The sequence below is a fragment of the Anomaloglossus baeobatrachus genome, chromosome 1 (assembly GCF_048569485.1).
Source record: "Anomaloglossus baeobatrachus isolate aAnoBae1 chromosome 1, aAnoBae1.hap1, whole genome shotgun sequence".
Lineage (NCBI taxonomy): Eukaryota > Metazoa > Chordata > Amphibia > Anura > Aromobatidae > Anomaloglossus > Anomaloglossus baeobatrachus.
Window position 1 is genome coordinate 16,563,985 of NC_134353.1, and position 121,896 is coordinate 16,685,880.

The 121,896-nt window shown below is 48.1% G+C and overlaps 1 protein-coding gene across 1 annotated transcript; it reads left to right on the plus strand.

The window, feature by feature from the left end:
- Positions 1-59,051: 59,051 nt before the first annotated feature.
- On the plus strand, positions 59,052-121,576 carry LOC142303972 (uncharacterized). The gene is made up of 4 exons (XM_075345902.1): positions 59,052-59,140; positions 81,486-82,335; positions 97,360-97,540; positions 118,360-121,576. Exons 1-4 carry the CDS (start codon positions 59,125-59,127, stop codon positions 118,561-118,563), a joined length of 1,251 nt encoding a protein of 416 aa, XP_075202017.1. The 5' UTR covers positions 59,052-59,124; the 3' UTR covers positions 118,564-121,576.
- The last annotated feature ends 320 nt before the right edge of the window (positions 121,577-121,896 follow it).

Here is a 121,896-nt window from a genome sequence, read left to right on the forward strand (position 1 = left end):
GCACGTATGCAGGAGTATCAGCAGAAGCTGTTACTCGATCTTAGCTCGGCTTTTCCACCAAACAACCGTGCAGGTGCAGGGAGGGAATCTCCCAGTTGTAACTTGACAAACATGGGACGGTCTCGTCATCTTCAACAGTCTACCCGTACCAGTAGGACCGTATCTGGTGCCGGTAACAGCAATTTTATGGAATCTTTTCATAATTTTTTTAGACCCTCTTTTGCAAGGCCACCAGAGACAACAAGTCTGACACATAGTCAACGGCTGGAGAGGATGATACAGGAGTATCTCCAAATGAACATCGATGCCATGACTGTGCAACTGGAGCCTTGCTCCTTTTGGGCTTCAAACCTAGAAAAATGGCCTGAGCTCGCAACTTACGCCTTGGAGATTTTGTCGTGTCCAGCTGCCAGCGTTGTCTCTGAACGTGTATTCAGTGCTGCTGGGTGTGTGCTGACAGATAAGCGCACGCGTCTGTCCAGTGACAATGTGGACAGACTGACGTTCATCAAAATGAACAAGTCATGGATCCACAAGGAATTTACTACCCCTGTGTCATCCTGGGGAGAGAAAATGCTTGTGGATTTGGAATGTGCTTGATGCAAATCAAAACATCCTGTTTGCAACTAGGGCACAAGTGCTGCCACTGATAAGGTGTCTGTGTGGGGCCCAATTTTTGGAAAAAAGGGAGACTCCGCTTGGAGTAACCCTTGCTTACATTGTTTTTAAAAGAAGCCAAGATGAACAGAGCTGGGATCAGGAAAGACTTTGCTACCTACCCCGGTGTCATGCTGGGGACGGTTAATTATGGCGTATTTTTGAATGTGCTTGATGCAAATCTAGCTGTGAAGTGTACAACTAGGGCACAAGTGCTGCCACTGAATGGGTGGGTGTGTGGGGCCCAATTTTTGGAAAAAAAGGGAGACTCCGCTTGGAGTAACCCTTGCTTGCTGTGTTTTTAAAAGAAGCCAAGATGAACAGAGCTGGGATCAGGAAAGACTTTGCTACCTACCCCGGTGTCATCCTGGGGACGGATAAGAATGGCGTATTTTTGAATGTGCTTGATGCAAATGTAGCTGTGAAGTGTACAACTAGGGCACAAGTGCTGCCACTGAATGGGTGGGTGTGTGGGGCCCAATTTTTGGAAAAAAAGGGAGACTCCGCTTGGAGTAACCCTTGCTTGCTGTTTTTTTAAAAGAAGCCAAGATGAACAGAGCTGGGATCAGGAAAGACTTTGCTACCTACCCCGGTGTCATCCTGGGGACGGATAAGAATGGCGTATTTTTGAATGTGCTTGATGCAAATCAAAACATCCTGTTTGCAACTAGGGCACAAGTGCTGCCACTGATGGGGTGGGTGTCTGTGTGGCCCAATTTTTGGAAAAAAGGGAGACTCCGCTTGGAGTAACCCTTGCTTGCTGTGTTTTTAAAAGAAGCCAAGATGAACAGAGCTGGGATCAGGAAAGACTTTGCTACCTACCCCGGTGTCATGCTGGGGACGGTTAATTATGGCGTATTTTGGAATGTGCTTGATGCAAATCTAGCTGTGAAGTGTACAACAAGGGCACAAGTGCTGCCACTGAATGGGTGGGTGTGTGTGGGGCCCAATTTTTGGAAAAAAAGGGAGACTCCGCTTGGAGTAACCCTTGCTTACATTGTTTTTAAAAGAAGCCAAGATGAACAAGTCATGGGTCAGCAAAGACTTTATCTACCTACCCCGGTGTCATCCTGGGGACGGATAAGAATGGCGTATTTTGGAATGTGCTTGATGCAAATCTAGCTGTGAAGTGTACAACTAGGGCACAAGTGCTGCCACTGAAGGGGTGGGTGTGTGGGGCCCAATTTTTGGAAAAAAAGGGAGACTCCGCTTGGAGTAACCCTTGCTTGCTGTGTTTTTAAAAGAAGCCAAGATGAACAGAGCTGGGATCAGGAAAGACTTTGCTACCTACCCCGGTGTCATGCTGGGGACGGTTAATTATGGCGTATTTTTGAATGTGCTTGATGCAAATCTAGCTGTGAAGTGTACAACTAGGGCACAAGTGCTGCCACTGAATGGGTGGGTGTGTGTGGGGCACAATTTTTGGAAAAAAAGGGAGACTCCGCTTGGAGTAACCCTTGCTTGCTGTGTTTTTAAAAGAAGCCAAGATGAACAGAGCTGGGATCAGGAAAGACTTTGCTACCTACCCCGGTGTCATCCTGGGGACGGATAAGAATGGCGTATTTTTGAATGTGCTTGCTGCAAATCTAGCTGTGAATTGTACAACTGGGGCCCAACTGCTGCCACTGAATGGGTGGGTGGGTGTGGGGCCCAATTTTTGGAAAAAAAGGGAGACTATGCTTGGAGTCACCTTGCGGTGTTTTACATGATTTTAGAAGGGCGTGCCATGCCTATATCTGTGTGTCCTCCTCTTTTTCCTTGTCCAGCTGTTTTGTTTTCGCATGAGTATATGTCCTTGTCACTTTCCAATGTGTTTGAGTTGTTTGTCACCTTTTGGACACCTTTGAGGGTGTTTTCTAGGTGTTTTACTGTGTTTGTGATTGCCTGCCATTGTTTCCTATTTGCTCGAGTTCGGTTCGTCGAACGTTCGACGAGCCGAACTCGAACGGGAGGTCCGTTCGGCGAACCGACCTCGAGCCGAACCGGGACCGGTTCGCTCATCTCTAATAAAGAGTAACAAGAGTGTAAAGAACGTTATTAATTTTACATACCAGAATAATATATCGACCAGAACCATCCTCATGCTTATCTATAAGTTCAAAGGACACCGAGTCTCTAATCAATATCATAACTCCCGCCTTTTTCTTTTCGCCACATGACAAGAATTTATGGGGAAAATGTTTATTCTCAAATTTAGGGATAGCATCTCTTTTAAATTTGGTTTCCTGAACACCTATGACGTCCAATTTACTTTCCGTAAGATACTTCCAAAGCATGAATCGGCGCTGAGGAGAATTCAGACCCTTGACATTATATGATCCAATTTTGATTGTAATTAACAAAAAGGACAAGTCAAGTTAACAAAAATACTTAATGCAAACATATGAAACATAGCAAAGTCTCTGAAACCATCAGCATCCTGGAGAAAAAAGGAAACCTGCAAAGGAGGGAAATACAATGTAAACAACACACACAAAAAACCAATATTAAAGTCACTATCAATGAAACAGTAAATATCACCATCTTCTTAGCCTGTTCTATCCAGATGGAGTTACAAATCCTCGACTGTCAAGAAAAACCCCTATGGGAACAGAGTCAATAGGCCAAAGTCCTGCCATACTCTCTCTTGGTAATGCTTGAAGGAACTTCTTTTCCACTCCTCTCTCATGCCTCCATCATAAGATACTTTTCATAAACCTACCTACCTAAAGGAGGATCAAAGAAAAAAACCCAAAACACCTAGATCCTGTAAGGAAGCTGCATAAACCGGAAACTAGTAAGAAGAAAGATATTCCAGGCACAGCAAAAATTCAGATAGAATCTCCAAGATAATCTTTTAAGAACTTCAGGCCCTCTTCTGAAGATGTAATTGGTATTGTCTTGCCATTATGTTGTATAAGAAGCTTAGTAGGGAATCCCCACCTATATAGAATTTTCTGTTGCCGCACGAGTTCAGTGACTTTCGCGTATGACTTTCGCTGTTGAAGTGTTTCTCTTGATAGGTCTGCAAAAAGTTTTAGTGTCTCGTATGGAGGTGGCAAGATGTTATGAAGTCTCAAATAATTAAAGATTTTTTCTTTAACATGGAAGAAATGGATCCCTAAGATAGTATCTCTAGGAAGCTCTGACGAGATATGCCTAGGTTTTGGCAGCCTATGAGCCCTGTCTATGATGATTTCTGACTCATGCATATCAGGCAAAATCTTTTTAATCATCCGTGAAATATAACCAAGCAATTCATTCTGTTTTATATTTTCAGGGATCCCGCGTATTTTAATGTTATTACGACGATTGCGATCCTACAAATCTGCCAATTTAAGTTTCAGAAAAGGGATTTCATTCTTTTGGTCAGATTGTTCATTTTTTACAGTAATAGTGTCTTTTTTCAGAGAGGCAATGTCGGATTCATTTTTGTCAATCCTTTTAGCACAAAAGTCCAGGGACTGCTTAATTTCCCCAAATTCCCTCTGGAAATCAGATTTTATTTGGCTCCTAAATGCTGCAAAAGAGTCTTCAAATAATTTCAGCAGAGAATTGATATCAAAAGTGAGAGGAACATTAGTTGGTGAAAGGTTAGCATCCAACATACAAGCTTCAGAAGATAAACTATCATCCATTTTCATCCGCCTTTTATCCGGGCTGTTAGTAGGAGTAGACAGCCCAGATCTGGAGTCATGCCCTGCTGCGGAGCAATCGTATCCCATTCCAAGTCTCTGTCTTTTTTGTTGTCTGGTCTCTTTTGCTTAACAGGAATATTAGGTTTAACACGAGTAGCATTTGATGAAATCAATGGTTTCTTGTCTTGAGGTTTCATTGGTCTAGACATGTTAGAATAATATATGCCAGTTCACTTGTATACAGTAATAAAAAGAAGAAAAGTAAACAAGACTCCCCCAAAAATATGAGGGAAAAAAAGTGTTTTATATTTTTAAATAAAGATGACAAAAATGCAGTAAGATCAGCAATAAACTTCTCAAAAAATAAACTACACAGTTTTTTGACAGGGCACGCATCAGTACAAAAGAGGAATAGTAAAACCGGTGTAACTATCCTGCCAGTATGATGAGTACAGCCCGAGGGTCAGAAATTCTTCAGTGAAAAAAGAAAACGCTGAAATTAAGCTCAAACTTAGAGTTGAGTGGATTGCTAATTATCCGGGTCCGGTGTAAGTCAATGGGGAGTGGATCTGGAGTGAGAGAGAGAGAGAGAGAGAAAGAGAGAGAGAGAGAAAGAAAGAAAGAAAAAGAGAGAGAGAGAGAGAGTGAGAGAGATTTAAAATGTATAATCAGAACATATGATATTAGCATATATGTTCATCAAATATCCAAGATCAACCCCTCACAGAAAATAATTAGTCAGTTAATAATCAGAAGTCCAAAATCCAATATTTGTCCTCACAAATAGAAATTCTATAGAAAAAATATTTTTTTGAGAAACCACAGTCACTTTTTTAATTTTTCAGACACGACTTTTTCAGACACGACAGTCACTAGTGATCTACAAAAAATGGCACTTTTCAGAAATCGCAGAAAATGGATGAAAAGTACCACAGCCTTTGCTATACCACTTCAGAAGAAGATATCCAGCTATTCCAATGTAGTAAGTAGCGTTTTTTTTACAGAATTTTGTTGATTTTGAGAGGAATATGACAGGAGCAAATAAACACCACGTCCTACATGACTGGCAGTTAGGCCACGCCCCTGCATCCTCACTTTTGGGCAGACTCCCGGGAGATGTCAAAACACTCTAGGACCTGACGCTGATCAGCTAATGCAGTCACCTGACTGCATCACCTGATCACCAGCTGACCGCATCAGCTGTTTACTGGCGGCCCCTGGAGCGATGGGACGGGAGACATACACTTCGCTTTGCAGCGTATGTGCGGCAGCTAATCTCTGCTTGTACATTCCGTGCAAAGCAAAATCGAAACTAAACAGAGAAAAAAAAATAGCATACTCACTTCTGTGCAGACTCCCGGGACAAATCCCATTGCTGCAGGACCTGACTGCATCACTTGATCACCATGTGACCACATCAACTGATCACCGGCGGCTCCTGGAACGATCAGACAGGAGTCTGCACAGAAGTGTGTAGTTTTTTTTCTACTGATGCATCAGCAGATTGTATAAACGGCTTTTATATAATCAGCTGATGTGTCATCTGATTCACATCCTTGAACTTCCAGCAAACTGATCAGATGATAGTGGATCTGGATTGAACATCATGGGACCCAGGACTATGGCGGAAGAGGGTTCTTTATTTCAATAAAGATGGAGTCACTAATTGTGTTGTGTTTTATTTCTAATAAAAATATTTTTCTCTGTCTTGTGTTTTTTTTTTTATCTTTACTAGAAATTCATGGTGGCCATGTCTAATACTGGCATGACACCATGAATTTCAGGCTTAGGACCAGTTGTTAATACCCAGCTGGCCCTAACCCCATTATTACCCAGCAAGCCACCCGGCACCAAGGTTGCTGGAAGTGTTGGATACAGCGCCAGAAGATGGCGCTTCTATGGAAGCACCATTTTCTGGAGTGGCTGCGGACTGCAATTTGCAGCGGGGGGGGTCCCAGAAAGCTTGGGCCAACCTGTGATACGGAATACAATCCCCAGCTGCCTAGTTCTACCTGGCTGGACACAAAAATTGGGTGAAGCCCACGTCGTTTTTTTTATTTTTTAATTATTTCATTAAATAATTAAAAAAAGGGCTTCCTTATATTTTTGGTTCCCAGCTGGGTACAAATAGGCAGTTGGGGGCAGCCCGTACCTGCCTGTTGTACCTGGCTGGGCACAAAAATACGGCAAAGCCCACATCATTTTTTTTTTTTTAATTATTTCATGGAATAATTAAAAAAAGGGCTTCCCTATATTTTAGGTTCCCAGCTGGGTACAAATAGGTAGCTGGGGGTTGGGGGCAGCCCGTACCTGCCTGCTGTACCTGGCTAGCATTCAAAAATATGGCAAAGCCCATGTCGATTTTTTTGAAATCATTAAAAAATTTAAAAAAAACTTAACCCAAGGATTAGGGGTAAAAAAAAATAAATGCATTGGTTCCCGCTGCATTTTCTATTGCTAATGGTAACCCAAGCAGCTACTAGCTGCTAACCCCTAATAAATGGTGTTACCTTCACTGGCAATAGAAAATCCAAGGAAGCCCTTTTTTAAAAAAAAATTCCAAAAAACTAAAAAAAAAACCCCAAAAATTAAATAAAATAGACATGGGTTTCGCCAAATCTTTGTGTGCTAGCCAGGTATAGCAGGCAGATACAGGCTGCCCCCAACCCCCAGCTGCTTATTTGTACTCGACTGGGAACCAAAAATATAGCGAAGCCCCTTTTTAAGTATTTCATGAATTTCATGAAATAATAAAAAAAAAATGTGGGCTTCACCCAATTTTTGTGTCTAGCCTGGTACAACTAGGCAGCTGGGGATTGGAATCCTCAGCACAGGGTGGCCCAATCTTTCTGGGCCCCCCGCTGCAAATTGCAGTCTGCAGCCACCCCAGAAAATGGTGCGGACATAGAAGCGCTATATTCTAGTGCTGTATCCAACTCATCCAGCAGCCCTGGTGCTGGGTGGCACACTGGGTAATAATGGGGTTAATACCAGCTTTGTTTTACCAGCTGATATAAAGCCCGAGATTCTTAACGTGGGGCCAAGTTTGACCAGGCCATTAAGAATCTCCAATAAAGGGTTAAAAAAGACACCACACAGAGAAAAAAATACTTTATTAGAAATAAATACACAGACACACTTACAGACTCCATCTTTATTACTCCCTCTCACCCTTCCACGATCCTGGTCTTCTGTCTTCTGTATTCATCAACCCATGCAGCTTTGCTATATCACAAAACACGGGGGAGGAAGAACACTTCTGCTCCCCATTCTGTGTAACCACTAGAGATTATTGAATACCAAAATATCCGCTTCAACGAATATTCGACGCCCAATGTAAGTTTATGGAAAACCCGAAAAATTTCATGTTGGACCTAACGGTGAACTGTGGCGACTGAAAAAAAGGCTGAAATGAATGGGAAAAGGCAGAAACAGTATGGCACAGCCTGTAGAAGGTGTGTGACTGCATTTCTGCCCCCGACCCCCAACCCCTCCCGATCATCCAAGGTGGCAGCGCGCACACCACCGCTCTGCCCACATTCACCCTCTTCCTCTGCTACGACACATGCAACTGAAAACTCCTCCCTGGGTCCAGCTAAGTCACCCCCCATGCCCCCCGGTGTTCCCCGGTGTTTCTTCTCATTCATGTTTGCGTTCACGTGATTGGTTGCAATTGCAGCTGTCACTCAGTGTGGGAGCTCGTCTGAATGCAACCAATCATAGGCGCCAGTGGGTGGGAATACGAGATGAAATAATGAGCGGCTGGAATTTTCAGAAGCAAGAGAAGCAAGAGAAGCCGCGGCAGTGTGACAGCTGTGCAGCGCCACGTCGGTGATCGGTCACTGATCGGTGAGTATGAGAGAGGTGGGGAGAGGAAGAGACTGAAAGACAGAGAGAGACAGAGAGAGAGAGACCGACCAATGGACAAAGAGAGAGATCGATGGACAGACAGAGAGAGACCGAAAGACTTGCATTCTGTTTGTCAAGAAAGTGATTAATAGAGCTGCTAGCAGCTACTGGACACTATGTTCAATCCTGTGGAGAGGGAGAGGGAGAGACAGACAGAGAGAGACTGACGGACAGACAGAGAGCCCTCTAGCTGCACACAATACAGTATATCTACACCGCCAGCTCCCCAATGACTGCGTGTTCACAAAATGGCCGCTGGCGTATATAGCCCCCATAACGCTGTGTGGCCAAGCCAATCACAGTAACACCACAACAAAGATGACTGCGGCATTACTGTGAGGGCAAGCAACGTCAGATGTGTTCATTCTCTTGAAAACAAGTGCCAGGAAGTCCAAAAATGAAAATTAAAGTATCGGAGCGGATAGCATATTAACCGCCGGATACCGGATACCTCGAATAGCCTGTTATCCATCTGATACCGAATAGTGGCGAATACATTCGCTCATCCCTAGTAAAGATGTATTAATATACCTAAGAGGCACTGATGTTACCCCTAAAGTTTCACCATGCCTTGCTGCGGAGGTCGGCGCCCTAAATAAAATACAAATGGCGCCCCCGCTCACTGAAAACTCACCCTCAGAGACCCTATAGAGTCCCTATAAGTCCAACCAACACACAAGTGATATCCACCACAAAAAATAGGTAAATAAATAATTCTGACCAAAAGGTACAATGACCTTACTCAGACACTGATAATCTCAAAAAATTGTATTCCCTAGCCACATAATATGCTGAGCCGTCCGTAATAGATATAGCATAAAAAACAAATCTAAACCGCTAAGGCTACTGGTGTGCACCACAGTGCCCAGCAATGAATGGAAATGAGAATCCTTCTTATAAATTTACAAAGCTTGAGTTAAAGGTCAGATTTAAAAGAAAGGAAAAGCATAACCCCTTCCCTCATAGATGTACTTTCTTCAGAAAACAGCCTCAACGCGTTTCTCCTGTGTTCCAGGTTCATCAGGAGGCCTGGCAGGGGTAGATGTCCCAAGCAGTGTGGATCCACCTGACCAACTGAGATGGGTCTGCTTATATACCCCTCATAAGTAACCAAACACTTCTAGAGGTAAAACACAGAGCTATAGTATGGCCGTACTTCTGTCCTCAAGGACAGACTGAGCATGCTCAAAGTTCACATGATAGGTTTGTGATAATGAGAGGATACAAAGGTGTATCCATTATTCAGGTGTGATCCTAAAACTTCTCCCCCAATAGGACGTGCCCTGCTGTGGTAATAACAAAAGGGCAGACCAATGGAGTGCATAACACTAGATGATTAACCCCTTAGCTACCTATGACAGACTGGGTACGTCATGGCTCCTTGGTACTTACGGACTGATGATGTACCCAGTTCGTCATGTCAAAATCGCAGCCCCAGAGCTCCGGTGGCTGCGATTGGTATACAAAAACCTTGAACTCGGGAAGGAGGGGACCTTTGCCTGACCTCAGGAGGGGTGATGCCTCCTCCCTGGACCTACGGAGGCTGTGATTGGCTGAGCGGCGTTCAACCAATCACAGCCACTGTAATGTTTCAGCCATTGAAAATGGCTAAACATTGAAATCCAGCCATGATCAGTGCAGCTGTAGCACTGATCATTGCCTGAAGCTGGGTGAACTTTGTTTCACCCGCCCCCATCTCTGATTGGAGAGACTGGCCTTGTGACCAATCCCTCCAATCACTGTGAATCTGGGGCCGGAGACCGCTCCCCTCAGCTTCACTCTGTTTGTGCAAGCTGAGGAGAGCGATCGGTAAGTAATAGCCAATGCCCCCTTTCAGTCGCTGCCCCTGCTCCCACCCCCTTCACCCCCATTTGCTGCCTCCCCTCCATCCGCCAACGCTCTCTCCCCCATAAGCCTCTGCCCCCTCCCCGATCTGCTGCCCGCTCTCTCCCATCCTCTTCATCTGCTGCCCCCTCTCCCACCTCTCACCCTCCTCCATCTGCTGTGAGCCTCCATCTGCTGTGATCTTCCATCTGCTGTGAGCCTCCATCTGCTGTGAGCCTCCATCTGCTGTGAGCCTCCATCTACTGTGAGCCTCCATCTGCTGTGATGCCCTGGCAAAACCAGGTAGTCACACAAGAGGCCCCCGAATAACACCATCCCTCACAGGGTTACATACAGCCGACCTGAAACCTTAGCCACTCCCCTCAGGGCAAGACAGGCACACCAGTGGGCAGGACCAGGTGGTTAGGAAATGCTCACCTAGGGGTCTAGACAGCCCGGGGTGGGAAAGCATATAGATAAAGTCTAGAGTTCAAGTTGAGAGGCATGTCATGCCCTTCTAAAATCATGTAAAACACAGCGAGGGGACTCCAACCACAGTCTCCCTTGTTTCCAAAAATTGGGCCCCACACACACCACTTAACTGGCATCAGTTGTCCCCCACTTGCAATCTTACAAAGATGCTTTGAATGAAGCACTCTCAAAAATACACCTGCCTTTCGCCTCCCCAGGATGACACAGGGGAAGAAAAGTCCTCTGAGAGCCATGACTTGTTCATCTTGGTTCCTTTTTTCAAAAGCAAGGGGACTCCAACCACAGTCTCCCTCATTTCCAAAAATTGGGCCTCACACATACCACTTGACTGGCATCAGTTGTCCCCCAGTTGCAATCTTACAACGATGCTTTGCATGAAGCACTCTCAAAAATACACCTGCCTTTCGCCTCCCATGGATGACACAGGAGAAGAAAAGTCCTCTGTGATCCATGACTTCCTCATCTTGATGAACGTTAGTCTTTCCACATTGTCAGTGGACAGACGCGTGCGCTTATCTGTCAGCACACACCCAGCAGCACTGAAGACACATTCCGAGAGAACGCTGGCTGCGGGACATGACAAGATCCCCAAGGCATAAGTGGTGAGCTCAGGCAATTTATCCAGATTGGAAGCCTAGAATGAGCAAGGCTCAAGTTGCACAGTAATAGCATCGATGTTCACTTGCATATACTCATATATCTTGTTTTCTCCTCTTTTTCCTCGTCCAGCTGATTAGTTTTCGTATGGGTATTTGTCCTTGTCACTTTCCCATGTGTTTGTGTTGTCTTGGGGGTTGTTTGTCCCCTTTTCGATACCTTTGAGGGTCTTTTCTAGGTGTTTTTATGTGTTTGTGATTGCCTCCCATTGTTTTCAATGGGGTTTGAGAGGTTCGTTGAACGGCTCGCCAAACCGAACTCGAACGCGGCCTCCGTTCGACGAACCGAACCGAACTCGAGCCTCTAGAGGCTCGCTTATCTCTATTCTCTATCCTTGACCTCATAAGTGGTTATTGGCAGGTGTTCGTTGCAGAAGAAGACCGGGAGAAGACTGCTCTCGCCATTTCGATGGGCCTCTGCGAGTTCAACAGTATGCCGTTTGGGCTGTGCAGCGCGACAGGAGTGCTGTTTGGGGCATCGGAATTTCGAGACGGTCCTGTTGTATTTGGACGACGTCATCGTCTACTCTAAGACGTATGAGGCGCATCTGGAGCACCTTGCTGAGGTGTTTGAAACTCTCTCCAAATACGGGATGAAACTGAAACCCTCCAAGTGCCATCTGTTGAAGCCGAAGGTGCAGCACCTCGGGCATGTGGTGAGTGCCGAATGTGTGGCCCCGGACCCTGAGAAAATTACAGCCATCCAGAGTTGGCCACAGCCTACCACAGCTAAAGAAGTGAGGCAGTTCCTGGGCCTGGTGGGCTATTACCGCTGCTTCATCAAGGGTTACACCAAAATGGCATCCCATGCAAGACCTCCTAGTGGGGCAAACCAAGAACGGCAGGGGTCCTGGGTCCCCGCTTGTCTGGGGTGAACAGCATGAAGAATCCTTTTGGCAACTGAAGTCGGCCTTGACCATAGAAGAGATCCTGGCCTACCCCGACTACAGCCTCCCGTTTATTCTCTACATGGACGCCAAGCGCACGAAGCAATACCGGCAGATCCAAGAATATGTGGAACGGAACCTGTGCCAGAGCAGAGAGAGGCAAGAGCGGCGTTTCAACAGACGAGCCCAGGCGGCCCCCTTTGAACCCGGAGATGTAGTACTGAAGAGGAAGAGGAGGACGCACAAGCTGTACGACCAGTGGGAAAGGGTTCAGTATGTTTTCCAACCCACTGTATGGGAGGATCAAAAAACGTATCTTGTCAGTTGTGACCAAGGAAACACTACGGTTACTGTTTCCAGGGATCACCTGAAGAAGTGTCCAGAACCCCTGAAGATGGTGGAGAAGGTTCCCGCTCCTACTCAGAGCGTGGAGAAGGCAAAAGAGGTGATCCACACTGTCATGGGTGACTTCCCGGCTGATTGGCCCATGCAGAATGGAGCAGTGATTGTTCCTGTGATAATATTCCCACAACCCGTGGAAGATATGGAGCCAGAGAGGCCTGTCAGCAATACACTAACACCTGCAAAAACTATTGGGCTTTGTAAATAGTCCCTGACCAACCTTCTCACCCCTCAGCAATCTCCGGAGAGGCTGATTGGAGGAAGGGCCTGCAGTAGAGTAGGCCGAGGTCCAGTCACCATTGGGACTGGTGACCACCCTCCGGGTCAGGGGTCCCCTGGACGTGGGGCCCTTGAAAAAGACTGCCGGGTAAGGTACTTATTACCCGGCCCGTATGGGCAACACCCGGACCTCTCATGGACTTGGGCAAGTGGTGCCAACCTGTGTTTTAGAAGTGGCATCAGGTGGCAGGTTGTTTTGGGTTTGGGTGGAGGTGAGGTGAGAAGGACCCGGTCCGTCCTGTCCCGATTATGCATGTGCAACGTTTAAGCAAAGTGCCTCCTGTAAGGGAAGAAAAATACCCGTGTAAATATGTTAGTATGCTTGTAAACTTGTTTTTATCTTTTTCACAGTTCCGGTTAATAAACGGTGGTGGTCGGACAGTCCGCGGACGGCCTGTATTTAACCAAGGGGGTATGTACCGCCCTGGAGAACCAGGTATAGGCACATTTAAGCCCCCACACAACACCAACGCCCAAAGGGTTACATCAACCAACCTGAAACCCTAGTCACCCCCCTCAGGGAAAGACATGCACACCAGTGGGCGGGACCAGGCGGTTAGGAAACGCCCACCTAGGGGTCTAAACAGCCCGGGGTGGGAAAAAGAGCAGATCAGATAAGAGGAGATGAGTTTTAGTGAAGTTCAAGTGCAGAGTGGAGGTGCATCTAACATTTGCCAGGGTCGGAGCCCTGACCCCTTGGCTAGGCAGCAGACGGTAGCCAGAGTCTTCAGGAGATGGGAAGACGGCTGCAGAGATCCAGAGTAGACCGAAACAGGGTTGTAGCCTGCCGGTGCAGCCACCAGAGAACCGACCGGAAACCGTACGCACAGAGGGGGTACTTGGACCCTGAAGCCAGGACCGGCACCTACAGCCTAGCTATTTAACCAATTGAGGGCAGGATTATAGGTCCTGTCCATACCTAAGTCCCGAAAAGTAGACAACCACCCACAGAGAGGGATAGGGCAACCGCCAGGGCCCGTAGATCCCAAGGGTCAGCGTCAGATGGGCATGGCTCCCAACAAAAGGACTGGGAGCGGACTCCTGCGTTACACACCAGGCAGTCCTATCTACAAAACAGTGTAGAGGAGAGAGACTTTTACTACCATACCCAGGTGTGGGACCAGATAAACCCGTCTGCGGCAGCTGGCCACCATCACCTTGATTTACCACAGGACTTGTGTGCTTTCTTCCATCGTGAGTAACATCCCCAGCCTGGCCGGGCGCGCCGGCCCCTGCATTCCCAATCCTCAGTACAAAGACACTGGTTCCCGGGGCATCCATCCCTACCCACGGAGGGGTTAACATCCAGCTGCCATCACATCTCCCCGGGTCTCCCATAACTGCAGCGGTGGTGCCATACCTCACCACACACCGTGGGTGGCGTCACAGACAACCTACAACCAACCCCGTACAAAAACGTCCCCATTTTATTCGCAGTGACCGCGCGACCCCTGGGTCCGGAGAACCCCTCGAGCCATACCGTAGATCCAGATCCGAGCAGCGGCAGCTGCTGGCGTGGGGGCGGCACATTTAAGAGACTCCATTTTTATTATAAAAAAATCCTTAGCCCGATGTGGTCCACAGGTAGAGCATTGGCACTCATTGTTCTGTACAGAGCAAGAAGCAGGCTGACAATGAGGGTATGATTCCACTTGCATCATCCCACACGGTCCGACACTCTCAGGACAGGAGCGCCTCAGCTGCATGGAAGTACATACAGCCGACCTGTCGGGAGAGTGTGTGCCATGCTGGATGATGCAATGCGACACTCGCACAGTGACAGTCAAAGTTCAGTTAACAGGACCTTTGATGACGTCATAGCCATGTGACTAGTCTGTAAGCCAGTGTCTGTACAACATTCACAACAGATTGGTGACATGGCTATGACGTCATGGAAGGTCCTTTAGTCAGTGGCGCTTACCGGGGGGCACAGCAATGATCGGACACAGAAGCAGAAGTGGCCGGGAGACAGAGTCTGCAGGATGCGTCGTGGGACCTGTAAGTATAATGACAATGTTTATTATTAACTGTATTCTTTATTTTACAGCCAACCCTGCCCCATCTTATAACTGTAAAGTCCAAGTTCGGTGTTCGGACGAAAGGTCGCGTTATATCGAGTAAATCGCTTGGATGGGATCCGATCTTGACAGTACACTACGCATCAGACCCCAAGTCTGTTCAAAGCAAGAATCCACTAAATTGGCACCAGCTCCACTGTCCACCAGCACAGAGATCATCTCACTTCAGTTTTTTACCTATAGCCACTTCTACTGTGATGGCGAACTGGGACATATAGATGGAGGAGATGTACCAAGCCTGGTTATTTCCCTTCATCCGACCAGGAGGACGCAGATTTATGCCAGAGGAGTTGACTTAGGTCTTATAGCACAGGCCCCGAAGTAATGCCCCTTATCCCCACAGCAGTACCCAGACCCATGTCGAACCGCAAGCAACTCCGCCTGAGGAGAGGCTCCCCCCAACTACATAGGTTCATCGGCTTCCACCAGTTGTAAATGTTCCCTGGGGAAAATGACATGGGACAGTGTCCTAGAGGGTCCTACCTTGAGACAGAGATCTATTCGTATAACACGGGCCATAGCATCCTCCAAAGACTCTGGGGTGGAGTATTGCACCAGAGTATCCTTCAGACTACCCGACAACCCCTCCATGAAATGACTCCTTAGTGCAGGGTCATTCTACTGGGTGTGAATGGCCCACTTGCGGAATTCTGAACAATACTATTCAACTGGCCACAACCCCTAATGGAGTTTACAGAGTTATAAATAGAACAAATTTGGACAGAAAATGGCACCATAGTACTCATATGTAAGGACTACACCCCAAGCTAGAGAATTTTTAAAGCAAGGGAACTAGGGTTTAAAGTAGTGAGAGCCATAAATTTGACTTAAACGTAAAGAAATCACATAAAACCTTCTTGCAAAAAACAGAAAAGTTTTTATTAGAAAAGTTAATTACAGAAAGAGGTAAAACAAAATGTGTAAAATCTACTAAGTAAAGATCAAGTATACACAGGGAGTCCCTAAGAAAAACACTAGGTATAAAACAGGATAGGTAAGAGCCGTATTCAATTATTAAATAAATTAATGGGTATATCATATGCTGCACCAGATATCCAAAAACCTCATATACCACTATATTGCGAAATAAATCCTTTATAGAGACAAGACCCATTTTATAAAAGTAGATCAACAGTCATACAGAACATATGAATGTTTTCCAGATAGGTCTTGGTTTTAGATCTATATCTTAGACTACCATGATCTTAGGCCCATCAATATAGGACATTCAGGGGATAAAATACCCTTAAACAAGTATGCCATACATATGAGAATCAAACTCACCCATAACGAGTTAAACACCCGGTGTAATGTGCCCACACTTCCGAAATTCTGAACAATACTCTTCAACTGGCTGCAGCCCCTACTCGAGTTTACAGAGTGTAGACTGTGGGCGTGATGCCATCAGGGTCTCCATTAGAGATGAGCGAACCGGTCGCGGTTCGGCTCGAGGTCGGTTCGCCGAATGGGGATCCCGTTCGAGTTCGGTTCGTCGAACGTTCGACGAACCAAACTCGAACCTATAGGCTATAATGGGAGGCAATCACAAACACATAAAAATGCATGATAAATGTACACAGTTAATAAACATTGCCATAACACTTACCGGTCCCCGCGATCCCTCCTGCACTCTGTCTCCTGCCGCTATTCCATCCGATGATCGCTGAATCCTCCCGGTGACCAGCACTGCTAGCAGAGAAGCAGGACCTAGCGTGACGTCAAAATAGCCATGTGACCAGTCACGTGGCTATTATCTCATTGGCTACAGACTGGTCACATGACTTTGACACGTCATGTAGGACCTGCGAGTGCATCTCTCCGGTACACGGTGCACATTTGTGTATCGCCGTGTACCGGCGATATGCTCTATCACACGGTCGACTCCCCGTTCCGTTAGGGACCGGCTGACACAGCCGGTCATTAACGGAGATCACCGTTGCCATAGCAACGCAGTTAGCGGTGACGTCACCGCTAACCGCGGCTCCGGGAGCACCGTTGCTATGGTAACGCGTCTGTCAGCGTTACCGCTGTTACCGCTAGCAGCACTGATCACTCACGGAGTGAAGGCTGCACGCTGCTTCCCGATTGTAGTGAGGATTGTAGTGAGGATGAGGTGCCCCAGCCCATGATGGGCTGGTGCACCTCATCCTCACTACAATCGTCACTACTACTACACTAGTGAGGATTGTAGTGAGGATGAGGTGCCCCAGCCCATGATGGGCTGGGGCACCTCATCCTCACTACAATCGTCACTACTACTACACTAGTGAGGATTGTAGTGAGGATGAGGTGCCCCAGCCCATGATGGGCTGGTGCACCTCATCCTCACTACAATCGTCACTACTACTACACTAGTGAGGATTGTAGTGAGGATGAGGTGCCCCAGCCCATGATGGGCTGGGGCACCTCATCCTCACTACAATCCTGAAGTGCAGTTTCTTCAAATTCATTTAAAGGCACTTGGAACGCTGAAATTGCTGCTTATAATTTAAGCCTCTATTAAAAACCTCTTATCAGCGCTGGTTCATTGGGGATTTATTGGCCTGACAGGGGGTAATAAAGATGGAGTCTCTAATGTGTCTGTGTATTTATTTCTATTAAAGTATTTTTTCTCTGTGTGGTGTCTTTTTTTTAACCCTTTATTGGAGATTCTTAATGGCCGGGTCAAACGTGCCTGACATTAAGAATCTCTGGCTTAATACTGGCTAGTAGAACAAAGCCAGTATTAACTCATGATTACCCAACAAGCCACCCGGCTCCAGGGCTGTTGGAAGAGTTGGATACAGCGCCAGATGATGGCGCTTCTATGAGAGCGCCATTTTCTGGGATGGCTGTGGACTGAAATTCGCAGCAGAGGCGCCCAGAAACCTCGGGCTAACCTGTGCTGCGGATTCCAATCCCCAGCTGCCTAGTTGTACCCGGCTGGACACAAAAATGGGGCGAAGCCCACGTCATTTGTTTTTTAATTATTTCATGAAATAAGTGAAATGATTAAAAAAAAAGGGCTTCCCTATATTTTTGGTTCCCAGCCGGGTACAAATAGGCAACTGGGGGTTGGAGGCAGCCCGTAGCTGCATGCTGTACCTGGCTAGCATACAAAAATATGACGAAGCCCACGTCATTTTTTTGGTGGGCAAAAAACTTCTGCATACAGTCCTGGATGGAGTATGCTGAGTCTTGTAGTTCTGCAGCTGCTGTCTGCTCTTCTCCATACAGACACACAGCAGCTGCAGAACTACTAGGCTCAGCATACTCCATCCAGGACTGTATGCAGAAGTTTTTTGCTGAAAAAATTATGTGGGCTTCGCCATATTTTTGTATGCTAGCCAGGTACAGCAGGCAGGTACGGCTGCCCCCAACCCCCAGTTGCCTATTTGTACCCGGCTGGGAACCAAAAATAAAGGGAAGCCCTTTTTTTATTATTTCATGAATTTCATGAAATAATTAGAAAACAAATGACGTAGGCTTCGCTCCATTTTTGTGTCCAGCCAGGTACATCTAGGCAGCTGGGGATTGGAATACGCAGCACAGGTTGGCCTGAGCTTTCTGGGCCCCACTGCTGCGAATTGCAGTCTGCAGCCGCCTCAGAAAATGGCACTTTCATAGAAGCGCCATCTTCTGGCGCTGTATCCAACTCTTCCAGCACCTGCCTGCTATACCTGGCTAGCATACAAAAATATGGCGAAGCTCACGTCCTTTTTTTGTAGTTTTTTGGCCAAAAAATTAAAAAATGCTTCCCTGGATTTTACATTGCCAGTGAAGGTAACACCAAGCAGTGGGGGTTAGCAGCCAGTAGCTGCTTGGATTACCCTTAGCTAGCAATACAAAAAATGCAGCGGGAGCCCATATATATTTTTTTAATTATTTATTTAAATAACTAAAAACAAAATGGGCTTCCCTGTATTTTGATTGCTGGACATCACAGTGCTGTAAAAATAAATCTTTAAAAAAAATGACATAGCGCTCCGCGGTATTTTTGATTCTCAGCGCAGATAAAGCAGACAGCTATGGGTTGCCACCCCCATCTGCCTGTCGTTACCTTGGTTGGCAATCAAAATACAAGGAAGCCCATTAATTTTTTTCTATTTAAAAAATAGTTAAAAAAAAAATGACGTTGGGTCCCCCCATTTTTGATAGCCAGCTAGGGTAAAGCAGACGGCTGTAGCCTGAAAACCACAGCTGACAGCTTTACCGTGGTTGGGGATCCAATGTGGAGGTCCCCCCAGGCTCTTTTTTTATAATTATTTTATAAATATTAATAATTACACAAAAAAAGTAGGGTCCCCTCCAAATTGGATCACCAGCCAAGGTAAAGTGGACAGCTGTGGTCTAGTATTCTCAGGGTGGGAAGGTCCATAGTTATTGGGCCTTCACAGCCTAAAAATAGCAGGCCGCAGGCACCCCAGACATGGTGCATCCACTAGATGCGCCAATCCTGGCGCTTCACCCCAGCTCATCCCGTGCCCTGGTGCAGTGGCAAACGGGGTAATAAATTGGTTTGATACTAGCTGTAAAGTCACCTGAGATCAAGCCCAGCAGTTTGTGATGTCATGGCGTCTATTAGATACCCAACATCATAAACTGTCAGTACTAACAAAAACAAAAAATCGACAAAAGAAATTTATTTGAAAAAACAGTCCCCAAAACATTTCCTCTTTCACCAATTTATTGTAAGAAAAAAAATAAAGGGGTCCCACGACGACTCTGGACCGTCTAGAATATGGGGGGGAGACACTCAGGGAACGTATCCCCCATTTTCTAGGAGTGCGGACCCTTCATGTGAGGAGTGTGGGTGCAATGAATCTGCACTCACTCTCCCCGGGTCCACAGCAGCAGAGTCCATGTCGTAATGGTTGCTACCAAAGCTGCAATGCCCTGCTCATGAGGTAAGGGCATGCCTAATCAGGAGAACTACTGTAGAGGAAGCTCTGCTCACTGGTATATAGGTGCTCAGAGGTAATAATAGATAAAATTAGTGAGTAACCTCGGCACTCTAAATCTCCCAGACTAAGTCAGTAAGTCACAACGGATAGTAATGCAAAATCACTCTTTATTGGTCCGTATTAAGAAAACAATTTTTTTCATAAGCATATATGTTTTTGTCCAAAACAAGTTACAAATGACGTTTCGGCCTGAGCCTTCGTTAGATTGGACTTATCTGCATGTAATCCTGAAAAATGACAATAATCAGTATCACATAAGAGTGAGAGAACAATAACATAAACTCGAACAATGTAGAGGTACAATTGGGATGCAGCAAAAAAATTGCAACACAGCAAGAAATGAAACACATGATACAAATGTCATAATACAGTACAAGGACAATATAGTAATGACAAATATGGGGTCAGAGTAGGCTTAGACAGCTCTGGTACGAAAGAGATGTCAATCATAAAGTAACATGTGCAGTAGGTGTAGAGCTACACTATGCATGGCAGAGCTAATGGGTAGACCGACCATAGAAAAAGAACGGAGAAAAAGTGGAGAAAAAGTGGAGAATAAGTGGAGAAAAAATGGAGAAAAAAATGGAGAAAAAGTGGAGAATAAGTGGAGAATAAGTGGAGAAAAAGTGGAGAAAAAGTGGAGAAAAAATGTAGAAAAAGTGGAGAAAAAATGGAGAAAAAGTGGAGAAAAAATGGAGAAAAAGTGGAGAAAAAGTGGAGAAAAAAATGGAGAAAAATGGAGAAAAAGTGGAGAAAAAGTGGAGAAAAAAATGGAGAAAAAATAAAAGTGGAGAAAAAGTGGAGAAAAAGTGGAGAAAAAATGTAGAAAAAGTAGAGAAAAAATGTAGAAAAAGTGGAGAAAAAGTGGAGAAAAAAATGGAGAAAAAAATGGAGAAAAAGTGGAGAAAAAGTGGAGAAAAAGTGGAGAAAAAATGGAGAAAAAGTGGAGAAAAAGTGGAGAAAAAGTGGAGAAAAAGTGGAGAAAAAATGGAGAAAAAGTGGAGAAAAAGTGGAGAAAAAGTGGAGAAAAAAATGGAGAAAAAGTAGAGAAAAAATGTAGAAAAAGTGGAGAAAAAGTGGAGAAAAAATGTAGAAAAAGTGGAGAAAAAATGGAGAAAAAGTGGAGAAAAAGTGGAGAAAAAATGTAGAAAAAGTGGAGAAAAAGTGGAGAAAAAGTGGAGAAAAAGTGGAGAAAAAATGTAGAAAAAGTGGAGAAAAAGTGGAGAAGAAGTGGAGAAGTGGAGAAGAAGTGGAGAAGTGGAGAAGTGTTTGTTCATGCCAGATGGGAGATAAATAATTTTTTACCGGCGCTGTCATTTACTGTAACGTGATCATCGGTGTATGGTGTATACCTGTGATCACGTGAGCGGGGACCGGAAAAACCGTCCTGAATCATGATCTCCAGGGTCTCAGCTAGCCCTGAAACCCCGGAGATTTTCTGACGCCGGGGGGCGTTATTCACTTATTTCTGCCTGCTGTTTATAAACGGCAGATCAGAATAAGGCTACATTAACACGACCGATCCATTTTTGTGGTCTGAAAAAAACAGTCCGTTTTTTTTTTCACGGGTGCATCCGTGTGGCATCTGTTTCCGTTCCGTAGACGGTCCGTATGTCATCTGTTTGTCATCCGTGTGCCTTCCGTTTTTTTTGTGTACTGCAAAAAAACTGAATGAGGGTAAATGCATAAATTTACCCAGGATCCATAGCTTCATCCTACATGAGGCGGTCACATGTTCACTCCAGTGCCATTTTCTACTGCTTTTCACAGCGTAGAGCGCTCTGGTGATTTTCCTGTGCTTGTGCACTTCATATCAGTCTTTTCTGTCATTATAATGGCAGAAAGACACATAATGTCCCACTCTCCTGCATTTTGTAATTTTGCACCCTTTGGTGCCTTTCATGGGGCACTAAGGGGTGCTTAGCTTTGTATTTAGCCAAAAAAATGAAAAAAATATGACGTAGGGTTCCCCCTATTTTTGTAGCCAGCTAGGGTAAAGCAGACGGCTGCAGCCTGCAGACCACAGCTGGCAACCTCACCTTGGCTGGTAATCCAAAACTGAGGGCACCCCACGCTGTTATTTTAAATTAAATAAATAATTAAAAAAAAAAACACGTAGGGGTCCCCCCAAAATTGGATCACCAGCCAAGGTAAAGCAGACAGCTGGGGTCTGATATTCTCAGACTAAGGAGGTCCATGGTATTGGACTCTCCCCAGCCTAAAAATAGCAGGCCGCAGCCACCCCAGAAGTGGCGCATCCATTAGATGCGCCAATCCTGGTGCTTCGCCCCAGCTCATCCCGCGCCCTGGTGCGGTGGCAAACGGGGTAATATATGGGGTTAATACCAGATGTGTAATGTCACCTGGCATCAAGCCCTGGGGTTGGTGAGGTCAGGCGTCTATCAGATACCCGACATCACCAACCCAGTCAGTAATAAAAAAAATAGACGACAAACACATTTTTATTTGAAAAAACACTCCCCAAAACATTCCCTCTTTAACCAATTTATTAGAAAGAAAAACAAATCCAGGTCTGGTGTAATCCAAGGGGTTGCCATGATGATCCATACTGTCCCAGTCAATGAAGAGCAGGATGTTCCCCATTGGCTGGGAGAGCAGTGCAGTGACCTGAGCTAACATCAATGGGTCAGCCCAGGTCACTGCAGGGGATGACAAGTGCTGCTGTCAGCAAGGTACATTACCTGCGCTGATCTCCAGCACACTGACAGCCCCTGTCACTGAGTTCAATGACCGCCGCCTTCACAGCCAAGCATCGCGAGAGGCCCGTGACGTCACCGCTAGTCAGTCTCGGGTCGGAAGCGAGAGAAGGTGATGTGACAAGCGGCGGCCATGGAGGACAGTGACAGTGCTGAAGTCGGGATGGCGGGACTTCATCACCGCAGGTAAGCCGAGCGGGACCATGTGTGTGTGTGTGTGTGTGTGTGTGTGTGTGTGTGTGTGTGTATGTATGTGTACATGCCGCGGGCAGGAGGGGGCGGAGCGAGCTGAGCGGGGAAGTGTGGGCTTCCTGCACGTAACTAGGATAAACATCGGGTTACTAAATAAAGCGCTTTGGTTGGATAACCGATGTTTATCTTGGTTACCAGCTTCTGGCAGGCTGCCAGGATTGCTCCCTGCACACTGTAGCTGTAAAAAGCCCTGCTTTTTGCTGCTAGAACCGTTCTCGAACGTATCTAGAACTATCGAGCTTTTGCAAAAAGCTCGAGTTCTAGTTCGATCTCGAACAGCCCCCAAAATCACTCGAGCCTAGAACTGGAGAACCTCAAACCTAGAACCGCGCTCAACTCTAGTCTCCATACACTAACGCCAGAGCTGCGAAAAATTCATCTACTGACCGCAATGTCTAGGAGTTGGTCAGTAGAGAAAAATCCCAGGACTGGGGATGTCCCCGCAATAGAGAGACAACTATCCCTACCCACTGCTCCTCACTCCCAGAAGTTCAAGGGCAGAGCCTGAAGTATAATTTACAGGCTTCTCAGTGGGTGGTGAACTTATCCCTCTTCCAGCAAACTTATCTGGGAGTGCTATCTTTTGTTCTCGTTGAACCTGGGTGTGAACCAAGGCCAGAAACCTAGCAATTTGCTGCAACTGCTGCACAAGTTCAGCACGCATGTCAGACATCTCCTAAGAGAAAGTCTGAAGCAGCTGAGTGAGTGCAGCTGACTGAACCATGATGGCGCACAAAAAACGGTGATGCTGGAGATAATGTCACACTTGCCAGGAGTTGCAAACGTGGTGAGGTGTGTTCAGACCTATGTGTGTCTGAAGCACAACAAAAGCAACAAAAAAAGCACACAGTTTCCGCAACCGTCGCCGAACAGGAACCTGGGACCCTAAAAAAGGCCCTATAGTAACCCTGACTAGTGAGGGACAGATAAAGTACACTAGACCTCACTGTTCACTAACAACTAGTGATGAGCGAGTATGCTTGTCACTACTCGGTACTCGCACGAGTATCACTGTACTCGGGCTACTCGGCGGGTACCGAGTAATTTCGCGATACTCGTGCTGTACTCGTGGTCTTCATCCCTGCATGTTGGCGCTCTTTTGAGAGCCAGCCCTCATGCAGGGATTGGCTGGCAGACCACTGCAATGCAACAGCCCTGTTAGTTGTGGAATTGCAGTGATTGGCCGGCCTGCACAGCGTGACCGAGCCTTTATACCGGCGGGCGCGCTGTGCTCTGCACACAGCCATCTCATATTCCCTGCTTTCCCCGCCCACAGGCGCCTATGATTGGTTGCAGTGAGACACGCCCCACGCTGAGTGACAGGTGTCTCACTGTACCCAATCACAGCAGCCGGTGGGCGTGTATATACTGTGCAGTAAAATAAATAAATAAATAAATAATTAAAAAAACCGGCGTGCGGTCCCCCCAATTTTAATACCAGCCAGATAAAGCCATACGGCTGAAGTCTGGTATTCTCAGGATGGGGAGCCCCACGTTATGGGGAGCCCACAGCCAAACAATATCAGTCAGCAGCCGCCCAGAATTGCCGCATACATTATATGCGACAGTTCTGGGACTGTACCCGGCACTTCCCGATTTACCCTAGTGCGTTGGCAAATCGGGGTAATAAGGAGTTAATGGCAGCCCATAGCTGCCACTAAATCCTAGATTAATCATGTCAGGCGTCTCCCCGAGATTCCTTCCATGATTAATCTGTAAATTACAGTTAAAAAAAACACACACCTGAAAAATCCTTTATTAGAAATAAAAAACACTAACAAAGTCCCTCATCACCAATTTATTAACCCCGACAAACCCTCCATGTCCGGCGTACACCACAGTCCTCCAGCGTCGCATCCAGCTGTGCTGCATGAAGGTGACAGGAGCTGCAGAATACACCGCCGCTCCTGTCAGCTTCACACAGTAACTGAAGACAGACGAGCGATCAGCTGCTGCCACTAAGGTTACCTGGATCCAGCGGTGGATGCAGCGGTGGCCGCGGGTAACCTCAGTGACAGCTCAGCTGATCGCGCTACTCACCGCCGCTCCGGTCAGCTCCATGCAGCAACTGAGGTGAGTATAGCGATCAGCTGAGCTGTCACTGAGGTTACCTGGATCCAGCGGTGGATGCAGCGGTGGCCGCGGGTAACCTCAGTGACAGCTCAGCTGATCGCTATACTCACCTCAGTTGCTGCATGGAGCTGACCGGAGCGGCGGTGAGTAGCGCGATCAGCTGAGCTGTCACTGAGGTTACCCGCGGCCACCACTGCATCCACCGCTGGATCCAGGTAACCTCAGTGACAGCTCAGCTGATCGCTATACTCACCTCAGTTGCTGCATGGAGCTGACCGGAGCGGCGGTGAGTAGCGCGATCAGCTGAGCTGTCACTGAGGTTACCCGCGGCCACCGCTGCATCCACCGCTGGATCCAGGTAACCTCAGTGGCAGCAGCTGATCGCGCGTCTGTCTTCAGTTACTGTGTGAAGCTGACAGGAGCGGCGGTGTATTCTGCAGCTCCTGTCACCTTCATGCAGCACAGCTGGATGCGACGCTGGAGGACTGTGGTGTACGCCGGACATGGAGGGTTTGTCGGGGTTAATAAATTGGTGATTAGGGACTTTGTTAGTGTTTTTTATTTCTAATAAAGGATTTTTCGGGTGTGTGTGTTTTTTAACTGTAATTTACAGATTAATCATGGAAGGAATCTCGGGGAGACGCCTGACATGATTAATCTAGGATTTAGTGGCAGCTATGGGCTGCCATTAACTCCTTATTACCCAGATTTGCCAACGCACTAGGGTAAATCGGGAAGAGCCGGGTACAGTCCCAGAACTGTCGCATATAATGTATGCGGCAATTCTGGGCGGCTGCTGACTGATATTGTTAGGCTGGGGGGCTCCCCATAACGTGGAGCTCCCCATCCTGAGAATACCAGCCTTCAGCCGTACGGCTTTATCTGGCTGGTATTAAAATTGGGGGGACAGCACGCCCTGTGAGAGGGGGACAGACAAGACAGAGAGAGACCGACAGAGCGAGACCGACCGACGGGAGATAGAATGAAAAAAAAAATGACCGACATCGCTAGTAAAAAGCACAAAACGTGCGTTTTGGACATCGGAGTGCCACACAATGTTTTACGTAAAATCTTTCATGTATTAATCTCAAAAAGTAACATACATTAGCTCTATCTCACTATTGGGTATGTGCCCTTAACACTTCCGCCATGAAAATTCATTTTGGTGTCATTTTGGAAGGTTTTCTGGTGAGTCCGTAAAAATGGCGTAAAACTCGGACAAAATTGTTCACAGCTGTGACTTTTGAGTGATAAATGCTTCAAGGGGTCTTCCCCATGCTGTTGCCATGTCATTTGAGCACTCTTCTGAGACTTTTGTGACATTTTTAGGGTTTCTACATGCTGCCGGGGGTCATTTCATAAAAATACTCGGGTCTCCCATAGGATAACATTGGGCTCGGTGCTCGGGCCGAGTACACGAGTATCTTGGGATGCTCGGCCCGAGCCTCGAGCACCCGAGCTTTTTAGTACTCGCTCATCACTACTAACAACACATTAGAGCAGGGGTGGGGAACCTCCGGCCCGCGGGCCGCATGCGGCCCGCCATGACCTTTTATGTGGCCCCCGGGCAGATTCCCGGGGGAGGCAGTGCTCGTGCTGTCACCGCGGTCTTGCTGCCGCCGGCCCTTTAAATCCACACATTGCTGTTTGTGCTGCAATGTGTTCTCCCGTCGGCCAGTGCCAATTGTGGGCGGGTCTACAGCAGCCTCAGCTTCCTGCCTTGTGTGTCCGCCCCCTGCCCTCCGGAGATCAGTGCCTGCCTTCTCCTTCTGATGCAGTGTCCGGCTCCTGCACTCCGGTGATGTGAGTGCAATGCTGCTGTGAGTCCAGCGCCGACCCTCTGCTGCTATGTGCCCTGCCCAATGCTTGTGCCTCCCCACACCAGTTCTGTAAACCCTCTCCCCCAGAGTTGCATGAAACTCTCAGCGCAGTGTGGCCCCCAATGTCCTGTGTGCACCCCTCCCCCAGTCCTGTGTGCAGCCCCCCAATGTCCTGTGTGCAGCCCATCACCCAGTAGTCCTGTTTGCACCCCCCCAATCCTGTGTGCACCCCTCCCCCAGTCCTGTGTGCAGCCCCCCAATGTCCTGTGTGCACCCCCACACAATCCTATGTGCAGCCCATCACCCAGTCCTGTGTGCACCCCCTCAGTCCTGTGTGCACCCCCCCAGTCCTGTGTGCACCCCCCAGTCGTGTGTACAGCCCCCCCAGTCGTGTGTGCAGGCCCCCCAGTGATGTCTGTGCAGCCCCCCCCAGTGATGTCTGTGCAGCCCCCCCCCCAGTGATGTCTGTGCAGCCCCCCCCAGTGATGTCTGTGCAGCCCCCCCCAGTGATGTCTGTGCCTCCCCCCAGTGATGTCTGTGCCTCCCCCCCAGTGATGTCTGTGCCTCCCCCCCAGTGATGTCTGTGCCTCCCCCCCAGTGATGTCTGTGCCTCCCCCCCAGTGATGTCTGTGCCTCCCCCCCAGTGATGTCTGTGCCTCCCCCCCAGTGATGTCTGTGCCTCCCCCCAGTGATGTCTGTGCCTCCCCCCCAGTGATGTCTGTGCCTCCCCCCCAGTGATGTCTGTGCCTCCCCCCCAGTGATGTCTGTGCCTCCCCCCCAGTGATGTCTGTGCCTCCCCCCCAGTGATGTCTGTGCCTCCCCCCCAGTGATGTCTGTGCCTCCCCCCCAGTGATGTCTGTGCCTCCCCCCCAGTGATGTCTGTGCCTCCCCCCCAGTGATGTCTGTGCCTCCCCCCCAGTGATGTCTGTGCCTCCCCCCCAGTGATGTCTGTGCCTCCCCCCCAGTGATGTCTGTGCCTCCCCCCCAGTGATGTCTGTGCCTCCCCCCCAGTGATGTCTGTGCCTCCCCCCCAGTGATGTCTGTGCCTTCCCCCCAGTGATGTCTGTGCCTCCCCCCCAGTGATGTCTGTGCCTCCCCCCCAGTGATGTCTGTGCCTCCCCCCCAGTGATGTCTGTGCCTCCCCCCCAGTGATGTCTGTGCCTCCCCCCAGTGATGTCTGTGCCTCCCCCCCAGTGATGTCTGTGCCTCCCCCCCAGTGATGTCTGTGCCTCCCCCCCAGTGATGTCTGTGCCTCCCCCCCAGTGATGTCTGTGCCTCCCCCCCAGTGATGTCTGTGCCTCCCCCCCAGTGATGTCTGTGCCTCCCCCCCAGTGATGTCTGTGCCTCCCCCCCAGTGATGTCTGTGCCTTCCCCACAGTGATGTCTGTGCCTTCCCCACAGTGATGTCTGTGCCTTCCCCACAGTGATGTCTGTGCCTTCCCCACAGTGATGTCTGTGCCTCCCCCCCAGTGATGTCTGTGCCTCCCCCCCAGTGATGTCTGTGCCTCCCCACAGTGATGTCTGTGCCTCCCCACAGTGATGTCTGTGCCTCCCCACAGTGATGTCTGTGCCTTCCCCACAGTGATGTCTGTGCCTTCCCCACAGTGATGTCTGTGCCTTCCCCACAGTGATGTCTGTGCCTTCCCCACAGTGATGTCTGTGCCTTCCCCACAGTGATGTCTGTGCCTTCCCCACAGTGATGTCTGTGCCCCCAGCCCCGCAGTGATGTCTGTGCCCCCAGCCCCGCAGTGATGTCTGTGCCCCCAGCCCCGCGTGTGATGTCTGTGCCCCCAGCCCCGCGTGTGGTGTCTGTGCCCCCAGCCCCGCGTGTGATGTCTGTGCCCCCAGCCCCGCGTGTGGTGTCTGTGCCCCCAGCCCCGCGTGTGGTGTCTGTGCCCCCAGCCCCGCGTGTGGTGTCTGTGCCCCCAGCCCCGCGTGTGGTGTCTGTGCCCCCAGCCCCGCGTGTGGTGTCTGTGCCCCCAGCCCCGCGTGTGGTGTCTGTGCCCCCAGCCCCGCGTGTGGTGTCTGTGCCCCCAGCCCCGCGTGTGGTGTCTGTGCCCCCAGCCCCGCGTGTGGTGTCTGTGCCCCCAGCCCCGCGTGTGGTGTCTGTGCCCCCAGCCCCGCGTGTGGTGTCTGTGCCCCCAGCCCCGCGTGTGGTGTCTGTGCCCCCAGCCCCGCGTGTGGTGTCTGTGCCCCCAGCCCCGCGTGTGGTGTCTGTGCCCCCAGCCCCGCGTGTGGTGTCTGTGCCCCCAGCCCCGCGTGTGGTGTCTGTGCCCCCAGCCCCATGCCCCCAGTTAATTAATTGCTTCACCCAATATAGCAGGGTCATTTAAACATTGATAATTTTGTGCGGCCCCCGAAGGTTGGTAGAAATTTCCAAATGGCCCCCGACAGAAAAAAGGTTCCCCACCCCTGCATTAGAGTAATAGAGACAAACAGGGGGAAAATAATAAACAAAAGGATATAGCTTGAGCACAGAAACTAAACTAGCAGAACCTTCTTCACAGGCAGCCAGGACACAAATGAGCTGAAGAGCATGACTACTTAGTGAATGCAGTTGATCACTCATGAATAGAGATGAGCGAACCGGTCCCGGTTCGGCTTGAGGTGGGTTCGCCGAACGGAGGTCCCGTTCGAGTTCGGCTCGTCGAACGTTCGACGAACCGAACTCGAACTGCATAGGAAACAATGGCAGGCAATCACAAACACAGAAAAACACCTAGAAAACACCCTCAAAGATGTCCAAAAGGTGACAAACAACTCACAACACATGGGAAAGTGACAAGGACATATACTCATGCGAAAACAAAAGAGCTGGACAAGGAAAAAGAGGAGGACACACAGATATATGAGTATATGCAAGGAAACATCGATGCCATTACTGTGCAACTTGAGCCCTGCTCATTTTAGGCTTCCAATCTGGATAAATTGCCTGAGCTCGCCACGTACGCCTTGGGGATCTTGTCGTGTCCTGCAGCCAGCGTTCTCTCGGAACCTGTCTTCAGTGCTGCTGGGGGTCTGCTGGCAGATAAGCACACGTGTCTGTCCACTGAAAATGTGGACATGGCTCTCAGAGGACTTTTCTTCCCCTGGGTCAGCCAGGGGACGGGAAAGGCACGCGTATTTTTGAGAGTGCTTCATGCAAAGCATCTTTTTCTTTTTCAAAAGGGGGCTCAACCGATGCCAGTCAAGTGGGGTGTGTGTGGCCCAATTAGTGGCAACGAGGGAGACTGTGGTTGGAGTCCCCTCGCTGTGTTTCTAAAAGAACCAAGATGAACAAGTCATGGCTCTCAGAGGACTTTTCTTCCCCTGGGTCAGCCAGGGGATGGGAAAGGCACGCGTATTTTTGAGAGTGCTTCATGCAAAGCATCTTTTTCATCTTGAACATTGGGTCAACTGATGCCAGTCAAGTGGGGTGTGTGTGGCCCATTTAGTGGAAATGAGGGAGACTGTGGTTGGAGTCCCCTCGCTGTGTTTCTAAAAGAACCAAGATGAACAAGTCATGGCTCTCAGAGGACTTTTCTTCCCCTGGGTCAGCCAGGGGACGGGAAAGGCACGCGTATTTTTGAGAGTGCTTCATGCAAAGCATCTTTTTCATTTTGAAAAGGGGCATCAACTAATGTCAGTCAAGTGGGGTGTGTGTGGCCCAATTAGTGGAAACGAGGGAGACTGTGGTTGGAGTCCCCTCGCTGTGTTGCTAAAAGAACCAAGAACAAGTCATGGCTCTCAGAGGACTTTTCTTCCCCTGGGTCAGCCAGGGGACGGGAAAGGCACGCGTATTTTTGAGAGTGCTTCATGCAAAGCATCTTTTTCATCTTGAAAATTGGGTCAACTGATGCCAGTCAAGTGCGGTGTGTGTGGCCCATTTAGTGGAAACGAGGGAGACTGTGGTTGGAGTCCCCTCGCTGTGTTTCTAAAAGAACCAAGATGAACAAGTCATGGCTCTCAGAGGACTTTTCTTCCCCTGGGTCAGCCAGGGGACGGGAAAGGCACGCGTATTTTTGAGAGTGCTTCATGCAAAGCATCTTTTTCATCTTGAAAATTGGGTCAACTGATGCCAGTCAAGTGGGGTGTGTGTGGCCCATTTAGTGGAAACGAGGGAGACTGTGGTTGGAGTCCCCTCGCTGTGTTTCTAAAAGAACCAAGATGAACAAGTCATGGCTCTCAGAGGACTTTTCTTCCCCTGGGTCAGCCAGGGGACGGGAAAGGCACGCGTATTTTTGAGAGTGCTTCATGCAAAGCATCTTTTTCTTTTTCAAAAGGGGGCTCAACCGATCCCAGGCAAGTGGGGTGTGTGTGGCCCAGTTAGTGGAAACGAGGGAGACTGTGGTTGGAGTCCCCTCGCTGTGTTTTACATGCTTTTAGAAGGGCATAACATGGCTTGGAGGTTGACTTTCAGCATCTGCAAACTGTTGGCTACCAAAATGCTGCCTTTCCAACACCTGTGGTTATAGACAATGAGGAACATACTGATGAAGATGAGACGCAGATACACGATTGGGATGACAACTTAAATATTCGGTCAGGGCAAGAAGAGGCTCGGTCTGAGGGGGAGGGGAGTGCAAACACAACAATTGATGATGAAGTTCTAGATCCCACCTACTGTCAACCCACAGTCAGACACTCGAGGAGGTCAACAGAGGCGGTGGAGGACGATGCAACCGACGACGAAGTTACCTTGCGCCTTCCTGGACACAGTCGGAGCACTGGTAGCACGTCTACAACTGCATCCTCAGCCACCACTCTGCCTCTGAGCATTATTCGGGGTGGATCAACAGGTCGCATGGCCTCTAAGCCTTGCCTAGCCTGGTCCTTTTTTGACATAGAAAAAGATCGCCCAAATTATGTGATCTGTAAAATTTGTCATGGTTCTCTTAGTAGAGGTCAAAACCTCAGCAGTTTGACAACTTCTTCCATGAATCGTCCCATGAATAAATATCATATGGCCTGGTGGGAAGCTCACCGTGCTGCAATGCGGCCTAGCGGAGCGAACCATCCACCGCCTGCCCCTTCCAGTGCATCCGCGCGCTCGTCATCTTCTAGGACTGTGGGGACAGCTGTCACACCTGTTTTTCCACCCACAACTTCCACCACTGTAACCGCAACAGGCAGTTTGCTTGGTAGGTCGTCAGTTGGTTTGGAAGGGGAAACAAGTGAGTGTGTACAGCTCTCTCAAACATCGATAGCACCAACGTTGGATGAAGGCAACATCATGTCTCCGCCTGCACTTTCCTCACAAACCTGCATTTTTCCAGGGACACCCTACTCAACACCGTCTACACACAGCAGCCAGATCTCTGTCCCTCAGATGTGGTCAAATAAAAAGCCACTTCCTGCGACCCATGACAAAGCTAAGAGGTTGACTCTATCCCTCTGTAAGCTGTTGGCTACCGAAATGCTGCCTTTCCGCCTAGTGGACACACAGGATTTTAGAGACCTTATGTCTGTCGCTGTGCCCCAGTACCAGATGCCTAGTCGCCACTACTTCTCTAAGAAAGGTGTGCCCGCGCTACACCAGCATGTCGCACACAACATCACCACTTCCTTGAGAAACTCTGTGTGCGACAGGGTGCATTTCAACACAGATACTTGGACCATTAAGCATAGACAGGGTCATTACATGTCACTGACTGGGCACTGGCAAACTATGGTGAGAGATGGAGAAGGGTCTGCTGTCCAAGTCTTGCCGTCCCCACGAGTTGTTTCAATCCTTCTTCTGTATGTAGAAGTTAATACACTGCTTCTGCCTCTTCAACCTCGTGTGGGTCCTCCACCTTGGCGCAAACCCTGTGTGGTCAGGCCACCCTTCCTTGTAACTGCGCACAAGGACTACCACACACCTCCTTACTATGCTGGCAGCAGAGCTCAATGCCATCAGGCGGTCAAAGTTTTACTTTGAAATGTATGGGAAATGTGAGTCACACTGCTGAGAAGTTGTGGACGGTTAGCTCTGGATACCGAGTTTCATCAATGGTTGTCTCCACTCAACCAGCAGCCAGGGAAGGCCGGGTGCGACAATGATGCAAACATGGGTGCGGCCCTTCGCTGTGACAATGTGACACACATGCCTTGTGTGGTTCACGTGTTGAACCTGGTTGTCCAGCAATTTTTAAAGCACTATCCTGGCCCACATGGCCTTCTGCAGAGAGCACGGTGTAACGCCTTCCTTGATCACACACTCAGATGGGCTGTTAATGATAGGCTAGAGGGAAGCCACTCACCAAGCAGGACCCCTAGAACCCTGAAACCCTTTAACCCCTATACAGGGATTAGGAATTGCACAGGGCCCAAGGTGATTAATACCTGTGGAAGGCTGCAGTTCCAGAGAATAGTAGTCAGGCAGGGTCAAAACATTAATTGAGGAACAGGAACAGAATGGGACGGCCAAGACTTAATCAGAAAACAAGCAGAGGTGAAATGCGGATCGGCCAACAAGGTACATAAACAGCAAGCAGGAAACGTAGTCAGGTAACAAGCACACAAAATCATAAAACTGAACTGGGGGTAAAAGTAACCAGAGGTTCATAGCTATGTCTGGCAGTGGTCTGCAGACAGGATGGGCATAAAAAAGGGTGTGGTGTCTTCCCATTGGTTGTAGCTGAATGATGGTATTTCATCTGTGAGATACCCACCAGCTACATTCAGCCAGAGATTCTGCATCTGTCAAGGTAATGCAGCCCAGTGGGTGAGCATAACCTGCGTCCACCTGCGCCGCTGGCATCGACTCCTCTCCCATCATCAGCACTATTCATGAAAGGAACACGTTGTCACCTGGCGACCGGAGTACAAATTGACGGAGCGGACTCCGTTGGTGACTTAATAGCCGTGTGCGGCAATGATGCAAACCTGGCTGCGGGCCATCGTCAGGGCAATGTGACACACGTGCCTTGTATGGCTCACGTGTTGAACCTAATTCTCCAGCAATTTTTAAAACACCATCCCGGCCTACATGGCCTTGTGCAGCGGGCACGCTGCTATTTGCTCACTTCCATCGTGCGCACACAGCAGCTCAACAACTTTCGTCGCTACAGAAGTCTTTAGGTCTGGTGGTTAAACGCCTGAAATGCGATGTGCCCACACGCAGGAATTGGAATCTGCACATGTTACAGCGTGTGTGGCAGCACCGCCGAACCCTGCTGAAATACGGTATGACATATAGCCTGGGATAACTTGATCCAGAGGTGGTGCAGATCACGCTGCTGGAGTGGTGTCAGATCAAGGACCTATGCACCCTTCTACACAGTTTACAAATGTCGACGAAGATGTTTAGCACTGGCAATGTCATTCTCAGCGTGACAATTCTGGTCATCTACATGATGGAGCACACTGTAAGTATTATTCGGAGTCAGGTGTTGGGACAAGAGGAAGGGGAGGAAGTACAGGAGGAGTCATATGCGGAAGGGATAACAAGATTTACGAGGTCCAGATGGTCAGCGGCACCTAGGCGGCAGTCATGGTGAGGGAGAGGGATTAACAAGGGCGCATAGTATCAGCAAAAAGTGTTGATGAAAGTGCAGGAGCCCATGAAGAAATGGAGGACGAACTGGCGATGGGCATGGAAGACTCAGCAGATGAGTGAGAGCTTGCTCATATTTCGGTTGTGCGAGGTTGTGGGGAGAGGGCAGAGGAAGGAGGCACGATTCTCACCTCTCTGCCACCAACACACCAAGGACTTGGTCCTCCTGGATGCACAAGACACATGAGCGCCTTCTTGCTGCACTACCTACAACATGACCCTCGGATTGTACGAATTCAAAGTAATCCTGACTACTGGGTTGCCACACTGTTACATCCCCGGTACAAGACAAAATTTGGCAAAATAATTCCTGCCATAGAAATAGACGCACGTATACAGGAGTATCTGCAGAATGTGGTACGCAATCTTAGATCTACTTTTCCACTAAACACCAGTGCTGCACAGAGTGAATCTCAACGCTTTGTCATGGATAGGAGGAAATGGTCTTTTACTTGTCCACATCGGAGGGACCGAGGGATGGCTGCTGTGCTGAGATGGCGTTGAGTACGGTGTCCCTGCACAGTTGCACTTTTGGTCATATACCAAAATGAGTTGAAAAAGGACAGATGCTGGTGGAAAGGGGAACAGGTGTGTTGGAAAGGGGAAAAAAGTTTTGGTCCGTGGATTTGGTGGTTAAGCAACAGTAACATTTGCTGAAGAAACACCATCTGTTACGGGGGGACTGGCAGATTTGGATAAGGTGGTATATACTATGTTACCGCTATATAACGAAAATTAATAAGAAAAGAAAGAGAAAGGTATATATCCCCATCAGCAGTCAGTGTCCACCGTGCTCCCAGTTGGAAAAGGAGAGGTTGGCAACTGGAAGGTTCGGTGGAGGATACAGAGCTGTGTGGCTATGAAACTAATAGTAGCCTGAACCGAGTTAGACGCCATTCGGATCTGGAGACTTTGAGCCCTGTTAGCGTCACAGGGTCCACATGCCCACCCAGCCCAGGAACTCCCTGTTAACAACACAGGGGCCATTGAGTACGCTGACCGTGTGCGTAGGGGCACACCTGTGGACAGCAGGCGCATCAGCAGCAGCAGGCCTGTTAATGCCACTGGGCTGCACAAGCAGGACTGGTAGGACAGGAGCTGGTCTTAACCGTTCTGCGTTACTAACTGTGGTGGTGGCCTGCATCGACGCCCTATCCCTGCCTACCTCTGGCCTAAAGCCGCAATGGGTTCAACACATGGAGGTGTGCTCTTTCGGAGCATAATAGAAGACTGCGCACCTCCTTGTTGGCTCCAGCCCCTTTTATAACCTGGGTCCGCCCCAAACCAGGGAGAACCACAATGCACCTCCTGGAGACAAAAGTAAAGTGACACGTCATGAGTGGCATAAGTAGCGTCCTATTTGGAACCGCAACTTCAATGATGACCTCATGGCTGCCATGACCCAAACACCTCACCAGTCATCGTCTGACCATCAATAATGCGGTGACAAGTCATAGGGGTGGCCCTCTGCAAGCCATTTGGGAGGACACCTGATTCCCTGTGGTCTATATGTGCCCCCCCACATCAGGGGCAGGGCCAAAGAGTTCATTACCGGACCTAGTCTCTGATGCAGTAAATGCCTGAGCATTCTCAGTAGCATGAAATACAGTCTCTGAAAAAAGACTATCAGCTTTAGCATGGTGTCTAGGCACAAAAAAGGACTTAGACCCGGCACGGAATGCAAGCACCTGTGCAAAGAGGGTTTTCACACTTAGTGTGGGAGCATGCGCTGTATCCCGAAATGAAGACTTAGCGTCAGGAATGGCACAGTCAGGCTGAGCATACTCACTAGGCGAAACACTGTAATTAGGCTGCAGCTGGGGTAAATCGGCACACGCATGCGCACTAGCTGCCTCTCCACACTTACACGTGGAGGGGAAATTGCTCTTGGAGATGCTGTCTATGAACAGAAGGAAAAGCTAAAGGAAGCCTGACTTTCTATCCCTCCGAATTATGAAATGCAGCAATGAATTCCATGAGTTTGCTATAACATTAGCGTAGCAAAATGTGCATGAGGGTGTCATGTAGAGGTGCTATAAATAGCTTGGCACCAGTGGGGCACTAATGGAATACAACAGCCAGTTCTATGATGCCACTAAATGGCAGTATTTTTTGCTATCATTATAGCTTATTAAAAACAGAGCACGAGGTTGTCATGCAGAGGTGCTGCACATAGATTTGCAGTAGTGTGAATAGACAAAAGTACAATAGCCACGTTTAGGATGCCACTAGGTACACTGACTGTTTGCTAGTATAATGGCTTAGTTAAAAAGAGTTGGAGTGTGCAATGCAGGCAGACGTGCTGCAAATATCTTTACAATAGTGTGAATAGACAAAAGTCCAATAGCCACGTTTAGGATGCCACTAGGTACACTGACTGTTTGCTAGCATAATGGCTTAGTTAAAAAAAGTTGGAGTGTGCAATGCAGGCAGACGTGCTGCAAATATCTTTGCACTACTGTGACTACACAAAAGTCCAATAGCCACGTTTAGGATGCCACTAGGTACACTGACTGTTTGCTAGCATAATGGCTTAGTTAAAAAGAGTTGGAGTGTGCAATGCAGGCAGAGGTGATGCAAATATCTTTGCAATACTGTGACTAGACAAAAGTACAATAGCCACGTTTAGGATGCCACTAGGTACACTGAGTGTTTGCTAGCATAATGGCTTAGTTAAAAAGAGTTGGAGTGTGCAATGCAGGCAGAGGTGATGCAAATATCTTTGCAATAGTGTGACTAGACAAAAGTCCAATAGCCACGTTTAGGATGCCACTAGGTACACTGAGTGTGTGCTAGTATAATGGCTTAGTTATAATGAGTTGGAGTGTGCAGAGGACAGGAGGGTACAGTGCCAGGATTGTGGCTCTGGGTAGAGGAATGGAAGCCTGCCTTTCTATTCCCTCCTAATGGGGAAATGCAGCGACGAAATCCCTGACCTTGGCTACACAGACGCTGTCTCTGTTTTCAGGACCTGTCACCTATGGCTCTGACCCTACCGGTTTCAGCCCTTAAAAGGACTGATAGAAAGTGCTATCCCTATGCTGTCTAACGCTGTGTATGCAGCGCATACAGCTGTATCGGCGATAGGACTCAGGAGGACGGAGCTGCGACAGTGATGTCTGACACCAAAGATGCAGAAGAGATAATGGCGTCCTGGAGGAAAATGTCCGGTTTTATAATGCAGGGACATGTGACATGTACATCCTATCACACATGCCGTTGCTTCTCTGGCTAAAAGTCCACTTAGCTGTGTGTGTGTATGGGATTGGCTGACATGCTGGCCCGCCCCACTACACGCGCGCGCTTAGGGAAGGAAGACAAGGAAAAAAAAAAAAAAATGGCGATCGCCATTATAGAAACAGCAGTGATCTGAAGGCGCTGTTCACGCACACTATACACTGAAATGTCATAATAGTGTGATTCACAGAGGGACTTACACTATTACAGTGGAAACCAAGCTAGGAATTAGCTGTTTTTTTGCTGCTAGAACCGTTCTCGAACGTTTCTAGAACTATCGAGCTTTTGCAAAAAGCTCGAGTTCTAGTTCGATCTAGAACAGGCCCCAAAATCACTCGAGCCTAGAACTGGAGAACCTCGAACCACGAACCGCGCTCAACTCTACTCATGAAGGAACTGCTTTGGAAAAGCTGAAGTAGCAAAACCACTTAAGTGCCAAAAGAAATTAAACCCATTTAAATGAAAAGTCCAAGGTTGTCACTGGCCTCAACATGCAGGGACATGATCGTGATACTGTGTTTTCAGAATTTTGACCAGGCAATTAATATCATCAAGAACAACTTTTTAGATAGTTACCTAGCAACTTTTTCGGCCATACACGGCTACTTACTAATTAGTGATGAGCCACCCCCCGAGTGTTCGAGTTCGGTTCGTCAAACGGCGGGTGTGTTCGACGAACGTTCGACGAACGTTCGACAAACACCTTCGAACCCCATTGAAAACGATGGCAGGCAAGCACAAACACATACAAACACATTATACATATACACATACAGTTAATAAACATTGCCATTAAACTTACAGGTCCCCGCAATGCGTCCTGCACTCTGTCTCCCGCTGCTTCTCCTTCCGATCATCGCTGTGCCCTCCCGGTAACCAGCACTGATGATAGGACCTCTCCATGACGTCATAGCATGTGACCAGTCATGTGTGTTTTATCTCATTGGCTACAGACTGGTCACATGGCTATGACGTCATGCTAGGTCCTGTCAGTGCATCTCTCCGGTATGCGGTGCTCATTTGAGCATCTCTGTGTACCGGCGAGATACTCGGGAACATGCTCGGCTCCCCATCCCTGCATGTCGGCACTCTTTACAGAATCAGCCACATGCAGAGACTGGATGCCACAGCCGGTGAATAGCGGCGCCGGGAATCAGGTGATCGGAGATCACCGTTGCTACAGTAACCCACCTGTCAGGTTACTATTGCAACGGTGGCAGCGGTGATGTCATCGCATACCAACCCGCAGCCTCTGCTCACTCACTGAGTGATTAGACTGCACAGGAGCAGCGAATTCCATGCAGTGCTGTCTGATGTAGCAGAGCTGCATGGGTTGAAGGAGAAAGAAGACAGAAGACCAGGATCGTGGAGGGGTGAGAGGGAGTAATAAACATGGAGTATCTAAAGGCCCCGTCACACTAAGCAACATCGCTAGCAGCATCGTTGCTAACGAACAACTTTTGTGACGTTGCTAGCGATGTTGCTGTGTGTGACATCCAGCAACAACCTGGCCCCTGCTGTGAGGTCGTTGGTTGTTGCTGAATGTCCTGGGCCATTTTTTAGTTGTTGCTGTCCTGCTGTGAAGCACACATCGCTGTGTGTGACAGCGAGACAGCAACAACTAAATGTGCAGGCAGCAGGAGCTGGCTTCTGCGGAGGCTGGTAACCAATGTAAACATTGGGTAACCAAGAAGCCCTGTCCTTGGTTTCCCGATATTTACCTTTGATACCAGCCTCAGCCGCTCTCACTGTCAGTGCCGGCTCCTGCTCTGTGCACATGTAGCTGCAGGACACATCGGGTTAATTAACCCGATGTGTGCTGTAGCCAGGAGAGCAGGGAGCCAGCGCTAAGCATTGTGCGCTGCTCCCTGCTCTGTGCACATTTAGCTGCAGCACACATCGGGTAATTAACCCGATGTGTGCTGTACTAGGAGAGCAAGGAGCCAGCGCTCAGTGTGCGCTGCTCCCTGCTCTCTGCACGTGTGGCTGGTCACTGGTTGCTGGTGAGCTCACCAGCAACTCGTGTAGCTACGCTCCAGCGATCCCTGCCAGGTCAGGTTGCTGGTGGGATCGCTGGAGCGTCGCAGTGTGACATCTCACCAGCAACCTCCTAGCAACTTACCAGCGATCCCTATCGTTGTTGGGATCGCTGGTAAGTTGCTTAGTGTGACTGGACCTTAAGTGTGTGTGTGTATTTATTTCTATTAAAGTATTTTTTCTCTGTGTGGTGTCTTTTTTTAACCCTTTATTGGAGATTCTTAATGGCAGGGTCAAACTTGCCTGACATTAAGAATCTCTGGCTTAATACTAGTTAGTAAAACAAAGCTAGTATTAACCCCTTATTACCCAGCGAGCCACCCAGCATCAGGGCCACTGGAAGAGTTGGATACAGAGCCAGGAGATGGCGTTTCTATGAAAGTGCCATTTTCTGGGGTGGCTGCGGACTGCAATTCGCAGCAGAGGGGTCCAGAAAGCTCGTTCCAACCTGCGCGTGCTGCGGATTCCAATCCCAGGCTGCCAAGTTGTACCTGGCTGGACACAAAAATGGGGTGAAGCCCATGTCGGTTTTTTTTTTAATTATTTCATGAAATTCATGAAATAATTAAAAAAAGGGCATCCCTATATTTTTAGTTCCCAGTAGGGTACAAATAGGCAGCTGGGGGTTTGGGGCAGCTGTACCTGCCTTCTGTACCTGGCTAGCATACAAAAATATGGCGAAGCCCATGTCATTTTTTGGGGGGGGAAACTCCTGCATACAGCCCTGGATGGAGTATGCTGAGCCTTGTAGTTCTGCAGCTGCTATCTGGTCTCTTGCATACACTAGTGAATGGAGCATTCTGAGCCTTGTAGTTCTGCTCCCCCTGTCTCTCCCTCCAGCATACAGTCCTGGATGCAGCATGCTGAGCCTTGTAATTCTGCAGCTGCTGTCTGCTCTCCTGCATACACTAGTGGATGAAGTATGCTGAGCCTTGCAGTTCTGCTCCCCCTGCCTCTCCCTCCAGCATACAGTCCTGGATGGATGATGCTGAGCCTTGTAGTTCTGCAGCTGCTGTCTGCTCTTCTCCATACAGACAGACAGCAGACAGCAGCTGCAGAACTACAAGGCTCAGCATACTCCATCCAGGACTGTATGCAGGAGCTTTTTGCCCCCCCAAAAAATGACGTGGGCTTTGCAATATTTTTGTATGCTAGCCAGATACAGCAGGCAGCTATGGGCTTCCCCCAACCCCCAGCTGCCTATTTGTACCCATCTGGGAACCAAAAATATAGGGAAGCCCTTTTTTTTTTAAATTATTTCACGAATTTCATGAAATAATAATAAAAAAACAAAAATAAAAAACAACAACATGTGCTTCGCCCCATTTTTGTGTCCAGCCAGGTACAACTAGCCAGCTGGGGATTGGAATCCGTAGCACAGGGTGCCCAAGCTTTCTGGGCACCCTCGCTGAGAATTGTAGTCTGCAGCCACCCCAGAAAATGGTGCTTTCATAGAAGCGCCATCTTCTGGCGCTGTATCCAACTCTTCCAGCTACCCTGGTGATGGATTGCTTGCTGGGTAATAATGGGGTTAGAACTAGCTGTATATTATCAACTGGCCCTAAGCCCGAAATTCATGGTGTCACTTCAATATTAGACATGGCCACCATGAATTTCTAGTACAGAAAAGAATATTTTTCTGTGTGTGTTTTTTTTTTTTTTTATTAGAAATAAAACACATCACAAAAAGTGACTGCATCTTTATTGAAATAAAGAACCCCCCTCCGCAGTGATCCTGGGTCAAGGGTCCGGCGCCATACAATCCGGATCCAATGTCATTTGATCGGTTTGCTGAAAGGCAAAGCGATCAGATGATGTGTCAGGTTCAAGGGCCTGAATCACATGACACATCAGCTGATTTTATAAATGGCTTTTATACAATCAGCTGATGCATTAGTGCAAAAAAAACCAAAAAAACTACACACTTCTGTGCAGACTCCTGTCCGACGACATCAGCTAATAGTTTAGCTGGCAAAAAGCTGGCCTCATCGCTCAACTTATAGTGTCAGCTGATTCTGTCAGGTGACTGCATCGGCTGATCATCGCCAGGTCTGAGAGAGAGAGAGAAGAGAGAGGAGAGAGAGAGAGCAGAGAGAGAGAGAGGAGATAGAGAGAAGAGAGAGATGAGAGAGAGGAGAGAGGAGAGAAGAGAGAGAGAAGAGAGAGAGAGAGGAGAGGGAGAGAGACAGAGAAGAGAGAGAGGAAAGAGAGAGGAGAGATAGAAGAGAGAGAGAGAAGAGAGAGAGAGGATAGAGCAGAGAGAGAGGAGAGAAGAGAGAGGAGAGAGAGAGGAGAGAGAGGAGGGAGAAGAGAGATAAGAGAAATGAGAGAGAAGAGAGAGAAGGGAGAAGAGAAGAAAGAGAAGAGAGAAAAGAAAGAAGAGAAGAGAGAGAGAAGAGAGAGAGGAGAGAGAGAAGAGAGAGAAGAGAGAGAGAAGAGAGAGAGAAGAGAGTGAGAGAGAAGAGAGAGAGAGAGACACACAGGCACTACCGCCCCCATCACATCCCCGCACACACCCCGGCACTACCGCACTCATCATCATCACCGCACACACCCCGGCAGTACAGCCCCTATCATCATCCCCACACACACCCCAGCACTACCGCACTCATCATCATCATCACTGAACACACCCCGACACTACCTCACTCATCATCATAACCGCACACACCCTGGCACTACTGCACTCATCATCATCCTCGCACACACGCAAGCACTACCTGAGTGAAGTTTCTGATGATAGTGCAGCTCACTTCAGTTGCTGCGTGGAGGTGATACAAAGCCATCGTGTTCTACGGCGCTCCCTGTCAGCTTCATGTAGCAGAGCTGAAAGCGTCGTGTGGATTACTTCGGACCTGGAGGGGTATTTGGGGATTAATAAAGTGGTAAAAGAGGAGGGTTTTTTGTCTTTTATTCCAAATAAAGGATTTTTCATTGTGTGTGTTTATTTACTTTCACTTACAGGTTAATCATGGAAGGTATCTCGGGGAGACGCCTGCCATGATTAACCTTGGACTTAGTGGAAGCTATAAGCTGCCATTTAACTGCTTATTACCCCGATTGCCACCGCACCAGGGCAATTCGGTATGAGCCGGGTAGAGTCCCGGGAATATCGCATCTAATGTATGTGGAAATTCCGGGCGGCTGCTGGCTGATATTGTTAGGGTGGTGGGCTCCCTATAATGTGGCGCTCCCCATCCTGACAATACCAGCCTCCAGCCGTGTGGCTTTATCTTGGCTGGTATCCAAATTGAGGGGGACCGCAAGTTTTTTTTTTTTAATTATTTATTTTTTTATTTTACTGCACGATATAGACCCGCCGGCGGATATGATTGGTTGTAGTGAGACAGCTGTCACTCAGCGTGGGGGCATGTCTGACTGCAACCAATCATGGGCGCCGGTGGGCGTGGAAAGCAGGGAATACCAGACTGAATAATGATCGGCAGCCATTTTCTAAAGAGGAAAAGCTGCCGGAGCTTTGTGACAGCCGTGCAGCTGATCAGTGAGCAGGAAAGAGAGAAAGATTGTGCTGGGGACGCAGGACACATGCAAATGCACAATGTGCACTGTGAAAAGCCACGCTTTTGGCGATAGAACCGTTATCAAACGGTAACTCGAACGTGAAGCAAATCGTTCAAGTTCGTGGAACGATTCGAACACCTCCCAAAACCACTTGAACTTGAAATTGGCGAACGGTTCGCTTCGAACATCGCTCATGTCTACTACCAATACCTATAAATGTGTTTACGTAATTTTCAGCAGGCAATTAAAACTGCCCAGAACCACTTTTTAGATACTTCCCTAGGATTTTTTTTTAGGTCACCTACTTTCAAGTAATAATACCTATAACTATGTTTGCAGAATCTTAACCAGGCAATTAAAATTGGCAAGAACAACTTTTTAGATAAAGAATGTATGTCTGGAACACCAATGGTGTGAACAAGGTGCAAGACTCAAAAATATACAACTAAACAATAGGATAAAGAGTTGCACACTAGTCACAATGTATAAGGGAATAATGAAAAGCAAAACTGCTATGGGAATGTATGCTTCCCATCAGAGCAAGTTTTTTAATTGCAGGTGAGGTTACACATAGGTTAGGGACTCCAAAAATAGAGATTACCTTGGTGTTTGGTATTGGGGCTCCTTTGCATTGATCAATACAATGGCTAAACATCTCTCATTCCTATTATTCATAGCAGTTATACATATACCATTTTCATTATTTTCACTTTTTTCAGGTAGTCCATTGCATTTTTCAGTCTAGTATTCCCATAGCAGTTTTGCTTTTTATTATTCCCCTATACATTGGGACTGGTGTACAACTCATCTCTACTACTAAGTAACAATACCTAGAAATGTGGTTCACTGGTTAATTTGGAGCAGGCACTCAAAACTGCCAAGATCTATTTAGCTACTTCACTTCCATATTTACAGCAGGCACTACTAATTAACAATACCTAGAAATGTGGTTCACTTGACCACTGAGGAAGGATTCTCCGGTCGTGATGGTTAGCATACCCACTTAACCTAATAAATAACACACCGACTGCATGTGACTTGGTTAAACAAATTGGCCACAGCAGCCTTTATTACCTATTATTAACATTCTAACACAAGGGGGCGCCGTCCAACGGGCGACCCCAAACAAATAATAGGTAACACATAAATAATAACAGTACATGTAACCCCATGTAGGCCCGGTCCAGAAACCACTTCCTCCACCAATATCCCTGGCCGCAACACTCCGACCCAGAGATGAGGTATTAATCACCCCGTGGATTAATACCCCCCAAACCTTGCAGAACCCCGTGCCTGCAATTTACCGGAACCCGGAGACACCATACCAAGACAGTGCCTCTCAGTCCAGCCACCAATCCCTTACAACCGCCTCTGGACCAGACCTACCCCCGCTGCTGCGACAGAACATACGACTCTTTTTAACCTGTATTCCCTTTTTTTTTTTTTTTTTTTTAAAAAAAAAAACTGCATCATTCCATTTTCTCATTTTGTTTTCACTTTTTTTTTTTTTTTTAAAAAAAACAAAACATAGCCAAAACGAACTCGCAAAACACAAGGGCGGGTGGGCGGGAATCCTTTGCTGTCCGGAGTCACAAGGAAGGTAAGACCCCTCCCCTATAGTTTATATACTAGCCCCCTCCCCACCCTACAGTGACCCTATTCCACCAATCCCCTATAAGGGCCCATAATGCCCTTTAATTCACTTTATTAACCCCTCACTCCCTCCCTTCCCACTGGTCATGTCGCCCCTCCCCCCTATGGGGTCCATGGCTTTCTTGACCACTGAGGAAGGATTCTCCGGTCGTGATGGTTAGTATACCCAACTTAACCTAATAAATAACACACCGACTGCATGTGACTTGGTTAAACAAATTGGCCACAGCAGCCTTTATTACCTATTATTAACATTCTAACACAAGGGGGCACCGTCCAACGGGCGACCCCAAACAAATAATAGGTAACACATAAATAATAACAGTACATGTAACCCCATGTAGGCCCGGTCCAGAAACCACTTCCTCCACCAATATCCCTGGCCGCAACACTCCGACCCAGAGATGAGGTATTAATCACCCCGTGGATTAATACCCCCCAAACCTTGCAGAACCCCGTGCCTGCAATTTACCGGAACCCGGAGACACCATACCAAGACAGTGCCTCTCAGTCCAGCCACCAATCCCTTACAACCGCCTCTGGACCAGACCTACCCCCGCCACAGGACAGGACACGTGACACCTTACGTGGCCTGGACCCGCCACACACCCAAGGCTTGCTCCACCATCACGCAAACCCAAGGCCCATAGGTCAGAACCAATCACAGTAAGGTGAATCCCATCACCCTTTCGAAACTGCTACTTTGGCGACTCCAGATCCGCACGTCACACTACAATACCGCCGTTTCTCCGCACGAAACACGCAACCACCCTGTTCACATGAGCCCGGGCGCAATTCAGCTTCTCAAGGGACCGTGCCCCCCTCCACACCAATGTGGCCACAATCCGACCATACCACTATCAAACCCGGATACCTGGTCCATAAACGCAATAGATCCATCTTGATGTCCCGGATCAAATCACGTGATGCCTGCGCTCCCAAGTCATTTCCCCCCCCACGTGCAAAACCAACACGTTCGGAGGTCTATCTACCCTGCAATAGCATTCAAACTCCGTCACGACCCTGCTCCATTCCATGCCCCGCACACCGAACCACTTGACCAACGCAAGCGATCTGTCCCCACCAAACTGACCATTCAGGCGAGCGTCGGCCCGACGGGCCCCCCAGAACACGAAGGAGTACCCCAGAATCCATATCAGGCAAATTCCTACAACCACAGAAACTTTAACAAACACACCCCACCATCACCAATTTGCAGCAAGGAACCCCGACAAAGCCACAACCAACTACTCCATAAAGCCCTCACTGGGACAACAACTGTGGGCGTACATAACCCCGAAAACGATAAGACTCCCACCAACCGATTCGTCTCACCATGTCATCACCCAGGCCACAACGCGAAGCCTCCGCAGCCGCCCCGATCCTGAAGGAATGAGGCCCGTAATCCCCCGGGCATTCCCCCGCACAGCGCAAACAACTCCTCAGTACGGCCACAAACTGGTAACGAGACAACCAAGACCCATCCACGTGTCGTAACAGCGGGCCCAGAAGACCGCCTTCCTCACCATCTGCACCGGGCACAACGCATCCATCACAACCAACCTGCCTCGACCCATCTGGTCTGTTTTTGGACCGGTTAAGCCGACACTCTACTCTCCATCCCACCACTGCCACAACCTCGGACATCAGACCACCCCCCCTGAACCTGGAAGGGTTCACCAACGCCCCAAAAAAAAAGGCTAACACAAAAGCCGTTTCAAAAGCACCCTCTCATAAACTGAGACACAAATTTCCCGCAAACCATCCACCAATCGCCATAACAAAACCAAAGAAACGGGCCGCCTAGTGTCCCGCTCCTTCGCCCCTTTACGAAAACCCTTCAAGGCCTGCCGCACCCAAAATTCCGCGGCACGCCCCACTCACCCCTGACCTTCAACCAAAAAAGGCCACAGCCGCCACCCTAAGTATCACTGCTGATGCTGACTTCCCAGCCCTGAAATCCCCGCTCACCAGTGCCAGTAGCGCCAACAAGTAATTTGCTCGCCCGTCACCAAACATAACTCCCAGCAGCTCCTGCCACTCACCGAATTCCTAATTAAACCCGCAATCAATGCCTCACCAGGCTCCACAAGTCCTCTGGACACGCTGCTCCGATCTCGTCTGCCCCCCGGCATTAACTCCCACAACCTGCGGACTGAAAATGAGATAAAGCGTCCGCCACCCCGTTATCACCCCCACCACATGTTTCGCAACTACATGAACGTTCCACAGTAAACACTTGAGCACCAAATGCCGCAGATAAGCCACTACCGGTCCGGACTTCTGCTGACAAGCTGTTTATCGCATGCACCATCGCCCGATTATCGCAGTGATAGCACACTTTACGTCCTGAAAAATTGCGACCCCCCCACAATTCCACCGTCACCACGATCGGAAATAACCAAAGCAAGGCCAGATTCCTTACCAGACCAACCTGCCGCCATTCCTCAGGCCACCTCCCAACGTACCAATGTCCCTGAAAAAGGGGGGTGACGAAACCCGCCGACCCGGCCGCGTCCCTGTACAGTTCGAGCACACCATTGGGCACCACCGTCTTCAACCACAAGGCTCGGCCGTTAAAACATTGCAAGAAAAACATCCCAAACCAGAAAATCCTCCTTGATCTCCCGCGTGACCCGCACAAAGTGCGCCGGGGGGCCGTACGCCTGCCATAGCTGCCGCCAAAATCCTGGCGAACACCCGCCCCATTGGCATAAGCCTGCACGTTAAGTTCAACTTCCCGAGCAAAGACTGCACCACCTTCAGCCGCCCTTTCCGTGCTGCCAGCAGTGCTGCTACCACTCACCACAAGTCCACCATCTTCCCCTCCGGCAGCCTGCATTCCATAGCCAAAGAGGCAATCTCAATCCCCAAAAAACCGCATAACCATCGCCGGCCCCTCCGATTTATCCTGTGCCAAAAGGAATCCCAAAGCTATCCGCCACTCTCTGTAAGGCGAACAACGAGCCAGCGCAAACCATGGATCCCGCCGGACCGACACCAAGAAAATCATCTAGATAGTGGATAATGGAGGACAAGCCAGACACGTCCCGCACCACCCACTCAGCCAAGGAACTAAACGCCACAAAATACAACAAGAAATTGAAACAGCCCATAGGCAAACAACGATCAACATAAACTCATCACCCCACCAGCAACCCAGAAGGTGCTGGCTCTCCGGATGCACCGGCAGCAAACGAAACGCCGATTCTACATCCACCTTTGCCATCAATGCACCGCGTCCCGCCGCCCGCACCAAGTCCAGCGCCTTGTCAAACGAGACGTAGTACACTGCCGACAATTCTGGAGCGATGCCATCATTCACTGACGACCCCCCGGAAATGAAAGATGATGGATGAGCCAAAATTTATCCGGCTCCGTCTTTGGCACCACCCCCAACAGGGACACCACCAGATTACTGCACGGCGGGCTCTCAAATGGACCCCCCATCCTGCCCAACTCAACCTCTGTCCCCAACTTCCCACCCACAACCATAGGGTGGTCCCTCGCCGACCGTAAAGTACGACAAAACCGGAGGCAATGCCTCAACCGCTGACGGAATCTGAAAACCGTATAAAACCAAACCGCAAAATTGACGCCGCTGCCCCGTCCGGATACCTATGTAAATGGCGCCATTGCCCCTATGTTCACTGGCGTCCTCCCTTTTACCAAAACCCGTCCCCCCGCAGCCGGAGCACTCATGCTCGAACCTGCATGCTGCCCCAAATTTGCACCGGCCGTCGTTAACTTGCCAGCACACTCCCTTTTTCTGGGTACCCGAGGGCCCGGCTCCCGTTCCCCCCGGCGCCCCCATGAAAGGGCTGGCTCGGGGCCGCCATTAAACGCATCCATAAGGAAATGTCCTCATGGTCCCACCGCATGCCGGGCCGCAACGCCTTCCCCTGCCTAAACTGCTCATCATACCGCAGCCATGGCAAGCCCCCTGTCCGTGCGATACGCCTCCCCCATTGCATCCAGATAACCAAACAGAGCCGAGCAGTGCTCCGGCTCCTTTTCCCCTATTACACTTGCCAAAATTGCGAACGCCTGCAGCCAATTGGAAAAGGAACGAGGAATGAGCCTATAACGGTGTTTTTCTTCCTCTTCCCTTTCCTTCTTGGAGTCGTTCGGCTTCACCTTGTCCAGATTAAATTTTTTTTTTTTTTTTTTGTTTTTTAGGGTAGCAGGGAAAATATCTTCACATACTCCCCCTTCCAAATCTTGTCCCTCACCTCCCTCTTGAGGTGAGCCCCTAACGGTCCCTCAAAGCACACGTAAACTTGGCCCTATCATCCAAACGCACCACCTCATCCCCATTTACCTTTTCTACCGCTGTTTACCCCGCGGGCTCCACTACTCCACCAACCGCACCCGTCCCTATCGGCGCCGCCTCGCTGCTGACCGACGCTGCGCCATCCACCGCCGACCCGTCCATGCCGCTGCTGCCGCCGGCGCGCGCGCGCGCTAAACCCCGCAACAAGCCCAGCAACTGACTAAACAATGCTGACCCCCCCCTCTGGCGCTGCCGTGCCCGCAGCCACCTCCCCAAAACTAGCAACCCGCGCCGCAAGCAATGCCGAATCCACGGCTAGCTCACCCGACCGTGGCGCAGAAATGGAAATTGGTACCGCGACGTCCTCCGCCATCTACTCGTCAGATTCGTCCCCCGACCTGAGGGCTCCCTCTTCTTCCTCGCTGTAGGCGTCCTCCACCATTCCAGCTCCAGAGGACGCAGCCGATGCGTCCCCTCCACCACGGCCGCCCTCCTGGGCCGCCGCGTGGGCACTGGTGGTCGACATCCGTCGCTTGCTGTGCGGCGACAGCCCACGAGACCGTCCTGTCCCCTGGGCCGCCGCTGACCGAGGCCTCTTCCTGGAGGAGCCGCTCCCCGGACTCAGGGGGCTCCCCACCGTCGTCCCTCGCCCTCCAGGGCCTCCGACCAGAACCTTCCACTGGTCCTCCCCCGCCCGGGGGAGACCGCGGCCGCCGGCCGCAGTGCAGCTGATATGAGGGACCTGGCAGTCACCGCCGGGCTCCCGCCGTCCCCCCTACTCTCCCCAGCCTTGCAGGTATCCGGGTGGCGCCTGCCCACACCGGTCCCCCTGCTGGCTGCCTGCGCTCGGCTCCCCCACGGTCCTTGGAGGGTACTGCCGGCCTCATTCCTCTGCCGGGCACGCTCCTGTGTGGTAGCTGCCGCCAGGACGTGCCCCACCGCCGGGGGCCTGGCGTCCAGAGCGGGCCCCAGGCTGGACACGCCCCCTCCCCGGGCCTCCGTCCCGCGCCGGGCACGCCCCCGATCCCGGGCTGCCGCCGGCCTGGAAAATTGAGCCCGAGGCCTGGGACCGGAAGTAGGCCCCAGGCCGGGCCCGCCCCCATCCAGGCCACCGCTGGCCTCACATCATCGCCGGGCTCGCTCCCGGCCGGGAGACGCCGCAGGGGTTCGGACTCCAGCCCGAGGCCGGAGACCGGAAGAAGGCCCCCGGACTGGCCACGCCCCCTTCTCGGCCACCGCGGCCTCGCCGGAGATTCCTCCCGGCGGCCGGGGCAGACGCAGGGAGCTGCCGCTGCCCGCCCCGCCGCGGAGGGTCCCGAGGGGGGCTCTCGCTGTGCCTCCTTGCCCCCCCTGCGCCAGGGGAATATCGGATGGGGGGGGGGCCTGGAACGCCGCCCGCATCTATGGGGGGGTGCAAGGGGCAGGTGCCGACGGGGAAGCCCAGGCAGCCCTGACGTGGGACTGCACTGCCTGGGCCCCGTGCACCACCATCGCCGATCTGAGGAGCCTATCGAGCTCCTGGAGGTCCGCCATGCTGGGTCCGTGGTCCTGGGTCTGAATCCTTTGCTGTCCGGAGTCACAAGGAAGGTAAGACCCCTCCCCTATAGTTTATATACTAGCCCCCTCCCCACCCTACAGTGACCCTATTCCACCAATCCCCTATAAGGGCCCATAATGCCCTTTAATTCACTTTATTAACCCCTCACTCCCTCCCTTCCCACTGGTCATGTCGCCCCTCCCCCCTATGGGGTCCATGGCTTTCTGGCTAATTTTGAGCAGGCAGTAATAAGTAGCAATATTTATTTTGATCATTCCCTGGCAAATCTTTAGCAGGCACTCACTCACAAGTAGCAATCCCTATTTCTATCATGAAATGCTGATTGGTAGCACACTGCTTTCCCCACATTGCACGTGCCTATTCTACCTTATCACTCTCCTATGTTTCTGAACTACCTATCATTAAATCAGCAGTGGTGGCAGCACCTTCCCTAAGCTTTATAATTCCCAAAATGGCACTGATGCAGCATGTCCTCATTTTATATGCAGAAGGACATTTGACTTAGGCAGCCAATGACAGAAACCTTGTGTCTGAGCCTTGTGGATTTTTTTACGCGCCGTGATTGGCTGCAGGAACATCTGCAAATAAAGTTAGGAAAAAAAAAATTAAACACATCCCCCCATTCATCATACAGCACCACAATCCTATCCAAAAGCATCATATGTTATTAGAAAAGCATTTTGTTAAACAAACGTAGTGGATCATTACCGGGTTTTCCCAAAAATGCTCTTGTACAGAACCAAGATCTGGATATGGAAATGCTCGTACCAAATTTGAAATATGTAACTGTGAACCAAACAAGTTCGTTCATCTCAAGAAACAACAAGGCCATGGATACACCCCACAACCACTCCAGGCAAAAGGCAACACTTTCCAGATAGTCAGGGACACCGAAACACACAGACTAACACAGTATAACCTATAGCTGGCATGGGTAGAAGATTTCATCCAGCTTAAGTATGAAAAGAGCAGATGTGATTGGCTTCCTCACATGTGATTAAAGGAGACTAACAAGCAGGTTACCAGAGGTTAACTCTTGCTAGCCTGACTTTGACTTGGCACACAGCAGGCAGATGCTAGAGTCTGCCTGTGTTGATCAGAAAAAACAGAGAAACCATAGGGCTGAGTGTTAGAAACTGCAATGTGAACAGAGACTGACGCCGCTATGACAGTTGGAGAAATTCATGCAAAACGCCTGTGACAATGGTATTTCCTAGCACCAAAATGAATGTCTATTGTGAACAGTGTGAACAGGGTAAAATGGCTCTATTAGTGTACAGGCCATCTGTCGAAGTAGAGGACCCTCAGCCATAGTCCAGTAGACTGGATCCCTGAACAGTGATCAATGTGATCAGCAGTTAACAATGAAGGTGAAGATCCACCTTCCTAATGTATTTATTCCTGGCCGAAATGATTTTACTGACCTTATTCCATCTGACAGGTTACACCTAGAGTAAATAGGTCAGAGAAATTGCTCCAATGAACTCACAGGAAAGCTATTGACCATGGCATTGGAAAAAGGAGGTGTCTCCAAAGGAAACCCATCAAGTGAACATGATTTTCTACTTACCTGTGTCATTGTCACATGGCAGAACCTAAAAGTGCGATGTGCAGTGGATAGACATGAGCATCATAAGTGTTGCCATTGCTAAAAGCCATATTTTCCACTTATTCCTGAATATGTAATGATCCCTGTGAAATGTAAACACCTCCATCATTAGGAGATCAGCAGATGACTTCTACCTCACTTATCACTATGGGAAATCAGATTCAGCCTTGTGAACGCAGATTGCTGGAATCCCAAATAAGCGACATCGCATGACTTACATTTTCCATACAAGGCTGATATCCATCTGAATATTATATTGGATGGTTGAAGGGGTAGCAGGCAGAGTGCATGTGTATGGAAGCCCACTCCTCATATGTGGACCCAAGATGGACCCAAGATGGAGACGAATGATGTCCAAATTCAGCCCCAATACTGGACTGTGTTTAACAAATAGATTATTTCCCTTAGGCCAGGGCCACACAGAGCACTAGTGTGATGCTCGCATGACACTCGGCTCATGTTGGCAGTACAGCAGAGCCGAGTGTCATGCTAGCATCCCTGCAACTGAGATCCGACTGTGCGAGCGGACCTCAGCTGCGGGCCGGCACTGAGGAGGGGCGGGCCGGTGCTGCGGAGGGGAGGGATTTCTCTCCCTCTCTCCTCTGTAGTTGGCTATTGCCATTCTCGCTCTGCACTCACAATACACCGGTGTACCGCGAGTGCAGTGCGATTTTTCTCTTGTCCCATACACTTGAATAAGTGCGAGAGAAAAGAGTCTCTCATTACACCCGCAGCATGCTGCAATTGTTTTCTCGGTCCGATTAGGGCTGAGAAGAAAAATTGCACATGTGTGCTGACACACAGGCTAATAGTGGTCCGAGTGGAATGCAATGTTTTATCTCACTCCACTCGTACCGATTTTCTTGCCGTGTGGCTTAGGCCTGATGGGGACACAAGCCAAGTGAGCCAAGTGAGCTTGTGCACATTTTCTTCCTGTCACTGAGAGAAGGAAAGGACATTCCTACAAAGGACTGATAAGTAGATCATGCTTTTGCCTTCCTTCTCAATTTTATAGCTAATTTTGCCCTTTTTATGTATGTCCATTATTTCCTTATTTTTACGTTTCATGCGCTGTATATTTTGTTTATTTAACCTGTAATAGTTTTGTCTTCTTGCCCTTTGTATGGCCTGTGGGCAGTGAGTACATTGTGGAGTGGGGTTGGTGCCATGTGCAGCTCCCGGTGTGCGCACCACCACCATTGTGTTCTCTGTCTCCCTTCTCTCCAGGCCAACATCCTACAAGCAGCGGGCCCTGAGAATAGATGGAGCCATCCAGTCTGTGAGCCAGGAGACCAGGAGGTGACTATCCTGAGATAAGGCACCAACATGAGCCTGGCTGAGCTGAACATGGAGAACAACCAGCCCAACAAACAAGCTCTGGAATATACAAGATAGGGTAGAGAAGGGGTTAATGCCGCGCATCAGCCGAATGAAGACGTGTAATGTTGATGAAGATGAGTATTCTTTTATTTCATAGGTGTACGCGTTTCGAGGTGAAAACCTCTTCCTCCGGACCAGTGCATCAACAACAAGTACAGCATACATGAAGATGACAGATATATATATACACACAAGTGGTGAAAAGAACCGCCTTCAGAAACAGCACTGCTCCTCCACCATTAGCCCGGTGTATCAATGAATTACACCAGTTTTGTAATAAGCCTCCTCCGAGATGTGCAGATCTGGTATTCTGTACATTTAAGACATGCGCACAAGTGGTTTGCTTGCTAGATAGGCTTTTTCAGCTTCCAGATGAGGTTCACTTGCAATAAAAGTTACATATCTTGAATTTCATAATACTGTTACTATGGTAAATAGAGATGAGCAAACGTGAAGCTTGGTGTTCAGTACAAACTCAGACCTTTCCAAGAAAACAAAGTTCGGGTGCTTAACTAATGCAAATCACTCGTGCGAGCATCGCTGTGCTCAGGTATGCTCGGTGCTCGGCCCAACCGCTTGCATTGTTTGATTGACTCGCACTGGATGTATAAACATCGTGATCAGATGTAGTGTGCAGCAAAAACAAAAAAGTAAAAACCCCTGCCCTCCCGTCCCCGGAAGAGAGCTGTTTATGGATGACTGCATATGGGTGGAGACCTGAGCTGCCAATCAGTGACTTCAAAGGAAAGTCAGGTCAAGTCCAAGTCTAAAACCAAACTTTAAAGAAGTTCAGCTGGACCAGTAGAACCAAACTTCCACAAGTTTGCTAATCTCTAATGGCAAGCAAAAATGACGTGACCGGCTGTAATTTCAGACTCTGCTGTTTTTCAGCTTCCCCAGGCTCACTCTTCTGTAAACGCCACTTTGTCAACACTCCCTCTTCATGGAGAATTTAAGAAAAGAAGGCAGGCTTTCACAAACTTTGACTTATGGTCAGTCCGTCGGCCATGCCTAGGACACTCAAAGTCTATCTCCCCTTCAGTGGTGAAGTTTTAGGCTGTAAATCACACTTATATCAGGGTACTTTCACACTTGCGTTCAGTGGAGTCCGCCGCTATGGAGAATAGCGCAGTCCATTAACGCACTGCGCTATTCTCCATAGACTTGTATGGACGACGCACTGTAACGCAAGTGTCTGCGTTGCATCCGCTGGACGACACAGCGTCGTTATTTTGACGCTGCACAGGGCGGAAGGAACGCAGCATGTACCTTTTTTTTTGAGCAGCACAACCCGTAGGATTTCACTGCGCATGCTCTTTTTTTTTTAAATCATAAACTTTATTTTGTCTCTCGGTGGCCGAACGTTTAGCTGAGCGCCCGGCATGTGAGAGCGCTGAGCTGAACGACCGGCCGCCGGCATGCCCGCCCGCCGGCATGTGAGAGTGCTCAGCTGAGCGCCCGGCCGCTGGCATGTGAGAGCAATCAGCTGATCGTTCACAATAGCCTGCTGCCGGTAAAACTGTAAAGAAGAAAAAATAAATAAAAATAAAAAAAAAAGCTTTCCGTTGTTTTGTACGATCTTGCGGTGGACGGGATCCGTAGCATTGCGTTGTGTGACGGATGCAACGGATGCGTTGCATATAGTGGCACAACGGATGCTACGGATCCCGTCCAACGCAAGTATGAAAGTAGCCTCAGAGGTATATCTTGGCTTTACAGCACCCGAGGCAAGAATTCAGTTTGGCGCCCCCCCCATGTGACTAATCATTCATATGTGATGTGCACACTTACAGTCACATGATGATGAGCTGCTCTTAATAAGTTTCTTCAATTTTCAAAAAGAAATGTAGGAAGAAAAGCCAGTTGCCACGTGCAAGTATGAAAATCCCAAATGAGTGGAATGGCCATAAGATGACTGCTGGAACCAGCGAGTAAAGCTGAATCCTGACAGTGTGTATATTACATGCTACTAGGATTGGGCTGCACTGCTTACTTCTCAGTTTTCCCAGAGCGCACACTGCACGCCGTCAGTATTCTCTGGTGACGGCAGGGGGAATGGGAGGTCACAAAATCGCAAGTATGAGATTTCCATACATTTGGTCACTTGCCGACTAGACATGAATGGCCTCGCTTAATGAAAATGAATTAAGTGAGGTTGGACATGTCTAGTCAGAATGTGACCAGAAATATAAAAATCTCATACTTGTCCACTCTCTCCAGTGGCACTAGAGAATCCTAAAAGTGTGCAGTGCATGCTGTGAGAACTCAGAAGTGTGCGGTCACATAGAATGATTGCAGACTTTCATCCCAAACCTAATCAAGCCCTTTGATTATAAAAGTAAGCCCTGTAGCCCAATTCTAAGTTAAGGGTCATCCAATTTTACAATTTATGAATTGTTCCTTGTGTGCAGGATCAGAACTAATATGAGCACCAGAACCAGCAGAAGTACAGGAATACAGTATGTCATGATTTTTAAAATCTATATACCAGGCCATTCCAGTGTTTTGCATGGACCATACCTCCCTGCAGGTTTAAGACCTTGTGGGGAGGGGAAAAATGATGCTACTGTACTACTGTCTGCCTGAAATGTTGAGACTCCAAGATGAGTCACCAGGTTGTGTGTTGTGCGTAGTGTCAGTGGTCTTGGATCTAGAGGCCTACGCCTGTCTTTTATCTTGCTGTCTCTGCTTAAGGTAGAAAAGCTTGTTCAGGCCTTGTTCCTTGGCCGGTTCCACACAGCCATGTTGCTTAATTGGCCTATTTGTAGTGTGTTTCAGTTGTTGCCACTTTTCCTGTTGCCTGACCTTAATTTTTGGAAATGTGGAGACTCCAAGTGGGTTCTCCAAGTTGGCTTTTGTCTGTAGTTCCAGTGGTATGGGAGCACCAGCCCTATGCCTGTCTTTTATCTTGTTGTCTCTAGTGAAGGTAGAAATGCTAGCTCAGGCCATGTTCCAGGGCTGGTCCCCAACAGCCATGTTGTTTGTTTGACCTATTTGTAGTGTGTGCCAATTCTTACCACTTTTCCTCTTGCCTGACTTTAATTTTTGGAAATGTGGAGACTCCAAGTAAGGCCTCCAAGTTGACTTTTGTCTGTAGTATGGGAGCACCAGCCCTACTCCTGTCTTTTATCTTTGTCTCTGGTGAAGGTGGAAATACTGGTTCAGGCCTTGTTCCAGGGCCAGTCCCATGCAGCCATGTTGCTTAGTTGGCCTATTTGTGGTGTGTGCCAATTGTTGCCGCATTTCCTCTTGCCTTACAATAATTTTTGGAAATGTGTAGACTCCAAGCTGGGTCTCCAAATTGGCTTTTATCTGTAGTGCCAGGGTTCTGCCAGCAAGAGGCCTACACCTTTCATTTTTAAAATGAAAATGCCAGTACACATTCTGTCTCTAAAGGCCACTTTACATGCTACGACATTGCTCAAGTGATCTCGTTGGGGTCATGGAATTTGTGACGCACATCCGGCCGCTTTAGTGATGTCGTTGCGTGTGACACCTATGAGCGATTTTGAATCGTCGCAAAAGCGTTCAAAATCGCTAATCGGTGACATGCCCTCCTTTTCCCAATTATCGTTGCTGCTGTGTGTACGATGTAGTTCGTCGTTCATGCGGCAGCACGTATCGCTACGTGTGACACCGCGGGAGCGACGAACATCTCCTTACCTGCCTCCACCGGCAATGCGGAAGGAAGGAGGTGGGCGGGATGTTACGTCCCGCTCATCTCCACCCCTCCGCTTCAATTGGGCGGCCGCTTAGTGACGTTGCTTAGAAAGGAGGCGGTTCACCGGTCACAGCGACGTCGCTAGGCAGGTAAGTAGTGTGACGGGTCTGAGCAATGTTGTGCACCACGGGCAGTGATTTGCTCATGTCGCACAACCGATGGGGGTGGGTCCGCACGCTAGCGATATCGGTATCGATATTGCAGCGTGTAAAGCGGCCTTAAGTCAATGCAATTAGGCAGTTCATAAATTAATATGCATTGGAAAAAGCAGTCACACAGCTGCAGAGTTGAGGACCACTATCCAGGTCCAGTTTGATCAATAGCTGTCTGCACTGAACCTGGAGCTAGGGAAGGTCATGTGCGATAACTGTGCAAACCTGGTGATGATACTATGCTTGGGCGACATCACATGTGCATTGCATGGCTCACGTGCTCAACCTGATTGTACAGAAATTGCTAGGGCATTATTCTTGCCTGGATGCACTAATGGAGATGGCATGGTCACTTTGTGCTCAAGTTTTGAAATAGAAATTCCAGGCCACAGCCTGTGTTTTGCATGGGTCATACCGTCCTACTGTGCAAAGACACTGTGGGAAAATGGGGGAGGGGAGCAATTGATGCCACTTTCCTGCTGTTTGTCTGAAATGTTTTTAAATGTATAGACTCCAAGATGGGTCTCCAAGTTGTATATTGTCTGTACTGGCAGGGGTATGGGAGCACCAGCCCTACGACTGTCTCTCATCCACCTCAATATTTCTTCTGTCAATAGCCTAGGAAGCTAATAGTTATGCCAAAACAGTGGTGCTGCACTCTAAAACATATTTTTTGCTGTTTTGGAAGCTTTTTGACCCCCTAAAGGTGTTTTCTCTGCCTTACATTCCAATCCAACGGGGTTTAGAAAGGCTTGGATTCAGTTTGTTGAATTGTTTGGAAAACGCATCATATGTTCGGTTCATTTTGGCGAACTGAGTCTTGAGAGGTTCACTCATCTCTAGACACAACAACACCAATTTTTTGTTGAATTGAACACTAAAATAATACTGGACATGATTGGTATAGTCGTAATCGCACTGATGAGGAGAATCATATAATGAGGTCATTTTTACCACAAAATGTATGCCGTAAAACAACTCCCTAAATCCCATGTCTGAATTTCTATCTTCACAATTTCTCCCCACCTGGAATTTATTTGGTAAAATGAATGATGGCATTCCAAAATAGAACTTGTGCCAATAAAAACAAGCCTCATATGTCTATGTGGACAAAAAAATAAAAAAGTATGGCTTTTGGAAAAGAAAGGGAGGAAAGAATGAAATCACAGAAATGAAAATTTGCAACGTCGCCTATGGGTCAATTAAGAGTTACACATTTTCAAAGCTACCAATGGAGATCTCGAAATCCTCTTTTCGAACTTACTTTTGCCCATGCTCAAGTGTCCGTGCACCAGTTGACTGGATAATGTTGCAAGGTCGGTGAGCTGGTATTTTGTGTTTTTTTACATGGATATATTTGCTGTGGGACCTGGAAACACATGGATCGGAGATGTAAACAGAGATACAAATATGACACATGCTGGAAGGCTTTAGGGCAGGAGATGGAAAACAGAGGTAAAGACATGATGGAACGCTTTAGGGCAGGAGATGGAAAAACAGAGATAAAGACATGATGGGACGCTTTAGGGCAGGAGATGGAAAAACAGAGATAAAGACATGATGGAACGCTTTAGGGCAGGAGATGGAAAAACAGAGGTAAAGACATGATTGAACGCTTTAGGGCAGGAGATGGAAAAACAGAGATAAAGACATGATGGAACGCTTTAGGGCAGGAGATGGAAAAACAGAGATAAAGACACATGACGGAGCGCTGTAGGGAAGGAGAAGGCCAAATGAAGATGAGGCCACCTGACAAGAGGTGCCTACTTCAGGAACATATAAGACTGGAGTTGAACTCTCTTCGATAACTTGCAGTCATTTCACAAAGTGCAAGAAGTGAGAGAAGAGCGAGATTTAGCAATGTCGTCAATCCCAGGTAACAAAGTATTAATGTTGACCCCATCGAACCTTCTTCTATCTTTCACAATTTTGCATTTTTTTTACTTTCTTTCATCATCATCATCATCATCACCATAACAAGCATCTAATTTTTTATGTTTTCTACCTTTTTTAGTATTTCTTTTTCATGTATTTATTATTTCGTTCCCATATTATGGCAATAATATTAGCTATATTTATATAACGCTGGCATATTCAGCATCACAGATTTTTGGTTTAAATTATTTTTATTTTTGTTTAATTTACATCCAAGACTTTGTACTACAAATACAGTAGAAAACCCACCCTTTGTGTCCCTGTGCACTAAAAGGTCCCTAAATTTTCCCTGTTAGCTTGTAGCTGTCTATCAGTGGGGGTCGGCACCCTAAGGTTAAGTTGATTGGTGCACCCACTCCACGGTGGCCTACCCTTCCTGTTTATTCCGGATTAGTATAGGTAAAGACACCTGTGTAGAGGAATAGATATAGGTGTTTGAAGGTTGCTGGATAGATATGACTTATCACCAGTCTAGATGGGAATTATAGGACACTTAAAATCGTGTTGACCCATTTGATGGACTAACCCAATTTTTACGACTTAGGGTGCCGACCCCCACTGATAGGCAGCTACAAGCTAACTGGGATAATTTAGGGACCCTTTTAGTGCACAGAGACACAAAGGGTGGGTTTTCTACTGTATTTGTAGTACAAAGTCTTGTATGTAAATAATAAAAATAAAAATAATTTAAACCAAAAATCTGTGAGTAGTTTCAAAAAGGTAAATAATAACTGTGAACAAAACATATTCAGCAGCACTTTATAAATCAGAAAGAACATGTCTAGATAAAAGAAGACATAACACTCGTGGTGTGCGAATGCCAAAATATTCGGGTTTGGATTATTTGTCTCTAATATTTCATGCTATTTGTGTATTAGTTATGAATGATTAACCTAATGCAAGTCAATGGGAAGCTCAAATATTTTCCGGCATACCCTCCCAGAATATCTTAACAAAACAGAGACAGTTGCTCGCTGTAGTGCTAAGATACCGTATTTTTCGGACTATAAGACGCATTGGACCATAAGACGCACCCTGGTTTTAGAGGAGGAAAATAGGAAAATAAAATTTTAAGCAAGAAATGTGGTCATGACACACTGTTATGGGGCGAGGATCTGCTGCTGACACTGTTATGGGGTTAATGTCCCCAAATTCTCTACTAAAGTACCCCATCCTGGTAATGATCCTCCTGCCTTGTATATTATCCCCATCCTTGTATGTATGTCCCCCATCCTAGTATAATCCCCATGCTGATAAATACCCCCATCCTAATAAATAATCCCATCCTGGTAAATACCCCCATCCTGATAAATACCCCCATCCTGGTAAATACCCCCATCCTGATAAATACCCCCATCCTGGTAAATACCCCCATCCTGGTAAATACCCCCATCCTGATAAATACCCCTATCCTAGTATATGCTCCCATCCTGGTATATGTCCTCATCTTGATATATGGCCTGCATCCTGTGGCACACATAAAAACATACATTTTTATACTCCCCTTTTCTCACTCCATGCAGCATCGCTCATCTTCCTGTCTGTACTAGCAGCAGCACCGCTGACCTGTGTGGAGCCATGCGCACAGCGATTACGTCATCACTGTGCGCATCACTCTCCACACACATCAGCGGGCAGGCAGAAAGGAGGTCATCGCAATGCTGCAGGCAACAGTGACTAGTGAGCATACTTATTCATTGCCCCCCACGTTGATGATGATATACGGTGGGGCAGGAAATATAGCCACACATATTTACTTGAGGCTGTAGGAGCCAGGGATGATCACGCGGGCCAGTTGTTTAGTATGCACACACCCCCCGCCCATCATCCCGCCCACCTCTCAGCGCCGGCTTCAGGGCTGAGAGATGATGGGCATCGGGATGCAGTGCATATGAAATAAGACTAATGAGCGGGCCCACGTGGTCACGGTAGGTGCTGCTACAGTCTGCTCTTGCCGCTGATGACCTGCTCCACCACCACTGCAACCCCCTTCCCCACAGCCATCAGACTATAAGACACACCCCTCACTTTCCCCCAAAATGTTTGGGAAAAAAAGTGTGTCTTATAGTCTGAAAAATATGGTATGTATAATGTCCTATTAAAATTCTTAATGTCCCTTATACCACCCCCCACCCCAGCACTAGCACAGATCGCCATGATGATCCTTTCTGATAGGCCTGAGAGTTTTGGTATTTACGACCAGGGGGTTGGAGCAGCTGGAGGCAAATCTGTGCACACAATAACATTTCTTTGTTGTTTTAAGTAGAAAAGCTATTAACCCAGTTTTTAGGTGCCACGTTAATGCTAGAAAAAGAGCACCATTTGGCTTTGCTAGGTGATCGCTGGTATCTCAACAAATGGGTATTGGCCAATAAAATCATGCTAGATGCATTGTGTTTGGTATCTATGTGAATGAAGAATCGAGATACAAAATATGACGCTAATATCTCTCACCCGTGTGGCCCAGGGGCAAAGATATGCAAAAAACTAGAATTACCTTATTTTTTTGAAGCCCTCGGCTCAGCCCACAAGGTATCGTAAAATGAGGTCACAGATGAGAGGGTGAATTTAGGTCTTAAAAGTCAGAAGCCCATTTTTGACCTTGGTCAGTACTGGAGGGCATACCTAAGTGATGATGCATCCAGTTTGTCTACTGGAGACCTCCCTCCATAAAGTCGGACATCACTGCCTATTCTCAGATTAAATATATAAATTTAATAGCTCGTTCCTACAGGTCTATTTACGAATCTGAACCCGAAGAGCCTTTTGCTATCTTTAACAGGTATCCGGACTACCTGTGGAAAGTTTGATGGTCGCAGCGAAATTATTGCTGTGTAGAATTATTGGAGTGCTACTTAAGGGTACCGTGGGATATATATATATATATATATATATATATATATATATATTTATTTATTTTTATTTTTTTTTTCAATTAGGGGGAATCGGTGATATATACATTACCCATGCTGGGAGACCTTCAATATTTGACATTAGCAGCTCAGCAGCCTCATTTTCTTATTTTCAGGCAATACCAAAATGTGTCTGCCAACAAGGGGGTGCTAGAGCGCAGTCTGATCGTGACAAATTGGTGAACAACGGGTGGATCTTGTGAGACCCCCACTTGGCTGTTTGTGACATATAACAATGAATATAGTAATATAGACATGCATTACTGTTATGAAAAACATCAAAAAATGAAATACCAAGTACACAAAAACGGGCAGTTTTATGTGAGTCCAACAGCCAAAGCAACCTCTTAATGTTGGGTCCCTTTCAACGTAATACCTCTCTTTGGGTTAAAAAACCTACAACTATTGGGCGGACAGGAACCTGCAAATAAAGAATTAAAATCGCCTAAGGTTAAGGAACAGGAGTGCTCAATCAGAAGGCATGACCCTGTAATCTAATAAAAAAGACTGATGGTACAACCTATCATTCTAGTGTGAACAGGTGCAAACTGAACATGAGATATATTAGCAAAAAAGAGGCTGTTGCACTCTCTAGTGCTAAGATGTGTAAACAATCCGAGGATGCCTGGCTGGGCTGTAAAAATTCTGAAATGGATGGAAACTTTCTGAAATTGAATGGGAACAGCGCGGGGAAGATGCCTGGATGCCTCTCTAAAACAGATTGTTTCTGGGAACAATGTTGATACAGTATTACGTCACTTTGACGTGCGGTCCCCTACCTATTTGTGAAAACCAATATAGGTAAAGTAGACAACTGTTGTGTGCTTTATCTTGACTGGTTATTAATAATAAATGCTCCTCTACAATGTTTTTTTTAATTATTTAAATAAATAAAAAAAATATTGTGGGCTCCTGTCCATTTTTAATAACCAGCAGAGATACTGCAGACAGCTGGGGACTGGCATTCTCAGGGTGGGAAGGTCCATGGTTCTTGGGCCCTCCTCAGCATAAAAATAGCAGCAAGCAACTGTCCCACATTTAGTGCTGGGAATCCTTCACTTATTTATTTCATTTATTGTTCTCTGTGTATCCTACCACTTTAACTGTGTGTCCTTAAACTATAATTTTTGTTATGTTGTGGCCCCCTCATGGGTTCCTCTCTTAAAAAGGTCTAGGGGAGCTGGTTGTGGCCCTTATGTTTAGCATCTCCCTGAACCCCAAAATCTTTTTTCACAGGAAGAGAGTCAACAGTTGGAGGCTCCAAATTCTAGCATTGGTAGACAGCCAGTGCAGATTTTTGGGGTACTATTGGGCCTAACTGGGCTTCAACAAAGGGAGGCTACTAGTTCCTGACCCTCACTGTGGCCTTCTAGCTTGGAGGGATGGGTAATAATTTTTGGGAATTCTTATTCTGTTGGAATGGGTTTACAGTAGACCAGCATGCTGGTGTAACTTTATGTAGCACCTTTAGTGACTTGGTGTGATTCATCACATTGAATACTTAGATTTTGGAAACACACAGAGGTTGCACACATAACACTTCTGTCACTTTGAGAAGGATCTCTTACAAATACCTTTAAAAAATGTTCAGTGTTGTGTAGCAGGTTTGATACCTGTGTCAGGAAAATGGAGCTGAGCAGCCACAAAACCAAGTATTTTCATCTTTACTAATAAGTTATGGAAGCAAGGACCTGTACCATGGTTGTTGTGCTGGCATAAAACCTGTTTTAGGTTAGGGTGTGCTTGTATAAGAGAGTGGGTTTCAATCTGCATCCGCTTAAGATGTCATTGCCTTTACAACAATGTATAATGTGTATTTATATGTATAGTGGTACTAAGATGTTTAAATTCCCCGTGTGTGTGTCTATAGGCGCAGTGTTACCAGCCACTATTAGATGTCGACTCACCAGTCCTGGGTTCCCTAGTTGGAAACAGAAGCGTAGACTAAGGTATAGTGACAGGACTGAAAGAGATAACCAGAGAAGCCAGCCTGTGGTGAAGGGGATAAAGTGCAGAGTATTTCATTGGCTTGGAGAAGTAAAGGCTGCTTTACATGCGGCAATTCATCGTGCGATCGCATGTGCTATCGCAACCGCCCCCATTGTTTGTGCAACACAGGCAATTTGTTGCCCGTGTCGCACAAAGTCGTTAGCCCCCGTCAGATGTACTTACCTCCCAAACGACCTCGCTGTGTGTGGCGAACATCCTCTTCCTGAAGGGGGAGGGACGTTCGGCATCACAGCGACATCACACAGCGGCCGGCCAATAGAAGCAGAGGGGCGGAGATGAGCGAGATGTAACATCCCGCCCACCTCCTTCCTTCCGCATTGCCAGCGGGATGCAGGTAAGCTGCAGTTCATCGTTCCCGGGGTGTCACACGGAGCGATGTGTGCTGCCTCGGGAACGATAAACAACCGGCGCGCAGAAGGACGTTCGATATTTTGAAAATGAGCGACGTGTCAACGAGCAACAATAAGGTGAGTATTTTTGCTCGTTCACAGTCGCTCGTACCTGTCACACGCTACAATATGTCAAACGATGCTGGATGTGTATCACTAACGACGTGACCCCGAAGACATATCGTTTGATATATCGTAGCGTGTAACGGGCCCTTTAGAGTAATGAGTAGAGTAAGTCACGGAAGAATTAAATGAAATGAAAGCTAATGATAGAAAGTGAAATAGGGTCTTACCTAATAAACATATGAAAGGTGATGAGGAATACTGCTCAGCTTGTGTGGTTGTGACAGCCAGTATCAAATCACGTAATCAGCTGCTGCAGAGTCCACACGCACAAAAGCCGGTAAAAATCAGGAACCGAGTAAAGGTCGAACGATTTCTGCACTGACACAAATCCAAAAGTACTGAAGTGTAGGTGCTTTTATTCTTCGCATTTCATTCTGTGTCCTCACTTCATCAGAAAATCCACCAAAATTCGGTGGAATTCCCAATAAAGAAGTGAGGACACACTTCATTAGTTTTGCATTTGTGTCATTCCTACAGCAGGTATATACAGATAATATGTCACTGATATATTCTGTACTATAGCTGATACCAGGAAGCAACACTGTTTTTCTGTTGGCTGAGGAACCACCCCTTCTTTAGATAACAGCGTCTGTGTACCTCAGCTCAGGAAATTCCTTGCTGCATTTTATCATTAGCAGGGATAGAAACTGAGGCTTCCTTTTGTGGCGCCCCTGACCTGGTCAGGCACCACTGAGTACTGCACCCATGCTGGGGGCAGTACAATACAGGTAATCCAGAAGGCTGACCAAGGTGTGACTACGCAGGCGCATAGTAATCAGGTCTCACACATCTACCTTTGATAGGACCCCTGGGGAATCCAGGAGGGGGCGCAGCCTCCATGTCCACTCAAGGGGTGTGGTAGAGAGCCTGGTTGCTAGGTGGCGTAGGCAAACAGAGTAGTGAGGAGTGAGCCGAGTTGGAGAGTGCAGCTCAGGGAGAGCAGACGTGTGAAGCAGACCCTGAAGTGTTGTGAATGTCAGTTATGCCTTGGTTGCTGGGAGGCTCCCTCTTGTGGCCAGGAATGGTTTGGACATAGACCAGGTGTGTTGAGCAATGGGCGTTTCCATTGCTAACTCTCTGCTTATTTAAATCCTGGTCTGATAGCAGGCTATGCCGGATGTCAGTTGTTCTTTGTTCACCAGCCTGCTTCTTTCTGCTCCACACCTCATCTATCCCAGATAAGTGTTTTGCTCTTTATTTGTTGTTTGGTTCTTTTACTCTTATCTGAGTTTGTCAATTGCTGTGGTTGTTTTCAGTTTGTTTGCATGCAGGGATCTTCCCTCTCAATTGTTTAGCTGGGAAACTCCCTGCAGTTATGTTTGGAGTATTGCTTCTATTAGTCCATGTGTTTGTGGCCTTTTGAATTTGTAATGATTCCTGTTTTCTGTTCATTGGTATGACAAGAGCACCTGGTATAGGACGGAGTGCAGATTGTGAGATCTGAGGGCCTTTTTGTACTATCAGGAATTTGGAATTTTGCAGGGTTTTTCTCTGGCCACCATCAGCCCCTTTCCTGTACTTTCCTATTTTAGTCAGTGGGGGCCTCACCTTTTGCTAATCCTATCATCTATCTGTGTATTGTGTTTTCCTATATCACCGCAGTCTTTGAATGTGGGGGGCTTGCTATTCTTTATCTATTTTCTGAGGCAGAGAGTTTTTCATCGTTCCTTCCTTTAGGACAGCTAGTTATCCGTCTGGGTTCGCAGTGCACAGGATGTTAGTTCACCCCTCGGCTACTTCTAATTGTGATGGTTAGTAAGGGGATGGCGGCCAGATTAGTTGCCAATGCTCTTGTCACCTTTTACCAATGATTTATGGTGGTCTTCCATGGTTCCGGATCATAACACTGAAGCCTGTTGCAATCTAACAGCGTCCGCGCAGTGACTACCGACCGGGGTGATCGGTCACCTGGGAGTGCCACCTGAAATCCACCCAAAGCTAGGGAGAGCAACGGGGTGGCAGAGTAAGGGGACTGCCAGGGAGGTACCAGGCCCGAAAGGGTAACAGGTCCCAGTGCAGAGATTATTCAATTTTCTCCTGCCAAACCTGCCAGTGGGGGCACTTCAGACCCTCATCATACCACCACAGAGTCCGGAGCCACGAAGCAAAGAGAAGGTCCATAGTTCACAGGAGGCAAGCACCCGGAGTGACCTGGTCCAGGCTACAAGCAAACGGGCCAAAACAAGGGGAGAGAGGCATCAGCAACTTCCCTGGGTGACCCCAGCAGGGCTTCAAGTAGGGGTCACCCCAAAACACACAGGGCTAGGAAGACGAGTTGGTAGTCACCCTCATCAGCCAGCCGGAAGGATACCTGGTTCCAGCCTGGTTCATCCCAGCTACGCCCAGGTTACTCACCCTGCCATCACCTGTGAGTAAAAACCCTGAAAGACTGCCTGGATTGTGTTTGAGTCATTCTGCGCCTTTTGGTTCTACCCACTCAAAATGGGCCCTGGGGCTAGCCCTACTCTCGGAGGGCCACACCACCTAACTGCACTGGCCAACAACCCCAGGCGTCCCTTAACCTGCAGTGGCGGTCCCCTGACTGCAATACCGAGAGTAGCGTCATGAAAATCCTAAAGAGAAGGTTCCCTACCTGTGACCAGACTGTTCCTCCACATGCAGTCCCTGAAGGTAATGCACCGACACAACACCTGTGGGGCTTCACAACTGGTGTCATGAACAGGATAAGGACTAGACCTGTTAAGACAGGTGACCATGTACCTGGGCGGTCCGCTTGGAAAATTGGAAACGCCGCCATATTGCCACCATGAAAAGCGCGCCAAAGAACAACAGGAGCCCACGCTAGAAGAAGTTACCACCCATGAAGAGGTGTGGCTACAGAGAGAATTCCTTCAGAGTCCTGACCTCGCAAGTGATAAGAGCAGAGGTGGTGTGCAGAGACGGCGGGAAGGAGAAGAAGCCACAAGCCTTCTGCTGAGAGAAGATCGTGCAGAGAAAATGGCGTTCACACACAGCGATCCAGAGCTAGGCCCCGCTACCTGGTGGGACTGGGAGCTGGACCAGTGGTGTGAAAGGCTGGAGGCGAAGGTGATGCAGCAGATCTGGGAAGGAGGCCCAGAGCTCAGAGAGATGGCTGGAGTCATCTGGGCCCGCAAGAAGTGGACGAAGAGGCAAGCAATGCGCCGAGCGGCGGCTACTCGGACTCCAATGATGCCAAGCCTGGGTGAGTCCTGTGTTGCCCCTGCCCGCACGAGTGCACCGATCCCCGCTACCACGCCCGCGGTCCCCGGAGAGACGCCCGGTGCGGCGTCGCCGACCCAGCCCGCAGCCACACCAGGCTCGGCCTGCCAAGTCCAGGCCGCCGCCATGCCAGGGCCAGCTCGCCAAGATCCCGCCTCAGCAGCGACGCTCATCCACACCACAGGAGCGACGCTGACCCAGGCCACAGCCACGACAGGTGCGGCCCGCCAAGTCCAGGCCGCCGCCATGCCAGGATTGGCCCGCCAAGATCCCGCCGCAGCAGCGATGCCCATCCACGCCGCATGAGCGACGCCGACCCAGGCCGCAGCCATGACAGGTGCGGCCCGCCAAGACCAGGCCGCCGCCACGCAAGGTGCGGCCCACCAAGACCAGTCCGCAGCACCGCCAGGCTCGGCCCGCCAAGACCAGGCCACAAGGCCATCTACCACGCCTGTAAGGCCAGAGCAGATGCCACTCCCCAGCCCAAGGATGGGACCTCCCATCCCCACCTGGAGAAGACCCCGAATACATGAGGTTCAAGGAGGATCTGGAGGCCCATTTCCCAAAGGAGATGGTGGACCGGTATCTGCTCCCTCCGCATTCCCACAAGAAGGCTCGCTACCAAGAAATGGGATCCCTTTGCCCTGGGGTGGTAGAAGGCTTCAGCTAAAAATCAGGGTATGGCTTTATCGTTGCACCTGGCATGAATGAAGGCATATTTGTGAGCAAAAGGGATGTAAGAGCCCACTCTGTACATGGGAGACTTAGTGGAGTTCACAAAACATCGAGGAGAGCGTGGTTGGTATGCGCTAGATGTTACGCCATGTCCTAAGGAACTTGACTGTGGCCCAGCTGCCTCTACACAAACCCTAAAGTCAAAGGAAACAATAGAACTAGACAGAGAAAAAGAAACAGAAACAGAAGAAGATAATAAAGAACTAGAAAAAGACACCAATAAAGGCAAAGAACCAACAGAAGATACAACCACAGATGACAACAAAAGAGACACAGAAAATATGGAGAATGACAGGTGCCACAGCTCTACAGGCCAAAGCCCTGGTAAGGAGGAAGAAGAGTCCGTGTAAAGTAAAGTAACAATCACAGCAAAGTTATCAGTTTACAGTTTGTAATGTTGACAAAGTTTAAGAAATGCGCCCACATAGACTAATGTGAGAAACCCCTTTTGCACTTTGAAAAATGGACCATAGGCTATGAACTAGCTATAGCCACAAACTCTCGCAGTGTACATAGTTACCCCAGAGGTACAACCACCAGAGCCAGCCTGTTTAGGGGCCTGGCTTGCCTGTGACCAGGGAGCACGCCTGTTTATGGGGCCTGGCTATCCACCACAAAGAGAGTACCTGGTCAGAACCAACTGCGGAGGCCGCCTCTACATCCTGCCAGAAGAGGCTGAAGGCACTGCTCCACCAGGCCAGGTATACCCTGAAACCACCAGACCACGAAAGCCGCCTCTACATCCTACCAGAAGTGGGTGAAAGCGCGGCTCAATGGGAGAGGAAGATTGGAGGAAAGGTCTGGGGAAGCGGATGGCCCAGACCTTGTTGCTAAAAGGACTGGTGACCTACCTCCTGAGAGGGTTTTGTGTGGGGTAATGGACTTGTTGGTGGAGGGTGGTGATGTATGGTACCTGGTGGTTTTAAAATGTTTTATGCATTTTTTTAAAATGTTGTCTTGCAGCCCAAGGACGTGCTGCTGATAACTAAGGGGGAATGTGGTGCCCCTGACCTGGTCAGGCACCACTGAGTACTGCACCCATGCTGGGGGCAGTACAATACAGGTAATCCAGAAAGCTGACCGAGGTGTGACTACACAGGCGCATAGTAATCAGGTCTCACACATCTACCTTTGATAGGACCCCTGGGGAATCCAGGAGGAGGCGTAGCCTCCATGTCCACTCAAGGGGTGTGGTAGAGAGCCTGGTTGCTAGGTGGCGTAAGCAAACAGAGTAGTGAGGAGTGAGCCGAGTTGGAGAGTGCAGCTCAGGGAGAGCAGATGTGTGAAGCAGACCCTGAAGCCTGTTGCAATCTAACAGCGTCCGCGCAGTGACTACCGACAGGGGAGATCGGTCACCTGGGAGTGCCACCCAAAAACCACCCAAAGCTAGAGAGAGCAACGGGGTGGCAGAGTAAGGGGACTGCCAGGGAGGTACCAGGCCCGAAAGGGTAACAGGTCCCAGTGCAGAGATAACTGCCATCAACTGTGAGTAAAAACCCTGAAAGACTGCCTGGACTGTGTTTGAGTCATTCTGCGCCTTGTGGTTCTACCCACTCAAAACGGGCCCTGGGGCCAGCCCTACTCTCGGAGGGCCACACCACCTAACTACACTGACCAACAACCCAGGCGTTCCTTAACCTGCAGTGGCGGTCCCCTGACTGCAATACCGAGAGTGACGTCACGAAAATCCTAAAGAGAAGGTTCCCTACCTGTGACCAGACTGTTCCTCCACGTGGAGTCCCTGAAGGTAATGCACCGAGACAACACCCGTGGGGCTTCACACTTTCCTGTCCTGGTACCCACAGAACCCGTGCATTCTACCCACCTGCTCATTTTTGCCACACTATTTTATTTGCCCTAAGAGCTGACACATTTTCTGCCATCCTAAAAGTGTCTGGAATACTAAGTTAGTGTTCCTTTCCTGTCCACTGACCCACAGAACCTGGGCACTGTACCCACCAGCTCATTTTTGCCACGCTATTTTATTTGCCCAAAGAGCTGACCCTTTTTCTGCATTCCTAAAAGTGTCTGGAATACTAATTTAGTGTTCCTTTCCTGTCTACTGACCCACAGAACCCGGGCACTCTACCCACCTGCCCAGTTTTGCCACGCTATTTTATTTGCCCAAAGAGCTGACACTTTTTCTGCCATCCTAAAAGTTAATGTTCCTTTCCTGTCCACTGACCCACAGAACCCGGGCATTGTACCAACCTGCTCATTTTTGGCACGCTATTTTATTTGCCCAAAGAGCTAACACTTTTTCTGCATTCCTAAAAGTGTCTGGAATACTAATTTAGTGTTCCTTTCCTGTCCACTGACCCACAGAACACGGGCACGCTACCCACCTGCCAAGTTTTGCCACGCTATATTATTTGCAAACTGTGCTGCCACTGTTAGGGCCATACAAAAATTGTCTGCGATAGTCAGTGTTGGTTCTTCAGCTGTCTATAAAGCTAGATCACCTCTGCATTGTACACAGCTGTCCATTTTTGGTACGCAATTCTAATTGCAAACTGTGCTGCCACTGTTAGGGGCATACAAAAATTGTCTGTTATAGTCAGTGTTGTTTCTTCAGCTGTCAATAAAGCTAGACCACCTATGCAATCTACACCACCTCTCAATTTTTGCTACCACATTTTAAGTGGCCAATCTTGTCGCTAACAAAATGAGTGGCAAAAGGACAGATGCTGGTGGAAAGGGGAACAGGCGTGTTGGAAAAGGAAAAAAAGTTTGTGTCCGTGGGGAAGGTGGGAAAGCTGCATTAACATCTGCTGAAGATAGGCCATCTTCCAGCAAAAGTAAGATGTCTACTACTTTCTGTGGACAATCCGATGAGCTCCCTTTTTAACGGAACCAAACAACTGTAACAAAGGTAGATGATGCACAAAAAACATGCTTGAATGGATCTCAAGTGCTCCAACAAGTGGCCTCTCTTCCACCTCAACTGCAACATCCAAAGAACAACACTCCTCTGAGTTGTCATCCCAATCGCACTTGCTTTCTCCCAGCTCTCAAGTCTCCACCCGCCCTGCAGAGTATGGTGGAACAGAGATGGCTGAGTCTGCAGAGCTGTTCAGTCACACAATAGCCTGGGAATCTGAGGTCTGCTCCCAAGCTACAGTGAGTACAGAACAGGAAATGGTCTGCAGTGATGCCCAGAAGCTTTGTGAGTCAGATTCAGGCCCTGATGACCAAGTTTCTGAGCATAATGTAGACCCTCATTCCCAAACTGTAACACCTGTGGGTGGAGACAATGAGGAACATACTGATGACGATGAGACGCAGATACCAGATTGGGATGACAACTTAACTAGTCAGTCAGGGCAGGAAGAGGTTAGGGCGAGGGGAGTGCAAACACAACGCTTGATGATGAAGTTCTAGATTCCACTTAATGTCATCCCACAGTCAGGCACTCGAGGAGGTCACCAGAGGCGGTGGAGGAGGATGCAACTGACGACGAAGTTAACTTGCGCCTTCCTGGACAGAGTCGGAGTACTGGAAGCACGTCAGCAACTGCATCCTCAGCTACTACTTTGCCTCTGAGCACAAGTCGGGGCGGCTCTGCAGGTCACATGGCCTCTAAGCCTTGCCTAGCCTGGTCCTTTTTTGACCTTGCACAAGATCTCCCAAATCATGTGATCTGTAAAATTTGTCGGCAATCTATAAGTAGAGGCCAAAACCTCACCAGTTTGACAACTTTTTCCATGAATCGTCACATGAATAACAAGCATAAGTCTCAGTGGGAAGCCTAATGTGCTGCAATGCGGCCTTGCGGAGCGGGCCAACCATCGTCTGCCCCTTCAAGTGCATCCGCGCGCTCTTCATCTTCTATGACTGTGGGGACAGCTGTCAGACCTGTTTTTCCATGCAGACCTTCCACCACTGTAACCGCAACAGGCAGTTAGCTTTGCAGGTCGTCAGTTAGTTTGGAAGGGGAAACAAGTGCTGGTGTAGAGCTCTCTCAGACATTGACAGCACCAACTTTGGATGAAGGCAACATCATGTCTACGCCTGCACTTTCCTCACAAACCTACAGTTTTCCAGGGACACCCTACTCACCACCGTCTCCACACAGCAGCCAGATCTCGGTCCCTAAGATGTGGAAAAATAAAAGGCCATTTCCTCCGAGCCATGACAAAGCTAAGAGGATGACTTTATCCCTCTGTAAGCTCTTGGCTACCGAAATGCTGCTTTTCCGCCTGGTGGACACAGAGGATTTTCGAGACCTTGTGTCCATCGCAGTGCCCCAGTACCAGATGCCCAGTCGCCACTTCTTCTCCAAGAAAGGTGTGCCTGCGCTACACCAGCATGTCGCACACAACATCACTGCTTCCTTGAGAAACTCTGTGTGTGACAGGGTGCATTTCACCACTGATACTTGGACCAGTAAGCATGGACAGGGGCGTTACATGTTGCTGACTGGGCACTGGGTAACTATGGTACGAGGTGGAGAAGGGTCTGCTGGACAAGTCTTGCCGTCCCCACGGCTTGTGCGTCAATCCTCTGTATGTCAAAGTTCCTCCAACGCTTCTGCCTCCTCAACCTCGTCTGGGTCCCCCACCTCTGCCCCAAGCCTGCCTGGTCAGGCCACCCGCGTTGTAACTGCGCACAAGGAATCCCGCACACCTCCCTACTATGCTGGCAGCAGAGCTCAACAACATCAGGCGGTCTTTACCTTGAAATGTCTTGGAAATAAGAGTCACACAGCGGAGGAGTTGTGCTCATCTGATGCGAGCGAGTTTCGTGAATGGTTGTCTCCACTCAACATGAAGCCACGGAAGGCCGTGTGCGACAATGCTGCAAACCTGGGTGCGGCCCTACGCCGGGGCAAGGTGACACACGTGCCTTGTATGGCTCACGTGTTGAACCTTGTTGTCCAGCAATTTTTAACCCACTATCCCGGCCTAGATGGGCTTCTACACAGGGCACGGTCACTCTCTGCTCACTTCCGTCGTTCAACCGCCACAGATGACCGACTTACATCGCTCCAGAAGTCTTTTGGCCTGCCGGTTCATTGCCTGAAATGCGATGTGTCGACACGCTGGAATTCGACTCTCCACATGTTACAGCGACTGTGGCAGCACCACCGAGCCCTAGTGCAATACGTTATGACGTATAGCCTGGGCCAACGAGATGCAGAGGTGGGTCAGATCACGCTGATAGAGTCCTCTCTGAAAATACCTTCACTGTCTTCCAATTCTTCACCGTATCCAATTCAAACTACTATCACTGACCTACAAAGCTGTCCATAATCTGTCTGCTCCATATATCTGTGAACTAATCTCCCGATACATCCAACACGTAATCTCCAGTCCTCCCAAGATCTCCTTCTCTTCTCTTCACTCATTCGCTTCTCATCCAATCGCCTCCAAGACTTCTCCCGTACATCACCAGTCTTCTGGAATTCACTGCCTCAATACGTCCAACTATCTGCTACACTAGTAAGCTTCAAACGAAACTTGAAAACTCATCTGTTTAGGAATGCCTATTGTCATGGTTCGCCTCCCTGTCCACATGGCTAGGGGGCGGAGCCTTCTCTCGAGCCTCACTTCCAGACCCTGGATGCCTTAAAAGCTGGCATTTCCAGTGAACCAGTGTCGGCTATAAGCTTAGCACTGCTTTGCCTGTGATTGCTGGTCCTGTGAGTGATATCCTGATCTGTCTGTTCCTGTGTCCCCGTGCCCTTGTCTGTGTTCCATCCCCTGGTCGTCCCTCCTGTCCTCTGTCCCCTTTCCTATTTCCCCACTCGGTTGCTTCCTTTGGTACTGACCTTGGCCTGACTTTGACTTCGCTTTTGTTCGTCCCTCCGGTCCTGCTTCTGCCCGTACGGTGTTTGACCCAGCCTGTGTGACTATTCCTTGCATGCTCTGCAGCTCTGCTTCTCAGCTGTGCTTTGAGGTAATGCATGAGAACGCTGTGAATTCACTTCCTGGTTCTCATTGCACTGTGTAGTGTATTATGCTACAGAGCTCTGGCTCCCCCTGGTGACAGCATTACACCTATAATCTTCAATGACCCCACTGCTTCACCACCGCCGGAGCTGCTGCCTCACCACTGTGCGGAGCTGCCGCCTCACTATCACGTCAAGTACTATTTCGTCCCCATTATCCTATAGAATGTAAGCCCGCAAGATCAGCTTCCCTCTGTACCAGCCTGTCTATTGTATATGTATTCTTCAGGTAACTCCTTCTCATGTACAGCACCATGGAATCAATGGTGCTCTATAAATAAATACTAATAATAAATAATAATATACTATCGTGTAAACCCCTCTTTAGGGAGGACTTTGGGGGAGACACTAAAGGGGGCTTTACATGCAACGATATCACTAACGATATATCGTTGGGGTCACGGAATTCGTGACGCACATCCGGCGTCGTTAGCGATGTTGTTGCGTGTGAAACCTATGAATGAGTGTTAACGATCAAAAATACTCACCTAATCGTTGATTGTTGACAAGTCGCTCATTTTTAAAAAATCGTTGCTGGTGCTGGATGCAGGTTGATCGTTGTTGCGGAGGCAGCACACATCGCTACGTGTGACACCCCAAGAACGATGAACAACACTGTAGCTGCATCCTCCAAAACGAGGTGGGCATGACTTTCATGCGAATGCTCTCTGCTACTATTGGACGCCTGCCGTGTGTCGTCGCTGTGACGCTGCACGAACCGCCCCCTTAGAAAAGAGGCTGTTCGCTGGCCACAGCGACGTTGCTAGGAAGGTTAGTATGTGTGAAGGGTCCTAGCGATATTGTGCGCCATGGGCAGCGATTTGCCCATGACACAGAAACGACGCGGGCGGGTGCTTTCACCAGCAACATCGCTAGCGATGTCACTGCGTGTAAAGCAGCCTTCAGGGTCTCAGCAGATTTGCCAAATTTATCTAAATTAGAGTATTGATCAGTCAAAGACAAGCAAAAATACACAAATCTCTGTCTGTACACAAAGCCTGTCTCTCTTCACTATTTCTTATTTTTCTATTACTGTTTTCCACTAATAAAATATACTAATTGAAACATTTTTAATTAGGATTACCATACATGTCCACTGGTTACAGGCAGATTATATATCTTGAATTATGGTTAAAATGAAATATAATTATGGCCAGGTGGGTATTCACTAGCAATAATGGCCACCGAGTATTCCCTTTCCATTCTAAAGGAAAGTTCCTTTGATGGACAATACAAATATATTTTGGTTAGTATCCACATACCATCGTTCTCATCAATCTCTTCTGAAACATACAAATTGTAACGCCTGCCTGGATCAACAGACTCAGGTGGGATGTAATGGACAGACAAGAGGGAAGCCACTCACCAAGCAGGACCCCCAGAACCCTGAAACCCTTTAACCCCTATACAGGGATTTGGAATTACACAGGGCCCTGGAGATCACTACCTGTGGAAGGCTGCAGTCCGATGAGAGTAGTCGTCAGGCAGGGTCAAACCAGGAATAGCAGAACAGGGACTGAATCGGCAGACAAGGACGTAATCAGAAAACGTACCAGAGGTCAAATCCGGATCGGGCAGCGAGGTACAAAAACAGCAGACAGAAGGGTAGTCAGGAAACAAGCAGAAGTCAGCACACAGGAATCACAAAACAGAATAGGGTGGACCAGGAGCCAGGAAATCAGAACTATCTCTGGCAGTGGTCATGTGACAGGAGGGGGAATAAGAAGGGTGTGGTGTCTTCCCATTGGCTGCAGAAGAATGTTGTCAATTTCAGCTGGAAGACACACGCCACCTACAGTCAGCAAGTGGTACTGCAGGTTCCAGGGAAACCCAGCCTAGTGGATGAGCGGAGCCTGTGCTCCGTAGAGCCACGGGCACTGACTCCTCTCCCATCACCAGCACTATCCATGGTGGGAACACGGCGTCGTCTGGCGATTGGAGCAGAAGTCGCAGGAGCGGACTCCGGTGGGGACGTGACACAAATTCCACACGGAATCTGCAGAGCATTCAGCACAACTGTTTCTCTTTCAATCTCCCTAAATATTAGTTACGTTATTGCTTCACAATAAAGACAGAATATTTGGTTTCAGCTTATCTCATTCTCACAAGTGCGACTATGCGTTTCCCTTTTGTAATGTTCCTTAGTTTTATCTCTGGTGCCAATTGACCGGGGATCACACCTAATCGGACTCCCTTATACGCTCAGGATTACAGTATATTTCAATCCTTATACTTCCATGTGGTCATTCTGTTCATTCAAGGAGTCTCATACCAGTTATCTTCTTCATGCACAATTATTTGACAAACAAATATTAATACACATATGCGCTATCCTTCACCGTCTAGACACATATCTTTAACGTGCGCACGGAGTAGTTTCTTACAGTGGTCTTCTCATAGACCACGTACAAGGACCCTCAACTTACAGAAGACAAAGTGGTCTTCAATTGAGTGAAGAATTACCCTTACTATAATCTTCAGGACGCCTCACTTGAACAAGGCGAATCCAATACACAATCCAATACTTCTATTACATCCAAAACATTTCCCAAGTATCAGTTAATTTATTCCGAAATCAGAGGCCACCAGACGTCTCCAGTTTGCTTAATCTCAAGATGAGTAACATAACCGTTTGGTTCCAAGTTTTTTCAGGCAATAGAATATTGGCAGTGATTTAATGGATTCCCTTTTTCTCAACTTACAGAAGACGTCTTCAGTCTTCAATTGAGTGTAAAGCCTGCTTTACACCTTACAATTAAGCATACAATATCGTATGTGATGTGACACGCCCCCATCGTATGTGTGACACGTTCAATTTGCTGACCGTGTCGCACAAACGATTAATTGCCGTCACACGCACTTACCTAGCATACGACCTCGATGTGGGCGGCGAATATCCACTTCCTGGAGTGGGAGGAACGTTCGGTGTAACAGCGGCGTCACACGGCAGCCGGCCAATAGAAGCGGAGGGGCGGAGATGAGCGGGACGTAAACATCCTGCCCACCTCCTTCCTTCCGCATTGCCGGCAAGAGCCGCGGGACGCAGGTAAGCTGCAGTTCATCGTTCCCGGGGTGTCACACACTGCGATGTGTGCTACCTCGGGAACATTGAACAACCCGACGTTCAATTTTTAGGTTTTGAACGACTTGCTGCGATCAACGTTTATTCGTTCAATAGCAATCACATGGAGGTTTCACACACTACAATATCACTAACGATGCCGGATGTGCGTCACTTACGACGTGACCCCGCCAACACATCGTTAGATATATTGTAGCGTGTAAAGCCTGCTTTAACGTCAAGCCCTTCAGACCACCCCTACCGCTAACAAATCTTACACAAATCTTTATTAGTAAACAGACCTTAACCAAACAAACAAAATCATCTTCCCTGAGATCAGTTGTGTCGGCCATCAGTATCTCCTTGACTATGTTCAAATCCGTCAACCCTCCGGTAGTCCATAAAACTGGCCTATTTTTCACATCAATTCAGATGGAGGACTCATGGATTAGGGGGTCCGTTACCCTCCTCCTGCACAATTCACAGTCCTCTTCATAGGTTCCAGAAGGGTTTTTTTGGATTCCCGGCCAATGCACCAAAAATGACAGGAAAATGTCTTATTTCTGAAACAAGCAAGCCAGAGATATCTGTTCCCATTGAAGACTTTTATTCTGATATGAGGAGACACTCAATAGCAGCTTCCAGCAGCAAAAAGCTAGAGTGCCTCATTTTTGGGATTAGAGCTGTTTTTTTTTATAGACATACATTCAAAGGAAACCGCTGCAAAAAATTATATGAACCTTACAACGAGTCCAGTAATTTTAATGGCCATCAGATTAAAGAAACTTGTAACAGTGATCTACTCTAGACAGCATATCACTTGCCCTGAAATTCTTTTGTCTTTCCGTAATAAGCAAGGGAGGGATAGCCGACTCCCCTCCTCCTCATACATCAAGAGATACAGAAATGATGAGCAGAGTATTAAAATTACTAATAATATTCAGCTATTATTCAAGACTAACATTTCTATAACACACTACTTAGAATTAATATAGACTATTGTATATTAATGAGTATTAACATTCCTATAACACATACTGTGTATAAGGACAGTGTGATGAAGGGGTTCATTTTGAAGAGGACAACTTGGTGGGCAGGATAAAGACATAATGTGAAAAATGAACACAGCAAAAAAATAATAATAGGGGGTACAGTATAAAGAGAGGTTAGTATTGTGGGGGGCACAGTATGGAGAGAGGTTAGTATTGTGGGGGGACAGTATGGAGAGAGGTTAGTATTGTGGGGGGGCACAGTATGGAGAGAGGTTAGTGTTGTGGGGGGACAGTATGGAGAGAGGTTAGTATTGTGGGAGGACAGTATGGAGAGAGGTTAGTATTGTGGGGGGACAGTATGGAGAGAGGTTAGTATTGTGGGGGGACAGTAGGGAAAGAGGTTAGTATTGTGGGGGGACAGTATGGAGAGAGGATTGTATTGTGGGGGGGACAGTATGGAGAGAGGTTAGTATTGTGGGGGGACAATATGGAGAGAGGTTAGTATTGTGGAGGGACAGTATGGAAAGAGGTTAGTATTGTGGGGGGACAGTATGGAGAGAGGATTGTATTGTGGGGGGGACAGTATGGAGAGAGGTTAGTATTGTGGGGGGACAGTAGGGAAAGAGGTTAGTATTGTGGGGGGACAGTATGGAGAGAGGATTGTATTGTGGGGGGGACAGTATGGAGAGAGGTTAGTATTGTGGGGGGACAATATGGAGAGAGGTTAGTATTGTGGAGGGACAGTATGGAAAGAGGTTAGTATTGTGGGGGGACAGTATGGAGAGAGGATTGTATTGTGGGGGGACAGTATGGAGAGAGGTAGTATTGTGGGGGGACAGTGTGAAGGGTGAGTATAATTACTGCTTTATTTTTTTTTTACTTTTTCATTGGTCTTTACAGTTAAGCAAAATGTCAGACTCACAGCCACCAATGTGCTAAATTTGAACTGAAGTGACAAAAGTCCATTGTACCAAGCGTGGATTTTTCTAATATTCAATTAGAATTAAGATCCTCTAAAAAATATTCATTCTTGTCTGTACTTATTTATATCGGACCTTTACTTCATCATTTTAAGTTGAAGTCATGATTTTATCTATGCTAAGTTTAGGCATCTGGTTTAAATAATATCAATGTGTGCAGAAATCTGGAGGCCACAATGACCCATAAGATCTCCATTCTAATGTCTTCTGTTTGGATCCAGCATCTCTCTACACCGTGTGCAGAATTATTAGGCAAAATGTAATTTAGAGGATTATTTTTATTATTGATCAACAACTATGTTCTCAATCAACCCGAAAGACTCATAAATATCAAAGCTTAATATTTCTGGAAGTTGGAGTGGGGGGTTTTAGATTTGGCTATCTTAGGAGGATCTGTTTGTGCAGGTAACTATTACTGTGCAGAATTATTAGGCAACTTAATAAAAAACAAATATATTCCCATCTCACTTGTTTATTGTCACCAGGTAAACCAATATAACTGCACAAAATGTAGAAATAAACATTTCTGACATGCAAAAACAAAACCCAAAAAAATGAGTGCCCAATATAGCCATCTTTCTTTCTGATGACACTCAGCAGCCGACCATCCATAGATTCTGTCATTGCTTGATCTGTTTACGATCCACATTGCGTGCAGCAGCCACCACAGCCTCCAGACACTGTTCCCAGGGGTGGACTGTTTTACTTCCCTGTAGATCTCACATTTTATGAGGGACCACAGGTTCTCTATGGGGTTCAGGTCAGGTGAACAAGGGGGCCATTTCATTATTTTTTCAGCTTTTAGAACTTTACTGGCCAGCCACGCTGTGGAGTAGTTGGATGCATGTGATGGAGCATTGTCTTGCATGAAAATCATGTTTTTCTTGAACGATACCGACTTCTTCCTGTACCACTGCTTGAAGAAGTTGTCTTCCAGAAACTGGCAGTAGGTCTGGGAGTTGAGCTTCCCTCCATCCTCAACCTAAAAAGGTCCCACAAGTTCATCTTTGATGATACCAGCCCATACCAGTGCCCACCTTCACTTTGCTGGTGTCTGAGTCGGAGTGGAGCTCTCTGCCCTTTACTGATCCAGCCTCTGGCCCATCCATCTGGCCCATCAAGAGTCACTCTCATTTCATCAGTCCATAAAACCATTGAAAATTCAGTCTTAAGATATTTCTTGGCCCAGTCTTGACGTTTTATCTTATGTTTCTTGGTCAGAGGTGGTGGTTTTTCAGCCTTCCTTACCTTGGCCATGTCCCTGAGTATGGCACACCTTGTGCTTTTTGATACTCCAGTAACGTTGCAGCTCTGAAATATGACCAAACTGGTGGCAAATGGCATCTTGACAGCTTCACGCTTGATTTTCCTCAATTCATGAGCAGTTATTTTGCCCCTTTTTTGCCCAACACGCTTCTTGCGACCCTGTTGGCTATTTGCCATGAAACGCTTGATTATTCAAAAGTTTGGCAATTTCAAGACTGCTGCGTCCCTCTGCAAGACATCTCACGATATGGACTTTTCAGAGCCCGTCAAATCTGTCTTCTGACCCATTTTGCCAAAGGAAAGGGAGTTGCCTAATAATTAAGCACCCCTTATATAGGGTGTTGATGTTATTACACCGCACCCCTCCTCATTACAGAGATGCACATCACCGGATTTACTTCATTGGTAGTTGGCTCTCAGCCTATACAGCTTGGAGTAGGACGACATGTATAAAAAGCATCATGTAATCAAAATACTCATTTGCCTAATAATTCTGCACACGGTGTAATCTTAGTTTTAGTTGAGAGATTGTTTCATGTTATTAATTCTTAAACACATATAAGCTCATTTTATTAATGCTCTTTACATTTGTTTTCTTCTTAGCTGTCCCAAGTCTTGAAAAACCTAAACTTATCACTTATTATTTTATCTTTTTACTTTCTAGATTCTCTGTTACTGGCCATTGAAAATGATGGTACTATTAGACTTGCTGTGGCACCAAAACCATATCTAAAAAAGTTTCACGAAAGATCTAAGGTTGTAGGAAAACTGGAGAATGCCAGCCATGTGATCTGCAGTCCAGAAGGAGAAGTCTTCTCCGTTCGTGGTGAAGACCTCTACAGGGGGCCAATGCCGACTAAGGAAGGTGTTGATTGGTTTTCTACGGCCAGAAGAGTTGGAACACATGAATGGAATCAGTGGAAAATTCTTTTCTTTCATCCAAATGGAGAATTGTACGGCGTAACCCATGATGGAAAGTTACACAAAGGTCCACAGCCGGACAATGAAAATTTACCCTGGATGTATGAACAATCCACAGAGATTGGGGGAAAGGACTGGAATCAATGTGCAACCTTATTCTTTCATCCAAATGGTGATCTGTACTCAGTGACCTCAGAAGACAGATTTCAAACAGCAAAACCACCAACATCACAAAATTTTTGGGATTGGAATAAGACAGCCTCAGTATATGGAAGAGGTTGGTGGCTAGATCTGACCTACTTTATGGCTTTTTCTACCAAAGGAAAATTGTGGTCTGTACAAAAATATAATGGAACCATGTACAAAGGATTCATGTCAAATGATGGAAGATACAAGGACAATGCTGAATATTTGGGAAAGGAGTATAATCATTTTCGTTTTCTCTCTTTGGCAAAAGACAAGACAATCAGAAGCATTATTAGCTTTAAGTTCCTACCTGAACATGCAGAACAAATTTCATCGAGTGTAGAAGTGATAGAGGAGAGAATCTACGACAACAGGAAGAGCAGAAACGCACTGAACCATACTTTCGGGTGAGTATGTCCACATCTCCAGATCACTTTGCAGTCACCAGTAATGATTCTGTACTGCCCCGCGCTCGGCTGCCGGCTGAGTCGCTCGGATCCGGGCTCTTTTTGGTGGGTGGCTCGAGCGCCTCCGGACCCGGGGGTCACGTCGCTCTGAAGGGAAGCTGGCGCTATGTGTAGGGATTTCGGTGAGGAGGTTCACGGCCGAGGCTGTGGTGTTTAGGGATGTAAGTTCGTGACGCCACCCACGGGTTGTGGTGAGTGTGGACACCACCGCTGCCGTTAACTAGGCTCCCAGGGATGGTGTTGTGCAGCCTGGTGTTGACCCCTCTGTGGGCAGAGGGTGATGGCCCCGGGGCCCGATGGTTGCGAGGTGCGGGCATGTTGGTGCGATGCAGTGTGGTGTGCAGCCCGAGGGCACTGTTGTACTCACTATGACAGATACACCGGAGTCTCTGGTAAACCAAAAGGATGGTGGTCGGTGCCCGCAGCCGACTGCGCTTGGTCCCCCACCCGGTTCGGTAGTTCCGGCCTTTCTCCTGCACCTCTTTTTGAAGAACTTGACTGCCTATGCTTCAGCAACGGTAGTCCGCTCCTCGGCTTTATATTGCATAGTCTTTTGGTTTTTTTTAAGGTTGAAGGAAGACTCTAAGGGCGGCTTTGCACGTTGCAACATCGCACGTGCGATGTCAGTGGGGTCAAATCGAAAGTGACGCACATCCGGCGTCACTTTCGACATCGTTGTGTGTAAATTCTAGATGATACGATTAACGAGCGCAAAAGCGTCGTTATCGTATCATCGGTGCAGGCTTCGACTTTTCCATAATTATGCTGCCGCGACAGGTACAATGCTGTTCCTTGTTCCTGCGGCTGCACACATCGCTGAGTGTTACGCCGCAGGAGCGAGGAACTTCACCTTACCTGCCGCTGGCGGCTCTACGGAAGGAAGGAGGTGGGCGGGATGTTTACATCCTGCTCATCTCCGCCCCTCCGCCGCTATTGGCCGCCTGCCGTGTGACGTCGCTATGACGCCGCACGACCCGCCCCCTTAGGAAGAAGGCGGGTCGCCGACCAGAGCGACAGTCTCAGGGCAGGTGAGTGCATGTGAAGCTGGCATAGCGATAATTTTCGCTATGCCAGCTATCACAAGATATCGTACCTGCGACAGGGGCGGGGACTACCGCGTGCGACATTGCATTGCAGCTCGGCTTGCGATGTCGCAACGTGCAAAGCCCGCCTAAGTCCATCTAGTTCAACCCATAGCCTAACATGTTGATCCAGAGGAAGGCAAAAAAAACCCAATGTGTCAAACAAGCTCCAATGGGGAAAAAAATTCCTTCCTTCGTCCACATCCGGCAATCAGACTAGTTCCCTGGATCAACACCCTGTCATAAAATCTAATATACATAACTGGTAATATTAAATTTTTCAAGAAAGGCGTCCAGGCTCTGCTTAAATGTTAGTAGTGAATCCCTCATTACAACATCATGCGGCAGAGAGTTCCATAGTCTCACTGCTCTTACCGTGAAGAAACCTCTTCTATGCTGATGTAGGAATTTTCTTTCCTCCAATCGTAGAGAAGGCCCCCTTGTTCTTGTCACAGTCCTTGGTACAAACAGATCATGGGAGAGATCTCTGTATGGCCCTCTGATATATTTGTACATGTTTATTAGGTCTCCCCTAAGTCTTCTCTTTTCTAGAGTAAATAGACCTAATTTTGATAACCTTTCCGTGTATTGTAATGCACCCACTCCACTTATTATTTTAGTTGCCCGCCTCTGAACCCTTTCAAGTTCAGTAATGTCTTTCTTGAGCACCGGTGCCCAAAATTGCACACAATACTCCAATTGTCATCTGACGAGTGATTTGTACAGAGGGAGAATGATGTTTTCATCTCCTGCCCCCAGACCTCTTCTAATGCATCCCATCACTCTATTTGCTTTGGTGGCTGCTGCCTGACACTGGGCACTCCAATTTAGCTTCTTATTGACTAAGATGCCTAAGTCTTTTTCCATGTCTGATTTCCCCAGCAGTTTTCCATTTAGTAAGTAATCGCAGCATCTGTAGCATGTGTGTCGGAGAACCCGGTTGCCCGCAGGCGCTGGCCTGTGGGATCTCTCTGCCTGTGCGGTGGCTTTCTATCCCCCTCGGTGGGCTGTTACCATCTTTCGGGTCTTGGGACGGATAAAGACCTAAGGTCCAGACCTCAATCAGTGAATTCGACGTGTTCCAGTGGCTTCTGGACCTTGTTCTAGGTCTAAGTACCCCTCCTGGTGCTCCGGTTTCCAGTTGGTTCCACGGTTCGGTACCGGTGGGCCACTACCCTGTCCCGGTCCCTTACGGTTCCACTAGCCATCTTCCCGGCTCCTGCAGGCGGCAACCACCGTCTGCCTCCTGGTGACAGGGTATCCGGGCTACGACCCAGATCCCTGACAGACGTTTGCTTTGCTACTACTCTCCTTCACCTCCAAAACTAATCTGTTGTGTTTTCCCGCCTCAGGCTATCCGAACTCCTCGGTGGGCGTGGCCAACCGCCTGGCTCCGCCCCCTGGTGTGAATGTCAAGACCTGAGAGGGGTGATTTAGGGTTTTCAGGTTGGCTGCTGTTACCTTGTTAGGGGACGGATGTTTGTGCAAGGGCCTGTCTGTGACTACCTGGCTAGTCCGGGGCGTCACAATTCCACACTGTGATCCTGAACTTCAGCCTCCCCCACCCTTTAGTACACACTGAGAAGGGGAGCAGTGACATCACACCTCGTCAGACGCTGGCGCCCGCTGCTACTGCAGTCGTAATACACAAGATTTTTATGGCAATTTTCAGCAACTTTATCCCCTAGTGTTGAAAAGTGGAAAATATCAAACCTTCTAAATCTATTTTTCATATTTTTACCACAATAAAAGTTCATATTTTATAAAAAAAGAAAAACATTAATACGTTCACATTTTCCAATTGTTCAAAACAGATTTATTTGATATCACATTTCTTTTAACCTCTACAGGTTTTCAAATATGCAAAGCATTTAAAAGATATGTCCTTACTAGAGCTGAGCGGACACGCAAAAAACTGGGACTTAATATTCTTAAAATATTCGGATTCGGTCAATATATGTCTATGGGAGCCAGAATCCGGGGATTAAAAATGTTGGTGGAGGGTATAGGGGGATGCTCACCCATGCTTTGTGTCATGGCGGCAAGCTGCTTTTGGGTCGCGCATTTGCTTCTGAATCTGCGTGGGTCTAGATCGTGCACTAAAAGTAAAGGTAGATGCTAGAATGTATGGGCTCCTTCCAAGTATAACGTATTTGGTCACGTGATAGGGGGACATGTTCAAAATGCAGCCTGCGATGTGTCCTGCTCTGCTCAGCCAAAGCGGCCTGCTTCCTGAAGCAGGCCTCTCAAGATGAGCTGCGCCCGAGATTTCTACTCCTCTGTTCAGCCTGAGCGGCCTGCTTCATTAAGTAGGCAGCATAGAATGTGCTGTGCCCGCGATGTTTCCCCCTCTGCTCAGCTTGTGAATCCTGATGCATGAATTGTGCACTGGGAGGCCCAGGATGAGCCGTGTTGGTGATGTTTTCTCCTCTGCTCAGCCGGCACCTCCTGATGCATGAATCATGCACTGGGAGGCCCAGGATGAGCCAAGCTGGTAATGTTTCCCCCTCTGCTCAGCCTGCACCTCCTGATGCATGAATCGTATACTAGGAGGCCCAGGATGAGCCATGCCAGCAATGACCTGAAGACAGCTTCTGTGAGTGGAAGCAGTCAGATGGTGTCACAAAGACTGGGGTGTGTCTGACTGCACAATCACAGATACCAGGCTGGCTGATGGGCGGAAAAAGTTGTGCATATGAAATGAGCGGCAGAGGGAGGCAGCAGGAGCAGTGTACAGCCAGGCTGGAGCCTGGGTAAGTGTAAAGGCACAGGGACAGAGGACCTCAAATGTTCTATATGTCACAGTTGCTGTTCTGGTATGAGGTTGCAGGGGCCGTGTTCCCTGGGTGGTCTACAAGGCCCTGATGTTCCCTGCTATCCACCCCCATACAGTATCCACAGCTGATGGACAGTCCATAGACACGGTCTTGGGGATAACAGTTGCTTTAATACAGCAGGAACAAAGGAAAACAACATGGAATATACTGTGTTTCACAGTCTTTTGTGGGTAGGCCACGGCAAATACAGCTTGGAGTTGAATGCTGAAGTGCAATTAGGGTTCTGGAGCTTTAAGAGCACGATTTGTTTCAGATGTAATACTGGTATGCTTTTAAAAGCACATTCAGAGTCTATTGAGCTTAGAGGGTAGATATGATAATAAGATTGTACAGACCTGGAGTCCTGGGGTTGATTTCACTGCTAGTTCAGACACGTGCAGTACTTGTAAGCAAATGTAGACACATACCCAGCGCGCTATGGGGACCGGACGGTTGGTGCGTGGACAATGGCATGAAAGCCACTAATATTGCAGTGGGGTGGGAGACCCTCAAACTTCCCCAATCTGCGTGCAGTAGGATCTTGTATATAGTCAGTATGCCCTACTGTCTGAAGAGATGTATATCTGGCCAGTGAGGATTCAGGATAGGAAGCCTTCAGCATATTGGCTGTAAAAGTCAGTAAATGGTGAAATTCTAGGCCTCGGGCCTAGTAGGAGTCTTGTGGTGAAGAGAAACTCCACATAATGTCTTCCCTCAGAGGAGACTCAGCCAGAACCAGCTCATTCCAGTTCTTTCCAGACAGAGGCTGGAGAATAGCTCCACCTATTGAGCCATGTGACCAAGAACTGGCCAATAGGATAACACCCAAGGCACACTTCAGATTCTTACAGTTTTCACCAGTAGATGGTGCTAGAACACAACAAATGAGAAATGCTTTACTTATAACATATAACATGATATTACATATAAGTGAATGTACTTAAAGAAACAGGCACAATCTGGACTGGGCATAAGTATGAAGCTTTTCCTTCATTCCTATTTTCTTTCTTTTTCCTTTATTTTTTATTTTCTCGAGTGCCGGATCCGGATCAAATACCCAGAATCCCGGGCCTGCGCCCGGCACCCGGGCAACTTTGAAAGCTCGCGTATCCAGACTTTTACAGTCTGAGTCCGCTCAGCCCTAGTCCTTACCTTTTTTGAGGGGCAGCTTTTGCTTGGAAGCAACTCACTGTATTTAATACTGTACATTTTAAATAACAAGCAGAAGCTAAAAGATGTCAGGAAACCCAGATGAAAAGAACTAAAAAAGCTGCTTCAGGACAAAATAGACATCAATGTGTCTCCAAGCGTCTTCAATCTCAACAAGTTACAGGTTTTACAGATGTCTATTGTGTGCCCATACCCTAAAAGTGTAGTAATTAGGGCATCCATATATAATAGAGTCTTATTGACTGAACCCCAGAGATATGGACCGGCTCTGCCGACAGTCTAATGTGTATTTGTGTCTCTGACTGATGAGTGTTGTTGGAGATAAGGATACTCGTGTCCAATTTTGGACTGTAGATCCTTTTGTTCTCTTATTAGCCATAGCTAGAGATGTTTATTAGTGGATCTCTCATAGAAATGGAATACCACTCAGCAGCGTAGGCAGTCCTGTGTATGGGAGACACGAGTAAGATTATAGCCTGCTAAATGTTTCGTCAAGTGTCTAAAGTTTATGAGGGCTTTAATTAAAATTTATTTGGCCTCATTCAGACAGTTGTAGTTTTAGTCCTACACACTGAACCTTTATCGATGTAGTATCAACTCCAAAAAATGAAATATTACTACATCTACATGACGACAACACCAGAACCACCATCAATACACATATACATCACCATAGTCACTGTCAGTATACAACTACATCACAAGAATTGTCATTAGAAGACCAATATCACACCAGAACCAATGTTAATATACGAGTCACCAGAACCACTGTCAGTAAACAAATTTAACAGCAGAATCAGCGTGACCACATAACCAGAAAGACTGTTGGCACATGACTACTCGTCACTACATGACTACATAAACACAATCACAATCACCATCAGTAAATGACTACATCACCAGAACCACTGACATTACACAAGTAGCTCAACAGAACCACCGTCAGTTTATGACTACATCGCCAGACCTACTGTCAGTACATGACTACATCACCAGAGCCACTGTCAGTACAGAAACTATATCATCAGAACCATCATGATGAAAAATGACTACATCACCACAACCATCAACAATACACAACTTCTTAACCTGACCCACTGTCCGTACACTAATCTCTCACTACAAATACCATTGTTAAATATGACATCACCAGAATTACCATCAGTACATGACTACATCACCAAAACCACCGTCAGTACACGACTTTATCTTCACAGCTACCGTCAGTTCACGACTACAACACCAGAATCACCGTCAGTACATGACTATATTGCCAGAATCATCATAGTGAAAAACAACTACATCCCCATTGGAGATACACAACTACATAAACGGAACCAGGATACCAATATATCACTAAAACCACTATCATTAAAAATAGCATCACCAGAATCACCTTCAGTGCATGGGTACATTACCAGAATAGAACTACTGACAGTAAAGGACTACACCACCAAAACCACTGCCTGAAAAAATGAATAGATCTCCAGAACCACAGCAAAATTACTGTATCACCAGAAAAACCATCATATAAAATGACTATTGATTTACTGCCACGATACCTTTGAGATGAGGCTCTACAACCAGGTATTGTGTGTTTTGGGATTATTTATCTGCAGACACTAACTTGGTTATATACTTATTTTGCACTCTATTATCAGTGCCTGAAACTTCATTGGAAATAAGTAAAGGATTATTATGTCCATCTCCTTATTTCATCTATTCTTTTTCTTTTTCTTTTTGTCAGCCTTATTTATTTGTATCAATAAAAGCCATGTTTATATATATGGTGGATACGGAAAGTATTCAGACCCCTTTACATTTTTCACTCTTTGTTTCATTGCGACCATTTGGTAAGTTCAAAAAAGTTCAATTTTTTTCTCATTAATGCACACTCTGTACCCCATCTTGACAGAAAAAAAACAGAAATGTAGACATTTTTGCAAATTTATTAAACAAGAAAAATTGAAATATCACATGGTCAGAAGTATTCAGCCCCTTTGCTCAGTATTAAGTATGTGACACCCCTGAACTAGTCAGGGTGTCACAGGGTACTGCACTCCTTTCTCTTTTGGTGCAGGGCTCAAACCCCCATGGTTCTGGGATCCTAACCTTTGGTATTGCTCCATCAGCATCCAAATCCTAGTCACACATCTCACCACACCCTGTCAGACACACCAGTGGGTGGTCTAGCTGGAAAAGGCCCACCCACCTAGGGGTCAGGCAAACTGATGGGAGGGAGGAAGTGGAGAGGAGAGCAGAGCAGAGCTTACAGTCAGTCGAGTAGTAGCCCTCAGAGAGTGAGGAGCTGAGGGAGTTGGAGCTCTCTGTGGGACATTTGGCTAGGTCGTAGACGGTGGTCTGGGACAGGAGGAGTCAGAGACCTGGTCGCAGGGTATTAGAAAAGTATGCCAGACATAGTTTCAGAGAACGGTCGGCACTGGAGTACCTAGTAACCAAACCGGTACCGAGCATGGTGGGGTACTGGACCCTAGATCGGGGAGTAGCTCCAAGCAACCTGATAATTCACTTGTGGAGGATAGTCTCTTATGAACTTTCCCCAAGAGCTCGAAGATCGAAGGCACCAACAGAAAGAGGGGGATAGGGCTTTCCAGCTTATGCGGCCCACTAAAATCCCAAGTGTCAGCCATCGAGAGCACAGCTCCCTCACTTAACAGCAGGGAGTGGGACCCCGACAGCTTCAAGCCGAGGGGTCACTCAGAACACTTAAAATACAGTGCATGGAGGCAGGGTACAGACCATCCGCAATACCAATGGGAGCGGACTCCCGGATGAGCTCCCCTGAAGTGGCAGCGGCACCCAGAGACTTGGTTTACTTCTGTGTCAGAGTCTGCTTTATGGTCACATCAATACCAACATGGCCTAAGTGAGTAGGCTGCCCTCCCCTGTGTCCAACCTGCACCACGCTCCCCTGTGCTCCACCATCCAGAGTCCTGGGGCCTCCCCTACCTGTGGAGGGAACATCATCTGACTGCCCCCCCTCCATCTCCCCCGGGTACTCCCATCAGCAGTGGTGGTACTCCCCTTACCGTGAACCACGGGTGGCGTCACAAACTCTTATCCCCTGTAAATACCCCCCTTTACATTTGAGTGGACACAAGCCCCAGGATTCGGAGACCCTCGAGCCACAGCAAACCCCGGATCCAAGCAGTTCGACTGCTGCAGGGGTGGCACAAGTAGAAGCACCCTCTTGAGCTAGTACAGCCATGAGTCTTCTTGTGAATGATGCAACAAGTTTTTCACACCTGGATTTGGGGATCCTCTGCAGTTCTTCCTTGCAGATCCTCTCCAGTTCCATCAAGTTGGATGGTGAACGTTAGATTGCAGCCATCTTCAGGTCTCTCCAGAGATGCTCAATTGGGTTTAGGTCAGGGCTCTGGCTGGGCCAGTCAAGAATGGTCACAGAGTTGTTCTAAAGCCACTCCTTCATTATTTTAGCTGTGTGCTTAGAGTCATTGTCATATTGGAAGGTAAACATACGGCCAAGTCTGAGGTCCAGAGCTCTTTGGAAGAGGTTTTCTTCCAGGAAATCTCTGTTGTTTGCTGCATTTATCTTTCCTTCAAATGTAACTAGTTGTCCTACCCCTGCAGCTGATAAACACCCTCATAGCATGATGCTGCCACCACCATGTTTCACTGTTTGGATTGTATTGGGCAGGTGATGAGCAGTGTCAGGCTTTCTCCACACATACCGCTTAGAATTGTCACCAAAAAGTTCTATCTTCGTCTCATCAGACCAGAAAATCTTATTTCTCATAGTCTGAGAGTCCTTCATATGTTTTTTTGCAAACTCTATGCTGGCTTTCATATGTCTTGGACTGCGGAAAGGCTTCCATCGAGCCACTCTGCCATAAAGGCCTGACTGGTGGAGGCTGCAGTGATAGTTAACGTTATGAAAGTTTCTGCTATCTCCCTACTGCATCTCTGGAGCTCAACCACAGTGATCTTGGGGTTCTTCTTTACCTGTCTCACCAAGGCTCTTCTCCCACAATTGCTCAGTTTGGCTGGACAGCCAGGTCTAGGAAGAATTCTGGTGGTCCCAAACCTCTTCCATTTAAGGATTATGGAGGCCACTGTGCTCTTAGGAACCTTTAGTACTGCAGAAATTCTTTTGTAACCTTGGCCAGATCTGGGCCTTGCCACAATTCTGTCTCTGAGCTCCTTGGGCAGTTCTTTTGACCTCATGATTCTCATTTGGTCTGACATGCACTGTGAGCTGTGAGGTCTTATATAGACAGATGTGTGCCTTTCCACATCAAGTCCTATCAGTTTAATTAAACACAGCTGGACTCCAATGAAGGGGTAGAACCATCTCAAGGAGGATCACAAGGAAATGGATGGTATGTGACTTAAATATCAGTGTCTAAGAAAATGGGCTTAATACTTATGACCATGTGATATTTAAGTTTTTCTTGTTTAATAAATTTGCAAAAATGTCTACATTTCTGTTTTTTTTCTGTCAAGTTGGGGGATGGGGTACAGAGTGTACATTAATGAGACAAAAATGAACTTTTTTGAATTTACCAAATGGCTGTAATGAAACAGAGTGAAAAATTTAAAGGAGTCTGAATACTTTCTGTACCCACTGTAAATAGCTGAGTGTGCACATTTTTTAATATACAGCTTTAGCAATCCTCCCTTTATTTACATTTATTACTCTGTGCTGCCCACTACTTCTTTAATAGAAAAGTGTTGCGAGGAGCAGTGTATGTGGGAGATGTTATACAGAGGGTGTGTGTCTGGGGGGATATTATACACAGGAGCAGTGTGTGTGAGTGGGATATTATATAGAGGAACAGTGTGTGTTTTGGGCGAAATTATACAGAGGAGCAGTGTGTGTGGTAGGATATTATAAAGAGAGGCAGCTTGTGGGGGGGATAATATACAGAATGGCAGTGTATGTGAGGGATATTACACAGAGGGGCAGTTAGTGAGGGGAGATTATACAGAGGGCAGCCTCTATAATAGATATCTACATTATATAAATAATATTTTCAGCCAGCAGATGGTGTTTGATGTGGCCTATTAATATGTGATTAGAATGAAGTGCAGAATTGGAGTTTTTCCAAGAGGGCATTGAGATTGTGGATGGTTTGAGGGGTGGAGACGGAGCTGGGTTACAGCCTACACATATACTCAAGAGGGCATGAAAATTTTGCCAGTATGGGACCGTGAAATTCCTGGTGGCAACCGTGTGTGTGTGTGTGTGTGTGTGTGTGTGTGTGTGTGAGAGTGAAAGGATACTGGACCCGATGTTTGTGTTTGAAAGCAGAGGGATACTGTAACCAATCTGTGCGTGTGTCATGTGGTGTTCTTCACTCACCGGGCATGGTGACTTCTGACTCTGTTCACACTGCAGAGTCTGACACGCCACCTGGTAGTTCCGTTGCTCGGATAGAGCTGGGCGTCAACCAGTTTTGTGCTCACTGGTAATCAGTCTAGCAAGAATTAATTCCTGCTGGCCTGTGAATAGCTGCTAGGTTCACAGGTTGCAGAAGACCTATCACAGCCACCTCCGCCCTTTAAAAGAGGGTGGAACCTGTTCCTCCATGCCGATTATAGCGCTATCAATACCAGTCATTGTGCATTGTGATCCAGAGATTGGTGAGCTGCTGAGTGCTATTTGGTGTGCTCTGGAAATATCCTCATTGTTTGTTTATTTCTTCCCTGCACTTTATTTCTCCCTGAGCATGGATTGGCTTTACCCCCTTGTGTGCTTTAAGCGGGCTTTACACGCTACGATATATTTAACGAGATGTCGGCGAGGTCACGTCGTACGTGGCAACATCCGGCCTCGTTAGTGATATCGTAGCGTGTGACAGCGGTGAATGGGCAGAAATACTCACCTTCTCGTTCATCGCAGATTCGTCCCTAATTTTCTAAAAATCGCACGTCATTCCAGGACCTTGAAATATTTCTTACGAAGCCACTCCTTTGTTGCCCTGGCTGTGTGTTTCAGCTCATTGTTAGGCTGGAAGATCCAGCCACGACCCATCTTCATTGTTCTTACTGAGAAGGAGGTTGTTTGCCAAAAGCTTGCAACACATGACCTCATCCCTCCTCTCTTCTATATGATGCAGTTGTCCTTTCCCCTTTGCTGAAAAGCACCCCAAAAATATGCTGTTTCCACCCCCAAGCTTCCTGGTTAGGAAGATGATATTGATTTGATACCAAAAAGTTCTATTTTTGTCTCTATTGTCCCCATGACCTTCTCCCATGCCTCCTATGGATTATCCAAATGGTCATCAGTGAATGTTAAACGGGCCTGGACATGTGCTGGTTTGAGCAGAGAGACGTTGCATGCTTTGCAGGATTTTTATCCATGACGGTAAAATGTGTTACTAACTGCAATCTTTGAGATCGTGGTCCCAAATCTATACAGATCAATGACCAAGTTCTCCGGTGTAGTTTTTTCCTGATTCCTGAACTTTCTCAGAATCATCCTTACCCCACGAGTCCAGCTCTTGCATGGAACCCCAGACCGAGTAAGATTGACAGTCACCTTGTTTTTTCCATTTTCTAACAATTGTGACAACTGTTGTTGCCGTCTCACCAAGCTGCTTGCCTATTAGCCTTTAGCTCATAGCTACATTTTTTTTCCTGGTGTCCTTAGACAGTTCTTTGGTCTTGGCCATGGTGGACAGGTTAGCTTGTGATTGATTGTGTGTGTGGAAAGGTTTCTTTTATACAGGTACCGAGTTCAAACAAGTGCAATTAATACAGTTAATGAGTACAGATTTAGAGGGCTTCTTAAGGGGGCTTTACACGCTGCGACATCGCTAATGCGGAGTCATTGGGGTCACGGAATTTGTGACGCACATCCGGCCGCATTAGCGATGCCGTTGCGTGTGACACCGATAAGCGATTTTGCATCGTTGCAAAAACATGCAAAATCGCTAATCGGCGACATGGGGGTCCATTCTTAAAAATCGTTACTGCAGCAGTAACGAAGTTGTTCCTCGTTCCTGCGGCAGCACACATCGCTGCGTGTGACGCCGCAGGAACGAGGAAGCTCCCCTTACCTGCCTCCCGGCTACTATGTGGAAGGAAGGAGGTGGGTGGGATGTTACGTCCCGCTCATCTCCGCCCCTCCGCTGCTATTGGGCGGCGGTTCAGTGACGCTTCAGTGACGTCGCTGTGACGCCGCACGGACCGTCCCCTTAGAAAGGAGGCGGTTCGCCGGTCACAGCGACGTCGCCGGACAGGTAAGTATGTGTGACGGCTCTGGACGATGTTGTGCGGCACGGGCAGCGATTTGCCCGTGTCGAGCAACAGATGGGGGCGGGTACCCACACTAGCGATATCGGGACCGATATCGCAGTGTGTAAAGTAGCCTTTAAAGAAAAAATAACAGGTCTGTGAGAGTGAGAAATCTTGCTGATTGTCAGAGATGAGCAAACTTGTTTGAAAAAGCTTTGCAATTCTCAAATTCGCCATGAGCCTTGCCCAATCGGTTTCACGTTTGGATTCCTGAACACTTTGCAAAATTGGTAAAATTCGGCCTTTGTTCAGTAACGTTTCGCATTTATACTATTGCAGAAACTATCCACTTCTGGCCTCATCACAGCCATGTCAAGTAGTGGCATGGCTTTGATTGGCTAGGAAAATAATTGTTAAAAAAAAAGAAAGGAGAATGGTTAAATCTGGAAATACTTGGCAGTCTCCGTGCAGCTGTAACACTGATTCTGGGTTTAGTCATTATCCCTCATGCATATTCACTGCTCCCCCCATCTGGAGGTACGGTTCATCGAGCCCAATTGAATCAGGGGTACGTTCATCGAACCTTTACTGAACCGAATTTCGAACCTTTATCAAACATTTTCGAACCTCATTGAATCCAATGAGAGGCAAATAAAACACTTTTGGGGGGTTGAAAAACTTCCAAAACAGCAAAAATACAATTTAGAGTGCAGCACCGCTGTTTTGGCATAGCCATTAGCTTCCTAGGCAATTGACAGAAAAATATAAAGGTGCATGAGAGAGAGGCGTAGGGCTTGTGTTCCCATCCCCCTGCCAGTACAGACAAAACACAACTTGGAAACCCATCTTGGAGTTTAGAGATTTATAAACATTTCAGGCAGACAGCAGGACAGTGGCATTAATTTCTCCTCCCTCCCCAGTTTCCCCATAGTATCTTTGCACAGCAGAAAGATATGGTCCATGCAACACATAGGATTTTGCCTGGTATTTACATTTTAAAAAGTGAGAACACAGTGACCGTGCCTTCTGCTTCAGTGCATCCAGACAGAAATAGTGCCCTAGAAATTTCTGTACAACCAGGTTGAGCACGTGAGCCACGCAATGCACATGAGATGTCACCCAAGCATAGTATCACCAACCCATTTGCACTATTCTCGCACACGGCCTTCCCTGGCTTCAAGTTCAATAGATACAGATATTGATCAAACTGTGCCTGGAGAGTGGTCCAACTCTGCAGCTGTGTGGCTGTGTTCTCCAATGCATAGTAACTTAAACACTGCCTGATAGCGTTGACTTCAACATAGGATGTGGCCTGGAATTTTAATTTTAACAATAAAGAGATGCATGAGTCACAGGCGTAGGGCTGGTGCTCCCATACCCCTGGCACTATAGACAAAAGCGAACTTGGAAACCTTACTTGGAGTCTCCACATTTCCAAAAATTAAGGTCAAGCAACAGCAAAAGTGGCAACAATTGGCACACACTCTATATAAATTTTGTATAAAAGTTACACCTTTAGAATAAATATCCACTAATATAAACAACCGATGTAAAATGTTAAACTGTAAGGAAGCTTATTGGATTTATCGCCTCCAGAGTTTGTATCTAATCGGTTTGAATGATGTAGTGGAAAATGTATAATAACTTTATATATAAATAAGGGGAAGGAGGAAGAAAAAAAAAAAATTAAGAAGGTTGAATTTTATTTAACTTTTAATAAGTTTTAAAACAAAAAGTCTTTTTATATAATATTCAATAATTCTAATGTTTGATATTGTTGTTGTTATTGCTGTGTAATTCTTAGTTTATTACAAGCGAATCCTATGTAATGTGATTAGAGGCGGGTGGGCGCGGTTATCTGTTCAGGATGTCTCCACCTTGGAATGAGAGATTAGTCTCCATATAAGCATGCCTCTTCATGAAGTTAGATGTATACATCTTTTTTCTCTCAATTATACCTGAAGAAGGCTGAAGGATAAAACATCCGAGCCGAAACGCGTTGTATAATTAACCATATTTTAATGTACAAATAAAATATCTCCTTACTTATTTGTATATTGGTGTAGTCATATGACCGAAAATCATCCAATCTGTTCCACCATCGGTAGCAGGAGCGCCGCAAGACTGGTAATTGCTTGTGGAATCTCTATTTATAAAGAATAATCCAAAATTCCAGGTGAGAGGAGTAGGAAGCTTGTGGATGGTTAGAGGAAGCGATTGATTGCAGTTATTTATTCCAAAGGATGAGCAGTCAAATATTAAGTTGAGGGGGACAACAATTGTGTCCGGCCCATTTTTGGGGTTTTCTGTGAAATTATATCCAATTTTCTTTTTTTTTCCCTCATTTTTTTGTTTTGTTCTAATACACACAAAGAAAATTAACATTTGCATAAGAAAACTTGCAATAATTTTATGAGAGAAATACTTCATTTTCTGGAACAATTTCAAGGGTGCCAACACTTTCGGCCATGACTGTATGAACTCTATTATGATAAAACCAAAAGAATAGCCCGGGATCTGTACAGATTGTTGTTACCACATCTTTATACTGATTATTACTTGTAAATGTCTCCTATTTTTCCATGTGCAGTAGACTTTATAGAGCAGCAGGAGTTCACTCCTCACTTTCCTGTGTGATCCGGTGATAACAGCAGATCTGTGTCTTTCTCGGGCAGGTTTTGTAAAACATTGAAGTCCTGCAGCTCCTTCTCCCATGACCATGGATTTACAGTTGAAGTTGGTTCTTCCCTTACATTTAAAGCTGGAATACCATGTATAGCCGAGACCGAGACAACTATAAATATAAATACGAGCACAACCAACAACTGGAGCTTCATGGAAACCAATGAGACCGAGGTAAATGTTATCTGTCACCAATGGTATCTGAATATTATTCTCTCCAGCCATGGTGGGTGATATCTGAGTATCCTTCTCTCCAGCCATGGTGGGTGATATCTGAGTATCCTTCTCTCCAGCCATGGTGGGTGATATCTGAGTATCCTTCTCTCCAGCCATGGTGGGTGATATCTGAGTATCCTTCTCTCCAGCCATGGTGGGTGATATCTGAATATCCTTCTCTCCAGCCATGGTGGGTGATATCTGAGTATCCTTCTCTCCAGCCATGGTGGGTGATATCTGAGTATCCTTCTCTCCAGCCATGGTGGGTGATATCTGAGTATCCTTCTCTCCAGCCATGGTGGGTGGTATCTGAATATCCTTCTCTCCAGCCATGGTGGGTGATATCTGAGTATCCTTCTCTCCAGCCATGGTGGGTGATATCTGAGTATCCTTCTCTCCAGCCATGGTGGGTGATATCTGAGTATCCTTCTCTCCAGCCATGGTGGGTGGTATCTGAATATCCTTCTCTCCAGCCATGGTGGGTGATATCTGAGTATCCTTCTCTCCAGCCATGGTGGGTGATATCTGAGTATCCTTCTCTCCAGCCATGGTGGGTGATATCTGAGTATCCTTCTCTCCAGTCATGGTGGGTGATATCTGAGTATCCTTCTCTCCAGTCATGGTGGGTGATATCTGAGTATCCTTCTCTCCAGCCATGGTGCGTGGTATCTAAATATCCTTCTCTCCAGCCATGGTGGGTGATATCTGAGTATCCTTCTCTCCAGCCATGGTGCGTGGTATCTGAATATCCTTCTCTCCAGCCATGGTGGGTGGTAATGTAAGAGCTGTGAACAATGGTGGTCATGTCCCTTCCCTGAAGATACCAATCACTGTATTGTCTTGTCACGTATTGTAGTGTGAAGAGTGTCTTGTGTCTTTTGTAAATACTGTGATGTAATGTGTCCTTTGAATTGTGTTGTATTGTTATCTTCCTGTGACGCGCCCAGCGAGGCCTGGGGAGACATTAATAAGCCACGGTTCTCTGGCTGCTGTTGGGACGTCGTGGTGGCTGGGCCCGGTTCTGTGACCCGGGTGGTGTCGTTTAATAAACATAAAGGGGATGATGGTTGTTTCGTGATGTATGTGGTATATGGCAAGATTGATGCCACCGCTGCGGAGTAGGGACCTCTGGGACTGATGGTGACGCAGCTTAGATAGTTTAGCTCTCCACAGGTAGAGCTGGACCCCAGGGTAGATGAGGTTGGTAGTAGTCTATTATAGCGGGCGCAGGCGAATAATGGAGCGACTCAGGGGTGCAGTCAATAGGTGTTTACTCACTGTAGCCGGTTACACATGTGCCATGGACCACCTTGGGAGTGCCGGGATTCACTGTGATGGGCTCCAGCCGACCCCGGGTAGTTCAGAGGTCAAGTCCGGTGCACCTCTCTTTAATGTACTCTTTCCCTGGTTGACGTCTGCACCGGCTTCGCCCTCCTGCCTTGCGCCCTCACTCACTGAACCTTGTCCGGTGCCTGTGAACCCTGTTCGGCGGTGTGAAGTTCTATCCCCGTTGGACCTTTTTGGGTCACTTTCCAGTGAATTCATGTGCGGTGGTAGCTTTTTTGCTTCAAGACACCTCAGCCACTGGTTTCACTAGGGAGCACGTGGGTTTAATCTCCTCTAGCCTGGGGACCAGTCCCCGAATTGCAACCATGCCCCTCCACTCATTGATTATGTGTGGAATGAGACCAGGGGGTAGTATAGGAATTCCCGTGGGCTTTGGGACCCTTCTATCTATGTATGGGCCGAGTGGTACCAGCTCCAGACCTCGGGTCTTTGCTTCTCCACTCCTCCTCTCCAACTTTCAACTCCTCTCTCTCCACACGACACCTCTGTTCACGCTCAGCTGACTCCACCTCCAGGTCTGGTTCGGGTATAATCACGCCCTTACCATGTTTGGTGATGTGTTGCTGAGTGAGTCTGCTGTACTTTTGCATGGACCGACATTGACCTCCTTACCCAGGATGGAATACCACACCTCTGGCTGAGGTGCAGTACCTCTGTGGCGACTGAAGCCTCAGGGGCACCACACCTGCATAACGTAAGGTACAATGCATAGTGTGTCATTTATAAGATGTAACAGTGTTGATAATGTTTTATGTATAGTATTGATATGAGAATATTTTTTAAGAAAGTTCTGCCCAGCAACAAACCGCAGGGAAAAAAATAGTTAAGTGTAAAGACTAGCCCACCTCGGGAGGGGTCAGCTGACTGGAAAAGTAACAGTTACATAGTTACATAGGATGAAACAAGACCTAGGTCCAACCTTCCTCCAACAATTATACATTTTGTCATTAAGTCATTAATAACTGACAATGTTGTGTGTACTGAGGAAATCATCTGCCCTGATATAAAGCTGTTATAGTATCTGCCATTACTACCTCTTGTGGTCGGCATTCCACAGTCTGACTGCTCTAACTGTAAAGAAGCCTTTCCTATTTAGCTGCCGGAATCGCTTTTCTTCCACTCGCAGTGAGTGCCCCCTGGTCCTTAGTATTGTCTTTGGAAGGAATAAGTCATGTGTCAGTCCTTTATATTGACCACACATGTATTTATACATATAATGAGATCTCCTCTGAGACGTCTTTTTTCTAAGCTAAACATATCTAACTTTTTCAACCACTCATCATATGGGAGGCCTCCATTCCTCATCATACGGGCGGCCTCCATTACTCATCATACGGGCGGCCTCCATTCCTCATCATACGGGCGGCCTCCATTCCTCATCATACAGGCGGCCTCCATTCCTCATCATACGGGCGGCCTACATTCCTCATCATACGGGCGGTCTCCATTCCTTGTAATAATCTAGTTACCTTTGAACTGACTCTATCTTCTGAATGTCCTTTTTAAAATGTGGAGCCCAAAACTGGATCCCATATTCCAGATGTGGCCTTACAAGTGGTTTATAGAGGGGCAACAATACGTTAGGATCGCGGAATCACTGATTCTTTTATTATGGAAAGAATCAGTGAAGGCCTAGTGAGCATACGTGAGAGACATATTTTCAATCAGCCACGGAGGTTGCAAACAGTGGGTGGTTTGTGGCAGTGGAGCAAATGAGGCAGAAGACAAGATAGCGTGATCCTCAATAGTAGGTGGAGACATGGGGTGTGAACAGTATTGTAATTAGTGATCAACACAAAAGGAGTGGCTCCAGGTTTTAGGAGCGAGAGGACGGAAGCCTAGCTGACAAGGTTTTGGGTGACATCTACTGGTGGCCGGGCCCCTAAACTATCAAGATACTGGGTTATTCTGTACTGGAGTGTGAATGTAGTCAGACTGCAGAGTGGTTTCCTGCTTGATGTCCTGGAGTGCAAAGCTTTATTCTTATCAATATTGGACCCCTAAGGAGACTGGACATGGGACTGCAGGAAAGGAAGGTCACCATCACTGAGAACTCTAATGCTGGATGAGTTTGCACTGGGACATATCAGCCCAGTTAAATTAAAGAACCCAGCAAGAAGATGAACGGCGTCTCATAATGTTTGCATGCTGGAAGATTTGTGTCTGCTATCTAGAGTGTAACGTCGTGAATGATAATGAAAAATCCGGTAAAGAGTTGTGGTTCAAAGTGAACAGTTTCCCTCTTTATGCATGTAAAGCCTGCTTTACACGTTACGATTTCGCATACGATATCGTATGCGATGTGACCCGCCCCCATCGTATGTGCGGCACGTTCAATTTGTTGCCCGTGACGCACAAACGATTATTCACACGTACTTACCCGTCCATACAACCTCCATGTGGGCGGCGAACATCCACTTCCTGGAGCGGGAGGGACATTTGGCGTCACATCGACGTCACGCGGCAGCCAGCCAATAGAAGCGGAGGGGCGGAGATGAGCGGCACGTAAACATCCCGCCCACCTCCTTCCTTCCGCGTTGCCGGCAGGAGCCGCGGGACACAGGTAAGCTGCAGTTCATCGTTCCCGGGGTGTCACACACTGCGATGTGTGCTACCCCGGGTACGATGAACAACCTGACGTTCAATTTTTAGGAATTGAACGACGTGCATGCAATGAACGTTTTAACGTTCAATCGCAATCGCACGTAGCTGTCACAGACTACAATATACCTTACGATGCTGGATGTGGGTCACTTACGACGTGACCCCACCGACACATCATAAGATATATTGTAGCATGTAAAGCGGGCTTAAGTCATCATCTGGCCCTGGTCAGTTTACACCAGCAGCAGTATGCGGACTGCATGGATTGCACGGCTTAAGGCCAGGGCCAGGTGTTTGATGTAGCTTGCTGAGGCGTACAGAGTCAATCCCTCACCTTTGACCACTGCCTCACACCACTCTACACTTGGCGTAAAAGGCAGGATCAAGCCTCACGGATGGAAGATCCAAGCGTTGTGAGAGGTTACTGGATATAATATTAGTAGTATAATAATTATCTACATTAATAATCAGATACTGGAAATTATCAAATGAGCACCGGCACTACAGGAACAATGGAGCCACTGGTGATCGAGTGGTTCTGTGTGTGGACCACCTCATTAAAATAAATAAACTAAGATAAGATAAGATATAGAACACCATGCATCCACTGAATCACATACAATACTGCTAAACCAGGAAATACTTGGTGCAGGGTGTTCAAACAGTGGTACTAACACTACTTCATTAACTCTCCTCTCACTCTCTTCTAGATCCTCTCACTCTCTTCTAGATCCTTTACAGTCTGGCTTCCGCCCTTTCACTCAACAGAAACTGCCCTTGTCAAAGTGACCAATGACCTTTTGACAGCAAAACGTAACGGTGACCACTCTCTTCTTACTCTTCTTGACCTTTCTGCTGCCTTCGACACTGTTGACCACCATCTCCTTCTCTCTATGCTCCATTCTATCGGCCTAAAGGACACTGTGCTCTCCTGGTTCTCCTCCTATCTTTCTGGCCGTTCATTCAATGTATCATTTGCTGGCTCCACATCTCCTCTTCCTCTCACTGTTGAGGTCTCTCAAGCTTCAGTCCTTGGCCCTCTTCTTTTCTCCCTCTACACTGCCCCAATTGGAATGGCCATCAGCAGATTTGGCTTTCAGTACCATCTTTATGCTGATGACACACAGCTATACACCTCATCCCCTGAGCTCACCCCCGCTGTACTACAGAACACAAGTGATTGCCTGACTGCAGTTTGCAACATCATGTCTGCTCTCTATCTGAAACTTAACCTTTCCAAAACTGAACTTCTTCTTTTCTCTCCATCTCCCAAACTTCCTAAACCTGACATCTCCCTCTTTGTGTGTGGCCCAATGATAAGTCCTAGGCAGCAGCCCACTGTCTGGGGGTTATGCTTGACACTGATCTTTCCTTCACCTCCCACATACAATCTCTTGCCCGCTCCTGCCTCTTGCACCTCAAGAATATCTCTAGAATCCGCCCCGTTCTTACAATGGAAACGACAAAAACCCTCACCGTGGCCCTGATCCACTCCCGCCTTGACTACTGTAACTCTCTATTAATTGGTCTCCCCCTTACTAGACTCTCTCCTCTACAGTCCATCCTTAATGCAGCAGCCAGGGTCACCTATCTTGCTAACCGCTACTCGGATGCCTCTGCTCTTTGCCAGTCATTGCAATGGCTGCCCATATATCACAGGATCCAATTCAAACTGCTTATTCTCACCCACAAAACTCTCCACAGTGTGGCACCCCCCTACATCTCCACCCTCCTCTCTGTCTATCACACCACCCGTTCTCTATGCTCGGCAAATGACTTTCGACTAACATCCACACTAATTCGAACCTCAAACTCCCGAATCCAAGACTACTTCTGAGCTGCACCAAACCTCTGGGACACTCTACCCCAAGAAGTTAAGACAAATCACAATTTACTCAGCTTCAGACGCTCCCTAAAAACGCATCTTTTTAGGGCGGCCTATCACACTCCCTAGCCAAACGAATTTCACCTAATCCCTCCACAACTTATTAGAAAATAACCGCAAGTCAAACTCCATGGCACCCAAATGCATCTCAAGGCTCTGACCAACTGGTCCAGGAAGCCATTATCTATCCCCCATTTCCTTGAGATGGCTGGATTGTCACTGTAAATAAGCACTTGTACCTTGCCCCTCCCCCCATCTCATTGTAGATTGTAAGCTCTCACGAGCAGGGTTGCCTTTTTTCCCTTTAAATATTGTATCTTCTATAATTGTTACTTGTTTGTATATGTATATGATATGTATATGTATATGATCCTCCTGAATTGTAAAGCGCTGCGGAATATGTTGGCGCTATAGAAATAAAGATTAATATTATTATTATTATTATTATTATAACTCACTAGAAGGTGACTGCACAGAGAGCTGATAGGGTGGAACACTGTGATTATAACTTACTCAGATTGCACAGAATTCAAGGCTGCAGGTGGTTTTGGCAGGTGGTCCGCGCGGCTGTCAGTAATGCTGGAAGTTTCCTGGAGTGGCTTAGTTGAACGGTTAACTTTCCCCACAGGGAAATACGCAGGGCGGGTGGCAAAAAATTAACGCGATACAGGCCGGAGCACCCAGGCCGGTGGTGTCCCGGCTGTACAGGAGTCGCGTGTACAGCACTTGTGACATCATAATCACACTGTTCGGCCCTGTCAGTGTGCCGCCCCCGCGACAGCTGACGGGCTGCTCGGATCCAGATCCCCAGTGGCTCGAGGGGTCTCCGGACCCAAGGCGGGTCGGGTGGCCGCTCGAAATGAAAAAGGGGGAAAAGATATTTACAATAAGGGGGTGAAAGGATTAGATAGTGTTCATGACGCCACCCACGGGTCGTGGTAAAGCGGGATACCACCGCTGCTGCGTTGGTGAGGGAGCGCCCGGGAGCGATGGAATTGCAGCTCGTGATGTTAACCCCTTCGTGAGCAGGGGGATAGTTTCCCGAGGCTCGGTAACGGCTGGCTGGGGACCCGTCGGGAGTAGAGGGACACAACGTACTCACACAGTCCAGAAATGCTGACGCTGACACTGGGTAAACCAAAGTCCTGAATGCCCTTTAACCTTTGGTTGAACACGCTGGGTCCGTGCCCTTTTGGCGTTGCTGGTTGGTCTGAAGCCTTGTTCCTTGGCACTGTGTTTACTCTGTGTGGATCCCTTTTGCCTGAAACTACTCAGGTCCCGCTCACCTGCATGGCTAGCAGAGTGAGCTTGCTCTCAGGATTCACGCTTGGGATTTTCTGGACAATTTTGGGAAGTCCTATCCACCTTGTTGCGCTAGTACCCTGATTTTGGAGCGGGTGGAGAACGGTTCGTGAAGATTCCGTCCTCGTCAGGTGAGTTACTGGGCTGCATAAAGCTCCTTCCCAGCCTAGGGTCCACGTACCCTGTCGTGCCCTGGTCCCTGCCCGGTTGTAGCACAAGGCTGCCGATCTGCCCTCCGTGGCAGTACTGTGCCCCCTGTCACTACCCCCTGCGACTGGGGTTCCAGCTCCTTACAGTCCAGGTCAACGTCTGGCACCTGGGACGGGTACAGGAGCCCTGCTCCGCAGCATGACCTTTCCCTGTCACAGCTCACTGACTACTCTCTGACTACTCCTGACACTGCTGGCCCTCCTTCTTCCATCCTCTCCATCTGGGTGGCCCTTTTCCCCTCGGAGTGCCCAATGGGTGTCTGGTGGGTGTGGTGCAGAATGTTCCTCAGGATTTGTGTATACCTGTTCTTAGCAACATCAAAGGGACAGGACCCGTAACCAAGGAGGAGCGGGTACCATGCAGAAGGGCAGATTGCACGGCACCCTTGTGACGACCTGATAGGCCAGGGCGTTACATCAGCACTCTGTTCAGTCCCCTTCTAGGGAGTTAATGAAGTAGTGTTAGTGTACCACCCCGCGCTCGGCTGAAGCCAAGCCGCTCGGATCTGGGCTCGTGTGTCGGTGGCTCGAGCGCCTCCGGACCGGGGGTCACTTCGCTCTGCAAGGGGGCTGGCGCTTTGAAGGGGGTTTTTAGGTTAAAGTTCGTGACGCCACCCACGGGTCGTGGTGAACGTAGGCACCACCGCTGCTGTTTACTAGGCACCCCGGGGGAGATGTTGTGCAGTTTTGGTGTTAACCCCTCCGTGTGCAGGGGTGATGGCCCCGGGACCAGATGGGTATGGTGTAGTGGTGCTTGGCGATGCGCAGCCCGAGGGCACAGTGATACTCACTATTAAAGATGCACTGAGTCTCTGGTAAACCACGAAGGATGGTGGTCGGTGCCCGCAGCCGGCTGCATCTGGTCCCCCAGTCGAATTTTGGTGGTCTCCGCCTTTCTCCTGCACCTTTTTTGTAGTTGGACACCCGTGCTTCAGCTACGGGAGCCCCGCTCCCCGGAGTGTACGTGTCGGGAGAGCCCGTTTGCCCGCAGACGCTGGCCCCTTGGATCTCTAGCCTTGACGGTGACTTTTTATCCCCTTTTAGGTGGGCTGTTATCTTCAGTCGGGACTTGGGTGGGAAAGGACTTAAAGTCCAGACCTCAATCAGTTAATTAACGGGTCCGGCAGTTTCTGGACCCCGTTTCAGGGTCTGAGTACCCCCTCTGTGCTCCGGCTTCCAGTCGGTTCCCCGGTTCGGTTCCGGCGGGCCACTGCCCTGTCCCGGTCCCTTACAGTTCTGAAACGCCCGAGCCGGGGCTTGCAGGGCTCGCACAGTCACCGGGCCGGTGGTATTCGGGGTCAGGCTGTGAGTGGCCCGACCCAGCTTCCGTGACCCCCGGCGGGTTTCAATAAAAGGAAAGTCCCAAAGTCAGTCCGGTGTTACAAGGGGGATGGAAGGAGGGTAACGGGGTTCCTGGGGAACTTGCCATTGCTCTCCCCCAGGAAACGGGATGGGACGGGGACGGGGATTGCAGCTCCACCCGTGGTTTGCGGCCAGGTGTTAAGCCGCCGCTGCGCAGTCTCTCTCCGGGGCAGGTGGTACGGGCAGCTGGATGGAATCGCTCCCCACGGGTGGAGCGGGGGAGCCCCGGGAGGTTATTGAGACCCAGGGCAACAGTCCTCAGGGACATCGGGGGCACAGGGCGGCGGCATTACTCACAGCAGTCACGGAGTGCGGTTCCAGTTGTTCTTTATTAAAAGTCCGTTCCACATCGCAGCCGGGTGCTGGTCGTCGCCGCCTGTAGCCTTTGGTTGGTCCCGGGCAGGTAGGAGGAAGGGGGTCCGGTGAGGTGATCTGGGTATTCCCTTCCGTGTGCGTTAGTGCCATCCCCGTGGCATAGAGCATCTTGGGAACTCGCCGCCTCTCTGTCTCTCTCATCCCAGTAGCGGGCGACCCCAACCGCCACCGGGTACAACTTTCTCCAGGGATCCCCAGTTCTCAGCTCCATTCCCTTCCTTTAGGTGTTATCAGCCCTGGTCTCGTGGCATCTCCTCAGCAGGGAGCTGTCCTGTGTAAGTCTGCACTCTCCTGCAGCCTCGGAAGTTCTGACTAAACTTTCTGTGTGTTCTGTACTAAACTCACTCCTATTCAGGCCCCCCTCCCCTTGGTTGTCATGGGGACCTGCCTGTGTCCAGCCACCTGCTCATTAAGGAGACAGGATGAGTCATGGACTCAAAATTTCATGCTGCAAAAGCTATTAACTCCTTCCTGCCAGTGTGCTGTGAGTGTGCGTGTCGACTTCACTCCTCCTGTCCGGGAAAAAATGGGGTAACATTTAATACCCTGTAACGACCCGGGTTACAGGGGCGTTACAATCCTCCAGACCAAAAACGCAACACTTCGGGGTTGCGACAACAAACAACGCCGCAAAAAAAACAAAAAACTTTTCATAGATAAACAAATTAACACATCCCTTCTACCAGGACCCAATAAGGGATAGGAAGAGGCAGGAGGAAAAAGAAGAAGAAAAAGAAGAAAAGCATGGAAAAAGAAACAGTTGCATATATCAAAAACATTTAAACTTTCTGGAACAGGCCTCCTTACGGCGCTCCAGGGCCCTCCAGGTACCCAGGTTTAGGGAATAAACTCAGGAGTCCAATCTCGGCGCAGGCTGCGATGCCGGGCTCACCCCTCCGGCCACCACTCGCCAAAGCTCGCACCCAGGCAGTCCATATCATTCCCCCATCTTCTCCTGGTCCTGGGGAGGCAGGGTTCCTGGCTCCTAGCAAATGTCCAACAAAGGGGCGGGCACGGATTTTCACGCCCCGCTGCAGCCCCACCCACGAAGGGCGGGCTAGTCCAGTCCTTGTTGGTATGCATGGCGCCCATCCCATTCTCAATGGATGCCATTGTACAGTCCAAGTCCATTTGTCGCATGCCCGCAGCCGCGGGCACCAAAATAAATGTTAGACGATCCAATATTGCAGATGGTGTTCACAAGGCACACGTCACCCAGTGTTACCGGGTCTCGTCCGGACCCTGCTCGCAGCGCCAACTTGAAACGCCTGTGCCGGGGCTTGCAGGGCTCGCACGGTCACCGGGCCGGTGGTATTCGGGGTCAGGCTGTGAGTGGCCCGACCCGGCTTCCGTGACCCCCGACGGGTTTCAATAAAAAGAAAGTCCCAAAGTCAGTCCGGTGTTACAAGGGGGATGGAAGGAGGGTAATGGGGTTCCTGGGGAGCTTGCCATCGCTCTCCCCCAGGAAACGGGATGGGATGGGGACGGGGGATGCTTGCAGCGCCACCCGTGGTTTGCGGCCAGGTGTTCAGCCGCCGCTGCACAGTCTCTCTCCGGGGCAGGTGTTACGGGCAGCCGGATGGAATCGCTCCCCATGGGCGGAGCGGGGGAGCCCCAGGAGGTTATTGAGACCCAGGGCAACAGTCCTCAGTGACACCGGGGGCACAGGGCGGTGGCATTACTCACAGCAGTCACGGAGTGCAGTTCCAGTTGTTCTTTAATAAAAGTCCATTCCACATCGCACCCGGGTGCTAGTCCTCACCGCCTGTAGCCTTTGGTTGGTCCTGGGCAGGTAGGAGGAAGGGGGTCCGGTGAGGTGACCTGGGGGTCTCTCCCTTTTGTGTGCGTTAGTGCCGTCCCCGTGGCATAGAGCATTTTGGGATCTTGCCGCCTCTCTGTCTTTCTCATCCCGGTAGCGGGCGACCCCAACCGCCACCAGGTACAACTTTCTCCAGGGATCCCCAGTCCTCAGCTCCATTCCCTTCCTCTAGGTGTTATCAGCCCTGGTCTCGTGGCATCTCCTCAGCAGGGAGCTGTCCTGTGTAAGTCTGCACTCTCCTGCAGCCTCGGACGTTCTGATAAACTTTCTGTGTTCTGCACTAAACTCACTCCTATTCAGGCCCCCCTCCCCTTGGTTGTCATGGGGACCTGCCTGTGTGCAGCCACCTGCTCATTAAGGAGACAGGATGAGTCATAGGCTCAAAACTACATGCTGCAAAAGCTATTAACTCCGTCCTGCCAGTGTGATGTGTGTGTGTGTGTGTGTGTGTGTGTGGACTTCACTGGCCATCGCTTGCCTCCTAGCCAGAGGGGACTGGGCTCCGACCCAGACACATAGAGTTAGACTGGGGCAGACCTGGACACAGGTCTACACTTGAACTCCTCTCCACTTCACTGTCAACTGATCTCAGACTCACTGGCTTTTCCTGCCTCAGGACCTGTGAACTCCTCGGTGGGCGTGGCCAACCACCTGGCTCCGCCCCCCTGGTGTGGACATCAAATCCTGAGGGAGGTGACTAGGGTTTTAAGGGTTTGCTGATATTACCCTTTTTAGGGGACGGGTGTTTGTGCAAGGGCCTACCTGTGACTACCTGGCTAGTCCAGGGCGTCACATTAGTAACACTGTTTGAACACTCTGCACCAAGTGGTTCCTGGTTTAGCAGTATTGTATGTGTGGCACCCCTGACCTGGTCAGGCACCACTGAGTACTGCACCCATGCTGGGTCAGTACAATACAGGTAATCCCAGAGGCTGATTAGGGTGTGGACACACGGATCACTTGGTAACCAGAACACACACATAGCTAGAGGGGACCCCTGAGCAGACTCAGTCAGGGGTTGTGTCCCTCGCCTCCCAGCTAGTGGTGGGTGTGTCACTGGGAACAGAGAAGTGGGCAGAGGCAGAGTTAGTCAGAGGAAGTGAAGGAGAGAAGTCGTGTCTGGAGGGAGCACTGAGCAGAGCCTTTCAGACACTGCACCATTCGTGGCTACTGGCGGGGGAAAAGGGCTACCTGGTAGTGCCACCTGAAACATCACCTAGGGTCAGGAGGGCTGAGAGGCGGTGGATTAAGGGGACTGCCTAGTATACCCTGCCCGTACGGGTTACAGGTACCCAGAGCAGGGACCTATTTATTAGGCTTGATGGACCTGACGGTGGAGGCACTGCATGCTCTCCACCAACCACACACAGAGTCCGGAGCCACTTAGCAACGAGAGGGCCCATAGTTCACAGGAGGCAAGCAGCCGGAGTGACCTGGTCCAGGCTACAAGCAAACGGGCCAAAAAAGGGGAGGACAGGCTGAGAGCAACTTCCCTGGGTGACCCCGTAGGACTTCAAGTTTGGGTCACCACAAACAAAAGAGGACTAGGAAGGTGTGCTGGTAGTCACCTCTACCTCAGCCAAAAGGGATACCTGGTTCCTCCTGGTCTACTGAAGCATCGTCTGGGTTACTCACCCCTGCCACCTAATTGTGAGTAAAAATCCTGAAAGACACCATTGGACTGAGACTGAGTTACTCTGCGACCTGCTGCACTATACACCTACACTGGGCCCTGGGGCCAGCCCCACTCTCGGGGGGCCACATCATCTAAACTGCACCTACCATCAGCCTCAGGTGCTACCCGACTGCAGTGGCGGTTACCCTGACCGCAATTACAGAGAGTGGCATCACGAATCATTTCCCATAGAAGTCAACGTACCCATAACCAGAAGATCCCTCCACGTGGAGTCCCTGAAGGTAATGCAGCTTTGTGTGGGGCTTTACATATGTGATTCAGTGGATGCAAGGTGTTCTATATCTTATCTTATCTTAATAATCTACATACATAATTGCCATTTGCAGATGTAACCGTATCCCACAATGCACTGCGGTACTGTCAGTTGCGCAGCCGCAGTTCACGCCCACTTCATAGCCATGGTAACCAGGGAGAACAGTGCAGGCGGAACCCAAATTGTTGGCTGAGTAAGAACAATTCGGTTTCCAGTCTCACATTGTGCTACCCATACTGCATCCAGGTAGAATGAAGTGTTGGTGTTTTAAATTACACATTTGCGATGTCACAGAGCAGAAAGGCGCAAGATCGGGTATGTCCGCCCTTGCCTGACATCGCCATGCCTTGAGCGATGTTGCGGCGAGCGATGAGACATGGCGGCACTGACAAGACATGGCGACACTGACGATACATGGCAGCCCTGTCCAGACATGGCAAGACTGACGAGACATGGTGGCCCTGACGAGACATGGCAACACTGACGTAACATGGCGGCCCTGACCAGACATGGCAAGACTGATGAGACATGGTGGCCCTGACGAGACATGGCAACACTGACGTAACATGGCAGCCCTGACCAGACATGGCAAGACTGACGAGACATGGTGGCCCTGACGAGACATGGCAACACTGACGTAACATGGCAGCCCTGACCAGACATGGCAAGACTGACGAGACATGGTGGCCCTGACGAGACATGGCAACACTGACGTAACATGGCAGCCCTGACCAGACATGGCAAGACTGACGAGACATGGTGGCCCTGACGAGACATGGCAACACTGACGTAACATGGCAACACTGATGAGACATGGTGGCCCTGATGAGACATAGTGGCCCTGATGAGACATGGCAACACTGACGTAACATGGCGGCCCTGACGAGACATGGCAACACTGACGTAACATGGCAACACTGATGAGACATGGTGGCCCTGACGAGACATGGCAACACTGACGTAACATGGCAACACTGATGAGACATGGTGGCCCTGACGAGACATGGCAACACTGACGTAACATGGCAACACTGATGAGACATGGCAACACTGACGAGACATCCAATTATAGTCATAAGACATTTTACAAGAGACCATATAGTGTAAACACACACACAGCACACAGGGGAGACACCACATAGTGAAGACAGCTCAAGAAAAACAACACCAGATACCAATATACAGCACACAACAAGGAAAAGACAGTGCACAGGGGTGAAAGAGGTGAAATGACGCAACACATACAATACACAAATGCAGAGGAATGACATACAACAGATATATTGGAAAGCGCAAAAAGTGTGACACCTGTCCACTGCTCCTGTCAGCACCACTAACTATAGACAGATGTTCATTTCACCGCGCTCCCGATGCGATAGCATTGGACCTATTTCTAGTTATATATATATTATTCACTTACATGGCGCCATTAATTCCACAGCGCTTTACATACATCAGAAACACTGTGCCCATCGGGGCTCACAATCCAAATTCCCTAATAGTATGTCTTTGGAGTAAGGGAGGAAATAGGAGAACCCGGAGAAAACCCACACAAACAAAATGAGAACATACAAACTCTTTGTAGATGTTGTCCTTGGTGGAATTTGAACCCAGGAGCCCAGCGCTGCAAGACTGCAGTGCTAACCACTGAGCCACTCAACTACATTGAGCTACATAGAATATGGCTACTAAAGATGAGCAAGCTTTTGGAGGTTCAGTTCTCTGGCAGCAATGAACCGAGCCTTCACGTGTGCAAACCTTGCCCGAGGAGATTTGGAAACACTGATTGGCAGTTTGGGTCTCCGTCCATATTTAGCCAGGCATGAGCATATTACTTCTGGGGGAGGGTGGGCAGGCATTTTCCATTTTTTTTTTTTTGTTGCACACTTCACGTGGTCACGCGGTTTTACCCCCAGTGTGTACCATTCAAACACTGTAAGCGGCTCGCACAGGGCTGAGCACCAAGCGCACCTGAGGGCAACGTTGCTCGTGTGAGTTAAGTTTGCATGTACAGCATTCAAACTCCAAACCTCAGTCCTGTTTTTTTAAGTTGGTGTTTGGTTTGAAAACCGAACCTCAGGTTCGCCCATCTCTAATGGTTACCACGTTGAGGTTGAATATGTCACTGAGCATCTGTCCTGATATGAAACTGAAGTGTGAACTTGAATGGAGCAAAAAGGCACAAAGATCTGGCCAGCCCTCGAGAAACCATGCCCATTGACAGAAGAACCAAGCTTGGAGATGCCACTCCACGACGACTAGTGACCTCCCCATTGGAAGAAGTGGAAGGCAAATTTCCATCCTTTGTAGATTGACAGCAAGTAACAGGCAGAGACCTGAAGAAAGTACTGTGGTCAGCTGGAAGAGACCCCACTCTGCATGAGATGGAGCTGTACAACTGGCTGCTGAGGGGTGAGCTGGACTGCGCCATTATGTAAGGAGAAGGAAGAAGTGATGACGGAGCTGTGGTATGTTATGGAGAGGATCAGGATGGAGGCGACTGATGGCTATGATTTCAGAGGAGGTCAGATTAGGTGGCTTGGCGGAGAATGTCACTAAGTTCCCCAAGCCTGTGTCCCAGTCTGAATCAGAGGCGTACACCCCAGCCTGGTCCATGACATGTGGAAGAGTTGAGCCTTTAAAAACCTTAAGTTGTCCAGTCCTGGCCACCTGATGTAGAGCCCGGTTGTAGCCGTGCATTACCTTTGGGGACTCCACGTGGAGGAACAGTCTGGTCACAGGTAGGGAACCTTCCTTTAGGTTTTTTTCATGACGCCACTCTCGGTATTGTGGTCAGGGGACCGCCGCTGCAGGTTAGGGGACACCTGGGGCTGGTGTTGTGTGCAGCTAGGTGTCGTGGCCTCCCGAGAGTGAGGCAGGCCCCAGGGCCCGGTTGGAGTATGTGTGGAACCACAAGTAGCAGAATGACTCAGGCACAGTCCAGACAGTCTTTCAGGGTTTTTACTCACAATTGATGGCAGGGTGAGTACCCGGGCGAAGCTTGGATTACCCAGAGCGAACCAGGCACTCCGTCAGGCTGACTGATGAGGGTGACTACCGACTCGCCTTCCTAGCCCCTTTGTGTTTTGGGGTGACCCCGACTTGAAGTCCTGCTGGGATCGCCCAGGGAAGTTGCTGCTGCCTTTCTCCCCTCGTTTTGGCCCGTTTGCTTGTAGCCTGGACCAGGTCACTCCGGCTGCTTGCCTCCTGTGAACTATGGGCCCTCACTTTGCTACGTGGCTCCGGACTCTGTGTGTGGTTGGTGGAGAGCGTGCAGTGCCTCCACCGGCAGGTTCAACAGGCCTAATAAATAGGTCCCTGCTTTGGGTACCTGTAACTCATGCGGGCAGGGTCTACAAGACAGTCCCCTTAGTTCACCACCTCTCAGCTCTTCCGGCCTTAGGTAGCTTTTCAGGCGGCACTGCCAGGTAGCCCTTTCTCCCCCGTTGGTAGTCACTGTGCGGACGCTGTCAGATTGTAACAGCCTGCAGGGTCTGCTTCTCACGTCTGCTCTCCCTGAGCTGCACTTACTAACTGGCTCACTACTCCCTCCCCTCTGTGCCTGCCTATGCCACCTAGCAACCAGACTCTCTTACACACCCCTTGTGTGGACATGGAGGCCACGCCCCCCTCCTGGATTCCCCAGGGGTCCCTAACAAAGGTAAATGGGGGAGACCTGATTACTATGCGCCTGTGATCACACCTCGGTCAGCCTTCTGGTTTACCTGTATTGTACTGCTCCCAGCATGGGTGTAGTACTCATTGGTGCCTGACCAGGTCAGGGGCGCCACACTAACATCAATGCTAGTGTGTAGGCTATAGGGATTCCAGCCCAAACGGATAAACTCTACACACCCAGCCAAGGACTGGTGTTTGATGTAGCTTGCCAGGGCATCCATAGTTAAAACCTCTCTTCCTACCTCCGCCTCACACCACTTCACACTTGGCATAGTCTGTAGTATCAAGCCTCACTGATGGAAAATCCAAGTGTTGCGGGGAGGACATGGCCTGCATTGAACATGGCGACCACAGCGAGGTCAAAGATGGCGCTGAGCAGCAGCCCTCAGTTGGTGGAAAGTGGTGTGAGCAGCAACAGAGCAAAAGGGTGCAAAGATCTGTCCAGCCCTTGATACGCCACGCCCAATGACAGAATAGGAATCCTGGGATGTCACCACAATGACCGCCCCCATTGGACAAAGTTGAAGCAGAATTTCCGTCCTCTGTAGATTGACAGCATGGAATGGGTGGAGACTAAAGGAAACTGCAGGGTCTGCTAGAAGAAACCCCACCCTGCTGAAGTGAAGCAGTACAGCTGGCTGAGTGGGACTGCGGCATTTTGTAAGGAGAAGGAAGGCGTGATGACGGATGGTGTGGAGATGGGCAGGACAAAGTGGATGGTGGTGGCTGATGGCTCTGATGTTGGCGGAGTTAAGATTGGGTGGCTTGGAGGAGAGTATCATCCAGTTCCCCAACCCTGTGTCCCAGTCAGAATCAGAGCCTCTGCCCTGATGAAGATCTAAGACAAAGAATTTTCGAAACGAACGTCTGCTTTTATGAGGTCTCTGCTCTTGTGACTGGGCCTGGTCCTGTCACCCCACCAGCCTTTGGTAGATATGCCAGCAATGATCTTGCACATGCTGTAATGTGGTTGTGATTCTGAGGGGTTAATCTTACTTCTGGCCTTTATTGGATAGGCTGTATATAATGCATGCACCTATTTGGGTGCATTGTCATGTATTTACTGTTTGCTATTAACCCTGATGTATGATGGACTTTTGCCCTCTGGATTTTATGTGTTTTTAACGGATGGTCACATGCTGTATTTAATAAAATTGTCTATATTTTTTGCACTTAATAACTCCTTGTTCTCGCTTTTGTTTATTATGTTTTTGAGTTTGTGCCAATTGTGGGGTTCTATGTATTATTATCCCCACATAAAATCACGTTGGGTTAAACGGAGCTTCTTTCTAATAGAATCAGAGCCTTGCAGCCATGTCTGGTCCCTGAACCTTGGAAGAGACAAGCTTTAAGTTGTTGTCTGGTCCTGCATAGTCAACATCAATGGTACTGTCCTGCCTGTGGGGGGTTCCCAGCCCACATGGCCAAAATCCCCACACCCAGCCAGGACCAGGTGTTTCTTGTAGTGTCCCGAGGCATCTGTAGTCAATCCCTCACCTTTGTCCAACGCCTCCAGACCCACTACAATATCCAATTATTATCCACTTCATCGTCCACTATGATCAATGGTATTGTGGCGCCTCTGAGGCTTCAGTTGCCACAGAGTATTGCAGCTCATTCAAATTGCAGTATTCGCCTCGAGGTAGGGAGTGGGTTAATTACCGGTGTTCCATATTCACACTTTACATATAGCTTCGGAGCCATCTCTCTGGGGAGCTGTACTAGGGTAGGCAGGGGGTTAGCCATCATGAAGCATGGGAATTCCCTGGTCACTAGGACAACCACCTGGGGGCGGGTTCCACTTGGGGTAGAAAAGGAGCAAACTCACATAATCACTAGTCAGTATCTACGGGACATCAGTTCTGGGACACGGCACCACCTTTTTCTTCTCTTCACGGGGCCTGGGGCTTGGTGCGGAGCGCTCAGCCCAGGTGCCTCACAGGGGAAGGGCAACTCTGGAAAAGGACTTTCTTCTTCTTTTCAACACCGGTGGCTTCTCCTAACTTACCCGGGGTCGATGGAGCCCATCACAGCAGGTGACCAGTACTATCCAGGTGAGCAGCACAAAGAGTAAGTAAAGACATCTGGAACCGCAGGTACAGACTCAGACTCTTATTACTGGCACTGCCGCCCCACGCCTCGGCGCCAAATGTAATCACTACTCTCGTCATCATCCTCCCCGGGGCCCACTAGTCACGCCCACTAACCTGGAAGTAGCCCATATATTCTAGGCTCAACTCACAGATGAAGAAAGGAGCCGAAGCATCAACATCCCGACGAGCTGTATGTCGTCTCACCCACCCCAGTGCTGTATACCCCCAGAACTGTCTGTCCCCCCACCCCAGTGCTGTATACCCCCAGAACTGTTGATCACCCCCACCCTAGTGCTGTATACCCCAGTACTGTCTGTCACCCCCCCACCCCAGTGCAGTATACCCCCAGTACTGTCTGTCCCACCCATCCCAGTGCTCCATACCCCCAATACAGTCTGTCCCTCCACCCCAGTGCTGTATACCGCCAGTACAGTGTATGTCCCCCACCCCTTTGCTGTATACCCCCTGTACTGTCTGTCCCCTCACCCCTGTACTGTATACCCCCCGAACTGTATGTCCCCTGAGCCAAGTGCTATATACCACCCTAGAACTGTCTGTCTCCCCCACCCCACTGCTGTATACCCCCAGAGCTGTCTGTCCCCTGACACCAGTGCTGTATACCCACCAGAAGTATCTGTCTCCCCACTCAAGTGCACTATACCCCCCAGAGTTGTATGTCCCCCCACCCCAGTGAAATACCACCCCAGAGCTGTATACCAACCAGAGCTGTATCTCCCCCCACCCCAGTACTGTATATCCCCAGAACTGCCTGTCCCTTGAGCCCAGTGCTGTACACCACCCTATAACTGTCTTACTACCCCACCCCTGTGCTGTATACCCCCTGAACTGTCTGTCCTCTGACCCCTGTGCTGTATACCCCCAGAACTGTCTGTCCCCTGACCTCAGTGCTGTATACCCCCAGAACTGTCTGTCCACCGACCTGGGTCAAGTCCAGGTCCTGAGCAAACTTTTAATTAAAGTCCTGCTGAACCCAGGGAACCCGAACTCTCATGGGTCCGCTAATCCCTACCAAAACCTGTAATCTTATTTTTTTCAAGGAAAACTTCCAGGTACTCTTATTATTATTTATTATTAATATTTATTTATAGAGCACCATTAATTCCATGGTGCTGTACATGAGAAGGTTTTATATACAAAATATATGTACAATAGACAGACTGGTACATAGGGAAGAGGATCCTGGTCTTGTGAACTTACATTCTATAAGATATTGGGAGGAGACAGTAGATGGGGCAGTGGCGAGGCGGCAGCTCCGGCTGTGGTGAGCCGGCAGCTCTGGCACAGTGTTGAGCCAGTGGGGTCATGGGAGATTACAGGCATTTCTGAACAGATGAGTTTTCTCTTAGAACTTGTTGAAGGATTCAATCATTACACATGATATGGTAAAAGGATCTCTAGTTTCAGTGCTCATGTAGTAAAGAATCATCTACAGCAAAGAACCCACCTTCTAACGGCAAACAAAGAATCTACAGTCTAAGGGCCGCTTTACACGTGCGTACCCGCCCCCATCGGTTGTGCGTCACGGGCAAATCGCTAACCGTGCCGCACAACCTTGCTTACCCCCCGTCACACGCACTTACCTGCCCTGCGACGTCGCTCTGGCTGGCAAACCGCCTCCTTTCTAAGGGGGCGGTTCATGCGGCGTCACAACGACGTCACTAAGCGGCCGCCCAATCAAAGCGGAGGGGCAGAGATGTGTGGGACGAACATCCCGCCCACATCCTTCCTTCCTCATTGCTGGTGGGATGCAGGTAAGGTGAGGTTCCTCGTTCCTGCGGTGTCACACATAGCGATGTGTGCTGCCGCAGGAGCGACGAACTACATCGTACCTGCAGCAGCAACGATAATTGGGAATGGACCCCCATGTCACTGATTAGCGATTTTGAATGTTTTTGCAACGATTCAAAGTCGCTCATTGGTGTCACACGCAACGACATCGCTAACGCGGCCGGATGTGCGTCACGAATTCCGTGACCCCAACGACAGCGCTTTAGCGATGTCGTAGCGTGTAAAGCGGCCCTTAGTTCTTGTACCATAATCCTCTGTGATTAGGATTAAACCTTCTTTGACATAATGGATTCATAATTTACTATTTCTGATCTGATCATTTTTGATCATTTTCTCTTCATACAGGTGACATTTTCATCAACCTCCGAGGTGGAGGTCCCTCCTGGTGAAGCCATACGAGTGGTGGGTTCTGTGAGGAAAGCAGAACTGAATGTGCCGTACGAAGTGAAAGTCCGGACCCTCTTTGGATTTCAGACACAACTTGAAGGCATATGGAAAGGGGCGACACATTATCATCTGATGGTCTCCCAACAGGATTATACCGACTAATTCCTCCAAGTTGACCACCAGAAGATATTCAGCCGCTCATTAGAGAAGTGATTCTAGAGCCGATGCTGAATATCCCACAACCAATGATGCCCAATCACTGCCAATATAAGAAGATTACACAATGCATAATTTATGATTTTGCTTCTGCATTTAAATGAAAAATGCTATGTAATAAATAGTAAAGAACAATAATGTAAAAGATATCACAATCACAACATGGTGGTGGATGTTACCTACAGACGAGCATCTCTGTGTGTTCTAAATTACCATTAATAAATCCCAGGGTCGTACGGAGCTGAACTTCTGCGCTCACAGGCTGCTATTGGGCAGAAATGTTATCATCTGTCTCCAATGACATAGAGAGACATACAGAATATCACAAAAGTGAGTACACCCCTCACATTTCTGTAAATATTTTATTATATCTCTTCATGGACAGCACTGAAGATCTGACCCTGTGGTGCAATGTACAGTGTCAGTGTGAAGCTTGTATAACTGTAGATTTGGTGTCCTCTAAATAACTCAACACACAGCTATTAGTGTCTAAATCACTGACAACAAAAGTGAGTACACCTCAAGATAAAAATGGCAATTTGTGCTCTTGGTGTGAATATTTTGTGTGGCCATAACTATTTTCCAGCACTGCCTTAACTCTCTTAAGCATGGAGGTCACTAGAGCTTCACAGGAGCTGCTGGATCCTCTTTCATCCTCCATGACAGCTTCATGAAGCTTTTGGATGTAGAGACCTTGCGCTCCAGCACCTTCTGTTTGAGAAGGCCCCACAGGTGCTCCATAGATTTCAGTTGTGGAGACGCTTGGACGGTCCAGCACCTTTACTCTCAGTTTCTTTAGTGAATCAGTGGTGGTCTTGGTGGTGTTTGGTGTCGTTATCATGTTAGAATATGAAGGGAATGTCACAATACTACTTCTAGTAGGTGGCACTAGAGTTCGTCTCCTTTGCAGCTATAAGGCTCCTCACTGTCAGCCAGACGGATTTGTCAGGTCTCCACAAGGAGAAAGAGTTCCCCTTAGACAATACATGTTGACATTCATGGTTCTCTCAATGAACTGTAGCTCCCCACAGCCAGCAGCTCTCATGCAGCCCCAAACTATGACCCTCCACCACCATGCCTGACTGTAGAGACAGGACACACTTGTCACCATCTGAACCAAATAGGTTTATCTTGGCCTCATCAGACCATAGGATATAGTTCCAGTAATTCATGTCCTTAGTCTGCTTATCTTCAGCAAAATGTTTGCGGCTTTCTTATGCTTCATCGTTAAACCTTCTGGGATGACAACCATGCAGCACAATGTGATGCAGTGTGTGGTGCATGGTCAGAGCACTGACACGTGGTCCCCCCACACCAGTAACCTCTGCAGCAGTGCTAAATGCTCTCCTACATCTATTTTGAAAAGAAAACCTCTGGATATGAAGCTGATTATGTGCACTTAGCTTCTTAGGTCGACCATGGTGAGGCCTGTTTGGAGTGGCTACTGTCTTGTTATACCGCTGTATGGTCTTGGCCACCGTGCTGCAGCTCAGTTTCAGGCTGTTGGAAATCTTCCTATAGCCTCAGCCACCTTTATGTAGAGCAACAATACTTTTTTCAGATCCTCAGACAATTGTTTGCCATAAGGTGCCATGTTGATCTTCCAGTGACCAGTATGAGAGTGTGTGAGCGATAACACCAAATGTAACACATGAAACACCTGAGACCTTGTAACTAGAGATGAATCAATCCAATCTTCGGTGCTCAGTTTTTCTGTTTGAACAACAACTTTACAAAAAAACATAGTTTGGGCACATTACCTATGCTGACCACTCACGCGAGCATCGCTGTGCTCAGCCCGGTGAGAGCCGATTGAATTGTATAAATGGATCCCATTGGGGGTAACAGCAGCGTGATCGGAAGTAGTGTGCAACTCAAAAAAAATGGAAAAACCCTGCCCTCTCACCCACAGAAGTTTTCTGCATATGGCTGACTATATGTGGGTGTTGACGAGAACTGCCAATGAGTGACTTCCATTAGGGTTCGGGTCATGTCCACAGCTATGGAGGTTCGGTTCAGCTGCACCCACCGAACCGATCTTCCACTGGTTCGTTCATCTCTACTTGTAACAATAATGAACCATATGACACCAGGAAAGGAAAATGGCTAACAGGGGACAATTTGACCATTTTAACTTAAGGGTGCACTCACTTTTGTTGCCAACGGTTTAGACATTAATAACTGTGTGATGTTATTTAGAGGACACCAAATTTACACAAGCTGCAAACTAACTAATGTACATTGTACCAAAGTGTCAGATCTGGAGTGCTGTCCTTTGAAAAGATATAATAAAAAATGTGCAAAAATGTGAGGGGTGCACTCATGTTTGTATAATACTGTGAGTGGAGATTCTGAATCCTATATGGGTCCTACAGAAAAAATAAGATGCCATGTGCCATCATATGATGTGATAAGGAAGCTTTGCTTTTCAGGGCAATTCATAATAATACTTCATTGTGCAGAAGTGGACGGGGACATACAGAGGGGAAGAGCCGCAGGGAGTTCATGTGTTCAGCTCCACACACGGTTACTTTACTGCCACTATCAATCAGGCCACGTCACTCCACGTTCTTAGGTTATCAGAATAATTCTAGAAAAGCTCCCACCTATTTCATATTACTGTCTCATCTGAAGTACAGGACATTCTCAAAAAAAAAAAAAAAAAAAAAAAATATATATATATATATATATATATATATATATATATATATATAATAATGAAAAATATACAAAATATGAAAAAATATTAAAAAATAAAATGTTATTTGATGGCTGGAATGTTGGAATTTCAGTAGACCACATGCATATAAGAGAATGCTGGGAATATAACCTGTAATTGTGATTCTTCCTATAAATTCTGATTCATTGTATCACATTGCTCCGATCATTATATTTGATATATAATTTTTAAGCTATGATTAAACTGCAAAATATGCAATAAATTCTTTGCAAGCATTCACTATAGTGTGAGCTCTTCATTAACTGTAAACCGTCTACGGATGACACTGATGATTCTACATTTGATGATTTTTTTTTTTATTTTATTATTAATATCTTCTTCCTGGCAAACCATTGGGGAAATCTGTGCAGCTGCAGTGGGGCCCTGCCAGGTCCGAGACAAGGTATTTTGGTGCCCTAGGCAGATGAAGCACCCCATTCACCAAAAAACCCTCAACCCAAAAGTAAAACTATAGGTCAGACATTAAGCTAAAAGGTCCCCTGACGCAAGAATACTAGCAAAAGTTCAAACAGTTCATGTCACACTGTAGTAAGGGAGAT

Excerpts from the sequence above, each read along its gene's own strand:
- LOC142303972 (XM_075345902.1), top strand. Across the intron at positions 82,336-97,359 it reads GCACTGAACCATACTTTCGG|GTTTTGTAAAACATTGAAGT; the intron begins GTGAGTATGTCC and ends TTTCTCGGGCAG. Across the intron at positions 97,541-118,359 it reads TGGAAACCAATGAGACCGAG|GTGACATTTTCATCAACCTC; the intron begins GTAAATGTTATC and ends CTCTTCATACAG.